This window comes from Nesoenas mayeri (genome assembly GCF_963082525.1).
Source record: "Nesoenas mayeri genome assembly, chromosome: 13".
NCBI classification, from domain to species: domain Eukaryota; kingdom Metazoa; phylum Chordata; class Aves; order Columbiformes; family Columbidae; genus Nesoenas; species Nesoenas mayeri.
In genome coordinates, this window is record NC_137550.1 from 8,206,793 (window position 1) to 8,330,617 (window position 123,825).

Consider the following 123,825-nt stretch of genomic DNA (forward strand, 5'->3'; position numbering starts at 1 on the left):
TACACTGCCCTCTTTTTTTCCCACGCACAGTAGATCCAGCTTCTCCCCTCAAAGTGATGTTTGTTCAGATGCCACAGTCCCACGAGGACCCATGAGCTGTGCCTGAATGGAGCCTACATTCTCATTTTGCTGTGATTCCTCCTTCCCTGGGAGCCCAGCAAGACCTGCCAGGCCAGCATCTGGAGCTCGATGATCTCCAGCGCTGGTGTTGCACACCAGAGCTATGTCAGGTGTCCTTTCCTATGGTTCCCAGATCAACCAACGGTGTGTTACAAACCCTCTCAGGAGCAGACAGAAACTCCATCGTGCACGCTGACTAGTGAGACCGACTCCAACTGGAGTCAGTGCCAACACTGGGAAGGATGCACCTCTTCACACACTCTAAACGCAGTTCCCACCTCTGTGATGCACACAAAAACCTTCACAGGGAGAACTCGCTCTCTGCTCATCTCTTGAAACACAGACAAGTCTCACACAGATAAAAATCAAAATATATGGAAAGAAGAATGGGAGATTAAACGCATTGCCTGTCTCGTCCAGCACACTGGCACCAGCTGTTCCAGACAAGACTATTAATATCCCACAAGCAGCCTTAAGACTCAAACTCCCCCAGCAGGAGTATTCAATTGTAATCCCAAATAGTTACCGATGATTCCACATCTTAAGGCAGGAAGTTTTATGTGTCTGTATTAAAACAGTATCACTGAAGATACAGGTATCTCATTACCATGTCCAGATATGGGACGTACAACAGGACTTGTTGTTTTTCCAGATCATGACTTAATGCAAGTAGAGGGATCGGAGTCTCTCTTGCTCCTGCCCTGCTGTGACTAGACACTGGGGACAAAACCCCATCTCCAGAGGAAAGACACATAAACACTGCTTTTGTGTGCTGAGGAACAAAGTGGCATCCTGGTCACTCACTTCAGGACACCAGGACAACAGTCAGTCCTTAGGAGTGTCCCAGAGAGCATATCCTCACCCAAACATCCCTAGTGCCTGCAAAAGAACCTGACAACTACCACAAATCCACTTTGACTTTTGCCAAACCCCCAACTTCACGATCCCGTCTCACTGCACAGCATGGGACAGGGTGGCTAGCACCTGAGAATGAGTTTGCTGTCGCGGAGAGCTCCCCTCACACACGTCACACACCAGTCGTGAGCGTACCATGCTGCTGGGGCCTGGCTTTTGTTACAACTCTGGACTGAGATTTCAGGTTATAGGAAACTCGAGCCCATGCCTGACAGAGCTCATTAAAAAAAGAAGCAGCTTTGCACAGCTCTAGTTTTCATTTCAACATTTGCTTTATACCTCCGGGCTTACTAGAAAGCTGTTTTTGTACCAGCAGAGACCTTAATTTGTATACAGGCACAAAACAAAAAAAATCAAAATTAAACATATGAATTCAATTGCTGAAAAACACCCTTTTACTAAGGGTTCAAACGCAATGACACTATCATTTAGAATAGCCTCATGTGGGTGTGTGCCTACTGAGATCCATGAGAGGAAAATAAACCACATTAAAATACAATTCCTCTAGTTGTTTCTAAGATGCAATCAAAACCTTACAACAGTGATTTTTCAGAAGAGAGGATTCTAGTTCAATAATATCTATAGATTGGGTGGTCCCAAATGGCTCATGTAGAATTTTTATTCCCGTCTAAAGGTGGAAATAATCTTTATGCATACATGTGTTCACCTATAGTCTTCACCACTGGAACAGCTTACTGCCTCATGCTTGGATTCTTGATCTTGTGCAGAACTGGAAAGTCAGGGTGTGAGACTGAGACTAAGACACAGGCATTGATACCACCCATTTGTAAGCACCCAATGTGGCTGGTTTTGGTAGCAGGCTGCTCTCCCCACATCACCTCCAGGACAGACACTCTGCAGGGTCACCGGTGTAGGAATAAGGGAGGAAATCAAGCTAATGTAGTGTATGGGAGTCCTCGAAGCGCTGTTGGCAACACTTCTTACCAAAGAGCTTTAAAGAAACTAAGGAGTCATGGTGTGAAAGTAAAGAACTTCTCTTGAAATAACCACTATTCAATAGAAAAAAAAAACTGAAAAAGGAATAAATGGTCAGTACTGGCAGTGGAGGAGGTTATCTGCAGGGACCCGCACTGCCCAGAGTATTTGTATTCAAAATGGGAAACACACTGTTTTATCTGCAGCTTCTAGACGTGTTCAACTGGAAACAGTACAGAAAGAGCACAGATGTGATCATAGCCGTGAAAAGGCTCCCATCCAAGAAGCCATTACCTGGGCTGGCATTCCCTACCCCTGGGAAAGAGATACACAAGAACACTATAAAGTCAGGAATGTCAAGTAGGAAAAATAGAGGGGACAGTTATTTACTGTTTCCCACAATACAAGAAGTAGGAGACGTCACTGTCTGGAAATTATTAGCAGCAGGTTTGAAATAAACTGAAACAAAGCACTTTGTCCCCATGCTGAGTTACAAAGCTAAAGAAAAACTGCACCCAAAATGCCTTCTGCTAGCAGACGGTGTTGTTGGTCACTGAATCCAGAAGGATGGAGTTTCTTTTTTATATTAAATAGAAACATGTCAGAGAATATTCCCCAGGCACACATGGGCTTAAGCAAGCCTTCAGAAGACAACACTTCCACTATAGCCCCTCTGTCAAGTCCAGTACCTTGAGCACATATTCACAGCTTCAGCAGTGTAAGGACCCATGAGATATCATAACAAATCCTGGCTCTTCACTCCCTGTCTCTCCAAGTCCCTGTGTCTGATCTGAGGCAGTGACTTTCATCACCCAGGAACATTGACCAGCCTGCCCCAGGGATGTTTGCACCGATCAGGACACTCACAAATGGAGAGCAAAGTATTAGCAGGATTATGCTCTGAAAACAAATCCTAAATACCCATCACATCTGGTATCTTCTGGCTCATACAGCCAGAGCTGCTATGATGGTCGTCTGTGACGAAGATACTGGGAGACCCTGAGCGTATTCTCAGACAATCTCCGTGCATTTTTCAATCAGATCTGCTTCTGGTTGCTGGGCTCACCAATGCACATGACTCACTCCCGGAATATTAGGAAGCATGAAGCAGAAAAACATCCATAAAGGATTAGATCACAATCCCAGTGACAGCACTGACGATTACTAAGGGGGGCAGAAAAAAGGCTCATATTAAAGACTTTTGCCAGAATGAGTATTTTGCAGCATTTAAAATTCTTTGAAGACTAAGTATGTGTTAAAAGATACTCTTGCTCAGAAAAAGACAACCTTTGACTGGTATTATACAATACAGCAATGTGGCCATTTGGATTTTGCCTTCAATCATTTCCATTGATTCAGAGGCATTTAAAAATGCTTAAGTTACTACATCGGATTTAAATTGCAGATCAATGTTGTCTTTGCAGAAGTGCTCTGTCTTGAAACACGGCTGAGCAAACCCTGTGCAGTGGCAGCGAGGGGCTGTGCCAGCCAGCACTGGAGCCGGCACCTCTCTGATTCCACAGCTATTGACAGCATCCTCTCGAAGCTTGTTGTGTTAATTCTGCTTGCAACCATCAAGGTCTCAGGTGTCTTGGACAGCACAAAGCCTTTGCACATTAAATTCTTCTACAGACAACAGCAAAGATGGCTCCAATTACCATCTTCTTGGCGACTTAGTAACTAGAACCAAGCAGTCTCAGGGTAGCTTGCTTGGGTCTGTGGGTAGATGGCATCTGTTTCCCTTTCATCTCCATGCTGTGTGGTCAGGCAGCCCATACAATGCTTGCTGTCCACATCACCTGAACTGCTGCATGTCACAGGACCAGCCTCTCCTCAGCTGCTCCCTCCTCCTCCTCATCCCAGGAGCTCTGTGTGACAAGCTGGCACCATGTGGGTCCAGCAGCAATCTGCCAGGTGCATCGCTGGGAACTATCCTTGTGCTCAGACATAATCAGCCACAGGCTTTTACTAAATTATCTGCTCCATATAGTGAAGGTGAACTTCTCCATCAGAGCCCTGACATGATTACCCACTTGGCTTGGCCTCCCAGCTTGGGGGGGTTTCCTTCCCCCTCTGTGCCAAACCTTTGGAGCATATTTGGCTGCAGATTTTGGTTGAGTCTTGCTCCTTCCCCTCTGCTCCCGTCCACTGCTTTACAAGAAGCCCGTACAGAGGGAATATTAGCTCAATCCCCTGGTGCCTCTTTTCCAGCGCTTGTGCAGGGAACGATGCTAATTACTGTGTTCCTTCCTGCAGCTTGAAAGGAATTCGCAATGAAGCTGAGAGAATTGGACTAAACACTGAGTAAGAAAGTGAAACTTGACTGTCAGCAATGCCGTGACAATACTACAGGACATAATTCAGCCAAATGCATCTGCCACTATGGGTTCTTTGCCCCATAGTAAAATAAATGGAGATTTAGTGATAAGCCACAGCCTTGCACTGGTAACAAGAAATTACAGCTCCTCCTGGCTGTAAGGTGCTGCTGAGCCGAATCATAAAAGTTTCTGCTAAATTATATGTGGACAGGTCTCAACTGGGATTATATTTTTCTTTCTGCATTTTGGTACAAAAGAGCTACGTTTTTACAAAATTGGAATGAGAAGAAATGCTTCCTCCTTTCAAGCTGCACACAGTCACTAAAGCTTTGTTGTTCCTTTAAATACCTAACATCAAAAATTCAAAAATCACAGGCATTATCATTTCCCCAAGCTTTCAAGGCTGTTCTATGGGGGTAAATCACTGGCCGATATGCAGAAAGCCAGCAAACCTTAAAATAATTTTAGGAGATACTTCCTTTTTTCCTGCAGCCTGAAAATATGCATTTAGGGATTAGTAACCAGGACACCTATCATGACAGTCTTTAACCAGGATCAATAGAAGGAGAAATGCATAATCGATGCATTGATGAGAACAACCTGACCTTTCCACAAGAACTGCAGGAACAAGGGAGCATTTAAAGAAAGTTTTGGTAAGTTTTCCTAAAATGAATTTCAAATTTGCAGAAAGTTCTCAGTTATATATAGATCAGGACAGGGGAGCAGACATCAAACTGCATATGCAAAGGGCCTCTGGCCAGCTTCTGGTCCAACTCCACCACGCAGCCCATCTCCCAGCTAACTTGTACAGCAGCCCAGGGTAAAAATACCAGATCAAGTGTGGAAAAAGTAAAAATAACCTCCTGCTGTGGATGCAGAGAGTTCTCAGGCAAGTCAAGCTTCCTCACCAGCTCCGTGGTCTGTGCAACATGGTCAGAGGAGCCAGGGCTGCCACCAGCCTGGCATCCCCTTCCTCAAGAGGGATGGCCCAAGAGATGCCTTCACCTCCTCAGCAGAGGAAAATGCAGAAATTGAGGCAAAACTCTGCCCTGAAAGCTCTAGAGCTGCTACAGCAGCAGAAAGGCAGGGTTGACCCTGATGCTTTGAGAAGGCACATTATGACTGCGGTGCCCAGGGCATCAGCAGAATAACTCCCTGGGAGAAGTACACAGCTAATTAATTCCCCACGTACTATACTCTACGTGCTGCTGAGCAGCTGCCATTGCAACCAGAAATTAGTCCAAGTGTGAATATGACCAAGTAGTCAGGAGTTGACTTATCTCTCCCGACCTGTTGCCACCCAGCCCTAATGAGAATTTATGACAAGCCACCTGCCAGGCAAGTTCACCTGGGCTGAAGGATGGGTCACCCACCAGGACTTGTGCTTCTGCTCTGCTGAGAGGGCAGGCATGCATTTTGCTTCTTCAGGGGAAGGGTCAAGTGATGCTACCATAAATCAGAGCATGGAAGCAGTCTGCCTGGTGCACCCAAAACACATGGAGGCTGGTCACAGCAGTCCCTCCCCAACAGCTCCTTTTGCCAGGGGTCAGCACTCTTTGCTGTGAATCCCCAGGCTTAGTTTTCCACTCCTGCTTGCTGTACATACAAACCCACACAGGGATGAAAACAGAAGTATGGTGGTCTTCATGGGATAACCTGTGTGGAGCACCTCACGTCCACCTGGGTATGGCCAGGGGCTCTGGCAGCAGCCTGAAAGGCATTCCAGATCTAACTGTAGTAGCAATCAGAGTGAGGAACTGCATAATCTTTCCCTGTAGGTGATTTTGCAAGCAATTATGTAATTACTGCTTTCAAGTTTGGCATAAAAGTACCATAAAACTGCACCAAACTGAGCACAAGACTTAAAACCACTTGGAAACCTTTAATACAGACAAGAGGTGGGACAGGCTCAAACCTGCAGCACTTGGAAGAGACTCCGTGACAGAGGCTCAATTTTTTACTCTGCTGCAGATTTCTTGGATGGTACCAAAGATATGATTTATCTCCATTTCCAAAACAGGAATAACCTATTTCTATTAGTTTTCAGCAGCACCGTAAGCTGCTGGAGGCAGCTGTATGTTGCCCAGTGCAGCAGGGTGTCTGTGTCTAGCCCCATTAGAATAAAAACCTCAGCATTACTAAGTGTTGTCAGTTCAGGACTTGTATGACATGCTCAGACTTTGAAAATTTCTAACAAAGTACAAGGCTCTGTCTTGCACTGACAGTATATTTGGTTTAAAACCTACTATAGACAGATAAATAGATATTACAAAGTGTATGTTATATCTACATGCATATCTATATACATACACACAGAGTTGCTCTTTAAAGCATCTCTGTTACATTTCTTCTTTAAGTGCTATTGCTTTTCCTGTGCAACTTTAAACCCAGAACCTGGTATTTTAAAGCAAGGAAATTATGACCAAAGGTATAAATACATCTTAGCATACCACTGACTGACAACATGAGCTTCATTTTCATGCTTTATAACACTGACTGAATGACTAAATATATTTCTGTTTGTAAGACACCATCCCACATAACTTTTATTTGTGAATAAAAGGCAGAAAGATGCACGCACACTGCTGGAATCAGGAATAAGTTATTTCGGTAGAGTCCATTACTCTGGGAAGCCGTCTGAATACCAAGCCTGTAACATAAATACAGATCAAAACTAACACTGTTCCATCACTAGCGTTTGCAACATTTGTCCCAGACTCCCAAGTTACCTCTGCTGAGCCCAAGTCAAAGCACCATCAGTGCGGGTCCTCCCATTGTCACCCACAGGCTCCAGGTCCAGCACCAAGAGGCTCATTCTGCTGCCATATACTGAGCAGCAGCCCCACACTTGGGTTTCAACCCATCAACTATCACCCCAAGACAGTTGCTGCTGTGAGCTGAGTTGTGTCAACATCCAACAGAACTCAGTGCCAACACTCCTATTGAACATCTGGTCACACAGAGCTCCACAGACTCCGCAAAGAAGGAGCACTGGGGTGGTTTGAGATCCTTTAGGGTTCCCTAAGAGGCAGGATTAATAGCAGACACTTCCCTGGGGGTGAAGGGGCACATTTGTATTTTTGAATTAAAAAAATCCAGAAGTATTCTTTAAATAATACCAAATAATAGTCAAGAGAAGCACCAAAACATCCTTCAGTCTCTCCGCTCTTACATTACATCGCTTCTTGCTCAAGTCAGGGCTCCCACCGCGGTGGTCCAAGGCAGAGGTCACAGGCAGCTCTGCTGTGCTGCCTGCACCGCCTGGTCACCACTCTGTCACCCTCATCTGCGAACTCCCAGCTGGCCCAAGAGTCCCACAACCCCCAAGAGCAGCCATGTGCAGACCCCAGGGTCGCAGCTCAAGCTGCTGAGCCTGTCTCCAGCTCTCGCCCTGGGATTTGGTGTAACCACAGGGACTGCAGCTGACCCAACAGCTTCTTCCAGCCACATTGTTTGCCAGGGACCTCCCCAGTTTTGAATCTGGTTGGGAACACCTGGTTTGCATGAGCTTTGGGCACAAAATGGATGGTGTATTCAAGCAGCACCCAACAACATTGACTAATGACTATGATGTATAGAGTCAGGTCCTGATTGCTGCACCTGCATTGTAATCCTCATTCATTTTTCATTGAACAAGAGAACAAACCTGCCCAATGATGAATGTGGAACAACCTCCATTTAGTGTCAGCCCTGTTCCAGCCATGATACTGAAGGTCAAAAAAAGCTACGGGCAATAAGTACAAGAATGCTGCTGGGTTTAAAAACCTAAGTCCTATTGTCTGAGGTGTTTGTGATCATTTAATTCAAATGCTGTTCTGGATCTAAGGACTACATAAATAATCAGAGTGACCGCGTGTTTCCTGTCTACCCACTACTTAAATGCCTTTTTCACTCCGGTCTTCCCCATCAGCAAAGGATACCTTCAGGATATCCTCATATTTCTAAATATTCCAGAAACTGCAGATGATTTAGTCTTACATTCCTAATGTACCTCAATCCATTCTCATTTTCTATTCATGACAGGAGTAGTTTGCTAAAGAACATCGGCTCCTATCAGTTCATATCGTTCATGACAACTTTACAGTATCAGATATAATTTCTAATTTTTGTGCCTCGAATGGCAACGCGTAACCCAGCAGCTGCGTGTTCCAGGGAAGCGCGAAGGCACAGGCTGCATCCTGCCACCAGATGGTACTCCATATGGACATAGCAGAGGAGGACATACTGGTGCTGCATCACCAGTGGCAATTCAGGCCCTTCCCCCTAACCATATTCTCTCTAAAGGCTGTACATGGTGCTAGGAATCATATAACTCAAGTTCTCCTTTCATTTCTGCATGTTACATAGACTCAATGTCGTGGAGGCCACTTCACCTGGTGCATTTTTCTGTTTCAAGAAGTTGCAGACAAATGTGGCAACCTTACTGGTAAGCACTTTCCCCCAAGCTGGTTTTCTGAAACTTGCACTGTTTCCACTTCTCCTGCGAGCTCCTGAGTACCATCAGTACAGTTATAAACTCCATGTGGAGATAGATGGCATTTCTCCAGGGACACATGTGTCCGAGGCTGCCATTTGGGTGGTGCAGAATATCAAAATCCTGCCTGCTGCTGGACAGAAGTGATTCCGACCCACTGCTCATTCTGCCAGCGCAGAAGAGGGAATCCCATGGTACTAGCCAGATCCCAGTTTCTGTAATTACTTATTGACCTGAACGTCTTCACTCATACCTTCAGGTGGAAAATCTGTTTGACATTCTGGAGCACAGTTGTCCAGGAAGGATGATTGGACTGTCACCAAGGAGATTATTTTTAAGCAAAGTAACATACCCATCCCTGCATGAGCTATGGATCTGACAAACCTGTTACTGGAAGGTCCTCAGTACAATTCCACAATGGTTACTCGCTTCCACACGCAGGCACAGGATTAGTTTTGACTTTCGTACACAGAGACCAAGACTTGCATATCCAGGTTTCTTATACAGCCTGTGCTACAAAATGCATCCCGCATCCCTCTTCCCCCGCTTCCCTGCAGCTGTTGGGCACTAAACACAAGGAATATCAACCCAGTATGTGGTTGGAGGCTGGCCTCAGAAGAGACATCTACTTTTTTGCTGCATGAGGAAGTAGTGTCTTCCAAGCCACTGATACACAATAAAGCTCATTAATAATGTATATACATAGATGAGCTTTCCTTTACAGCAAATACCAGTGGTCACTAACATAGTGACCACTGCAAGACAAGAACAGTGGTGCAGCTAGCATCAAATATTTCAAAAATCCTAACTTAAAACACTCAACTTCAGCTAAATGAGTATAACAAACATGAACATTAGGCTCTTTTTGCTTTCTTACTCCTGAGCCTTTCAGACACATTTTCTTCTTATGTCCAAGAGTTCCTATGCAAGCCCATCTCCATGTATTAGTGCAGCCCCTTCAGTGCCATGTGGAGAACACATCATCTGCTCCAGCAGCCAGGTCTGCTACTGGCCCTTGCCCAAACCTGGTCAACTTCATGTTTTGCTCCTTGACACCTGATGGGCTGCCAAGACCAGGCAAGCCTGGAAACGATGCACGGCCCACTGCAAGGAACACATGCCTGAACAAGTGCTCACTGCGGAGAACCTCCCGCGCAAGAGGAACTGCCGAGACTCTATTGTCTGAAATCACATCGGGCAGCAAAGCAGCCTGGTGACTCAGCACCGTTTCCCCACAGAAAGGAGCTCCCAACACTAGCATTGTGGTCCCCAGATTCTCACAACCGCCTGAATGTGGAGGGAGTCACCCAGTCATTAGATCCCCTTTGATCTTTTCTAGAATAAAAGGCTAAAAAAAGAACAGATTGTTTTCCTTAAATGCAGGGGGAAGGAGTGAGGGCAAGGAGGAGCAAAATTGGCCTGCTAGGTTCATCTCAACCATAAGAAAAAGTCTTTTTAACTTCTCTTAATGAGGACTACTTTTTCCAGATACTACCTAATTATTGCAAATTGCTTCATCTTTTAATTGTTACTGCAAGGCAACTAAACATTGTTACGCTGATTGCTCAAGAGTGGATTGTTAATGGCTTTAATCATTTGATAATCCAGTAATACAATCAATGCAACTCTACCTTGTAGGAATTATTTTTGGATCCACATGCTAGGAAACATATATTGCCTCACCATATGTCAGCTGCCGTGGGCCAGATTCTGCCAATCTTCCTCAAGCGCAGCTGTACTTGCACACAAGACTAATCCCACAGATTTCCATGAGAACACCCAAGTATAGAATCATGGAATACTTTGGGTTGGAATGGACCTTTAAAGTAGCAATGACTCATTTTATGTAGGGCTGGCCAAATTGGGTAGGCAAAAGGGAAGCCTACAGATTTGGGTTCTGCCTTGTAGATGGATGATCTACTGTCATGGGAGAGAGAAGTTCACACCTGTGCAACTGTCACCAGGGCTAGGCTCTTGCTATGGCATGGAGAATTATGCTGTAGAACACATTTTCTAAGGAGAGTCCTGCAGCTAGAGAGCTGACAAGCACACAGATGGTGCAAACAGCCTGTAGTGGGGAAAAGGTGATGGGGGACTCTCTTCTAGAGGCCTCCAGAGATCAGCCACCAGAAGTGCCAGAGCCACCTGAGCAGCAAGGCAGGATGAGAGCAGTGTTTCTTACTTTCATGCCTCTGGTCTCTCTCTTGCTCAGAACTAATCCTGGCAGCTGAGGTCTGATGTAGCTGGATTCAGGGCATCTCCACAGCCTATGAGATCACCACTGCATTCTGCAGGGAGTCCTAAAGAAGAAAATCAGACTGTTTGGGGAGACAGCTCTTACAGGATGTAAAAATAACAGCATTTGGCTCTTAAGCAGTATTTCGCCCTCACTAAACAAATCTTGATCCCCTTGGCTTTAAGGCCCTTCATTATTTTGCTGGCTGAAACTGTTGGTTTCCTGTAGCTTGACTGCCCCAGCGGAGCTGAGCTTGGCACAGGCTGCCTGCATGGTTACGTGGCCATCTCCACCAGGTAGCAGCTTCTGGGCCAGGAGACACGTCAACGACATATCTGTAGCAAAAGCTGAACCCAAGCACAAGCACTGAGCTGGCCATGGCCATCGTTCCTAGCGCAGAGAGCGAAGAGGACTTTCACCAGCACCTGTCAGTGTGGCATCACATGCTGGTGACACAGAGAGAGGAGGACAGGAGGTTATGTGCAACATCCAAGGAGATGCAGAACAGTTCAGACAAGTGTTCGGTAAGAGGCATGTGGGGAGCTGTGGGTGACAGCACCAGCCAGGAGGAGCTTTGCCTAGACATGGAGGTGGTGGGAAGAGAGGTTTCTGCCCAATAGACCAGAGACTTTGGCCATGTCACTCCTAGTCAGATTTTCTGCTTCAGACTGGGCACGTTTGGAAGCCCAGCTGCCCATCAGGGATGCAGGACAGGACAAGCCACCCCGTCCCTCACATCAAACTGATTCCCCCATGCAACTGAAAGCAGTTCTTGCTGGGAATCACAGAGGCTCCCCAAAATGTAACTTTGAGGCATTAAAACACCACCAGAGAGTGAATTCCTTCAGAGTCACTGGGAGAGAGAGGAGGAGGAGCACCACCTGACACTGGCTCAGTCAAAAAAGTCAGCTCTGACAGACAGCAAGGAGACTAATAAACTAAAGACTTGCTTGATTTAGTCTTCAAGGAAAAGGAGACAATTAAGAGGATGTGTAATTCAATAACAGTTAGCATGAAAAGGAGCTGTCACGGGCAGAGGAGGGAGGCACTGCCACCCAGATATCCTGCAGAGGAAGGACACAGCCACACTCACCCTCGGGGACAGAGGGACCAGCACAGAGTCAGGTGACCCCATGGCCTGTCCCCAGGACCTCAGGGAGGATGAGGGAGGGCAAGGGGGCAAACATCTCATTTCTCAGGATTGAAAGGAAGAAATCAAGATGATCACAGATCAGCTTCCCTTCACTTTTAATGCTGGATAAAATGAAAGGGCATTTAACGAAGCATACAGGGGAAGTACCACCCCCTAAAAACCTAAAAATAGTGTTGGATGTCAGACAAGCCCCATCCAGGGCAAAGTTTGCTGGAGCAATTTAGTCTCAACTTTTCTAAAATGACCTCCAGACCAGTGGAGTTCATTTTTATTAAGGCTTGATTTTCTCGTATGCTGGGAGCATATTTTCCATCAGTGGTCAAGGGACAGACCGATGTTCATGAGCTGGGTATCTGCAGTGTCTTTCAGAACCAAAACCAAGGGAATGCTTGCAAGAAGCACCAGCCTTGGAGATGTCTCTCTCTATGGCAAATGGAACAGTACCCAGTGCTGGCAAGCAGCAGTCACCAAAAGCAGGCATGTGAAACACAAGCTGGCTCTGGTAGTCAGAAGCATGTAACTGAATTAGCGTGATTTTCTTTTCTGTCGCCTCTCCTTTTTCTTAGGGGCAACCTCAGCCCCCAACAGAGCGAGAAAAACCTGCTAAAGACAAGGGGAGCAGGGTGTCTGCTTGCAAGACAAGACTACCCAGGGGCCGGAACAGCTGGAGGAGGTGTGAGATACTGCCACCCACCCTGGTGCCAGGAACTTGACCCTCCAGCTTAACCCCACACTCTAGGGACCAGCCCCTGCAAACTGCCCACCTTTATGCTCATGATTAATTATAGTCCACAGGACTCTGAGCAAGTTGTTTGCTGATGTTCCTTTTCAGAGCAGGACAAAGAGCTGCTGAACACAACTGGGATTTTAGAAATCCAAGCCCCCAGTCTGAGGAACGGGAGGATTAAGGCCTTGGAGTTTTGTTTTGACAATGCAATATGATATTCTAACTTGTGACTTCACACAAATCCTGCCCATTGGTATTGGCAGTTCATCAACAGACAAGGGCTCAGAGACCATCATGTCAGATACTATATCTATCACAAGGAAGATCCTCAGGCAGGCAGCTGGAGCTACACAGATCATCATTTTTATTATCAAAACATCATATGGCTCCTTACATAGTGTAAATAAGATGAACTACAAGAACAAAGATGTGCTGCTGATTAAAAATACATGTGCGCATACCTCAACAGTTCAGAGTCCAGTGGGCGGAAATGTTAAGTGGGGTCCCACCGAGTGCCCTGAGAGGTCAATACAATTCAATAGTTTTATTAACAACTTGGAAACTGGACCAGGGGTATGCTAATCAAATCTGAACATTTCACCAGGATGGGAGGGGAGCAAATAACTTGCAGGACAGAAATAAAATACGATACAAGCTTGATAAATTAAAGAAGTGGCCTGCAATCAATACAAAGAGATTCAGCAGGACAAATGCAAAAGATTAACACACAGGAAGGAATAAACAAAAGGACAGAGGCTGTATGGAGATATCTGGCCAAACAGCTATACAACAGAGAGTGGTCTGGGGGGATGATCGATTGAACAGAAGTCAATAACATCAGACTGCTGCAAACCAGCAAGGTAATTATTCCGCTCTTCCCAGCGCTCATCAGGCTGGTGTTTGAAGCAGCATGCCCAGATCTGGGCATCACGTTGTAACAAAGACAGACAAGCTGGAAGGACTTCAAAGAACAACAAAAATGCCAAAAGATTTGGAAAACGAAACCTTTGTGCTCATGTGAAAAATGAACCGCTGGTGCGAGACCTGACTCTGCTTTTGTTCCCTGCCATTCCCAGGACCCTGCTGAGGCCAGAGGAGTTACAGCCCCAGGAAACTGAGGTTGGTCTCAGGCACAGCATGGGGAGAGACATGCTAAATAACAGGATGCTACAGCTGGGCAAAAGGGATGCAACAGAGATGCAGGGATTAATTAGGGCTTGTTTTGCCCTTGGTGAAATTGTAGCATTGGGCCAAAGCTCCAACAGAGAAAATTTAAGGGAAATTTGACTCTAGTGTTTCTGAAAATTCAGGCAATGAAAAGCAATAAAAGACCAGAACCTTCCTCTTGGAGGGAAACTGAGACCAATCAGAACACCAGAAGTTAAAAAAAAACAAACAAACAAACAAAAAAAAAACCCCAAACATACAGCACCCAGAGAAGTCTGTAAAAATCACTCCAGCTGGAAACACCTTACCTGACTTTCTGCCATGTCTGAAACAAGCCCCAGCACACCAAGCCCCTGCAGAGACTCCTGAGGAGGGTGCCTCCCCACACTGCAGAAAGCCCAAGGCACCCAGTAAACTCAGAACTCAGACTCAGCCTCCCCCCTATATAAGCAATGCTGTGTTTAAACGTGTGCAGCTTCCACTGCCATCAAACCTGGTTCAAATTAAAGCAGAAATGAGCTCTCCACCCTTCAGTGATGGCTCAGAACCATCAGAAGTCAAAGCTACTTGGCTACAGCTGGAGGAAGGACCCACAGGAGCTCCCCTCACCCCAGGCAGCTCTCCCAGCACTGAGGAGGGAGCAGGAGCTGGAGGAAGGCAGAGCCTGGAGAGGAGCCAGGGCATCGCTCCGTGCTTCAGCATGGAGACAGAGGTCTGTGATTCCGCAGCACAGTGTGCAGGCTCCTGCCAAAAGCCCAATTGCACCATCTGCCAAATTAATATTCCTATTTTTAATATCTCGTTTAAAGGGAAACATTAAGGGGAGAAAGGAGAGAAAAATAGAACACCACCACGCTGATTAGATTTCTCAGCTCTGTAAGGAATCACACCAGACATTGAGTTTGCTTCTTTCCTGTCCTCCCACGATCAATCCTCCCTCCAGAGGTGCGGGGCTGCTGGGTCGAATGCAGGGAAATGCACCACTGAGCACCATGTTGATGCTGCCACTGCCACTTAACCAGGAGAGGAGAGCAGGGAGGCTGGAGAAGATGAATCAACATGGTTCATTTCTTTGTGAGGAGCTGTTGCACTGTCCTATTTCCATCCTGGAAGCGGCCCCTGCAACCTTGCTTCTCTGGGAAAGCATGAAGGAATTGCATCTTAAAAATGAAAGGCAAAGGGGTGAAAGCAGAGGAGAGAGAGGAAAAAATAGAGAAGGAAAATCCCTGCAGTGAACAGAAATGAAAGGCACAAACTGTGTGTCAGGGAGGAGACAGCCTGTGGAGTGGGCAGCAGCAGTTGATGCTGAATTAGCAGGGGAAGGCAAACAAGAGGCAGATGCTGGGAGCTGCCGCAGCGTTAGCAACTGCTGCTGGCTGATGAGCAGGGGGAAGGGCCTGATCCTGGCACCTGGCCAGCTGCGTGGTCCCCCTTCCAAAAGTGGCATCTCCCAAGGCTTGACCGAGCTGCTCCCAGGCTGAACGGCAGCCACTGCTGCTGATCCTAATGGAATTAAACATTAATATGCTAAAGAGAAAGAAGAGTGAGAGAGGGGCTTGCATTTCTCTAGGTAGCAGGCACATCTGAGGTTAATGCCTGCCAATTCTTATTTGCTCTGCGATGTCAAAATCTGTGTCCTTATTAGCCAGCCCATTAGTCTCCCGAGGCTAGTAGCCCATTAGTTGTCCTGGTCCTTGCCAGCACTTAGTGCTCTCAAAGAGAGTGGCTCTGGGCACCCAGACAGAGTGTTTATAGCTGACCTGTTCCCACCTGGCATCCCGCACCCGCAGCCCTCACAGGGGACCAGCCTGGGTCTCTGAGCCCAGGCCAGGTGCATTATGAAGCCACCCTCAAAGAAAGTGCCCAGGGAGTGCCGGTTTTACCTCTGCCACCTCAGCTTGGTGGTGAATGGGGTCAACCTGCCATGTTCTGTGTAATCTGAAAGGTGAGATGGGCTCCCTCATCTTCCTCCTGCAAAACATTTTGGGTCTACTCAGATTCTCTCATCACTAACTTTACACTATGGGACAGGAAACTTTTCTTCTGTTTGCCTATAGAACACCACTCTGTACATAATTAATACTAATAATTAGCAAGTATAACTATTAGAGACAAAAGATTACCAAACCACATCAGGCTGTTAGTCCATTAAGCTCAGCATCTGTTGCAGGTACAAGTGCAGGTGAGCAAAGAATCTCCAGCTATGACTGGGCAGGAGCTCAAGGCACCACAGCCGGGGCACTTTGCACCAGCAAAAAAATTCAGCCTATCCACTCTTACCACTATAACTAGAGATCTACTGTCAACAGGTTGTGAAGAACTTTATAGCAAGACCTATATCATCATCTTCCATATCTTGCAGATGGGGAAACTGAGGTATGCAGGACAGACAGGTAACCATGCAACGGGGCTTGACAAAGGTCAGGCAGCAAGCTGGGAATGTAATACAAATTTTCTGCAGCGCTCATATTTCCCAGCTTTAAATTAATCTTAATATAATACTAAAAGGGTGAATAGTGCCTTCTTCACCTTCCCCTGACAGGGGTGTTACTCACTTTCATAGTTTTCTTACATTTACATACCAGGCCACAGCAGTGAAATAAATTTTGTCCAACTGTAACCATCAGAGTCAACAGTTCAAGATCAATTTGGAGCCACATGTTCAGTGTGGAAAACATCCCAAATAAAGATCACCAGAGACACCAGGATGTAGATACAAAATTTGCCCTAGGACCAGTTTCTTCTACCTCCAGAGTAAAAAATTTCCCTAGAAGGTCCCACCTCTGCAAGGAGGATCCATTTATTTCTATTCCCAGACCTCAGATTTAGCAAAGCACTGAAGCAGGTACTTACCTTTAATCAAGCACATTAGTCGCCCCATTGAAGTCAATGGGACTTCTCAGGTGCTAAAAGCAAAGAATGGGCTCAGAGTGTGCTGCTAAGCCAAGGGAAGTGGTGGCTGATGAAGACAGAGAAAAAGCAGTCAACAAATGAACCAGAACCATCTGCAAACGACTCCCAACTGGGCAGGCTCCCTTCTATTGCCTTATACTGCTTTGCTTGCTGAAGAATTTTTCGTTATGAATACAGAGCTCCTGCTGCTGCTACTGCTTTTAAATGGTTCTTAGTAATGCTAAACCCTCAGGGTACACCGGAGACACAGCCAGAGCCTCCCACTTGCTGCTTGGGTACTTCCAACCATGGCATGGAGCAGGTCAAAACATGGCTGTGCTTCGGGAATAGTCCCAGAGCCAGCACAGGAGTCACACGACAAAAGCTGTGATGGAGACATGTTTACTTGAGTTAGGCTAGCCCAAACACAGAAGTGATGTCCTCCAGGGACAACTGGTATTCACGCTACCAAACACTGCACAGCACTGCGTCCCACAGCATTATCCCAAGATTGCTCTTCTGCAGTTGAGTTGTTGCCCGAGTGGCCTTTCAATTCTTAAAAGGGGCCTATAAGAAAGATGGGGACAGAGTTTTTAGAAGGGCCTGTTTTGACAGGACAAGGAGTGATGGTTTTAAACTAAAGAAGGGGAGATTCAGGCTAGACATAAGGAAGAGATTTTTTTACAATGAGGGTGGTAAAATATCAGCCCAGGTTGCCCAGAGAGGTGGTGGATGCCCCATCCCTGGAGACATCCCAAGCCAGGCTGGACAAAGCTCTGAGCAGCCTGATCTGGTTGGGAAGATTTCCTGCTCATGGCAGGGTGTTGCACTAGATGAGCTTTGAAGGTCCCTTCCAACCCAAACGATACCATGAGTACACCTTGAGAAACGCTTCCCACAATGTATTCCCTGAAAGTCCTCCCTCATCTACCCTACTTGCTTTGTTGAGTGACTTCCTACACATTTGACAAGGCCAAGTGAGCAGTTCAGAAACCAATGTGTGGTCAGTTAGATTTGTTAGTCTGATGTAATCGTTAACCTCTGTTAAAATCTGTGGTTTGCAGAATGCCGTGGGAAGATGGTTGTGAATGCTTGTGGCTGAGGCTCTGCAGGGGTGAGCTTGCCCAGCACTGGTGCTCAGTCTTACTCAGCTACACAAAGCCCTTAGAATGAGCATCTGGTGTAAATAGATCTTCCTCAAAGCTCAAAATTCATGTTTTACAAATAAGCCCTTAAAAATTCACCATTTTTCTGCCAGTAAACTACTATAAAATATTCACAACATTCAAAGTGAATCTGAATGCAAACCAATTCTTTCCTTTTTCAGGTGAGAAGTTGCAGAATATTTTAACACGGCTCCAGTCCTGGGAGGCAGAGCTGTCTGGAGTAGCTTGTTCTCTATTGCTTTTTAAAGACATTATAGGTAGCAGATTGATTTTTATTAATTATTTCTATCACAGCAACACCTAAGGCTGATCTGATGTTGTTGTTATGTTGTGTAGGAGTAGCAAATAATGAGACTATCAGGTTGTGTACTGTCTCTGAAAGTACTGTATTTGGGACATGTATCATTTGTTGCAACGTACCCTGTAGACAGTATTTATCAGAGCAACGCAAAATGAATCCGTAATATCTAGCCAGTTGTTGCCACCTCCATGATAAGATTATGACAACAGTTGAGGGAAATACCTGAACAAGTTTAAGCGTCCTCCCCATGTGGCCTGCACACGACAGCCACCACGGACAGTAAAAAATAACTATCGGCCTGCTTCAAGATGCATCCTGGAATTGAGACGTAACTTAGAGACATGCGCTTGGTTTGCAAGCGGGGGGACCATCAACATCTGCAACTGCTTGTCCCCATGGCCAGCCAGAGGTGACCTCCCATGGTAGGGCTGGTGGGGACATTATGTGGATGCTCCTCTTCCACTCCAGTGCAAAGTCAGCTCTTTCAGCAACCAGCACGAGTGGTAACTGCACTGAGTGACAACTCCAGTGACAGACCAGCTGGGAAGCAGCAGGCACAATGTTATCTTCATTCTCTTCAACCAGATACCTGCCCTTATTATCACCAATCTAACTGTACCAGACAAGAGTTGGCTATCTATTCAAGAACAGCATCCACTATGCATGAATGAAGAGAGCAGCTGACAGAGAGAATGTAGCTTACTATTTAAATCCCACTTTAAAAAAATGTCTTTTTTAATAAAATTTCCTTAGAAGATTCTCTCTTGTGTACACAAAGCCGTGGGGAAATTTCCCAAAGGGTACAGTGGAGATTACAAGATACAGCTTAGGCTGGAGCATCAGGGGGTGGATGCTTTGAACTCAGGGGGTTTCTAAAAGCACAAGGGAAATTCTTCCAGAGTCAGAGTATTGCACAGTGTTTTAATAGGGGACAAATTACTCATTTTTTTCCACCCTCTGCAGAACTGCCCAAAGAATCACAAACATTTTTCCTCCCTCACATCGTTCTCTAGTGAGAGTGATAACAATACATTCCCAATAGTATAACTCCACCTATAGATCTCAAAGCACTCGATAAAAGTTTCACAGATTTCATGAGAGCTATTTCTCAGGGGCAGGGAGAGGTGAAGTGACTTCACTAAAGAACTAACCTAAGTAGTTGAATCAAAAAAGACCTTATTATAGTAACACAAAAGCTTAGTTTGAGATACTACGATTTGACATCATCCCAAAAAATATAATGCTTTAGGGCATGACTCCATAGCCATTAGCGTTTGTGTAAGGCTTTCCATTGACATCGGTGGAAGCTGGGTCTGCCTTTTAAAAGCTATCCCTTCATCCACTCAGACAAGCTTTTTTTTTTTGCCTTCCCATTTGCAGCTGATGTTCTCCAGCCTGCTTTCTGGAAAGCGACAACTTTTCCATTTTCACATAGAGTAACTTTATTTCCATGGTACTCCAGTCTGCTTGGGATGTCATGGCGTGGCTCACAGCAAACACTAACGTGACATGACAGGCAGATGCAACTCACTGAGCTCTGCCTCAGCAGGACAAGCCAGGGAAGAAGTTTAAAGCAGCTTTTTTCCAAGGAAATATGATGGAGAGGGAAGGGAGAAGGGGAGGACTAAAAGCCCATTTCTGCTTCCAGAGAAAGAGACCCAAATTTTTACAGCCAGGTTTCACTATAAGCACGGCACCATGTCCCCAGAGCCAATGGAGACAGCAAGGGCACTACCAGCCGAGCTTGGGACAACTACAGCATCCCAAACCAGGGTGCAGTCTCTGCATGACTTACCAGCTCGCAGTCACATAGCCAGGTTGTCTGCAAACTCCGTTTTGCCTCTCCAAACACCCAGGGGACATCCTTTAACAGACGGACAAAAAGAATAAATCATGTCACCTACTCAGGCTGTAATTCCTTGGAGTGATGCCAAGACACTAAAACACACAGGTGAGTGACAGAAAGTAGGAAATATCCCATGTTTGTGATGGTGTGGAGTGGCTTGTAGATGTCTGGGAGGCCAAACTCATCACCCGGCTGGGCTAAACCAGGAGGAGGATGTGCACCGGGTCCCCATGGACCCCTCTGGAGGGTCAACCAGAGCAGGAAACAGGTGTCTCCTCACCTCCCTACACCAGCAGCTGAGGGGCAGAATCCGACCACTCCCCTGGCAGCTGTGAACTGCCCTCAAATGCACCCACTGCTTCTCTCAGACCATGTTTTCTGCCTGGACCTCGGCACTGATCTCGTAGCAGCCATGAGAACTTCTCCTGGAATAGATTTTCTCAGCTCCATTGCTTCGGTATCTTTCTGCATGTGCTTCCCTGAGTCAGGCCTGAAAAACTCCCAGCAAGAACAAGCATTCCACCAGGGATGAAATGGCTCAGCATAGCTTTGGACCAGAGCCTGTCTTCACAAGGTATTTTATTCCAGCCACACACCAGCCACCATCACTCCTTGGACAGGGTGAGTATTTATGATGACCCCAGAGCCTGCATTAATTCATTTACCGTGATCTGGAGACTGGAAGACAACCCTCAGCTTCAATAGGATATTGGCTCAAGTCCATATACATCAAACTGTATCTGCAAAATCCAAGCTGTCCCCATCTGTTACCCTGACTGTGAAGTTTACAGATGAGAAGCAGGAAAAAGTTGTAAAATACAATCTGCAAGACCTGCTCTTGTGCAGACGTATGAGGCGTGCTTAACTTCTCATGTTGAGTGCAATCCCAGCCATCCCCATGAATGACCAAGAACACAGAGACATCGACAGGCATGACAAGCTTTCAGCACACCCAGATCAGTGCAAGAAGAATTAAGCTCAGCTCACATCTTGCAGAACCCCAAATGTGAACTCTTCAGGAGCTTCAAGCAGGTTGAGACAATTAATGTCATATTTATTAATATTCACTAATATTCATTCTATATGACATAGAACGAAGTCACAGGAACATGAGGAGCACTCCCCCAGAAAGCAGGCTTCATTTTTCCAACACACGTTACTGCTCTCCAGCCCTGGCAAAGAGAGAACTGTGGGCTGACCTGTGTGGTCCCCCACTCATCCTCCCACCTTCACCTGAAGCACAGCAGCCTCCAAATTTCTCAGGGAGGGACTGTCCCCATGAGCTTTATGACTCCCTTTGGCTGCAGAAAGTCTCTGAGGAGCCCAGGAGTTTTTGGGCGCTTACTGCAGGGGGAATGGGGAGCCCTTTAGACATCCCCCTACACCGTCACACTTCCTCAGTGCAGCCTCTTGGCAGCCGGTGGAGCAGGAGCTTCCCAGGAAGGGTCAGTGTCAGTATGAACAGCGACTGTGTGGTGGTGCTAGGAAGAGGTACAACAGACTCTCAACACAGAAATTACTCCAGGCACAAAGAAAAACACCAACAAAGATCATACTCAACAAAGAGAGTCAGGAATTTCATAGCAGAAGAGAAGAATAGAGACTTTAAAAGCTGCTTTGATTTCATTTTGCAGCTCTGTACATGGACAGTCAAGCACCAGAAACATTAGGGCTTGGAGTACACTGCAGGTCACCAGGATTTCCTCATTTATTGCTTATTTCTTATATAAGCTCACTACAAACACAGGAGTCCTCAGCCACTTGGTATTGTTTGGCAACAGTGAGACTGAATAGGATCTTTTCTTTTTCTCTCTTCTTCCTCTGAAGGGCTGTGGTAATGAGTAGAGGATACAGTTCACTTCTCAGAGAGAGGAGGCTATTAGAGCTGGTGCTAAACACCCACATCGAAGTGGCTGCAAAGCGACGGCTCCCTCCTCTCCTCCTCTGAGAAGTCACAATCCGTCAGCTCCACTCGGGAAAAACAAAGAGGAAGGCATTACTAAAGGATGCTACCAAACGGATTCACTCCTCCTGATCCCATGCACGAGCAGATCCCCTTCACACAGCGGTTTTGCTTTCAGCAGCAGGGCTGGGAATTGGGGTGAGTCCAGGAGCCAGAACAGGGTGGCTACAGGGAGACGGGGCTGATGTGATGAGGATGCACCCAGCCGGATGCCTCCTGATGCCAAGGATTTTAGTTTCTCTGAAAACCCCTGTCATGAGGCCAGGTTGAGATCTGCTGTGACCCTAAAGTGATTATCACCTTAAAGTAGGTTAGTGTGTTAATAAATTAATTATGCACTGGGGTAGCCAGCTGTCTGAAGAGAGAAGGATTAAAATTACCTCCTAGATAAATTAGGAGCAAGACATCCTATGGGGAAAGCAAAGAAGGGAAGATCTGAACCCAAAGGAGTCCCACAGGAAATCCAAAGGTGGCACTGAAGATGAAACCTGCTCTGCATGCCCATCACTGGAGTGCATGCCTTGGTGACCTGGAGCTGGCCTGGAGTCAGCATCCCCAGTATTTGGTAATGACCAGCACCAACATTTGTTTAGAACCAACATCACCCAGCAAACAAACTGCCCAGGAAGCCACAGGTACTGTAGTGGACACCAACTTGCAGCTAAAGCTGCCAAAAATTCAAGTCCTGTCACCAAACTATCAGCGGGATTAGGTAAAAGCTCTGGAAGTGCCTTGTCCCTCCTCCTCTGAGCAGGTAGTGATTACTAAGGACATTTCCATGAACGGTACATGATCTTTATTTTTTTCCATGCACAATGACCTTTAAAAGTACTGGCTAAGCTATTTGCATTGCCCAGCCCAGAATTTCAACAGACAGCAGGAAGACGAGCATTAACCTTAATGGCTAAATCACTTCATGCCACTCTGAAGACAGAACACTCCCATGAGTCAACAAAAGACCATTTTCATTTGATTATCATATATTTAAACAGCAACAAACATGTCTTAAAACTCAAAGTTACATTCCTGCCAATGGTTCCCTGTTTCTTCTGGAGGGCCAGCCCAGGAATCCCCCTGCCTGGACCTAGAGCAGCATTTTAAGATGCTTTGTGGAGGAAACAGGACACCTCTGCGGGCATCTTGTTGTGATGAGGTGGGGTGGGAGAGGCGACGGTCCAGCACAGCAACACTGCCTGCTACGGCTCCTCTTCTCCCACCTTGCAAAAGCAGGTGTTGGAGAATCGTGAATTCAGGTCTGACCCCCAAGCCACTCTGCAGCACTTACCGAAGGTGTGCAGCTCCTTTGCGCTTGGATCTCATACTTATTTTTTTTGAGAAAAAGGATTTCATAATGTGTAAGTTGTATTCATACCCACCATAAAGAAGCGGCATAAAAGCAAGTATTATAAATAAAAACGCATGCCCCTCAGCACACTGCTTAGGTGAAAATACCTGTTTGGAGTGTGGGTTTATTTGTACTTTCATAAACGCGAAGCCTAAAAGGAGTAAGCAATATTGAAATAAATTCCTAGATATTGCAAAGCTCATGGCAAAATGTTATGTGCTATTCAGCCAGCTCTGCTAATTAAAAACTCATACCCAGCCAAGGTCAAAAAATGGCCCTTGTCCAATGCGTATTTACTTCCATGGAAAGGTTTGCACTGATCCTAAGAGATTCCTGGAAAAGATCAGTTTCCTATTCCTCCCACAGGCACACAGCCACTTCCAATAGTACAGTTGTTTTCTAGCAGCTCCCAGCATCACTTCTCAAGGATTTGGGAAGTCAGATGAGAGCAAATGCCACAGTCACTGCAAGGTGGGCAAGTGTGCTCTGACCCAGCCAGAACATCCACTTGAGCCTCTCCACCTTTATCACATCAGTTTTAATGATTGTTTAAAATCCAAACCTTGCAGCAATCACAGCACCCGCTAAGCTACAACCAGGGCTTTAATTCTGATCTGGAGTGCTGTTATTAAGCCACCGATGTCACCTCTCACAGTGGATGGCTTGCAAGCCACCCAAGCACCAAGTGCCTTCTGCTCCAGCAGCTGGCTGGGACTGAGCAGCACCTATATTCCCATATATCTCTACATGCAAAGAGAGGACTCACTGCCTACCCACGTGCAGAACAGTATTTCTCACCCAGCTCTGCCTGCTGCTCACTTACTTCTCCCCCTGACCCTCCTAAAGCTGACAAAATCACCCCAAAGAGATCTCCACACTGCAGAAACCTCCAGGTTCACGATCCACCCCCCTCACGCCAACAGTGGGGATGATACGAGGTTGTACCTGGCACAGCCAAAATGCAAACAGAAAACAAGCTCTAGTGGCAAGTCAGACCTGAAGCATGGACATGGAGGGGTGAACATGCCCAGAGGACTCACAGGCACCCAGAGAAGCATCTCCCTGTCCCAGAGGTCGGTGGCTGCTGGCAGAGGGCACTGGAGACACCGGTAACATCTCCAGCCACCAGGAGAAGATTTGACAGAGGACATCTGTCAAAGCCCTCGTACTACAAACTATTTGAAAGGAAGCATGTGATAGTATTATTGGAGCTTGTATTGTGCTGCTGAGCAGCGCTATTCTTCATGTCCTTTTGTCATTTAAGAGAGACTTTTGTGACAGCATTTGCCTATCACTTGTAATTCCATGCAGGTTTGTGAAGTTCCCTGTTTTAAAAAAACACCATACATTAGGTTTTCCCATTCTCATTTTTCTTGATGTACAATACTGTCTAAATCAGTTTAAGATCAGGCCTGTACATCATCTCTGGAAATGAATACAAATACCTCTTATTCCAAGTCAAATTAAATAATCAGGAGATACAGTGGCCACTCGAATATTTAATACGAAGAAACTCAAAGCCCAGAGCTTTCTGCTGCTGTGGGACCGTCCACACCGCAGTCATAATGGGGACAGCCAACGCCAGTACCGTTCCAGCCAGCAGTGCCGTGAGGGTGACATCAGCCCCACGCTGGCAGCTGCATCCAGCAAACCCTGCACAGGCACAGCCCGAGCCAAGGAACAGCACTGGCCCCTCCACAGCACAGCTCTGCCTTGCAGCAGCCCCAGGGGCCAGAGGTGGTCTGTGAGGGGGTCCCCACAATATACCACACCACACTTCTCCTTTCCAAAAGCCAGAGGGATGCAGACACTCAGCATCGCATCAGCAGGTTGCCAACGGCCTGGGGACCGTCCCTCAGTCACAGCTAAGTTTGCATGTGTGTTTAATCCAAAACATATCTTGGACTTTAGTGTTCATGGCCAGTCGTGCCTGCCTGGACCTACACAGGCTGTGGGGGCTTCCCGGGCACTTGGCCCCACATGAAACAGCATTTGCCCTCGCCAGGACCAGTGGGGCCAGGGCATGGCCATGCTCTGTGCCCAGGAGCAACCCCTGGGCTTGCACAAGGTGCTAACGAGGAGCAAGTGCTCCACCACATCTCTGACAAACAGCCTTGGTGGAGATTGCAACAGCACGCAGTGCCCCTCTTGAAATTCATTACCTCCTTTTAATTAGCTGCAATTAATCTGATTGGATGCAAAGAGGAGGAGCAGGCACAGAGGTTAATAGCAAGAAGCAGGAGGAGCTGCACACAGCAGTCACCATGGCTGTTCCTGCCTGGGACCATGGGCACCTTTAGTCTCTTGAGTGGAATCAATCCACAGGGTGCTGCAGCACATTGAGGACCATTGAGCATGCAGGGGCACCCTCACCCATCCCCAGCCCCCACATCTGTCCCTGGGGGGCAGGGAGCACCGAGGGCTCAGCCAACCCCATCCCAGCCTGCACCCTGCATCTCCCTCAGCTCTGCTCTCCAGCTCCAGCAGCCGGCTCGGCCACCCAGCTACCCAGCTATGCTTTGTATGCCCTGCCATGCCTCCAGTCATCGGTATTAGCCTCCTTCTTGACTGCTACAGTGTGATTTTGTTTGGGTGATGGAAGCTGAATGCAGTAGTCGAGGCTGACACATAACACTGATTGATATATTGGCGCATAAGAGTTTTTATGTTACTGGCAAGTGACTATCAGGCGGTGCGACTAGCTGCGCGGCCCTTTTCAACTTGCCAGCAAAAAAAAAAAATGAAAAATAAAGTAGCAGTGAATGTGGCAGGAATGCTAAAGGAGAAACTGCCCTGATAGCAGCTCTAGAGACCCATGCCTGCCGCAGTCCCAGAGCTTGCTGCGCAGCCCAAGGGCCAGAAACTCTCTGCTTGTGACAGTGGCAAGGAGCTCGGTTGCAAACAGAAGAGAGCACCACCAGGTAAAGGAGGTGCCAAAATTTGTGAATGGAATGTTCAGGGTCACAGGGACTTGGGGCCACCAGTATTCTGCCCTGTTCGTGCCTGACACTGTGCCTGGAGATGGCCAATCACATCCTGTCCCCTTGTCCTCCCTGACAAGGACCTGGGACATCCCCATCGGAAGCATCTTGGGTCTAACTCTGCACCAGCATCACCACACAACCCTGCAGAGCTGTGGGTTCACCAGTGAAGAAGCATTTTCTCTCTCCTCCACTGCCCAGCAGCATCACCAGGATCGCTGCTGCCCGAGTCAGAGTCCCAGGCAGCAAGTGAGGGAAGTGGACTCAAGCGTGGGACTTGAGTAGCAGCTTTTATGAGCATTACACAAAAAAAATTATGCCTTTATAGAAGCTTAACAGCAGGTAGGCATAAGGCCATGAGAAACAGGGAGGTGGTAATGGTCTTTTGAAAGTAATTCCTTTCAACCATAAAACCAAGACTTGATGAAAATGATAAGCCATGGGATGTGGCTGCCTGATAGCGTATTAACATAAATGCTTCAAGTAGCAGCCACAGCGGCCTCACGAGCCAGCGGGAACAGGGGGAATTAGCAGCCTCATCAGCCGACGTGGGAAGCTGCTGCACAAAGAGCCCCACGAGGGAAGCAGCAGCGAAATTAATTGTTGGGCTGGAAATAAGTCCACCTGCATGAACCACTTCTCCTGCCCCGCAGGCCAGGTGGGGACAGGATGGAAAAGTGGCAAGAACAAGACGTCCCATCCCACCTCATCTCATCCTATCTCACTCCATCCCACCTCATCCCATCTATTCCAGGCCAAATACTCCATCATCGTCCAGTGCCTGCTGTGGAGAGCAGATCTTGTTTCTACCTTGTTTGCCATCTTTGCTCTTTCTTCCTCCTGCTCCCCAGGAGATAAGCAGACATCCCTGCAGAGAGGCTCTCAGGAGACCTGTTTCCAAATTCAAATCACTGTCCTGATGAGGAGATGCTCACTTGCACCAGACCATGGTGTCAGCAGGCTGTGGGCACCCTTCCTGCCCCACGCTGCCCCCCAACCTCCACCTGCCCACTCCCCACAATGGACCCATATTTAGAAACACAACTTCTGACAAATAGATTTTCAGAATTCAAATGTCCCCTTAAAAAACTAATATTCCAGTTCACTGGTGTCCCTGCCAGGAGGATGCGAATTGGTTGCACAGTCTATTATGTTCCAGAACGTGAAAGGTCAGGCTTAAATGGGATTTTTCATTGTAAAAGTCACCTACATGAATGACACACAGTACCACCACAAGGCATTTGCAAAGCAGAATCCAGGATTATGGATGCACCATTTACTTCTGTTTATCCCCCAAACAAAAAACTGGAAAATATTTGCCTCTCCCAAGCCTTCAGCTTCAGAAATTTCCTGGAGCTCTGTGGGCTTTGGGGGCAGGCTGTCAAAACAAAAAGGGAAATGCCAGGAACACTTAACACAGCTGGTTATTGAAAACCTACCCCAAAGTTTCATTTTGTCTTGGGATGCCTCTTAGTGGGCACGAAGATTCTCTTTGCTTGGGTTTAGGTGCTGGCAAAGTGTGATGCTGCCTGCAGGGCAAAGGTCTGAGTGCTGCCAGTGCTCACCACAGCCGGGAAACACAGGATGCTGTGCCGTCAGGCTGGTCAAGAGGAATAGACTGACGGACACATCAGGTCTGGCTGCACTGTGGTTCACAAGGGGACACAAGTGCCAAGGTCAACGTGCACTCCAATGGGTTCACCTTGGTGCTCAGCAGCACCCAGTCCCATCCCAAACCTGGTCTCCACAGTATAAGCTCCATCTCTCTGCATCATCTTTCAGATTTCTCTTCACGCTCACAACTTTTACTACTGGGATAAAAGGCTTTTGAAAGCAGCCTCCTCCAAGGACTGAGGAAAAAAAGGATCAAGATGAGAATCAGGCTGAGAGGGGAAAGGTTTTGGGGACAAAAGAGAACAGAGCTGCTTTGCCCTTTTGGGATCACGCATCCTGCTCTGGCTTACTGCAGAAGATCCAGAAGAAAGGGAGAGCCCTTTCAGCGTGGAAAAGCAGAGAAAGGTTCAGCACAGAGAGCAGCAGGAGTGAGAGCAGCTCCATTATCTGACAGAAGTAGAAATCAGACTGGGAGAAAGAATGACTTAAAAATAAAAGGAACATTAAAACCAATGTTTCCCAGAGCATATGTGTGTGTTTCTTTCCATGAGAAGAGCATTTGGAGGGATAAGCAGGGTTAAAGAGCCTCATTCATCTTCCCCTTACAACTGTGCTGACTCAAAACCTGGTCAAACAAGTTTAATCTTTTTAGCAACAACAAAGAGAAGTGGAAGAAGAGTGGAAAAGAGCCAGACTGGATGGGCAAAGAGGGAGAAAAAGAAAGTGCAAAAAGAAAATTTCCCTTTTATGGCTTCCAGTCATTCGTTCCACCACAGAAATCTGGCCTGATGGGTTTAGGGGAATAAACAATGTCATCAGAGCTGTGTCTCTGCATCTGTGCTCTCCTCTGGTGCTGTCCCAGCAGGATGACAGGGCCCTGGTGGGGACATCCCCAGTACTGCCACCTCGAGCCCAGGGTGGCGGAAGGAGGATGGCTGGGCAATCAAGGGCTGGGCAAGGAGAGGTCCAGGAGGTCACTGGTGGGAATGGATCTGGAGCACTCTTACTCCTGGGTTCCCAGGGTGCCTACTCAGGCACCAGCACCTTCCGCTTCCAGGGCACTGGCAGCAACTGCCCGGCCTGTGCCGGTATCCAGCTGCCCCTCAAAATACAAACCCCAGCCTCCATCTCAGCCCTGAACATCTTTGAGCTCCCTGGGTCAGAAGAATATCATAGTCGGGCAAAGAAATATATATTTTTTTTTCCATTTTGAAGAAGAGTGGCATAAAGATATCACCATTGTTTCTTGCCTGAAATGGAGCCATTCATAGTCTCCATTCCTTTCTGTAAGGAAAATGATCATCATCTACAAGGGAGAGGATACCTTAAAAAAAAAAAATCAAACACACTGTATAAAATAATCCTACACTGGCTGGAAGATGAGGTCTTTTTCATCCTTAATTTCTGTAATTCCCAGTCATGCTGAGTATGATGCGTCCTCATTTATAATGTAAGAGTTAAAGTTGGGGCAACAATTATTTTCAGGATCCTATAATCTCAACTGTAAAATTTCACCCCAGGCTGAAAATGAAAGAGCAAATCCTTCACTTTGGCATGAGCTGTATAAGACACAAAGCAGTTCCAATGCTAGCGAGTTACGCAAATATAAATGCACATTAGATTCCTCACTTAACATTTTTTTTTCTGATCTTGAGCCAAAAATAAGATCTGAACTGAAATATGAATTTTTCATTGCATGTTTCTGATCCAAGATGTAAAAACAGACTTCCGAGGCTGCAAGCATCTACCTGTTTTCACCCACCTCCAGAGCCCTGGAGATGGGTTTGCTGAGCACACACCCTGCAGACAGCTACATTGTCTGGCTGTGCCGCCGGCTGCTGCAAAACATCTCTGAAATGGCTCGCTCCAGTCCTGTTCCAGACCCGTACCTGGCTGCACACTGCCAGTCAGCTCTAGAAATTAAAGGAAAAAAAATCCTAGCTCAACACAGCACTGACCCCATGGGAAGTATTTTGATGGGAAGGTTCGCACTCTCCCAGGTCTGGTCCCTTCCAGACCTCAACAGGGCGTTTTTGGTGGGAAAGGAGATGTTCTGACATGAATGCATTTTGCAAATGTAGACACGTGAGCCCTGCACACCCCAGCAAACCCCGAAACCGTGAGAATTGCCAGGGATAAGGCGAGCAGAGACCTGTGCGAATCGATGCTGACGGCAGCTCCTCAGCACCAACCACCAGAAAACACCCATGTGTGTGGGGCAACCTGGCTGTGCTGTGGACTCTGCTCTTTCGGTTTGGTTTGATTTTTTTTTGTTTGTTTTTTTAATTCCTTTTTATTTCTTTAAGGAAAAGCAGCATTCCCTGCCACTGGATCACTGCCCCACAGGTTGGGCAGGGTAGGCAGCGGCTGGGAGCCCTCACACAGAGCCACTGTCCGAGTACAGGGACACAGGAGAGGAACCCAACAAGGCAAAAGGACCTAATCACTTATTTTGGTCATAAAATTTGACGGTGCTACGACAGGCTGGGGAAACATTAATTACTGTTACTGTTGGTCTGGCTATTAAAAGGAGAAATGGTCTCTGCTCTGGAGAGGTCTGCCCTGGTCTGCTCTGGGAAAGCATCCCAGGACAGCCCTTACGTACCTGCTTAAAATTCAGCTTATGTTGAAGTGCTACCCTCATTTGGGCTGGAGTAAGCAAGTGCTTAAGAGATTTTTTTTTTCCTCCAAGCAGAGCCAGACCAAGGCCACACAGACACAGGCCTGGGAGGAGGAACAACAGGGGAGGCTTTTCCCTTTCAAAACACCAAAATGCTTTGAAAGACATGGCAAGGCTGAGTCTGCTGGAGAGCCCACACCATGGGGACAAGAGGACAGGCAGCAGATGCATTTGCAGGCCATGAGGAAGAGGGAAGCACAGAATTTCTATGCAGTTGCAGACAGCTGTGGGCACAGCTGTGCTGGGGGGGCAGAGCCTCGACCCCCATGCCTGCACTCGCCGTAGCTCATGCAAGCGTGCCCAAAACAAGCTTCGGGCAAACCCTTCATCTTCAGGTTGAGAGTGTAAGTGACTGATCTCAACCAGCTCGGCTGATTTACCTGGAGTGGATGGTGGCAGCCAACAGTGATGAACAGCAGAGCAGGACATGCCCTGGTACCTGCCTCCAGCACCGACTGACGAGGAGACTCTATCACTGGGTAACCTGTAACAACTCTGTGAGCACCTCCATGGTGATGCTCATGAGGCAAGAGGAAAGTCAGAGCAGCAATTTTAAACCTGACTACAGCATTTACACACATGTATATAAGGCTGAGAGATGACAGAATTATATAATTTGCTTGGTACAGATTTGCTGCTCAATTTTGCAAAATGTAGCGTGTGATGCAGATTGCTATGAGTGTTTGTTTTTAAATACCAGATTAAATGGGCACATAAAATTACCGTAGCCTTGAGCTGATCCATTGCTCTATGACATTTAACGTTGGGTTGCATCAGTCATGCCATGTTGCGTTGCATCACATAATGTAATGTGACATGACTGATGAATCCAGACCTCCTGCTCCATCACCAGGGAAGCCTCACCAGCCTGAGAGCCATCGCTCGGACTGATGGCGCAGCTGGTGCTGCCGCTCCTCCATGGGCTCTCCATGCAGGGTCCCCCCAGGACACACAGGAACGAGGGAGGGACAAGCAGGGTCACTGAAGCCTAAACGTGTTATAATGGGTTTTTTTTTTTTTTTCCTAAACTCCGGCTCTTGTCTCTGGATTTGCCTCCCACAATGTGCTCACACCCTCGGTTCCGCCTCAGCCCCTGAGGAGCCCTCAGCACAGGCAGGCTGCAGACAGGGTTGAAAAGCCTCCAGGCTGGCAGAGGGCTGCGCACCCTAAGTGGGCTGAGGAGATGGGGATGAAAATCCATGCTAAGCTGCAGGGAAGCAAAATGGATTGCAGAGAGCATTAGCTAAATCCCCCAGTGAAAGGAGCAAAGGGGCTTGCTGTACTGCTGATGCTGCCTTTGAAGCACAGGACATAATGTTCATCCTCAGGCTGGAGGCAACCCAGGGACCTTGTGGAGGTAAAGGAGTGAGGACAGGTACTAAAGAGGCAGATAGATCTGCAAAAGGGTGCCCTGCACCTCCTCTCTGTCCTAAACCTACTCTAAGAGGGAGGTGAAGAATATCACAGGTTTTTTCCCCAAACCCATCAAAAGATGAGTGACCACTTTGCAGCACTAGGTTCACTTGCACAGGCCCAGCTGTGCTGCAATGACACAACTCGTCATTCTCCATGAGATGGAAATAGTGCACCTACACTCTGTGAGGTCCCTCTGACACCCCCAGCTTGGGCTGTAGCCTCAGCCTGGGATGCTCAGCCCCCATGGCTGCTTCCTGCATCCCACCCTGCTTGCAACTCCTTCTGGGCATAGCCTGTAAATCAGATCAAGGAAATGATCTCGGCTAAAAATAACACAGATATAATCCTTTAAACTGCTGGGGAGGCAATCAAAATTATGATATTTAGAGATTTGAATGCAGTAGCTAAACGAAGATTATCGTATTTAAATTAGCAAGGGAAGGAAGGTCCGTCTGGCAGGGCCAGCGCAGTGATCGTACAAACACCAGCAGCGATGGAACTTGCTCCCTGCCTGCGCCCTGGCAGGATCAGCCCATCGCGGCAGAGCCAGCATCCAGGCAGTGCCCGGACTCACCACCCCAATCACGCTCGGCACAGAGACAGTTAATTGTAGTAAAACAGGAACGAACGAAAGGAGCCAAATTGGCATTTAGTACTTGGAACAAGTGTTATCCCCTGCAGAGCGTGCACAACTGCCTTCCAGAGAACGACGAGTCACAGGCGCGCAGGGCACATTCCCTCAGACAGCACTAAATAAGCATGATTTATTCATCTACTACCACTCACATAATTTTTTACAAATTATTATTCCCCATATGTGCTGCTCTGTCTGGATGCTCAGCAGCAAAGACATGGCCAGATCAGGGTCAGCCTGTTTTCTGCCCAGCGGCACACAATGATACATCCAAACAAACGTGGTGGGAAGGGAAGGGGCATCTCACTGTATCCGCTGGGCACTTGCTGATCCTAACCCAGTGTATAAAGCCTCCTGGTATGCACAGGATTTAGGCACCAAAATGCATGGGATTTAGGAGCCTTACCTCTGCTGAGACCAGAAACACAAGCTGGGACATGGGAACACAGCTACTGTCATGTGCTCACACTCCAAACCGCAGTAGAACTGATCAATAGCACGTAAAAAACTACCAGAAAACTTCCCTAAGCCCAACATGGGGTTAAGCTTTGAAGTAAGTATCTTGCCACAGAATTTCGCAGATGATAAAAATTTGCTTGACTTCAAGAAAACAAAGGAAATGAGTGGGAGAAAATTCCCTGGTGGGCTGAGTCATCCCACCCCATCCCAGCTCCTCCAGCCCCACCGCGGGGCTGGGGGCGGCAAGAGCCCTCAGGGAGGTGGTGGGGCAGGTTTGGCTCTTCCTACGCTCTTCCCAGGCCTTCAGCCAAAGCCCATCCCAGGGCCAGCAGCTCAGGCTGGCTGGCCCTTTGCTATGACCTGTTATGACTGCTCTTAAATCCTTAAAACAGCTTAGTTTAAATGTCAGTGAAAGATCACAGAGTAAGAGCGCATCCGTACCTGGCTATCACGGTTCAGCTGACAGGAGGTAATTTCTTATGCTGCTGTAAGTCGATCCTATCTCCAGCAAGTCCTCAGATGCCAATGTTGGTTTTGGAAATGGGTGTGAGCAGTCTGGACACAAAAGGGGTCTGGAAAACTTTGCCCAGGATAGAGGCAATGCCATCAAACTCCCCTAAAAGCCATTCCTATCCTTATCTTCCCAGCAGAGGTGGGTTAAACATCCTTCTATGATCCTGTGCAGTGGTACGGTATTTCATGCCTTTCCATGGGGACCTGGGGGCCTTCCCAGCCTGGAAAGGAGGTGAGGGCTGTGGAGGGACAGGGCACAGGGGGTCCATACAGTGGGGCTGGGACCCCGAGCAGGGCCATGGCCCAGCTCATCTCTTCCCCATGATTCTCTGGACACTGTAAATAAAATCCATTGCTAAGGTCTCAAACCAATGCATTTTTCCCAGCAGATCTTTACGAAGTTATTTAGTTCAAGTGTCTTCGTAATTGTGATAGATTGAGACAATTCGTCCCAGCTGTAGAGCGGGCAGCAGGGGGGAGCGGGGATGAACATGGACATCGGCTTGAGTCCCCGTAACGGATTTTATTTACGCTGGGGACATTCATCAGGACACGGCAGCCTGAGAGGCACAGTCCATCTTCAGCTCACAGGGGAACAGCACAGCCCTGGGAATGAGCTTGAGTCGAGGGTTGTACAGAGCTAGGCTAAGGAGCAGCCTTCCCCTTCAGACAACCTGAGAGGCTTAAACAGTGAAGTCGCCAGTCACCCCAGCTGACTGGTGTGATTTAAAAGCCTCCCAAACCCAATAGTTTAAGGAACAAGACAGAAAACTATAGCAGTACCAGGAAAAAGAAGTCACTAAGACACTCCAGCTCCTGAGAGTCAGCCAGCAGAAGCAGCAAGGAAGCTGCTATAGCAGAATCCACTGTAAGGTGTGATGCTAAAAGAAAAAAAATTAATTTTTTAATTTTACACAGCATTTAAAAAAAATCTATTTTCATTTTCAGAGATTGGATTTCCTCCTTGTCCTTCTCTCAGGTCATTTTCTCTCTACTCGCCCCTATCATGGTGATTTCTCATTATGCTTCCAGCAAGTGTGAATGGCAAGTTGCTTTCCAAATTCTGTTCTCTCTAGACTTAGATTATTATTTGCTATTGATTCATTGCATCCACCCACAAAGATACACACTGCAAAATAACCAGGAGCAGTACAAGAAAAGCAATACAAAATACCATTAAAAATGTAAAGAACAAGTCATCCAGACAAGACATGGGATATGAGCAATGGCAGGTTCATCAGGCTGTGGCATCCGTTCCCAGCTTCCCTTCAACAAACCCTAAGGAATCTGAGGCAGAAGAAGAGAAAGAAGCAGCTAGTGTCTAATCCTGGTTTTGCCCACAAAAGCACTTCCATAGGAGCTAAGACAGAAGCCCTGGTAGGAGGTAACAGCAGCGGGTCCAACTTCTCCCCAAGTCCAGCCACCAAAAGGGAATACATGATGGTACCACAGTGGCAGCAGGGAGAGATCTCAAATCTTCTACAGCCCATTCTCAGGTATCCTACTAATTTCCTAGTGATCCAGAGCAAAAAACACTTCCACCCTGTGTAACCCCATGCTCTGTGGCTGCTCAAAGCCATGGATGATGTAAATTCCTCTCTGGTAGCCACACTGAAAGACTTGTTTGTGAGAGGACCCTCCAAATCAGACTTGCTGAAAAGGCAGGTGGGATGCCAAGGGGCTGACCCCCTGTGGCAGCTTCAGGGGACAAAGGATTCCAGCTCTCCCTGGGCAGGCCCTGGGGAGTAACCAAGACGGCTCCTCTCTGGGAAGAGCAGCAGAAGGCACCTCCCCACCACCCCCACTCTCCCAGCTGCAATCCAGATGTGCAATTTAAAGCTCATCTTTGCTGACCCCCCTCTGCAGACTCTGCTGTGGGTAGTACCTCATGATGATACTCTGAGGCCATCCAGAATTTCCACATCTCCCTTTCCCCAGGCATTCCATCCAGGGCTCACATTGCTTCTCATCCTGTGCATATAGAAAATGAAAGAGAAAGGAAGGGGAAAAATATATGTCTCACTGTATACTCCAAGCAGAAAAACCTATGTACACAGAGCACACAAATCATCTAATTCAGGGCTTTGTTTGCAGGAGTTTAATATTCATAATGCACCTATTTTTATTTTAGTGCTACCCATGAATATAACTGAATAATTGCAGCTGATTAAAGACAAAAAAGAAAGGAAATGTTAACACTGAGACAAACAAACACTGGCTGTGTGGTAAATAGAAACAGTCGAGGATATAATTCCCTGAATAAGAGAAGGGAGGAGGCAGTGAAAGCAGAGAGTTCCTGCCGCTGGATTCCTCAGAACTGATTGCAGCTCGTGTTCCTGGTTGTACTTTCCTACAAATAATTTACAGTGCTAATGTAGTTTTTGCTGTACAAACGGTCATAGCCCCAGTGTAATACTGGAAGTTTTTCATTTCCTATCAAATACAAGACTGAATTAATGTCTTCCCGCCTGCGCAGGGCATCGCTGCCTCTGCTGCAGCTTCCACTAGTGGCTCATTTCCAGCTGAGCTGGGCAGGCTGGGTCCACTTCAGCAGGGCAATGGGAAAGCAGTGTCCAGGGAGTGAGAGAAAGGCACTGGGAGAAATAATCCCTCTCCTTCCACCGTTCCATGCCCTTGGCCCTGGTCCACACGCCTTGGTACATGGAGGTGCCACCAGCACCTGGAGATGCTCTGTGTCCCGCTGCATTCCTGGTCCACACAGGAAGCACCCTTGGCCCCTTCTTCTCTACAGCACCAAAGTAAAGGCCTCTTTGCCAGGCAGCAATCTTGAAAAAACGCAATTGATTTTCTGACTTCTGGTCAGATTTTCCACCAAATTTAACACCCTACATGTTGCATTTAAAATACAGGCTCTAAGAGCATAAGGCATTTATTGTTAAGGTTTATTTTATTATACAATATTACAGCCATTCAAGATAGATTGTATCCCCTGGCAGTTTCAGGGAAGTTTTTTCCCTTGTATTCATTAGAAGGAAAATAAAGTGCTTGCAAAAACTGGGAAATCCCCAATTTCCGTTAAATTGAGAGCATTTCAGGGACTTCACCTTCAAGAAGGCAGCAAGATAATTTACATTCTGACCTAGATTTCTAACCTAAATGTATTTGCCTGAATGTGAAATGACATTTCATTTGCTCAAGGGTTCTATTTATTTATTTAATTATCAAAGAAAAGGAGTGGAGCAAAGGATCTCTTTTTCAGATCTTACCAAAAGAGTCGGAAAGAGATGAGACTAATTCTCAGGTCACACATAGGTGAGGGAAGAGTGGTCCCTGAGAGGTCACTGCACATCTGCTCCATGTGCTATGCAAGTCCAAAAGCTGGGCTGAAGCTCAAGTCTAGTTTCAGCAGGTGCTTCTGCCCAGAGGGACCTCAGCCCATGGTCACTCTGTGCTCTGATCCGTGCAGCACTAGGAGCTGAGATGACAATGGGAAAGCCCAAAGGTGTTTGGGATCATGCAAGACACCAATTTTTTCCAGAAAGCTGGAGTCCCAAACAATGTGAAATTGAGTAGGAAAAAATACCATCTCCATCTATGGGAGTGTCCAGGGAATAGTTCTGAAAGACCTTAAGCCACTGAACGGTTGACCTTCAGAGTCTGGAAGCTTCTGGGTTTCTTCTCCTGCTAAGGGCCAAATGTTGCTGATTTGCAGGTTGGAAGAGAGCAGCAGCCAACAACAGAACAGGCAGAGAGGGGAGTCCTGGTGACCTCATGCCTCATACAGACACCTCCACATCTGCTCCTGAATCCTTGCTTACATGCTCCTCTGACTCAGGGTGTTGCCACTGCCCTTATAAATGGCTAATCTCACCTAGGACTTCACTGCACAGATTGTGGCACCTTGTTTCATGTGATAATCTTTCCTTGAGCCTCTTCCCCCCCTGCACATTTCTGATGGTCATACTGCATCAGGTGGTTTCTCGCTCTGGGAGGAAAAAGTGCATCAGATCTGAGCCAGACAGTGGCAGGACCCTCCAGCAGACCCTTTAAAGCTCCCTACTTAATAGACTCTGTCAAAGACACATAAGGAGGAAGAAACAGCCTTAATATTGCACCACAGAGCTAATCGTCATAGCAAAAGCCTTTGTGCATTGTGAAGTGCAGGTCAAAGCAGCTCCGCTCGAATGCAGTCAACAACCCCTTGTTCTGACACAAACAGATGCTCATCATAGGCAGACAAATGAATAGAAAAAGCTGGAGAAAATGACATAATCACACAGTAGCACCTTTGAATATGAGTGTACTAAGATAAAACTTGCCCCTGCCCTCCATCCGCTTACCAGCAGATCCCTGGAATAGTTATGCCTGGTACATGACAAGAATCCAGTCATTAGCTCTGCATTTGCTGGCAGCCAATGCCTGACCTGCTGAATTCATCTGGCTAAGAGGTTTATTTTCCTCTACTTTATTCCTGACAGTGCCATCTTTCAAAAGGCTTTCTCACTTCTCTGTCCTAGAAGCAGCTTAGCATGGCCCCTCTGGGGAAAAGACACCATCAGGTAGGTGCCCAAGTGAAACGCCTGAAGTGCACCTTGACTCCCTTCTCAGGAGACCTGTCTCCCAGGCTGCATGTGTCCAATCAACACCATTTAAGAGCCATCAGGAGCTAAAAACTCCCTTCTGGTGACCATGGGGTGTCCCTGAGGAGCCCTTGCCTCTTGGCTTTGCTGCTGAGCATCTGGCCACCAGGGTTAGCCCCATCCTGGCAGCCTGGAGCTTTCTCCAGCTGCCGATGGAGACGTTCCCAGCACTCACAGGGCTGCTGGGCTGAGGCTGTCCCTGTGCATGCATTTGCACCTCGGAGGAGCCCTGTGCCTTGTCACCAAGTGATAATCACCCCAAGGTCCTGCACTCCGAGAGCCCAGTTCTTTACTTCCAGCTGTTCCTCCCCTGTTCTGATGCAGAATTCACCCCTTGCATGTGACTCATCTGGGCTATGGGTGGATAATGAGAGGGGTGAGTGTTTGTGCTCCACCAAGCTCCCATTGTTCCCAGCTCTTTGTCTTCCCACCCAACGCTTACTGGCCACCTGCTTTCCTTCACAGCTTTTTGAAGAGGGATTCTTTGCTTCCCTTTATTGTTCTCCCTGACCCAAGCTGCTTGCACTGCAGCGAGGAGGGCTCCAACCTCCAAAAGGAGCCAACAAAGAGGCAGGGCCACAGCCTGCCTGGGATGGGGAACACCACAGCACAAGACATGCAGAAGAACGAGACTAGGCAGCAGGCAAAAACTGGATCACCCGTGATAAAAGCAAAGAAAATAAACACAGCAGAGAAAAAGTACAAAAGCAAGCCCACTGCTCATTATGGAAAATATTCATACAGCAGAGGCTCCTTGTAAATTATACAGGAGCTTTTTGATGAGAGAGGCAGTGAGCATGGCCGGTGCCTTCCCCCACCAGCCTCAGTCCCTGTGCCCAGGCAGTGGCTGGACCACATGTGGGACTATGTTCCCTCCTCCCCGTACTCCCACAAGCTGCACAGGGTGCCTCCTGCTCCCCATCAGAGCCCCTTCTGCCTCAGGGTGCAAAGCAGCCCCAGTTTGCATTGCCTGCCCAGGTCTAGAGCCCACACAGCAAAGCCCCACAGCCCCCCCACCAAGGGAGGGGAGCAGCCATATGGACACCACTAGGGAGGACTCAGCTGGCACCAAGGCCACAGCAAGAAGAGGTTTTGCAGCACAGGTCCAGTCTCAGGCACAGGAGCCACCTCCAGCCCATCCTGGGAGACAGAGTGACTGTGCTCAGCACAAGCTGATCTATGTTCAGGACAGAAAATTAGTCTCTCCATGGGTATAAAACCAGCAGACTAAAATAATAAACTATCGGTTCAAGCCTGCAGACTGTGAATGTAGTTAAGGAAATAAATTGCTCCCAGCTACCCTGAGCTGTCCTGACCCCAGCCCATTGACTTCTTTGTGTGAATGCTTGCAGGTCACAGCTCCATTCACCACATCTTACCTGATGCATCCCTGAAATTCCAGCCCCCTCAGGCAAAAAAATCACAGAGCTGAATTAACTATGGTAATCAGCTCCATGCATTTCTCCTACCAAACCTGGGCAGCTCAGCTCCTGTCACCTGCAGAGCCAGGCTCAGCACTGAGATAGCCCTGTCCAAAGGCTGCTCCTGCCCGGGCTGCAGCTGCTTTGCGGTGCCACCCTTCCAGCCACTTCCCACCCCAGAAAGTCTGTGGAGATGCTGTACTGCTGCAGGAGATTGCTGCTGCTGGGAAGCTGCTTTACACTACAAGGAGCACTTGCATACAAAAAGGCTTACAAAAAGCTGCTATAAGGAAGCTACTTATTATTGTAGCTTCAGCCTAGTAGAAATATTACTTGTAGCATAGCACACATCTGGTAAGACCTGGCAGCGTAAGGTTTATTTTTTACCTAAGTTATTTTTTACCTCCCTCTGGTCCTTGATTTACCCTGCATGGGAGGATTCATACACTCCAAAGAGCCTGCAAAATGCTTTGCAGAGGCTTGCAAAAGAAGGGCAAAACATTTAGCAAAGACAAAGCACATGTGCATTCACTGCACTGACACTTGCTGCTCCCGCATCCTAGAGGATTTGAAGCAGCTGACCAGGGATGCAGAAAGGGCTGCGGGGAGCGTGAGGAGTGAAGGAGGTTGCTGGGGGGCCACATGAGCAGCCCCCAGCCCAGTCCCCCCTCCCACCTTTGCAGTGCCTAGAGTGGAGACTGCAGGCAGGAGACCACGGAATGGGTAGCAAGAAGCCTGGGAAAAGCATAGCCTTGGCTTGCTCAGCCTGCAGCTGTGACCTGCCCATCACTGGGACAGTGCCTTGTTTGCCCCCCGCAGCCCAGGGACCTGGTGAGGACATGCAGCTCATCCCTGGCCCTGGCCAGCACAGAGGCTGCCTGCTGGGGATGGGAAGGACAACAGGACCAACAGCCCTCAAGGATTTTGGCACACGCTTCCTACCACAGCTACTGGGGACGCAGCTGTGGTGCTGGGAACGTATCTGCAGAAATCCCCTGGTGTCAGCAAGGCTGCATGAAGGGGAGGGCAGGGGGACCCTCTCCTCCAGCCCAAACGCCCTCCCATTAGCAAGTCCTGGTTCCCATTCCCACACAAGTCGTCCCCTACATGACATCCTGGGGCCTCGGGAAGCAGCCGGCAGGCGTGAGCGCTCTCACCCCGTTCAAACCAGGGAGCTGCCGCACAAAGAAAGGGGAATAAAACCCAAACACCCTTTCACCAACGGCTCAGACGCTTGGCTCTGGGTGATCAAAGCCTTGCCGAGGAGCAGCTCCATGAGAGCTTATCCAGGAAGAAATGGGACAGAAAACATGCAGCGGGGGGGTTAGCCCAATTTCCTCAGGAAATGAGGCTGGTTGAGTCACAACTATTAGTCACAGTGCCTAATGAATTCTGAGCCCTTTGGCCAAGTTCAGAGAAAACTGACTGAAAGAGGAGTCCTCAAGGTATCAAGTTCCTTGGAGTTTTTGGAGTTGGCAGCCTCAACTGCAGAGTCTGCTCCAAAGTGGGACACAGGAACAGGACCTCACTGATCCCATCACTCACAGGAATCCTGGCTTCAGCCTGACCAATGTGATCTAAATCAGGAACCACAAAGAGGAGGCTTATCTCAGTGAAACACCCTAAATTTCCTCCATCATGCATCCCCAGGGAGCAGAGACGCCAGGACAGGCCACGTCTCGCCAGAGGGGCAGTCAGCAGGAGCAGCCTGCTGTGCCCAGCGAGGAGTTTGCTCTGCTCCAGCCCACAGTTTGCTGATTTATGTTTAAAATACAGACAATTAAATTACATGGGAGCTGATGCTGCTTAATGCATAAAGGCACTGAAATGCCAGGCCTCATCAGGTTGCCATGTAAATCACCATGGTTAAGCGGGTAACTGAGAGCACAAATAGCAGGGGCTGAGTGTGCGTCACCCAAAACTCCTGCTAGCGGCAGAGCCCAGAGGCATTTAGCGAGGATGAGCAGGGCTGAAGGGGAGCAGCCTCACCAAGGCATGACTGGCATGGGGGGCTTGACGCCCCCAGGGGGGGATTTGGTTTTGGAGATTACACCCCAAATCAGACAGAGCCACACAGAAGGGAAAGTCAGACTCCAGCAATTTACACACCAAGCAGTTCAGGTTCCAGTGAACTAAAATCAATACAAATAAAGGAATAATAAGAAGAGATGCTGCGAGGATGGATGGGAAAGGAATAGCTAAGTATCCTGCTAGGGAAATGGCATAAATCCCGCAGAGTTCCAGGCTGTTCCCTGCAGGGCAGGTTTAGGGTGCTGTCTTGCTTCCTACCTCACCCCAACACTGCTGCTCAGCTGGCAGGGTGCACAGCCAGGTCAAACAGAAGAACCTGCAGAAAAACTAAAGTTGCAGAACACAACCCCGTGTGGGTGCTGGAGCACAGTAGGAGAACTCACGACTGGATCGGCTACAAAGCTGAGAAGTGATGGAGCGGAACACTGTCCCAGCTGCCAGTCACACCAGGATCCTTTGCACATCACCATCCAAGCCATGCCAGGATTTTCTCCTGCAGAGAAGAGTTTGCTCCTCCCCAGGATGCAGCTCAGCCCAGGAAGCATCTGCAAATGTGCCAGTGCCATGAATGCTGCCTCAGAAACAGCCCGGGAGCCACCAAAAGAGCTGATGCTTTGCTTCACTTGCCCTTTCTTAACAATGCTGAGCACCAGACTTTTGCTCCTCATTAATTAACCTGCTGTGACGAAGCAGATTTCCTGTCACATGTAGTGAGCTGAGTACAGGGCTTGGGGGAAGGCATGGGAAGCCAGGGGAGCAAGGGGAAGGTATGGAAGACTAGGGGAGCAGCTCCTTGCAGCAGGTTTTCTCAGCAGGAGCGAGGGAACATATGGAGCTTTGGGAATTTCACAGGAAACATTACCCCTGCCAAAGGTCACTCATTTCTGTGAGAGCTCCACAATTCAAACAAGCAGCCCTCACAAGCCAATTAGCAGCAAATGTGACAGATCTGGATTTTTATTTATGCAGCATCTCTCAAACAAAAACAGATTTCAGCCCCATCTAACAGGGACACAGAGGCTGGCAGGACCATGCACTAGGTCATCTCAGCCAGCTTGGTGCATTCAGTGTGTGCCCATGGGCGTCGGGTCTTTTACAGTACTGCAGGCTGTGGCAAAAGGAACACCCTGCAAATTACCGCTAGTGCCACAATGACATTCCCAGTCCATCCTTGGGCACAGGAAATTATTAGGTAGTAAATTTGAGCTGGGAAAAAAAAAAAAAAGGAAATCCTTTTCCACACAGAATACAATTACATGGTACAGCTTATTATCACCAGATGTTGCAGTAGCCAAGAGCACAAGCTGCTTCAAAAGAGACCAGACATATAAACAGGGGAGCAGATCGGCTGGCTACTGAGCCTGGCTGCCAGCCCTGGCTCAGGGCAGCCCCGTGCCCCTCACGGCTGGAAGCCGATGGGTTCTGCCATGGGAAAGCTCAGCCCTTGTTTTGAAACCTTCTCCCCAGCATCTGCTGCTGGCCGATATTGAAAGCTGATCATAGAGCTGAGCCCTGAGCTGGGCTGGCACAGCCACCCTCCTGCTCTGCTTGTGGGTAGGAAGGTGCTAAAGAGCAAACGTGGAGTCAATGGCAGCCTGGCAGGAGCCTGCAAGTGATCCAGCTGTGCGCTGCAAGGCAGACATTTGAGGCATGCTTTAGATCCAGCATCAACCAAGCCCTCCTGGTTGGGGGTAGCTCCCTGCAGATGATGTTGAGCTTTTTCCTCTTGTTTGGGTTTTTTTTTTTTTTTGAAACCAATGTAATACGCAGCAACTCAGCCCATCCTCATGGCTCAGATTGTAGCCTCATCTGAGGTGCTGCAGCAGACCCTGAGAATGAATTTCACATGCCTTGGCCAGACTGGCACTGCTGGGCACTGAAGGCTGGAAGATCTCAAGCAAGACAGAGCACAACCCCATCCCTGACAGCCTGGTTGGGGCATGGGGTTCACACCAGCGTCCCCCACAACCTCCTCCACACCTGAGGACAAGGAAAACTACTCCATCTCTTTTGTCAACAACTTAAATCCAATGTGCTGCTGCTTTGTCCACACTGCAAGCCATTCAGCAGCAAAAGCACATGGGGCTGTTGGATTAATCACTGCCACTCACTGGCATGGTTCACACACACATCAGCCCAGCAGGAGTAGTACCAAGCTTTGTCATTGCAGAAGTACTTTTCAAATATACATATAACAAACCTAACATCAAAGATCCTGAAAGAGAAACTTCTTTCAGATATTATCCCAGGCTCAACCTCTACAGAGCACAAAAAGAAGGGATGAATGATGCTGGAAACAACAAAGAGAAGTAAATTGCCTCCTCTGGATGAACTCAAGCTTAAAATCTGAAAGTGGAACTTGTCTTGCCTTTGTCTCTCTGAAAATCCACAACAATTTGTGAGACAAGAGGCACACAGAGAGCTGGACTGGAGCCTGGTCAAGCTCTGTTTCCAACCCCCCAGATCACCAGGGAAACAATGGAACGTGAGCATTTGCTTTGATCGGCCTATTCAGATCTCCATCATATCAATGCAATATGTCAATTGATAGCAACAAGTTGCACTTGTGAGGTGCCTTTTATTCAACAATCAAGACAACTCTACCAATGCTCATTCACCACTCCCAGCAGTGAGGTATACAAGGGTCTTGTCTCTCCCTTCTAGACAATTGAACAAAGGAAGAAGGAATCTAGGCTGCAAACACACCTGGAGCACTGGACTGAAATGGGCTTTGCAGGAGTGTCAAACATGCACAGATAGTTCGTACAGAGAAATGCCCAGCATGCCTGGCATCCTGCTGGAGCGGCTGGAGTAGTCTGGGCTTCAAAGCCTCACCGCAAACCACTTGTGCTGCAGTCTCTAGGGTGGTAAATGTGGTGTGGCATCATCAGGGACCATGTCCTCGAGGCAGGAGGGGAGCAGGTGACACCTAGGCAGTGGTGAGCCAAGCCTGGGAAACACGGAGCAACACCCAGCCACCCTGTGTCACTTAAGGAGAGGCATCCCCAGCCATTATATAAATTGCTGATTCGCCATTTAACAAGTTAACATTAATATTTATTGCAGCATGTTCACAGTTGTAAAGATCTTCATTTAAAATGTTTTGTGCCTCACACCCTGTCAGCAGGGAAAGCACTATATGGCAGAAAGCAGGCTTGCAGGCTCTAATGCAAAGTGATGGCTCCAACTTCAGAAGAGAAGCCTATTTCCAGCAGGAACATCTGCTCTCGGCGTGGAAAGCGGGTACCTAGTCGAGAAGGCTGGGAGCAGATGGAATGGAAAAGTTTCTCCCCCTCTCGTCGCAGAGCTGCGGGGAGTGAGGTTCACCACCTCACCAGATTGTCTGCTGGGGGGTGCTGCCGTCCCGGGCTGCATCTCCACATTTGCTTCTCTTCTTGCTCCAAAGCAGGCGGGGAGATGGGGGGAAGAAGCGCTTTAATTGTTCTGAGCAGCAAGAGCAAACCCAATTTAGATCTGGTGCCAGAAGCCATGCCGCTGGGAATGATGCGGTTCTCCGTCTCTGCGGAGTCGCAGCAAGGAGAGGTTGGCGTGGTCTTCATCACCCACGTCAAGGAGGTGAGAACTGTCTGCACGTCAGGAGGAAAGGTTGAGCTGAACCAGGGAAGGGAAAGGTGAGAGGACTGTGAAGCAAAATAAAGATTAAGGTGGAAAAGTGAGAAGAACTTAACGCTGAGATCTGTTAAACCTCCCCCTTGCACAGCCTTATGCAGGTGCTTAACTTTGCAGGCTGTGAGTAATCCAATTAAAGTTGTTAAATCCCGCAGAGACTTAAATTCAGGGGAATTAATGATAGTGCGCAAAGTTAAGCGCACACTTACTGGGTGAAATAGTGTGAAAAAGGCTCCTTAGGAGAGAAAGCTTCGTGACTTGGAACTTTTAGAAGTGGAAAAAAACACCATCAAATAGATCAAGAAATAATCTTGCACTGGGTTGGAAGAAGCATTTGATGTGACCTAAAAGTCTCTTCCATCTCCGACTTCTATTAGTCTGTGACAAGACTTGAAAGGTCATCTAGTCCACCCCTTTGCTAATGCAGGATTATTCCCCACAGCACAGTGCCTGTTACGTTGTCCAGTCCAGTTTTAAATGAAAAGCCTTGCAAAATTTCCTCTTCCCAAGGACCATTATCCTCCCAATTCTAATGTGTTTCTTTTTGTCAATAGTTCTGTCAGTATAATGAAATCCTCACTGTGCTAAATTGCTAAAAAAGATCTAAAAGTCGAATCTTCTTCTAATATGACATGAAAGTGGTAGTATAAAAATAGGATTGTATTAGTGATTCTCCGCTGTATTGTATTAACATCCTATTTCACTTAAGAGAGGCAGGACTGAATTATCTGTGGATTCTTCCAGCCACTACTCTTACAAATCTGTGTATTTGGGGTTCAGAGCTGCATGACTTCCCATTAAAGCAATACAATAAAATCCTATGCGGCATGCAAAATGCTGAGGCAGGAGTTTAGGGCATGTACCAAGGATGGAGCCCAATCCCATTCTTCCTTGTACCCAAGCGAAATCCACAGGCTTGGCAAAGCTGCCAGGGATGTGAGAATAGAGGGGAAAGGCAGGTGGGCAAGACTTGAGGCCCCAGGGGTAGAATCAAGAATAGCTGGGGTTCAAGGGACCTTCAAATCTCATATAGTTCAACCCCTGCCATAAGCAGGGGCATCTTCACCAGCTCAGGTTGCTCAGAGCCCCATCCAGCCTGGTCCTGAATGTCTCCAGGGATGGGGCATCCACCACCTCTCTGTGCAACCCAGGACAGTATTTTACCACAAGACAGGCAAGAGTCAAGGAAAAAGACTTAAAATGTCCATCATGGAAGCACAGTGTGGGGGTGGGATGGGAGCCGTTTTTCTCCTGTTCACAGGCCAGGGCTCTGAGACAGCCCAGTAGAGAAGAAGAAAGAGCTGGTGGCAAAGACTCTGCAACTTGGATACAGACAAAGTGGGCATTTGTGGCCAAATGAGGGCACACCAAAAAATTCAGCTGCCAGGAGACCTGATACTCGCAGCAAACTTCATAGAACAAAGCTCCTGATACCCATCAGGAGGGATGGGAAGAGATGGTAGAGGGCTTTGGGACCAGCACCGACTAGTGCCTTTTCCAGGAGCTGGAACAGGTACCTGAGCAAGTAGAGAGCAGAGGTGATGCTCTGAGCTCTCTCAACCACCATCAGCACGGCTTGACCCCAGCTCACAGTTCAAAGCCTTCACCTGCTGCTTGCTGGCAGGTACAGGTGCTTTCTGGCTGCACCTTGGCTTCAAACAAGCATTTAAACTAACAATTAACCCATCCCTACTACAATTAAACCAAGTCTAATACATGTTTGCCAACACAAACACAGCCCCATTTTCTTCCTAAAGAAGAAGTCTGGGTTCTTTGAAAGCCCCTGATCTTCAGTGAAACTCTCTAGCATTCCATTTACCAGGAATCTGGAAAAAAAACCCCACAGCTTCATCTTGTTTCAGCCCCATTCTAGTCGCCATTCCCAGCATGTTCTGCAGCCGTGCCCTCCCTGGGATTTACAGGGGCTGATTTTCCCCACACATGCTCCCTCAATCCTATTTTTTGGGATTTTTTTTTTACTGCATAGCAGAAAGCTATTGAGCAGCAAGCCGGTGGGAAGCCACAGCTATTGTATCTCTGGTTTAGTTCCTTATCTGCTGAGGGGTCCTTTTGTGATTGTGTTGAGGAAGGACATGCAGAAAGCGCCTTTTATCACCAGCACGGCATCTCTGGAATGAAAGGAGAGGCAGCAGGGATGCAGATGTGATGTTAAAGTATAAAAATCCACCATATGGTAAAGATTGCTTCAGCTACAGTCTGGTCAAGATGTTGACACTTTGGTTATGAAAAGCAGTATGTATCTCTCTCTTGGTGGTTTCTGTTCAAATTAAATGTTTTGTATCAGGCAGAGAACTAATAAGGAGCCAGGTTTTCCCTTGACAGAGGAGTAGTAACAAATATGGAGTAATGTGAAAGCTGACTTGAAAATTACTATTCCCAAAGATACAATAAATGTAGAGGTAAGATTTGCTTAGATGGCTTGAATGAGATAAATGCAAAAGGTGCTGCTGGTGGGAAGAGAGTTCAAGGGGAATGGGCAAAAGCAAAAAAGTAGCATTTGGAAAACACAGTCTGACCTGTCAACATTTCTGTTAACACCAAATACCTTCCAGACACCAGGCACCGCTCCAGCCTCCTGCAAAACCCCCATCCTCCTGCAGTTAAGCATAAGCAAAGAACCAGAAAAAGAGCATATCTGGGTGTAAACCATTGCACATTCAGACGAAACCAGCAAGTCATGCCATTTTCTGTGCCTTTGAAAGAGATGAGATGCCCTAACATGTACGTACAGGAATGGCTCAAGCAGCCCCTGCAGCCGGGGACACACTAGGGCTGAGAGTGACGTGGAAATGAAATTGCAGAAGCACCAAGAGAAATCAAGGTGCAAAACCACCACAAAACCAGCCAAGGTTGTTCCTCTGAGCAACAGCATTCTGGGGGCACAGCAATTCTGGTCTGGCTCAGGCTACAATAAACTTTGCATATCAAATATTTAAATACCCCAAAGTCTCTTCCCTAGGCTACACCCCACAGCTGCACACCCTGCTGTGCACGACTTTCCCCACACACCCAACATCTTCCCATGCTTAATGTGAGCTAACAGCAGTGGCGATGACTTATTTAAGAGCAGATCAAGAAATATCCCAGGTCTCTTTGGAGACTTCAAAAGCAGCTGAATGCTACCAGTGTACTCCGATAAAGACATAGCTTTGCTTTACCGTCTGCCTCAGGAGAACCTGGCACCACCGGCAGCATGAAGAGGAGACGTGGCTGCCTCAGGGAACCTGCCACCATAGGGACTCTGCCCCAGCACTGTGTCCCCTGGACCCATTGCAGGTGCAGTGGAGCCAGCAGGACGCTTCCCTGGTCAGGGGCTGCATCCTGCCCATGGCCCTGGTGGGTGCTCAGGCTCTCAGGCTGCCCACTGAGAAGGTGGGATGTGGTTGCTATGGAAACAGGAAAAAAAAATATATTAAAAATATTTTTAAATTAGGTTTTCCTCCCAAGTGGGCACAACACCAGAGCACCCAGCACGGCCATGGGTTCCAGCACTGGGCACCTTACCTGAGCCTTGGACTAGGAAAGGGACACCTGGGGCTGCAGAGCCATGCCAGGGCTGGAAGATCAGGACAAACGATGGAGGAAGGATGGTGCAGCCAGCCAGAGCTCGCTCCTCCCCAGGCACATCTGCTTCAGCCAGCCAGGCTGCCCATCACCATGCTATACCTGCCCACCTGCGAGCACCTTCCCAAACAAGGCAGCAAGCGAGAGGAGGGCTGGGGAGGTGACTGGCAGGTGGGTTGGAGGTTTTCCACTGAAATTCAGAGGACTTCAGCCTCATCTCGGTCATGGGCAGGTGAGACTGGAGCAGGATGACAGCAGAAGCAACGTGGTTTAATAGAGACCCTTGGGAACAGCTTGCTGGCTGAGGAGGAAAACATCCTCCTCCAACAGATGACATTTCCCACTGGGAACAGAGGAACCAAAGTCCCATGGCCAAAATCTCCACCCCAGGCTGAGGTTGATGGGAGACTTGATATTGATTCAGTGGGGCCAGGATTTCATCCTGTGATTTAAATCTAACTCCTCCAAAGAGAATAAGATCAATTTTACAGAGAATCAAATAGATAAAGAACAGCCTTTGAGCTGGTGTGCAGCAAAGCCAGAGAGGGGAGTTAAAAAAAAATGTTCTTTCCTTATCAGGTAAGTTTAAAAAAAAAAAAAGAAAGGAACCTGGAGAATGTTGTTTGCTCATTTTTCCTTTTCCAGTCAAAACAACCCCACCTCTGTCTGCTTTCTGAACGGGCACCAGCAGAGCAGCAGAAGGTTTCTCATAGCAGGGCTGGGATGGAGCTGCTGCTGTCCCCACTCCTGCAGTCCCCTGCCCGGCTCCCCCACCCCACACTCGGCCCTTCTCGGGGCCCTGCCCCAGCATGGGGGGGGGCAGATCTGCAAAGCATGCCACAAGTGATGGGAGATGACAAAATATGCTGGTGACACAGCATCCACCTGCATGGGCAGCAGATATGCCTATGAAAGGGGCCAGGGAGGGAGGGCAAGGTGGGGAGGGCAGAGATTTGGGGCTGGATTTTGGGGCAGATCTGCCACAGAAGGGGAGTGGGGCCATGCTGGAGCCTCCTGCCCTCCTGTGCCCCTGCAACCTCTGTGGAGACATCAGCTCCCACCAAGCAACCCTCACCCCTCCTGTCCGAGAAGCTGTAAACCCTCACACTGACTTTCCCCTCTCTTGGAGGTTTTATTATCGTAATTCCTTTTTATTTTGGCCTTGGAAGACAATTCATCACTCTCAGGCAGCACAGACTGGTCCCTGCCAAGACTGCCAGTGCATTCCTGAACCGACCCCCCATAAAGCACCAAGCCAAATTTGAGTTTCTTCTGTCCTAAAGCTTTGCAAGGGATCAGCCTTATGTTTGTCTTTGACCCTCTGCTGCCATCTCAGCCACCTTCTCTCACTGTGGGCAGAAGCACCTGCAAGGAAGAGGCATGGGACCCGTGTCCATTATTTAACTGCAATCCAGAGACAATTTTTCTTGGGAAAAGCTTTTAAGCTTGATCAGTGATGGGGTTAATATTGTTTGCCACGTGTCTCCATTTTTTATCTGTATTAATGGAAAGTGCCACAGCAAGGTTTGCTACAGCAGGACTACAGTAGTGTTTTGCACAAAAAAAAAACCCAGAAAAGCAAACAACAACAACAAAAATCAACATTGGCTTGTAGCATTGGTTTGCAATGACTGATCACACCGCAGCACAGCAGCTACCAACCATGCCCCCACAGAAAATGCCCAGACACCCCTGACAATGGCATGATGTCTACCCTAAAGCCCAGAATTTGTCCCCAAAGAGCCACCCTTCCTGCCACAGCCTGTTCCTATCACGGAGCTGCGCAGGGTTGAGCACAGCAGCAGAGGTGAGCTCTATAATTGCGCACCTGCCTGTGTTTGTTCTCAGATGGCTCTTTGGGGACACTCAGTTACATCACGATCAAAAGAAAAGGACAACAACACAAAACAAAAAAACAGATGCAAGTTAAACAAGTGGAAGGTCTGCTGGGGCTGCCAATGAGGTTGAACTCAAGGTTCTGCCCAAGGCGAGTGGCTGCAAGCAGCTGGTCCCTTGCCTTTCCCCTTCCCCACCCACAATACTCTGTTTGCAGAGCCATGCTTTATACAGAAATATATTATACATATTTTTGCACTGTGCTTTCAGGCCTTTGATCCTTCCAATTTATTTGTTCTTGTCTTTGTGGGCTTAACAGTCAAAGCATATGATAATTCATTGCTTGTTAATCTAATTTGGCTCTATTTAGATATTCCAGTTTAACATCAAATATAATATAAAAGAATGTCCAGAAGAAACAGAAATGAGATCTGTGTCCATGAACCAGCTCTGAGTCTTGCCCAGTGAGGGCTGGCTGCTTTCTTAGCTAATTCATTCTCTCTCTGGCTTCACTGAGCCAGTCCTTGTGTCCGAGCCCCTCACCGCAGCTGGGGGCACAGCAGGGCAGGGGGGCTCTGCACCTCAGGGTGCAGCACAGCACCCCCATGAGCTCTCTCTCCCATGAGAGAGCAGAGACAGCCAGACAAGAGAGCCTCTCCTAGGGATGCTGGAGAGCTCAGGAGACCACAGGTTGCATCCTCCTGGCTCTGGGGTCAGTCCTGGGGGGGCAACAACTCCCTGGGAAGCCCGGTCCACCCACTGCACCCAGCACCACTTATATTTATCAGCCGCACATGGCACAGACCAAAGCCTCCAGCCCAGCAGTGCCGGGTAGAGACTTGCCCAACCAAAGCCAGCTCAGCCCCAGGGACCTTACCAGGGCTTGCATCAGCTCAGGATGTGGCCCCTGAGCATGGCCACCTGCTAAGCAGCAAGATTTAGCACACCCCCACAGGCCAGCAGCCATTCCAGACAGGCACGCATGAAAGAAGAATCCCTTTTATATCTGCAGCAGACTCTCCATCACCCTCCCTCCCACCGCCCACCTCAGCCCTTCCTGGCACAGTTATTTATGCAAACTTCAACGCTGCCACTCACTGCTGTCTCAGCAGAGGAGACTCTGCAGCTCTTTGGGGTGTGCCGGCAGGGACAGAGAACAGCGACAGCTGGCTGGGGAGCATGGCAGGGACATGTCACCAACCTGACATCTCCAAGCCGCCAGCTCCCTGCAAGCAAGAGCCCACAGCCAGCTGACTCGCCTCGGAGGGCATTTATTGAATCAGGAGCAAGCCCAGTGCCCAGAGGGACCCAGCAGGTTCTGGGTGAGAGCTGGTCTGAGATGCCACAAGGGGAGTCCTCCCTCTAGGGAGGTAGCAGCCCAGTTTCAGCTCTCAGCCTGACCCTGGGCTGGGGCTCTGCATCACCCCCCTGTGAGCCCCACTGCAGCCTGTGCAGCCCCACAGCCGCTGCCTTCCTTTCTCTGCCTCCCACCACTGCTGCTCAAGGGCCAGCTCACCAAGGCCATTCCCCCAAAACAGGCTCCATTCCTACCTGAGAGATGAGCCCATGGTGCTGGCACAGCTCTGGGTGCAAGCAGGTGGCACAGCTTAAGGATGCTGCAGCATAGCCCACCACCTCCTCAGGCACAGGCATCCATCTGCGGCAACACTACTGGACCCCAAACAGACTACAAACCAACCCAGACAGAACAAAGACCAGAAACACCCAATCAAACCACCAATCTCCTTTCCACAGCTGGGCTTTATCTCCTTTCACCCAACTGCCAAATGACCTGCTAACGAGGGTGCAACCAGGCCTGGGTCCTGCTGCTGGGCTGGCTGCAAACCATTGCCAGGGGTCCCTGTGACAACATACACCTGTGCTGGAGCTGACACCATAGAGTCATCCAGACCCTGCTGTACTACTGGACCCTTTATTGGGGGTGGGGTGGTTACTGTGGTGGAGGACACACCCAGGTGTGCTTAACCCTGGCTGTTCCCTGTGTGCCCCTGCCATGTGGGGTGATGAATCTTCCCACCCCAGGAAAGGGACTTCCCATGACATTGCTCTTGTTGCAGTTCTACCTTGGCGTGAACACAGCTGAGCCACTGAATGAGCAGAGGCCGTTAGGGAAGGACATGTATCCATGCTAGCTGCAAAGCACTCAGATCCTCCATCCATATGAATGGTCCATGAGCAGACCACGAATTCAGAGGCAGGAGATGCTCCTCACCATCTCCCCACAGCCTCCAGCATGCCCTCTGAAAAACTTGGGACAGTGCATGCCTCAGTAGAAAAGTAATGTGTGCTGGAAGTGTTTCCTATCCACACCTGTCTTTCTCAGAACTCTGTTTTCGCAAAGAGCCAGCACCATGCCCAGTTTCACAGGGACGAGGAGAAGGACTTTGCCATGGCCAGAGCTGTGATGGGGCTCAGAGCCTGCCCCCTCCAGTGGGTCACCCACAGGGACAGCAACAGCCCTTCCTCAGGGCCAGAAAGGCTCTGCCTGAGGTTTGCAGCCTCTCGGGTGCCAAAGCGGATCAGCTGTGGGAGAAGCACATGGGGAAAGGATTGGGCTGGCACCCAGAAGACCACACAGGACTTCTGCAGGGTCAGCACCTGGAGCACCTCAAAGCAAACCCACTTAGGCATATTTAACCAAACACTTTCCATTTTATTCAATAATTGCTTTAATACTAAAATGCATTAGATGCTCAAAGCAGAGAAAAGAAAAAAAAGATCACATTTAGGTGGAAAACAAAGTTTTCATCAGATGAAAAAAAACCCATGTCCCAGGTACACCATTTTGAAACAGAATTGTAATAATTTAATAAAGCTGCTTTATCATCTTCATAAAATAGACAGAATGGTGATTCTTTTTTTTTTTCCTTTTTCCATTTCATTGTTTACAATGATTCAATCACTGTGAAAAATGTACATAACATACATATCAGCATATACAACAATTTATTCTTCATATACTCTGCAACAGAGACACCATGACGAGATGTACCGCGCTCAGTCCCGCCCGCGGCAGCCGTGACGGTGCCACCACCACCGGCTCTCCCCGCGGTGGGAAGGTGCCGGTGTTCGGTGCGAGACTGTACCTGCCGCCCTGCAAGGAGGTGCGTGCTGCTGGAAACCAGTTTGCGTTAGGCGCGTTTGAAGGTTATATCCCAGTTTAGATCAGCTGAACATCAGCCGATGCTGATAGAGGATCCATCTCAGCAGCAGGGTCGGCTGGGCTTCTCCTCAATGGGAACCGCAACTCACAGGTTGGACCAGAGATTACCCAGAGCTGCAAAAGCAGCTGTAGTAACAAGATCATCAATTTTCCCCAATGACAGACAAATGTGTTTCCATTCATAATTAGATTCCCCCCGCCCCAAGAATAATTTCAACATATTCATCAGACAGTGTTCTTTACAAAAGCAAATTGTTTCCTACTGGAAAAAAAATAAAAAAGGAATTCACTTCTGCACAACGTGTCATCCACAGGCCACCTCCAGCTTCACAACAAACAAGGAACAGCAACAGCTTCAGCAGGATGGTGCTTGGGGGGTATTTTTCCAGCTGTCAGTCACTGTCCCCAGCCCTCCATCACCCCTCCATCATCCCAACCCAGCAGCCCCCAAAGTGGGAAAAGCCAGGGGCTCCCTAGGGAGCACGGATGGGTTCGTCACCCCGGTCCCCAGCCCCGGGGCCGCTCCAGAGGGGTCCCTGTCACGCTCTGGGGAGAATCGTAGGTGATTGCTGTGCCCTGGATAAAACAGATAAACAGGGGAGCAGAGCAAGATTGCCTGGAGGAAACCAACAGTTCCCAGCGATTTTTCCTAAACCAAATCTGAGGACAGGTTTAAGCTACTAAAAAACACAATAATGACATCTGGAACAGCCCCTAGTTCCAACTCCCCGCAACCCACCCTGCAGCCTTGAACGTTTTTGCATGGCCTGCTCTAATGCAACTAGGAAAAAAAACAAGAGAGACTGCGATTTGCCCAAAAGCCCTGAACTCATGTCAAGTGACACAGAGGGACAGTGACAGGAGGAGCAGAATATTCCGGAGCGGGAGGAGGTGGCGGAGCAGGGGCCGCTCTCCAGCTCTCCCCTTGGCTCGCACAGCGAGGATGGGCCCCTCGCTCAGCATCCCCGGCTGCAGCCCGGGTCAGCCCAGAAAACTGGTGTTTAAACGATTTTCTTGCAGGCATAAGGGTTTGCTGACCTCTTTAATGCCCCCTTTTAATACAGAATTATTTCACATTCTTTCTCGGCTGCGCTTTTATTCAGAGTGGCAAGGAATGTTTCCTCTGGGTAAATTAGAGAAATGTTTCTCTTTTTTTGTTGTTTTTTTGGTTTCTTTTTCCCTTTTCAGTTAGCATCTATTTTTCATCCAAAACGCCGGGCTGGTGGTGGCAGCTCTGCGGGCAGAGGGCAATGCTCAGCAGAAATTAATGGCTGGTGCTTTTGGGTGGCTGAGGATGATGATGGGTGCCCAGGGCTGGGGAGGACCCGCACCCCCCATCCTTGTGATGGGGATGGGGGGCAGCTGGGTCCCATCCTGCCACAAGTGGGGGCAGATGACGGGGTGACGTGGGGCTGTTGCCCTGCGAAGTCAAGATGATCTGACAGACAGGGCATCGCAGGCTCTGTCACTCAGCAAACGCACACGAGAAGCTTCCCCCCCAGAACAAAAAAAGCCAAAACCCAGAGCTGGCAAAACCAGGTAACATCAGAATAAACCCAGCTTAACAGTTACAGAAAATCCAGTTACTCCAACAGCTCCAAGCCAACCCCTTTCTTCTTTGCTTATGTTATAATAGTACACACATTTTGGGGGGAAAAAAAAAAAGAAAACACCCACAAAAACAACACCAGAAATAAATGACAGCAGTAACAGTACACAGGCAGGAAATACGGCAAGAACAGAAATAACATATCCCTGAAAAATGGGCTCAGACTCCAGAAGGGAGGGGAAAATCCCTGGTTTGCTTTCTGGAGGGATGCAGGACATCACGTTAGCGTGTGGGATGGGAGCTGAATGAGGTAGTCATCAACACCAGCAAGGGAAGTGTCACAAATTTCATTAGACAACTGGTTTTTGTTGGTTCTTTCCCAATTTCTGGCCCTAGCAAGTGGCAGGGGGAACAGACTGACTGTGGACCTGTCTTGGAACGGCTACAACTTCAGGCAGGATCCATTTGCCCCAAAGAAACAAATGGCTGGAGCTTAATTTTATTTTGAGGATAATAATGACTGGAGCTTGTTTTCTTGTTGACGTTTTTAATTTAAATAAATCCAAGTAACAAATATTTTATCGTGATATGTAGATCTAGAAAGACTATTTCTCTAGAAACCACTAATTTCAACTTGCTGGTACAGCAAACATTGGCAAGAGCTATATATTTTCCCTTCCATAATCACTTTTAAATTCTAAGAAACATTATTTAGGGTAGGAAAATCTGTCTGGTGAAGGGTTAATAGTAATAATACACTAACTGAAATCCACCTACCTTACTCATACCTCACTGAGGAATTATCACTGCAAGAGAGCAGAAAGCTGTGAAACCCCTTCACTCTCTCCTTTCTACAAGATGGCTATCAAAGTAGCTCAATTTTAAAATCAATTTTATATGAGTAAATTTGTACCCACACAAAAAAGTCCTTAATTATGAGAAAAAATAATGAATTGCTTTAATTTTTTCTCCATTAAGAAGGCACATTAATTGAATTAGTAGCGTTGTTACATATCACCTGTCTGCCCCTAAATTAACATCACTATTGCTCATTCCATACTTATGTATGATGCAGGGATAGAAAGAAATTAGAATACAAACACACACATACTTGGCATAATCACAACTGGGAAATGCTGATGTGGAAGTGTGTGTCTAATTGAGAAGATAATTTAGATCTCTTAAATAATTCCATCGCTTTGACTTGGATATGATTGGAGATGGGGGATATCTAAATTCAGGAACTGGAAAAAAAACAAAACAAAATAAAAACAACCAAACACCAACTTCCGGAAAAACTTTCCATGCATTGCCTTGAAATTACGCAAATGAAACAGGCAAGGGAAAAAATCCAACACAGTGCATCTGACAATTGCAATCCAGGCAGAATTTTCCCCAAAACCTCTTTCCGTAATGCCCTGTTGCTGCCCTGCAAGAGCCGGGGAGGCTGCAGGCGATGGGGGCGGCTGGAAGAAGCGCTTGCTCCACCAGGTCTGAAAACTGCAGGTTCCCCAAGTTTTAAGTAAGATGATTGTGATTTTTCTTCTTTTAAGCTTGAAAGCCTTTTGCCATCACTGGACATACAGTAATTTGCAATATCAAATACAATAATAGTACAGATAAGCATGTGACAGCAAAAGGATTCATAAATGCAGGGGTGTCCATAGCAAAATAGCAACATCTTGAAATACAAACAGCTTCGTGTTGGGCGAATATTAAAACTCACCAGACTGTCATTTGGAACAGTCGCACACCAGAAATGGCCGCGATTTTGTCTAGACTACAAAACGGCCAGGGTGATCAGTGAAGACATCCGAATCAGGAATTTGCCATTCCATTCTTTCCAGGAGTGGAAATTTATCTTCGTTTTGAGATATAAAAATATGTAAACTCCGAGGAGGGGATACCCAGCGCTCCTGAGGACCAGGGGTTCTCGCCTCTACCCCCGCCACCCACCACCTCCCAGCAAAGGCAAAACCCCAGCTACTTTGCTCCGGCTGCACACCCCTGCCGCCTGTCGAGACACGTGGGATTGTCACATTAACGATAGCTTCATTTATAAACAATACATTTAGGGAAAGCTTTTTAAATACAGCAATCTGTGAACCATTGGTAAGCGATAAAAACAATCTGCGCTGGGAGTCGTGCGGTCCCTCATCCTCCTCTTCCTCCTCATCCTCTCGCCGGGTGATGCTCAGAGGACGATGTCTTTGAGTCTCCGGGCGCCGGGTGAGTCCTTGTCCCGGCGTTCCTGCAGGAGCGGGTTGCCCTCCTGCCCACCGCCCTCGCTGTCCGCCCCCCGGGGCTCTGCCTCCATCGGCCGGGAAGGGCCACTGTTCCCAAAGGGCTCCCGTTCCCGGTTACCGGCGCAGTGCCCGGCACCATAGGGTGCCGCCGGTTTGCCGGACAAAGGGCTCTTCAGGTGGAGGGGAGAGGTGACGGGGCTGACAGCCTCACAGCCGTTGCCCGCCTCACGGACGGCACCGCTCACCTTGGGGCTGCCGGCGGCCGGGTCCACCGTTCTTTTGCCTTTGGGGTTGGCGAGCCGCTCATCGGCAAGGGGCTCGCCGCCCTCCTTGCCAAAGGTGGCGAAGGTCCTTTTTGTGCTGCAGTCTGCATAAGGCTCCGCGTCCACTGCCGTTGCCTCGATGGAGAGGGAGATGACATTCCTCCCGTGCTCAGGGGACTTGGCGCGGCTGGGGACGGCGCCACGGGGCATCCAGCACCTGTCCGAGTGGCCCAGGATGCGGCACTCCTCCCTGCAATGGAATCCTTCGCTCTGATCTGCATGGAGAAAACACAAGGGACGGTGAAGCGGGGAGACCCGATTGGGGGTACCCACTGCCTCCCAGCCTGCTCGGGTCGGGGAGCCCCCATCCACCATGCTGCGCATCACTCCCACCCCAGCAGCGTTATCCTACCCCAAGCAGCAATCACTTTTAAGGCAAGGCTCAGAAGAAGGATTTTATTACAGCCATTTCTCTGCTGCTCTAAAGCAGTGTTCAACAGGGTGTGTGTCACCTGCCACCACTAGACCTGGGGAAAGGGGTTATGGCTGCAAACCCACCCCAGTGGGTCTGTCCCACGTGCCGAGCCTCTGCGAGTCAGCACTTGCTGGGTTTAGCACCCAGCACTAAAAGCCACCATGTTTTAAGCTTGGTTTGATGTGACATTTAAGCTTGACTTTTTGCAGGGTGCGAGAAAGCAGAGGGAGGAGGGGTTTTCCTCTCTTTTTTTTGTTTTCTTGGGGTATATGTATGTTTTAACTTTTTGCTTAATCCCCACCAGCCTCCCATACAACAGAGGCTTTATAAATCTCCAAGACTGCCCACTTCACTGAAGATTAAATGTGCCATTCCCCAGCACTGGGGCTTATTCATACAAGAGCAATAAAGATCCCTTCTCCTGACTTAGGGCTGTCCCAACACCACTTCACAGGGCTGAAATACGGAGTGGTGGTTTGATCCTTCCCAAGGCCCTTCAGTGCCCAGGTCTGAGCGTTCCCAGCTGGGTGCAAACCCTCATGCCCTGTGCTCAGGACTGCATTGCAAATACGAGCCAGGGACCCAGGGAAGCAGCCAGGCTCAGCCAAGTGCAAACTGGAAAGAAAATCCAGGAGTCTCAGCTTCCCCAGCCTTTACTGAGCATCCGACCGCAGCTCCCGCCGAACACTGCAGGCTCCTGGCTGCTTCTCAGTCTCAGCTTACGACTTTTCCTTCATTTGATAAGAATGTGACATTGCAGCTAGCCATCATAAAGCACAACCTTTCCCTACACAAAGACACAGCTCCGTCCTATTGTCACCTATATACACACAAAGCAGCATTAAGCATTAATGCCATTATCCATACAAGACCGCGTTCAGTCAGTGCCGGTTTGATGGATCGAAGCCTGTGAAGGTGCAGACTCAGCCTGGGTTTGCTTCCCATCCATCTGCAAACTGTTCATTTTGATGCTTTGTACATCTGTGTGCATAACCTCCGCTCCTCAGCCACATTGGTATTTCCACCACATTCGAGCACTAGGGCGGCTGATAAAAATTCTCGGCACATAACACAATGCACCAAAATATGAGCAGCTTAACACTTACAGAGAATAAACGAGTAAAAGGCAGACCTCAAAAAAAAAAAAAAAAAAAAGAGGATTTTTTTTTAAAGGAGAAGAAGCCAATTAATTAAAAAAAATCCATGGGTAAAACATTAGCTTTTTCTCCACATCAGAGCAGCTCCCCGGTGGTGCGGAACGCGGCGCTGGGTGGCTGTGTAGGAGGTCTGGGTTTCAGCAGCCGCCTTTACAGCAGTTGGAGAGAAGGATGCTCTGAGCCTTACATGCAGAACAACCTGCACCGCGATCTAAAAGCCCATGCTCTTATACTTTGATTCTGTTACTTTCAAGTACTTGAGCAGAAAAAAAAAAAAAAGAAAAATTGCCCAGAAAGTGTTGCTGTCTGTCTATTTATCCACAGCTTAACTTCAAAAGGGTGCTACAGGCATACAAGGTTGTGTAGTCTGGCTGTGATAGCAGAAGACTTGGTGATGGCTGGAGGGGCTACAGAAATATCTTGGGTTCTCATCCCCGATGAGACACTGATTTATTGTGCTGTGTGACCTTGGGCGCGTTGCTGGAGCACACATCACTTCAGTCTCTCCGCAAACATGAAAGGCCAGATCTGGGTGTGAGCTGGGCTGGCTGGTCCAGCATGGGGGGAGCCGCTGCTCCTCACCTTCCCTCCCAGCATCAGCTCAGCCCCAAATCCATGGGACCACCGCAGCTGAGGCAAACCTCAGTCTGGATGGAGCACAGGTATGTTTGTTTTGCCTTGACTCATTCCAAGCACATTTTACAGTTAAAAACCAATCAAGGACTTCACTGATTACTGCACTGTAAGTAGATATTCCTCAAACCCTAGAAAGGGCCCTGTGCTTTAAGAGCAGTTTTATTAAAGACTACCGGAGTGGTGCCTATCTGCTGGGGAGATGATCTGCTTTGGACACCAAGACGCTTGTCTGCAAGTCGCGCCAGCTGAAATGCAGGCAGGAGAAGATATGAAAAGCATCACATTAAATTATACCATTTCAATCTTTTATTTTATGAAGAGACTGTAACAAGTACAAAAGACGCCATGCTGACAGGCAGAGGGGCAGGAGTCAGCAGCCATCCACAGAGCTGAAGACATCAGGCAACTCCACCTCACGTTGTGCATTCCTGCTCCTGTCCCCACCACACATCTCAGCTTTGGTCTGCAAAGACCACGTCCTGCAGCCAGAAACCATCCTGCTCTTGGGGACAACATGTGTCCGGGCTGCCCAGCAGGACACCCAGGGACCAGCACACAGCCCTGAGCAGCAGCCGCTTCCCCATGGCAGAATAAGCATCTTCAGCTACCCACCCATCACTGTCTTGTCCCTGTAGTTGATATAAAATACTATTTTTACGCTGCAAGCATGCCCTGTTGATACACACAAGCAGCCCAGCTATCCCAGATCCCAAGAAGGGAAGGTCAGAGGAGTGTGGGCCCCTCTGGCATGCTGAGCCCAGGGATGTCACTTCGCATCCTCCTCCACAGAGGCGGGCAGGGAGCTGCCGGGCACGATCCTGGCGCTGCCCTTTGCAGCTGGGTCTGACTCACCAGCCCTAACGGCACCCAGGATGGTCATTCACATCCACAGGCTCTTTATTGCACTGTTCTGTCTTTGTTTTTTACTGCTTTAACAATCGGAAATAGGACAACAGGAAATTCTTTTACAGCCCTAGACCTGCCCTAGTCAATACGAATGTCACTGTCTGCACTAAAAAATGGCTCTTAATGCAAAGAGCAAAGCCCAGGTAATAACCACCACACCACGCACGACATGACGAGTGGCAGGCAGCCAAAACAGGCGGCTTCCCACCCCCACGCTGGCATGGGCTTGAGCAAAATGCCGTGAAACTACTGCCTGCTGGGGCCTGGTGGGAGCCAAGGGAGGAAGAAACAACGCAGGGGCAGCGCAAGGTGAGGAACCCTGCGGCTTTGGTGCTGCTCTGCACGGGCCACTGAGAAAACTCCTCATCCTGTACAGAATCATATAATCATTTTGGTTGGAAGAGACCCTCAAGATCATAGAGTCCAAACATCAGCCTAACTTCAGCACTAAACCATGTCCCTAAGAGCCTCATCCACACGTCTTTTAAACTCTTCCAGGGATGGTGACTCCACCGCTTCCCCGGGCAGCCTGTTCCAGTGCCTGACAACCCTTTCCATGAACATTTTTTTCCTAATATCCAATCTAATCCTGCCCTGGTGCAACTTCAGGCCACTTCCTCTCATCCTATCACTTGCTACTTGGGAGAAGTCCCCAAGGAGCCCAAGGCACTAGGCTGTCAAGGACTCGGGGGAAGGGGAACACCATGGCCACCCTGGGCTTTCTAACAAGCTGAGCACACCATGTGCATGCTGAGGGGAAGGTCTCATCACAAATCAGGGTGCGGGGATACCCTTGTTGCTCGCAAGCTGTGCAGAGAGATGCTCAACAGCTCATCCAAGTGCAGATGCCACACACGGGTGACTTCCCTGCAGTCTGGCACGTGAGCTGCGTGGGTCCCACAGCAGCAATGCCCATTTTTCAGCCACTCTTTCTTCACCCATCATAAATCCAGAATCCCATTTCAGAGCACCTTAGGGCAGGGTGATTTTTACAATGTTCCCTAGGTACAAAACGTCCCAGCAGAAGCCTCGCCATCAAGAGGTGAGCGGTTATCCTGAAGTCAGGCTTGGCAGAAAAAATATGTCACTGCTAAATGACATTGCTAAATGTAGGCTCTCACACAGCAAATGTGAAATAAAACAAAACCAACAGCCACCTCTGGAATAAACACAGTCCTCAACAAGTACATCAAAACCCATGTTGAGCTCCAGATTTCTAACCTGCTCTACTTGCACCTTGAGGGACCAGCACAAAGGCAACTAATAAGAGGTGCCATCCAGCCTCACACGCATCTGCAGAAAGACCTGGTGGGAGAGACGACGACCTCCGCAGCACATCCAACAGCCCATGTCACTGGTGGGGAATGGGAGCTGGTGGCAACAGCACAGTGACACAAGAAGCAGGGAGGTGACGTGAAACCCTGGGGCTGCCCCAATTCCTGGGGCTGAGCCCAGCACAGCACCCATCCAAGGGGTCTGAGCAACCTCAACACCTCCCAGTCTTACCATGAAAGCTTGTGGCCAGAAGAGCAGGGAGGTGGGATGGATGCCCAAGAGCCAGGAGCCAAGAGGAGCCCAGAAGGAGCTGGCAGAGGACATGAGGTGAATGCTGGAGCAACAGAGCCTCCAGCTCCTCCCTGCACGGGGCCTTCTCTCATTAAAAGCAGGATTAACGAACATCCAGGGTGTACAAGTGCTTTTAGCTTCCTATTCAAAGCCTGCGTACCTGCGGCAGAGTAACACGAAGCCAGTGCACAAGGTGCCCATTCAGCTCTCAGAGCAATTGAATTATCTCCAGTGGAATCGCAGCGCTGGCCAAAGAGACAAAGTTAAATCGTAGCAAGGTGCAAGTGCCTGGGAATGTAATATTCCTGATAAATGGCCAGATGACATGTGCTGTTATACAATCTAAGGTGCAATTTGGGCGATGACAATAGTCCCTGGAGTTTCCATTTTCAAACAGCCGCTCAGTTCAATCCAATCCATGTCAAAGCAGCTTTGCCGAGGTGAGTAAGTAGAGCTCATTTGTGCTATTACATGGGGAGCAAGGAAAAGGAGCGGAGGAGTCGCTTGAAAATGAAAAATAAGAAGGAGAAGAGCGACTGGAAGAATAGCAGCACAGCTGAGACGTGCCCGGGACAGGGGGTGCAGGGGGGAGCATCACATCGAGCATCCCCAGCCCAGAGTCCCCAGCCCCTGCCTGGGCTGGTACCACGGGGACCCTGGTGTGGGAGCCAGGCTTTATCTCCACATTTCGGTGTTTCTTCAGCAACTGTATGATTATACTGTAATCACGATGACACTGCTCCTGGGTACAGCAAACAGCACGATCATTAAAAAATTCATTTCAAAATCTTCCTGGAAGCTAATAAATTTTACAGCAGTTTCAATCCTTTCTCATTGCAACAAAGAAAAGCTTAGTTCCAGACAAATTAAAAGTAAATTGATTGCCTTAGGGGAATCTATTCAAATATCACTTTTCCATGTTAGAAATCTCTTCCTGAAACAAGAGGAGAGCCAGGGAGAACCAGCACGGGAATGATGTGGAAAAGCAAATCATTAAATCTCAGTTCACGAAACTAAGGGCGGGGGGGAAAAAAATCAAACTTAAAATAAAATGCAAATGTCTCACTGGGGTGCGGGCCTAACATTTGTGATGGAATTTATGAATAATAAATATGAATAAATAGCAAACATGAAGGGATCAAACACTGTTGTTGATGTTTACTCATGGTTAGCCATCTTTCATGGACAATGCGCAACTGCATTATTTAACGTTCCTCTTCCAGCTACTTCGGGGTTTCTTTTCAAACTCCGGCACCTTCATTTTCTCAGGAACGTACACCACGAGGTGCGAGGCATGTCCCTGAGCCACCGTGCAGCACCCAGCACCCCGGGCACACCAAGGACCCCATCTCCCCTCCATCCCCCAGCAGTGGCTGTTCCCGGCTCCGGAGCAGCAATCCACCGCATCACGCTCCAGATAAAATAATAAGCTCGAGCAAAATACAAACAGTCCCCAGCCATGGTTCATCATCTGCTTGTAAATTAAGACTCTGCACCTCTCCTTTATCTCCCGTAATAGCATCATATCAGGAAACAAGAGGTGGGGAATAGTGTATTATATTTTTGACCTATCGGCTTTTACAGAGTCTTCTTCGCCTTTCCTAATAAGAAATCTCCAGTCTATGCAGAAATGTAATCCTGGCATGGCTTCCCTTGCACAATGCTCGGAGGATACTAATAAGCAGGGACAGTGACAAATGCTCTTTACCGCAACGAGGAGCCTTTCTTTTCCTCTCTTTCGCCATTGTTCAGGATTTATGCAAACTAAGAAATGCTGTATTTTTAATCCTGGATTGTCTATCCCGACACAGAAGGTCAGCAGTGCTTGGACAAAGCAAATGCCTGCAAGGAATTATTTTAACAAAATAAGGGATGTGAATTAGATTAATTTATCAGGCAACTGCTGCTAAGGACCCATGGCAGAATGCAGCTCATGGTCAATGCAGGGATGCAATGGGCTCGCTCCAGCCACTGTAGCTACGACACAGCTCCCAAAAAGCACTGAGGACCCATGCTGATTTACACCAGACTGGGGTTTGGCCCATTCACCTCTTCTCCTGCTCTATATTGCCATTAATAACATCCTTCCTTCTGCAGAATGGTCCCTGGATCGTGAATAAAGACTGACACACCGACACATCAGGATGACTGGTGAACTACGCACTGGAGGGCTATGGAATTATTTGATGCAAAAGATTTTCTCTGGAAAAACACCTTCCCCAGTGCTTCTCACAGCAAAGCCTCTGGGATGAGAAGGCAGCTGTGGGAAGGAAGGTGATCACCCGAAGCAAAGAGGAGCTGGTGCATGGGCACACTGAGCACTACAGAGGAGCAAGACCCAGGAGGTTTCTTGGGCTGGAATGCAATTTAATGCTGGCTGCACCCCTTTATCTGGGACCACGGGCCAATCCCCACCTCATTCACATGGCAAAATCAATGCCCTTTCAGAGGGCCAGCGGAACACACCATTTAAACTCCAATGAATCCTTTCCTTAAGTGGTCCGTAGAGCTCATACTGGCCCCTGAGTGGTAGGGATTTCACCTCTGAAACTCCTCTACTCACACCTTGATATAGGACTCACCAGCATCCCAGCTGATGTGAGGACACAGGATTTGGTCCTGCACTCCAGGATTCAATAGACCTTTTCCATCTCCAGCCATTACAGCTCTGTAATTCATAGGCACGGCTCCCATTAACGCTAATGGCAGTTACTGTGTTGCCTGCACGAGCGCAGAATACAACCCTTTGACTTCATTACTGGAATTCAATTTCATTAACGCTGGATACAGAGGGATTGTCCTAAATACACTCTTTCTTATATTTTTTTCATGTTAATGTAACCATTTGAGTATATTATACCCTGCAGAGATGGAAACATTTCTAGTCTGTTTAAACACATTTCCCACAATTGGGAGCAAAACTTTGTCTCTGTTTATGCCTTTGACACCAGCTGCCTTTCATTTAATGGGACTTTAGTTGCTAAAGCAAATTAATCCAAAGGTTACTTTTCTCCACTGTTGTCAAATCCAAAACAGACAAATTCACGCATTCTGTCAGGGTAACGCAGTACCAGACAGGCACCCACATTCCAATGGCAGCACTAAATCGAATTATCACCCTTTCCCATTCAAAACTAGGCGTTGCTCAGAAAATAACGACAATTCTGATAAAAATCCAACAAAATAGAAATTACAGTTGGGGAAGATAAGAAGCAATTCCCAGCTGCCTGTACTGGGCCAACTCCTGGATCAGCGCTTGTCAGAGCAGCATCCCTGCCCTCGGCACCACCATACAGCCCTTGGGGGCCTCACGGCACACGTTTTACCACAGCCTTCTGCAGCACTTCCCTTGGCCAGGAGGAAGCAGAACAACCCATCCTCATCCTCTGGCCGCGGGATGTGGAGAACTAGGGTGCCGGCAGGAGTGGGGATGCAGTTGAGACCCCTACCTGCCACCTCCTCCTCCTCCTCTCCCTTTGCTGCAGGGTTTCTGGTGCTTCCACACAACAAGTGAGAAATAAAGGAGCGGAGGTTATAAACGCTGATACATAATTTACTCCTATTATCAAGATTAAACACATCTTTGCATGCTTAGCATAAAACAACTGCCTTTCCCAGATTTCTCAAGGACATGCATAAACTTCATTATTATCTAAATAATCAAAAGAGTATTTCAATAGAATATTTAACTGTCTGCCTACTGGAAACTCACAGCCTTAATCTAACACTGATCCTCTGTTGTCCTTCATGTAAATATTGTTGGGACGTCAGCCAAAGCCTAGGGAAGTGAGCTTCATCTTGGTGGATGGGAATCTCTCGTGTCAGATACAGTCAGCCTGACTAATGAGACCTCCAGCTTGCCAAAACCTACAGCCTTGCTGTCTGTTCCAGCCATTGAACGCGCTCAGAAACCCAGTGGCACCAGCCCAGCAGTCTACAGATCCCAATCAACTATCAATAGCTTAAGTGCAAGTGATTGTGTATGAAGTATGAGCCAAATGTGTTTCCTTTTTTCAGTTTTAGGACCTCCAGTATTGTTATTGCACCAGTAATGCTTGCACGGAATTAATCACAGACATACCCACAAGGCAAAACATTATGAGAAGCTCTTTGTACTTTTGAAAAGTGCGCAGCTCTGAAGCGCGGAGGGAGCTGGAAGGCTTCCCAGCACGATGGGGCGTTCCCCACCCTTGGGAAATAACTAGGGAATTTTCCCCCCCCCCCCTTTTTTTTTTAAACCAAAACCATTTGTTGCTGGCCATCTCTCATCAGGACATTGACCTCTCACTCCTCCACTCTGGAGCCCAGCACTATCCCCTCCCTAGTGTTGTACTTTTAACTCTTTTTTGGATGAACATGGGGCTTTTCCACGCTGTTGGATCCCCTTCTCTGAAGCACAGGGATGTCCCATGATAAAGATGCTGGCATTGGGTGGCAAGCGCATCAGAAAATCCCACAGAGAACCAGGACAGCCATGGGGACAGGTCTGCAAAAACTGCTCTACATTGTCCAGCACCCAACAGCACCCACAGCCTGACCTGGCACTGTGACCACTGCCAGACAAGGACACTCCTGTGGCTCTGCCCTGGCCACAGATCTACAGGTAGGGCTCAAATGGGGCTACATCTCCATGTCGAGGAGGGGTAAGAGCGATGCCAGGGAAGCACCAGCCATAGATTAGACCAGCCCTAGAAGAGATCATAGCATTGGCAAAGCCTGGGAATCTGGCCTGTTTAACTCAGCAGAAGCTTTGTTCTGGCAATTAAGTGTACCTTCTTTAATTAAGGGAGTGTACATAGTGCGTAAATATACACATAAAATTACTATAAGGTCAAGAGTCAAATCTAAAACCTCACTATAAGCGTAGGGAGACTACACTACCTGCAAGTCATGGGTAAGCTTAACTTCCAGCAAGGCAGGTGGGGTCCCATCCCACCCTATCCCAACCCATCCCATCTCATCCTGTTCGCCCCACAGCCATGGGGGAGAGATGGAGAACGAGCCCTTGTGTTTGTCTGGGGCTGCAAACTGAAGAGCCACAGGGAGAGAGCTGAGCAACGCGAATGGAAAATAACCCGATTTTCATGCCCTGTGTAAGTGCTGCAAGGAAAGCAGGCAGCTCCATGGCTCCAGCCCTCCTGGCCAACCTGATGCCAACAATGGGCACCTGGGCACTGGTGCTGAGTCCAACATGGCGGGGGGTCTCACGCTGCCCTGGGGTCCTGCCACGTGTTCCCATCCTGTGTCTCCAACACAGGGGGCAGGAGGCTCCTGTTCCCCGAGTCGGGCTGCTCCGGTGCAGCTGGAGCACGTTGGCCTCTGCCCCAACCTCTGCCTCAACCTCTGCCCGTGCAGCCTCCCGTGATTTCCCATTTCTCCACAGCGCGTTTCTGCAGCGCTGCCCCGAGGTCAGGCTGGGTTGTGTTGGCTCCTGGCCCCGGTTCACAGGGCTGTCAGTTAAATTGCACCACGGCATCGTTACTGCCGGTGATGGTGTGACAGACAGACAGAGCCCAGCTGGATTTTCAAAACCTAAGCACTTTGCAACACTGACAGGCAAAAAAAACACAAACAACCTAAAACACACCAACCCGCAGCCCTCTTAGTCTGAGCAGGTTTTATCTGGAAACATCCAATGCTAGTAAGTATAAGACTCCACAAAGTCATTCCTCCTGAACCACTTTTCTGACCAAACCTTTTAACTGTCACTGGGAAATAAAGAGCGATAGGTACCAGCCCCAGACGGCATTACCTGATGAGTCTAGTCCCCACCACATCCTTAACACAGCCTTTCTTCAAAGGGATAAAGCAACGCCAAAATGACTGACGTAATTTGGTGCTTTCAGGCACAGTTAGAGCACGGAGAAGAGTCAAGTTCATTACACTGGAGTTCACCACAGGGCTGCGGCAGCCGTGAAGATGCAGCCGGTGCCGGGCCTGAGCCGCCGACCAGGCGCCTGCTTCTGCGGCAGGACCACAGGATGGACCATAAGTGGGTAGGTTTAACCCAAGCGTGTCCCTCTGCAGTGGGAATCAGCCTGGTTTTCCAGCCCGAGCACAAGAAGGGGGATGCAAGGGGAAGGCAGGCAATGCGGTCCTGCAGTAACTCTGCTGGAGCCTCTCTACAGGGATCCATCCACCCTGGCTGTCTGCGGCACACAGCTGTAATGCCGCCTCCTTGCCACTGCACGCTCGCCTCCTTTCTAAAACACTTACACATGCAGCATGCATTAGTATTAAAAAACCATTAAACCTCGGAAAGGAAAAACTTTGACAGGATGCGTAATATACTAAGTATAATTAATTAAATTGGATGAGGCACTGGGGGACGAGAGAAGAGTGGATGGAGACTGTTCTTGGAAAAGGGATGGTAATGCATTCATGTTCAGTGTGTGCCATTAAGTAAGAAACAGCCTTGGAAGAGGCAAGGATGAGCGACGGGAGCTCTGAGAGATGGCACCAGCCAGTTGGGCACCTCGGATGCATAGCTAAGAAGGTGATAGCATGAAACATGGCCAATTAGGGCTCCAAAAAAATACAATGAAGGTGGAAAAGAGATGGAAGAACAAAAATGGCAGTAAGGTTGCTAAATAGCAATGCCCTACCAGTGACAGCCTCCTCCAAAGGGCATCTCTCGATGCCCTGCATGGGCTCAGGGTGATGGAGCACCCAGCACCGGGATCCTCAGGACCCGCACAGGCACCGGGGCAGGCGGGAGGAGATTCATCCTGCAAAGCATCTGCCTTTCCATGGGGTTATTCTTCCATTATTTGTACACCGTAGCATGGGGAGCACCGTGCTGCATTCATCCCCCCCCTCAGCAGGCACCAGCAGCAGCTGAGGGTGGGTGGGAAGCAGCAACCAAGCCGGAGATGGGGAGGGAGCATCAAAGGCGGCCCCAGCCGACACAGCAGGCACAGCATGATGAGACAGCCGCAGTCTGGCTGTTCAGCAGGACAAAAGTTTTAACAGGCTTAACAACAGCATCGGCACTGATCATTAGGCAATTACAACTGCTGAAAGTTGACAAAGCACCAGGACCAAATGAATTATCTCCCCAAATCCTGCAGGCAGGAGCACAGAAAAAAGTCGTCGTCAACAGCCTCTGATAGCTCACCGGGTGCAGAGCAGTAACTAAAAACTAAAGGGCTGCTCGTTTACTTGCTGTTTGGAGAGATAAAAGGGAAAGCCCAGGAAATGAGGTCTTCAAAAACATTCTCATCATTTAGGGAGCGGTGGGAGGGAAGATCTTGGAAACACTGATAGAGCCAGGATTGCTCAGCCCTAGGGATGTCTGATTCAGCGAGGAAGGGACTGTGTGTGTGTTGGGAAAGGGAAGGCAGATTTTGATTGGGGGAGTTCACTCCTGAATCATCCCCAATCGCTCAATTCTGCACATTCCTGTACGGCAGTCAGTGCCAGCCGAGGGGATGATCGTGAGCATTTCTCCTCGAGGATGTGCCAAAACCCACTCCTTGAGGGATCTGCAGAGCTTAATCCATGCGGGACTGCGGCAACTCCCTGCTCCGCTTCCTTGCAAGCCAGGGGACGCTCAGCTCTGTCACACCGTGCTTCTCAAGCACAGCCCTTCACTTTGAGTGACTAGGCACGCTTTTAGGAAAAACATGCAAATGTGATTTAAAGACTCTAAGTGATACAGAATATATCACATCCCTTGGGAACCTGTTCCAGGGGGTAATTATTCTAATTCCTAAAATCACGCGTCTCATTTGCAGCTAGAATTTTCCGATGCAAGGCTCCATCCTCCAGCAGCAGCTGTGCCTTGTTCGCTGAACCAGAGAGATGCTCAGTAGCAGGTATATGATGTTCCCCGAGTTCACTTCTGAACACAGGCTGAGATGACCGATGTCTCAAGCAAAGTCCAGAGCACGTCCCCCGAGGACACCGTCTCTCTAGGGTCCTATTTCAAGCCCAGTGGTCTCAGCTGATAGGTCCTGCTGGATTCAACGGGCTTGGAGTCAGGTCCTAAATCTCCAGACGCTTGTTTGGAGAATGAAAGCAAATGCCTTCAGCTATATCCAGAAGCTCCTGATGCAGAACAGTCTCCAGAAAGCAAGGGGACAATTTTGCCCTGACAAAGTATCTCTTCTCCACCTGACAGGACAGAGCTCGGTGGTCCCTACAAGGTACATCTGTCCAGTGAAAGACTTGCATGGATTTTATAGTTAATTAATTGAATTTATCTACCCAATAACAATGAAGGAAGACTGACAAAGCAGAGGTGAGGCAATGAGGGAACTGCAGGTGGAATTGTTCATTTTAATTACTTGTCTTCATTAATGTGAGGTTCCTGGATCCTACAGTGATGACTAATGGGGTAAAATATTTGCATGAGAGAATATACTTCTACCAAAGGACACGTGGCTAAAGGGTGAAACAGATACAGAATTTTCTTTGGATTTTACAAGGGCATTTCTAGTACAAGATGAAGTGATTTCCCAGAGCCCAGCAACATACCAGAGGGGAGAAACCTTATCTGCAAGATAAACATTTCTGTGAGGCACAAAAGTGCCCAGAAAAATCTCGGCTGAAGGTGGAAATAAGTGACAAACAAGGTAAAACATGGGTTATACTTGAGTCATTTGTGTCTCCTCGGCACTTGAATGAGTTGGATACAAGCATCACGGCTACCTGTTCTCCTGACAGCACTGAAAGGAAACAAAAGTTCGGAACAAGCCAAACACGTTCAATTTGCCTGAATAATTTAGGCTGCTGAGTTATCATGTGCTTCATGGACTGTCATCGAGAAAAGCTGTATTGCAGAGGAAAGGTCTGTAAATCAATGCATCTGAGGGACCAAAACTAATCAGAGAGTGGCTGCAAAAGCATCGCCTGTCAGAACAGATGCAGGACATGGAAGTCAAGCGGCGAGCAGCCAGCAGCCCCGCACTCCTGGGGACGGCTCCTCGGGACATGCAGCCAGGACAGGCAGAGCGGGGCATCGGGAAGACACGGCTCCCATTGAAACGTGCTGCTGAGCAGCAATGTCACCGGCACAGACAACTCAGCTGGTAAACACAGAGAGGGAAAACAAGGAATAAAGTCCGGTATATACCTAGTGCCCACACAGGCAACCACCTGGGTATGCCAGACCCTCCCCAAAGGTATTGACATCCTACACCAACGCACCTACTACTCCCCAAAATCCTTCTGGCTGACTCTTCCTGAATTACTATTGTGTATGGTTTTGGCTCCAGGTTTCTAGCCAAATTCCTCTTCACAAACCAGAGCTGCCCCTTTGTAACTTCCCACTGAGCTGTATCAAATCCACAAGCGTGGATAGTTAAATTGCAAAAGTCACTCCTCTCACAGAGCAAATCCTGCTCCTCACTTGGATCGGGAGCAGTTCGGCTATTAAACCAGCTAACGAGCAGACAAGGCAGCACCGTCTGCTGTACTCGCACCAGCCTCGTATTGTTAATGAAACCAATGCAGTCAGAGGAAATCAAGTACCCAACCTATTTTGGTTTGCAAGTGATGCAGACACCTGCCTTCCTCAGGCTTCTCATGGCAAGTTCCAACCAATGCTCTTCAATCTTTCCTTTTTCACATAAAACAGCACAAGAACCACCACAAACTCTGCTCTCTTCAGCACACACCCAGCAGAGCAAAGTCTTCTCCCTAGAAAAGGTCAGGAGCTCCTCATCTTCATCAGCCACAGGACGTAGCACCCCCTGCCTCGCAGCCAGGCCCCCCCTCACTGCAGAGACCCTCCTGTGACCATCCAACCCCACTTCCCTCTGCCAGGGAGGTTTTGGGGGTACAGCTCCCAAGTGCTTCCCTAAGACACATGGTAGAATCTGTGGTGAAATCTCACCAAACAGTCCAAGATCGTTTTCTCCAGCTGGGACTGATTGAATATCGCCTGGGCACCGGATGATGTGGGAAATCAGTCGTAGCCGAGCACAAATTGCATGCATAGAGGTAATTACTGCAGCACAAGGTTGGTAGCACCACTACCCACATGACAGTATATCTCAGCAATTTTCATTTCCTATTGCTTCAATTCAGAGAAGGATTTTTTTTGGTTTTTTTTTTGTAGTTCAATTTTCTCCTTTTCCTACAGGGACTGACGTTAACCCAGGATTTCTTCAGGGTAGAGCTCTGCTTTCACTAAAGCTAGTCATTCCACATACCCAGATGTCCTCCAATTTACTACACCCAGACCTCAAGCCCAACCCATGTCAACCTGACTTGCCTGCCCTGCCCCAAGTGTGACTGTCACTGCCCGAAGGTGAAGTGACACAGCGGTGACCGTCGGTCACCCGCTGCCACGTGCTGTCACCCGCAGCCAGCTCTGGGTATCTGTAATGAAACACAACATGTGAGTAGCTAATGAAGCTGGTTACAAAGCAAGTCATTCTCCACACTTGAAAAAGGCTGAAAATATGATAAGGAAAATGGAAGAAAAAAAATAAGGGTTTCTGCTGAAAAATAAAAACACTGAGAGAGCTAATGCTGAGAGTGGGGAAGCTGATCATTACTATTACAGATACTCAGCAAAAATGAGGCCACATTATTCTTATGTGATTATACACATTGTGGCTAGCATATATCTGTAATACACTTCCTCTAAACAACTTATTTTCCAAAGAGACACGGGGGTTCAACACTGGATGGAAAGGGAAATCACCGAGCAAGGGCAACACAACCCCAGCCGGAGCCTGGCACAGCCCCGCGCTCCTGCTTCCCATCGCAGCCCGCTCCACCGCACACCTGCGTGTCTACCGTCAGCAAAGGCTGCCAAACTTCTTAATAATTCTGTGACCCATTTAAAAATATCTACTCTCTTACATTCATATATGCTGTATGAGAAATAAAATATAGCGCTCGCGAGTTTTGAGTGGCAGCACTTCCCTTAAGACAGATAAAAGCTGCAAGTTCTCTCTGCTGTTTGGTGCCAATTATTAGAGTTTTGACTTATATATTATTACATAGATCATTTAGTAAAACAACCTACATACAAACCCAGTGGTATGTCATCACTTCAGCAGTTACCTGCTGGAAGCAGAGCAGTTTAGACACTCACCCATATACACCTTATTTTAGAAAGGGTGGGCTTCCTCCCCTGCACCCAGGGCAGACGCAGCCCCCTGCCCTACAGCTCTCTGCAGCATGCAAACGTAATTAAGAGAGACCCAAATTATTTATCTTCATTGCACAGACAAAGTTATTTGCACCACTTTTTTGGGGGAGAAGAAAACAGACACCCAACTTGCACCAGCACCTCCAGAGGTGCCGGTCCAGCGCCGTACCCCAATCACCTCTGAGCTGCCAGGCGTGTGTTTCAATACAGCGGGACGCGATTTAACCCAATGGCAACGCCTGTGCCCAAAAAGCTGCTTCGAAACTCGACGTATATCCCGTGTCCACGGAGCCGAGGGTCAGCACTCTGTTTGTGGTGATTATTCCTCTAATAAAGGGCCCTGTATTTTCCAGCGGCTGCAAAATTGATGCAGGTTGCTATGGTAAGCACACACTTTTCCCATTTAGCAGAATAATAGACAGCTTTGTATAATTCACTGATTTCAGATGATTTCTCACCCCAAGAGCAAGTCGCTCAAGTTACATAAGTCACCTGTTGTTTAGTCAATCTGGCAATTTTAATTAGAATAAATTTTTATGATTCCTCTTTGCAACACTTAGAGCTGCTCTGCCACCAGAATGCGGAGATGTCTGTAAATTATACGTGCTCCAATCACATGGTTTTTTGCCGTTTTAATTACAGTAACATTGCAGCATTAATCATGCAAGCCTCTGTTAAACAAGTAACAGCCATCCTCCATCATAATTAAAAAGAAAGGCCAAGCAAACAGGAGCTTTGGAGTTTACCATATTTCCTCTGAAAATTGTATTTTAACTTAAGAGTTTCACAAACAGCAGTTTTATTTGGTTCTAATTAGTGTTGTGAAGGAAACACCGAAAGGTTAATAAGAGATGGTTAGTTTGTAATGCAAGTTTCCCAGTGCCAGCCCCAGCAGTTCAGTCTGTTTTCAGAGTCATTAACGATGTAGATTGATTACAGGAGGAGATCGGGAAGTGCTGGCTTGCTGCGTTAGCAGAAGGTTAGGTTTTATTCATATACCTTCCCTACTGTTAAATATGCTGGCCATTACCTTGACCACTTTGCTAGTCTTAACTGCTGTGAGACAGAAAGTGTTAATGGCTTCCTTAGAGGATACTGGCAAAGGACAGGAAGAAAAAAAAGTCCACACGAGCCTTTTTTTGGCTTGTTTATAAGGGAAGAGGAAGCTGCAAGCTTGACTGAATTGTTTATTTATCTTAGAAATATTTGAAAACCCAAGTATTGTGTGGTGGTTTTGGAAAAGGATGCTTGGGGAGAGCCAGGGTTAGCACTGCCCCGTCCTTCAGCTGAACCCTGACAAAGAGCTTCTCTGTGAACCTTCCGCTTCAACTGGGGTTTAGGAGCAGTTAACAAAACTAAGCATAAATAGAAGCTGAAACTATCTAATCAGAAATATAACTTCTTCATATGCCCTACAAATTGCTCTCCAGTCACCCAGAAAAAATATGGGTAAGCAACAACTAAATTTGACAAAATCTCATTTAAAAGTACAATAAAATACTAGAAATCCTCCAACTTTCTGGGTTGATCATTCATAACCTATAGAACGGGGTACAGATCCAAGTTTTCATTTTCCTCTCAAAGTTGCCAAAATGTTCACATCTGGTGAGAGTTTTCTGTGCTTAGATGGGAAGGAATGAGGATCTAAAGGTTATAACTCCTGTGACCCTGGACTGAGAAACTGAGTGGTGGATACTCAGCAAGAACTATCTTTGATGGAAGGAACCTAAAAACTGAAGAAAGAGTGCCAGGAATGTGGGATATATGATAATGCTCCTTATGCAAACAAAGGAGGTTACACATCTGTTACTTAGTTCTGCTGTTGCAGAAAGGGACTGGTGTCCATTTATTGCTCTGGATGTGACTTCAATGTCACATCAGTGACAACCCTGCCCCACCACCAGTTTCCAGTGAGGACTTCGACAAGCTGTGCTTAGGCAAGTTGAGTGCTACAGAGCTACCAACCTACGGAAGAATCATAGAATAGTTTGGGTTGGCAGGGACCTTCCCAGCTCCCCCAGTGCCACCCCTGCCATGAGCAGGGACATCTTCACTAGCTCAGGTTGCTCAGAGCCCCATCCAGCCTGGCCTGGGATGCCTCCAGGGACGGGGCATCCACCAATGCTCTGGCCAACCTGGGACAGCCTCTCACCACTCTCATCATCACAAATTTCTTCTGCATGTCCACCCTGAATCTCCCCTCTCTTGGTTTAAAACCATCACCCCTTGTCCTATTGCTACAGACCGTGCTAAAAAGCCTGTGTGTACAACAGCATCAGTAACCACCACACAGCCATCCGTGAGCTGACAGAGATGCTCAGTAGGTAATAATTTCAAAGTGTAGGAATCATAAGACAACCAACTCCTCTTCCCAAAGCCCAGCTTACCCACTCATTATAAAAATCCTTCTCTGGGGTTTCAAAGCACTGTGAGAAGCTGACTGCTCCCTCCAGGCTGGTCACTGCAGGAGCACCACTGAGCTCCGAGGCTGCTTTACTGAGCGATCCGTGCAATAATACACAAATCAAAAGAGCTGTAATAATTGACATTGCCCTGTAAAGAAAGCTTACAGCCTTTATCCATCTTAAGGGATGTGCTGTCACTCACAGATGAATGTTATACTGTATGTCTTGTGCTGCATATATGAATACAAGGAAGTAGGTATTTTTATTAATTTGTATAAACTTAGAGAGAAATGTAGCTGTATTTCCAGCTTCCAAAGCCCTTGAATATGTCACTTAGGTCTTCATTTTCATACAGCTCTGTGTACAGCCTTTCTGCAGAGTAAAAGGGAGTTGCAGGTGGAATAACTGCTGGAAATCAGCTTAAAAAATCAACAGTTCTAATACCTGTGTTTGCCTCCAGTTAATACCATTAGTCATGTTCTCAGTTCATGCCTGAAATGCACCCAGATACTATGGAGATGAGCATAAGAACCAATTGGAATATTCTAGATAAAACCTGATCCCCTAAATGACAATGTATCTGCATAATTCGGGATGCAACCAGCAAGAAAAGTTTCAGTGAATATCATGTGCCCGGCTCTCCTTTACACCCAAGCCTATTTCTATACTGTGTGATGGTATAAAGAAGATTTAACATAAGCATTTAAATATAGCCCATTTTTATTCAAAGAACCCTTCGTCTTGCTGGAGTTTATGAGAGTCAGACACAATTAAACCACCTATGTGAGCAAAGTTACTCAAATGTGGAAATGTATGCAGGATCAGGTCTTTCCAGATGACATTTCACGCCAACCTTTACTGCTGATCTGGCACCAGAAAAATGGAAGTGATGCTATTAGAAGCAATTCTCTGAAGAGACACATTACTGACATTGCTTAAAAACCCTCTCACTTTGATTTTAAAGCTTTTTCACTATTTTTATGGCTGTGGTGACTATTTCTAACACTGGCTTTTTTATTATTAGTGTGTGTTTATTATTTTAATATTTTCTTTTGGATTCTATTTTTATCTTAAACAGCAAGTCACTGCTTCCCTGGGACAATGATTTTCTTTCTACAACTGATGGTAAAAATACTGGTCAGCACTGGGAATTAAAATAAGTTTGAAATCTGTTGCTTCTAACATTAAAATCACATATTTGAAATAGTTCTTTTCTGATTTCTATGCTGGCAAGAGCTTCTACGACTTAGAGAGTACAAGAATGGCTCTGGCTCAAGGCAAGGTGAAAAAGGTATTATAATAGAAAGGATTTAAGCAGATCCAGGTGTCCGTATCCATCCACACAAAGAAAACAAGCCAAACCTGCACAAATGCTGTTTGGAACAGGGCAAAGGGATTTAAAAAAAAAGTCCCAGAATGAGCAAAACCAAGGGAGGAATAACTACCTGAATCACAAAACAGAGTATCCAGCCTCAAAGATGCTAATTCAGGTCCTGAGGGATCTAATCAACCTCTTTGTTGAAGTAAAGATGAAACTTTTTGACAGCAAATGCTTTCTGATAAAATGGAATTTTCAATTACCCTGCGAAACATCTGGTCTGCACTGCCATTTCCCGGGAAAAGCACCACCACGCTCTACAGTGTTGTAAAACATTTCACGCTGAGATCTCCCCATGTTGCCGGGAGGAACCGGCATGAGGAGCTTCCAAGCTGACAGCAAAGCCTCCGCGGCCGCCTGTATCACCCACCGCTGTCCCACAGAGGTGATGCTGCTGGTGGGTCTCCTGCCCGGCACCACCCTGCACATCACCCCCCTGCTGGAAATCACGTTTGCCTCCAGTGCTGGACTTCGAGTCAAGGTTACACCAGGACCTGGAGAAAATCTGCCCCATCACAGAATCACAAAATGTCAGGGGTTGGAAGGGACCTCGAAAGCTCATCCAGTGCAATCCCCCCACCAGAGCAGGAACACCCAGATGAGGTTACACAGGAAGGTGTCCAGGTGGGTTTGAATGTCTGCAGAGAAAGAGACTCCACAACCTCCCTGAGCAGCCTGTTCCAGTGTCTGTTACCCTCACTGAGAAGTTTCTTCTCAAATTTAAGTGGAACTCTGTGTTCCAGTTTGCAACCATCACCCCTTGTCTTACCATTGGTCGTCACCGAGAAGAGCCTGGCTCCATCCTCCTGACACTCACCCTTTATATATTTATAACCAAGAATGAGGTCGCCCCTCAGTCTCCTCCAAACTAAAGAGCCCCAGCTCCCTCAGCCTTTCCTCATAAGGGAGATGCTCCACTCCCTTAATCATCTTAGTTGCCCTGCGCTGGACTCTCTCCAGCAGTTCCCTGTCCTTCTGGAACTGAGAGGCCCAGAACTGGACACAATATTCCAGATGTGGTCTCACCAGGGCAGAGTAGAGGGGCAGGAGAACCTCTCTTGACTCTCTTGACCTGGGATGAAATAGGCCAAGATATAAAGGGAGACGGCAGGACTTAACCCCATCTTCCAACAGACTTCTCCAGACAACCCAAAACGTCGCCGAGATCCAACAGACACTTCAAACCCCCCAGTTCTCAAACAAATGTGTTTGGAAGTTCAGCTGAGGACGCAGTTGGGAAAGGAGCGCATATAAACTTCTAGCAGTGCTTAACACCTCCACAAATAAACAAACAATTAAACGGCAGTGAGGCAATCGCAAAAGGTGGGGCAGCACCGGCACCTGCCTTCTTCAGCATTCCTTTTGGTATCAATTAGCAGGGGAAGGAAAACAATTCTGGGCGATAATGAACTCCAAATTGGGTATATATTAGAGCAATTAGAGCAATATTTTCAGCTAAAGAATTTATAATCAATAATTAAGATCCTGAGGTAAAGAGGGACTGGGCAGAAGTCCTGCTCCCAAAATAAGCAATGTGGCTGAGCTCCAAGTGGTATTTCTGATGACCTGCCGCTGCCCACTAAAGTTCAACACCCTCCACATTAGTTTGCAATTTTTCTGGAAATCTAGGTCATTTTCAAAGGGCTCCTGCCAGTGGGACTGGCAGCTGGTGTCACTCCCACCCAAGAGCGGCACCAGGGCAGCGAAGGGGCAGATGGCCCTGAGGCCACCTAAGTATCTGCAGCAGGTCCCTGAGGCTCCCATGGCCATGTACTCACCACCAATGCTGGGCTCAGGTACCGGTTTAAGAACGCTAAAGGAGATTGGACCCATCCATGCCTACCCCATGCCTACCCCCTACTGCAGGAATCCAGCATCTCAGTAGGCAAAGGCTGGTCAGATAGGTCTATGCTAAACCCCTGGTGCCACCACAGAGGGATCGTCCTCTACCACCGAGCTGAAAAGATTTCTGCCAACCAGTGTATTGCCTTGGGAGATCCAGGATTACCCACCAAGCAGATAAAGACTCCCAAATTATTTGAAAATTGGCCATGAGCTGCCCTTCAGTCGTGGACTGTGTCCTTGGGGCAGTGGTCAGCCCCCTGGTCCTGCACATCCTTGGCATTGAACTTGTGTTTCCTCTCTGCCTCGCCGCTCTGACCCAAAACTGAGTAAAAATTACCGTGCCAAAACCATCGCTTTAATCATGCAGGAACTGTTGTTATCACCATCATCTCAGTGTCTTGATTTTCCTGATTATTTTCTGTAGTCCCTGCTCAACAAATCAGCTCAGAAAAATATTCTCTTTAACCTTTTTCTCAGCTTTTGTGACAGTAACTGCTAACCTCCCCGCCTGCGCTGCTCCTCTCTTTGCTCCACGAACACCCCAACAATCTCTCAGGCGAGTCCTCCCTGCTCCTCCGCATGAGACAGCATGGGTCCCAGGACAGGAGAGCTGCCCCCCCAGCACATCTGCCTGGGGGGGTATTTTACACTCAATGAGTTTGTGTTCCAGTGGTTTGGGCCATATTTATTTCCATCTGACTCCTCCAACGAGCTCTGCCTCCAACTCATCCTCTTAAACTTATTTGCATTGTTATCTGGTGCACAACAGAGCCAGCACGCAGACTTATCAGAAATGTAATCTCTGTAAAACCCTATCTGCCGTCCACTGAGATTGGCCTTTTTTGCTGAAGAAATGTGACAAAAAATTAACAGATGTTGCTCAGACCATTCAACAGAACAGGAATCAATTATGAATATTTTTGCTCCCACAATCATCCCTTACTGCAAACACATCCTTAGGAAACCCTCTCCTGATCAAAATGAAAAAGCATTTCTTTGTAATAGAAGAATAATAAATGATAGCTATCAGCCTGCATTCTCTGACACAGCGCTGGTCCGCGGAGAATTAAACTGCCACCGTACAGTTATATAAATGTTTAATTTTTTTCATCTTTGGCCACAGTAGGGTTGTCTGGAAATACATTATCGCTGCGGATGCCATCCCTCTCCAATTAGCGTGGCTGGCAGCGTGGAATGGGTAGGTGACCTCTGTGTTTCCCTCCTTGTGGAGTCTTACAGGGTTAACTACGGCCATTTAACAGACTCTATCGAGAATTAATACAGCGATCAGCTTCTCCCCAGAAAAAAACTCACATTCAGCAGCGCAGATGGCAAGAACTCTCTCTCCCCGGTTTGACTCTTTTATGACAGCAAAACAAAGGCTTTTAATGATGTTTACCATGAATTGAATTAAACAGCTGAAGACCAGTTCATAATCACAGCATTTTGTTTTCATATCCTTAAGTCTTTTAGCAGTGGGGCTTCCAGTTGAGCCTCAGCTACAGCTTATCTCAAGATATAGCCAAGAGCCCTGAGGCTCCCCTGAGCCAGAGCACCAAACTGCATTCAGGCTTCTTAATTGAAAAAGACAGGATGTTTGCATAGGATGTTTGCATCCGTCAGACATTAAAAGCGACATTCATGCCCAAGTATAAACGACGGGTTGGGCTCAGCTGAACTCCTCTGATTTCTTTCCTCTAGCTAATACCGGGCTGGTTTCAGAGCAGACTTCATCACTGCATGTGGGGATGCGTAAGAGCTGAAATCCCACCGCCTTTTCAGGGGAAAAGATACAAAACCCTTGCCCGCTGGCCTGAGTTAATCCCTCATGGGATGCCTGACTAATTGCCTGCACACTTCTCTGACCTTTTGGAAAAGTTGCCCGGACAGCACACAAGCTCTGGAGACGGGAAGCGGAGCACACTGGGATGGGCACATGGTCTGTGCTCCAGGGAAGAGCCCGGCAGGGACTGGTCCTGGGCACAACACCCGTAATTCCAGCCCTAATCCCAGATCCACCGCTCTCTCGCTGTCTGGCAGATGCTCAGGGCCTTGGGTTTTCTGCCTGTCAAACAGGAGATAATCCTAACTGCTCGCTTACCTGAAAGGCGTGGCGTGAAGATTAATTTATATCTACCCACAGCTCTGACGATGTACAACGTTATCCCCAGCAAGCGCTAAGCATCCTTATTGTGCATCCACCGAGGCAGCACCGGAGCCACCAGCTGAGGCACACAGAGGTCAGGTGGGTGGTGGGCAGCCCCCCAGGACACACAGTGGTGGCTCACCTTGCTCGGGGCCCTGGGACCCCACAGAGGGGACGCTGCTGTTCAGCACGTCGTTGACGGCTGTGTCGCAGTAGAGGCCCCTCTGCACGTCGTGCTCACTGTCCGTCTGGTCGCTTTCCTCGTGGCCGCTGTCCTTCAGGCTGTTCCCCTCCAAGTCCTTGAACGTGGAGCTGCTGGGAGAGACACAGACATGACTTACTGGGTATGACAAGGCGGTCCTCACCACCCCACAGCACTGCAGCGAGACTTGCGGTGGTGGCACGACTGTCATCGCTCAGCCCCATGTCCTGCAGAGACAGAGAGGTCCCCTGCCATCCCCAGCACACAGCTGCAGGGCTGGGACTGCTCCCCCAGCATGGAGAACTGGGGCAGGGGATGCGAAGGCGCACAGCTTGCTCAGCAGCTCTGCATCCCAAAACACAGCATCCAGCCTGCACCACTTCACATGCTGCTTCTGCCCATGGGTACAATGTGAGCCTGGGGACCAGGCTGCTGTGGGGATGATGGAAGCTGGAAGCGAAGCAGGATTTAAAAAAAAAAAAAATAAACATATACATTAAACAAGCTGTTTGTATAACTAGGCTCCCTCAAGTCATATTACCTCATATTGAAGTTACACAGTAAACCCAATTTTTTTAGGTTATAGGCCAAATCGTAATTGCTTAAGTTTGAAAACAAACACCTTCCTAGAAATGGGAATTGCTTTTTATGATGATGATGCCGTTCTTATTTTTAAAAATAATCCAGTGATTCCAGGTCAGAGTTCACACAGCTTTAAGGAGAGCTGATACACAGTTGAACGCTTTGACATGCCCAGCAAGCACAGCCACTGCTGGGGAGACCTGAGAGCTGAACTGCTCCCAAATTTCCTCCAAGGGCTGAGCAACTCCATCACCCCATGGCACCCAGGTCCCAGGCTGGAGGGATGGAAGAGTTTCATTTCTGGCTGCATTCAGGTCCTTTTGCTTCTCCCACTGTCCTGTGAGGGGTGATGTCCCAGGACACTCAGCTGTGAACCACAGGGACATCTCCAGATGCGCCTGCCCCAGGTGACACAGTCATCAGGATGTCCTGGGGTCACCTACCCTGCGCCTCCTTCCACACCAGTCTTGGCATGGGAAACCTGTGCCCATCAATGAGGATCCACCTGCACCCACAACCCCAAACTTTCTCGCTGGCTGATTTGGTGTGAAACGCTGGTGGAAGAAGCAGCCTGTGCTTCAAAGCCCCAAAGAGCTGGAGATTTTCATTACTTTGAAAAGCCCTTTTGCGTCTCCACGGAAACCAAGCAGACCACCTACCATCTGATGCTTTGCAAAAGCACACAAGGGGGGAGCTCGAAATACATATAAATTGGTAAACCTTCAAACATTACCTTTTAAATAAAGATGTCCCTGTTGAAGCCACTGACTTTGATTCCAGGCAACATCAAAGAATTTTAAGTTAAGAAAGCACTACAAATCTACAATTCATTTGTGTGCACGTAGACGAGCGGGAGAGGCAGGCAGACAACACAGGAGAAGTACAAATAGATTAATTAAAGTGCTGGATTTGAGGAGATTCACTCACCAAAGATAGAAGAGCTACAACATGTTCATAAAGGCAAAGGATGAAAATGATGCCACAGTATGTTACAGAAAATATTTTTTTGTTCTTACATGTCTGCACAGCGTTCCCGGCACCTGTTGTACTTAAGGTATAAGACAAAGGCAGAAAGAGAGGGGAATCGCTGTCCTACACAGAGCTGCCGTTCACAATACGCAGGCAACCCCTGTTAAAACGCATTTATCTCCCCTGCAGTGAACCAGACCGTAATGCAGCAGCCACAAGACACGTTTCCGCGGCTGACACTTCTCTAAAGGATGGGCAGGTCTCGGGGAATCGGCAGCAGCAGCATTTCCCAAACAATACAGCCTCGGAGTAAGCCTCGCTGCGGCAGGCAGGAGCGCCGCTTGCCTTTATCTTAGGTGTGAATGAGGAAAGATTAATAGATTTGGGGCTTTTTTCAGTATGCCTGCAGACTCTTCTGGCGAGGAGCGGCGTGGTGCAGGCAAGCCATCGCCTGAGCATCGTTAAACATCGTGAGCCATGCAGGCAAATGCACCTGCCCTTCGCTAGCTGAACCCAAGCTGCTTAAACAATGTGCTCACAGCTCCCTTCCTCCTTATATTTTTAAGATGTAAACAACTGGGATCTCAGCCAGGCAGATAATTGGATTTTTTTACTGCTCAGATCAGATCTCTATAGTTCAGGGCCAGTTCCTGCTCTCTGTTACACCCCTGCTACCACGATGGCTTCTGCAGAGCCGTCAGCACAGAGCCGGGCATGGCTTGTCCCTGCACACCTTGGCCGGTCCTGAGGGAGAAGTGGGGACAGAGGTGGGTGATGAGCTGATGGTCATCTCCTGCATCCCCATCCTGCCCTGCAGCCCTCCTGCCTCCTGATGAGCATTGATCTTGCTGTGTCGGTGGGGACAACCGGGGAGACAGGGACAACCCTGGCCGCCAGCCCCACAGGGGGATGCTCACCTCTGGTTAACACAATCCAGGGGGGTTCAACCGGGTAACCCCGGCATTAACCTCCCCGAGACATTTCTTCACCACTGCTAAGCTCTGAAGGTACCAGTACTTTATCTAAAGGGTTAAATTCCCTCAAGGGTAATTGCCAGGTTGCAACTGAACTGATTATTTCCTTTTTAGCCCTGGAAGAGAAAAACCGAGCAAAGTGCTGTTTTGCCTCGGTATTCAAACTAAAACAGTGAGTGTGTATCCAACCCAATTACCTGCTCCCAAATGAGATTTTTTTTTCTTTTCCCCCGCCTCACACAGCAGGGAGATTTCACCATCCAAATCTATCATTTTATTCTTGTGCATTCAAATAGAATAAACTCTATGAATCTGAAAGTCGTCAGGGTAACAGCACTCCACCTAACTCACTGCAACTTCCCAGTGCGAAGGAGCCAAAGAGAAGGAAAAAAGACTTGCTTTTATTGCAAACCAAGAGCAATGGGGCTTAATAGGAAGTAAATACTGTTTTTAAAATCAAATGATTACTCTTGAAACATTTTGCATATTTAAAAAAGCAAGTAGTATATAACGCAGTAAGGAAGAACATTAAATAATCAGTATTTGGCTGGGCAAACCCAAGTTATTTCAAGTGAGCCTACGTACCTTTTTATTAAATGAGCTCTGCTGTTCACGTAGTTGGAATCGAAGGAGTAGTTTTCAGTCTGGAATGAGGGAAAGAAAAGGGAGATGGTTACAAGTCCGAATTCCCCATGACTGGGAACAGGCGGGTTTGCAGGGCCAGGACAAAAGCCCATGGGAGGGAAGGAGCATCCTGGCATGGGACAGACCCCAGCGGGCAGGACAGAGCCTGGCACACAAAACTCCAGTCCCTGTCAGTCTTTCCACCAGCTTTCACTAAAAAAAAAGCCTGTCTGGTGACCACAGAACAATTTGCAGAGAAGAAACAATGTGACCATGCTCTGTTACAAAACTAATTGCTTTTAATTCCCTGATGGACTCAGTTCCGTGTGTGTCAATTTGACTGAAAGTTCAAAAGGTATTTTTCTTATTAGTGTATAATTAACATGTTAAAATATTTATTGCATAGATATGTAAATGTCAGCAAGGTAATCCCCTGCCAGAGAATTTAATGCGGGCACTTTTCTTTGTTTTACATCATTTCATTTGCAGAGACAGTGGGCTCTGTTATTAATAAAAAAGCAAACAATGGGTGACATGCTTAAAAGTTATAGGGGAGTGAAAGCGGGGGAGAAAAGTCAATGGATCTGTCATTTGCAAGCAAAACCCACTAACTCACTCTGCACTTGAAACACTGTCTTTTAACCTCAGATTACATAGCCATAGATTTCTGGTGCTCGCAGCATGAAAGGGACCAAAAAAGGCAATCAGAAGGCAGGGAAGTGTTAGACAAGTTCTGTTCTCTAACAGAAGAGAGCAGGGTGTTACCACACAGGAGGGAGCTGCTTGGTGGGACATGGTGGGAGATTGACGGTGGTATGTGGTGGGACCCATAAGGTGGGACCCATATGGTGGGATGCAGTGGCTGTTGCACAGTGGGAGGTGCGGGAGCTGAGTAGTGGGACATGGTGGGAGCTGCACAGTGGGATGCAGTGGCTGTTTCATGGTGAGATGTGGTGGGCGATGCATGGTGAGCCACAGTAGAAGCCATGTGCTGAGACATGGTGGGATCTGCATGACCTGACCAGAATCTTTCCTGAGCTTCAGGGACACAGGAGGATGCAGGTCTCTCTGCATGAGTCAAGTACCCCAGTCCATCCATCCATCCATCCATCCGTCCATCCATCCATCCACCTATCCATCCACCTAAAGCCCCCCCAGATCTGCAGAGATTGCATCCGGGCTCACCATCCACCTGGCCTGATGGTTGCTCCTTGTCCCTACTAGGCACCCTGGGCAGCAGAAGGGGCAGATTCTGCCCTGCCCTGCTTCCTCTGGGCTGACAGCAGCGTCCCCCCAGGCCAGGAGTGGGGACAGTCACCTGCCCAGCAGCCCTGTCCTGCCTCCTCTGCCACGGTTCCTCCTCGCTCTGGCCCCGCAGCCGCTCTCCTTCCCAAAGAGCCGCGCTGGGATACTATGGCCTGTTTTTATGGCAATTATGAACATGGTAAAAATAAATGCATGCAACTTTAATGCCTCAATAAATAAAGGAAAGCAGAGTCTGCTGCTAACGTAATCACAACAGCAGGATGCAGGGAGCGGGGCCGCTGCAGTAGAGCCGAATGTGAAATCCAATCGTACCCCGGCAGAGGTTACACTGCTCTGCCAAGATAATAAAGCAAAGGCAGCGTTGGTTAAGTGTGACCTTTTCTGAAATACAGCACAATATCTAATTTAGCAAACAGGAGCCTCCCAGAGAGAAACATGCAAGGAGCTGTGAGCTGGGGGAGTTGGCCGAGCACTCAGCACAGCTCGGTTATTACTTTCACATAGTAATTACTGCTGGAGAGTCACGCAGGAGATTTACTGCACAAACTACTGGTCCCTGCAGTTCCTGCATCCTCGGTCCTGCAGGACGACTTTGATGGTTAGAGCTCAGGAGCAAACGGACACATGTATTTTTAAAATACGTGACGCCCAAGAGCTTAAACACCACAGAAAATGCCTGATCCTGTGTTTATCCATCAATCCTAGTGCTGTCATCACATGTGGAGGGATGCCACCCATGGCATCCCCTCCAGAAGCCCCACAGGAGACTCCAGCCCCACAAACGGGCTCTGAGGGCAGCCAAGTGTTGGAGGGCAGGAGGGATCGGAGCCAGTTTCAGAGCAACCCCTGCTTGGTGGGGAGCCCCCTCCATCGCCCTGCACTGATGGATATGGGAACAGCTCCAGCAAGCCATGAGCCTCAGCTGGCACTGTCCACACATCCCCAGCCCCATCACCATGCCCAACAGCACCATGAGACCCCTTTGCACCCACCACCACCCCCATCAGCTTCAACCCCATGCACGTGCTTCTCAGCCCTGGAAAATTCAGGAGCAGAATGAGTGGGTGGGAGGATGCGGAGAGCAAATTTCGTTATATATAGGTACACCACAGAGCTTCAATTACTTAGAGAACTGACACCGCATGGCCCAGGCTTCAGGAGCCAAGGGACACCCGGGGCCACCTGCAGAGAACGCTCAACTGATGTCACCAAAACCCCACCGCAGGCTGAGGAAACACCACACATGCTGCCATCACATCTCCTGCCACAGACCAGACAGAGACCTAATGCTGAATTCCCCTCTGACCAACATCACTGGGAGCTTTGCTATTGATTCCTGACCAAAATAAAAGTCCAGATCCCTGCCCAGCTGAAATCATTCACCGACGAGGAAATTACCCATGTTTTGACTCCCTGGTCCACATGTCCTCCAGCTTGGGATGCTCTGTACCACGTCACTAATGCAGACACAACCCCCAAGTCCATCTGCAAGGCCCTGGGCTCCCGCGGGGTCGGTCACAGCATCCGTTCCCAGGCTGTGAATCCCCTTTGCCACTGAAGGCAGCACAACTGATGCTAATTACTTCCAGATTTTGGACACGACAAGGAGTGATGCAGCCACAAGGATGGGAAATGTGTTTCCCTGGGCTGGGGGTTTGCACCCTTGGCAAGGGCTGCCTGTCCTGCTGCACCAGTACGTTCCTGCTGGTGCACAAGTCATCCCAGCAGTTTACGAGACCTCTCCTCAGCTATGGGATTATCCATCAAGGTTATCTCCATGCAGGCTAGGGGATCAGAACAGAAAAATAAAAAAGAAATGAGATTTTTCATGGAGAAGGGCTGCTTTATAGCTTGCATTATTCAAGTGAAGTTCACTTGATTTAATTCTAGTTCATCCTGCGAAGTGCCATCACTTACAAACAGAGGCAAAACGACAGGGAAGGAGAACGTCTCCAACATGTCAACATTTTAATTGGGAAAGGATCCGCTCCCTCTCTTAATGAGGCCCAAAGAACAAAGTCAAAGCACAAAAAAGAGGGAAAAGGTAAGGCTGGCTGGCACGGATGAAAGGGCATCATCGAGAGGCCAGCCCTCATCTTCTTCGTTATTTTGGCAAAAGCAAACAAACTGCTCCTTTCTCATTGATCAGTATCACTCCTGTAAAAATCAAAGGGAGCCCAGCCTTGAGCCCAGCCTCCCCTTTCCATGTCCAGAGCCGGGCACGGCAAGAACCTCCCGAACAGCGCTGCCAATTCTTATCTCCTGCCCATCATAACACGAATAAAACACGTTCACGATTGTCAGGACCAGACCTTCTGTGCTACAAAGAAGCAACACATCCGAGACATCAGGAAGCGCCAAATAACACCCGGCATAAAGTCTGTGGTCTCACCCTGAATTTCTCTTTGAGGAAAGAAGTCCCTGTTGTCCTCCGGGCTCAGGATTTGCTTTCCAGCTGCAGGCATGTTGGTGTCGATGCCATCAGAGAGAGAGCCCTGGCTCAGCATCCAGCTTACCAGTGCCTAATTTGAAAAACGCTTTTAACTGCTGCCTTAGCAACATAAACATAAATATAACAACAGACACACTCAGAATCAAGCAATCAGCAGGGAAATTTTAAACATTTTTTCCCCCAATGGTTACTTTTGGTTGAAGATTGCCAATTCCATTAAATTAAAAAAAAATAAATAAAGATGTACAAACGTCAGTACAAGTCTGCTTGACCTGGATATCCAGGGGGGTGACTTCCCCATTACCAAACGGCCTGTTAGCAACAGGGTGCTGCTCTAACGGCTGCTCGCTCTCTGCCTTAAAAACAGAAATAAACCCCAAAGGATCCAAAGGCGATTTAAGGGGAATTAACGCAATTGCCAGTGGAAAGGTCAGCGAACTGCAGTGACTTCGGGCACAACCACGGCTGTGGACTGATGGAGAAACAGAGGATGCAGGCTGGGGTCAGTCCCCAGGGTTTGGGGACGTGTCCTGAGCCGTGTCTCTGCCCATCAGGAAGGATGCTCAGATCTGGCTCTTTCTCACTCTTCCCACTTTTCAGCAATTTCAAACGTGTCATTTTTCAAACCAAACTCTGTGGAGGTGAAAATCCAGCTTTGCCCGCTGTGTCTGGACCCAGGCTCTTGATGGAGTGTTTGGCTCCCTGGTCCACACATCAGCCCCCCGGCAAGGTCCTTTGTTGTTCAAAGCTGGTCCCATCTCTCCCGATCCAAAGTGACAGGTATCGGTCCCACCGCCAGCCTCCACCTCGGCAGACGACTCTAAAGCATCTTAGCGCAGGATTTTTGCCCTTCTTCTCACTTCAGGGTGAAAACATTTCTATCTTTCTACAAATTATTGTAAACCTGCTGCAACCTCCTGCCAAAGCATGTAGGGACCCTTCACAAAATCAGCTTCATAAAAATGACACGTTTAGCGCCACTTTTTCAGGGTTATCCCTTGAGCCTTTTCTTTTTCCCCTACGTGCCTTGTTAATAAAGCTTGCATGTCACCCTTTATTATTAAAAAACAAAGTGGACCTTTCTCCAAGGCTGCAATGTGCATGTCTCCTTTTGGGTTTCAGAAAATCTTCCCAAAACACTCAACGACTTCTCATCCTCTGCATTGAGCTGCACATGTTCACCAGGAGCACCAGTCTCCTGACCTTCCCTCCATGCTGCAGGCATCAGCAGGGACCACAGAAATGGCAAATCATTCCCCAAAAATCCACTGGGCCTCCCTGGTGGGAAGGGCAGGGCTTGTAAAACCGCTTCTCCTGGTCCTCCTGTGTTCTGGGTCTTGTTCTCCATGGGCCACTCAATCAGAGGCTCCAGCATCTGCAATAAAACTGTTGCTGCCTGTTAGGAGACCTCACCAGCACTTACTTCTTATGGTTCGAACTATATTGCGGGTGATATAGAACTCGTGCAAATTAAATAAAAACACTCCAGCTGCACTTGGGAAACAGAGAAAATTTCAAAAGAGGGACCAGGTCAAATGAAGTCTAGATCAGCAATGAGGGAAAGTCATTATCTTTTAGCAAGCTGCTTTCACCCTGTGGGAAATAAATAAGCAGTCTGAGACTGCTTTCCACTGGGAGCAGGTGCGGTACAAAACCCCACCAAACAGCTCCAAAATCCAGACCTGTGGCCTCGAGAGGAACATCCAGGCTCGTTCTGATGCTCTCACGCCCAGCAAGGCTGGTCTCTCTCCTGCACACCAGCAGGAGACTCATTGGATCCAGCTCCGGGCTGGAGAGCATCACAAAGGATGTCAGGAGAGATTTTCCTCCATTGTATGTGATGCCGTGTAATTAGCCCCTGCGCTACCGGCTGCTGACGAGGACACGGCTGCCTCAGAGCATCAGGCAGGGGCAAGGACCAGTGGCTGGAGACCTGCCCGGTGCCTGACCCACTTGGGGACCTCTGCTCCTCCGTCCCCGCGATGCCACCAGCTCCATTTGACTGCCGATGGCATCTGCAATGCCCGCACCCATAGGTGAGGGTCCTGAGCCTCCTGGCCACAGCCTGGTAAGAGGTAGCAGGAAACAGACCCATATTTCCCATTTTCCAGCATCAGCACAGTCGAGGGCAGAGATTTCAGCACCAGCCCAAAGCTTTGGGTTAAACATTTGTGCAAACTCTACCCAAATAACCACAGGTGCTCCAACCCTGGGGGAAAGTCAGCAAATGCTCATGGACATAATGGGGCTCCCCAAGGAGCCCAGCACCCTCCATCGGCTGAGCTGTGGCTCAGAGAACCCTGTGGGGTCAGGGTCTTTGGAAAGGACCCAGTTGGCCACCAGTCCCCATCAGCAGCTCCAGTGTTCCATGGGCACTGGAGCACAAGCCGTGGGGCAGCGGGATGCACCTCTGCTGCTTCAACAGCCCCAGGCAAGACGGAAAGAAAACGTGAAGCAACTTGGCTCTTATGAAGGCAGTCACCTGGAGGGGTTCAATAAAGGCTAAAAGGATCTGACCTCTGGCATCTCCCTTTGCAGCTATTTCCCTACACCCCAGCTCACTGCTAAAGCCCATAATACAGGAGATTGCAAACTGTAAACCAGCAGCATAGTGCCTCTGAAAAAGTAAGTGCATTTAGCATCTGATATTGATGTTTTATAATTAGATGTAATACAGCAGATCATTTTCCTGCCCTTGATCAATGAAACCAGGGTTGGTTTTGGGGTTGAGCTTTTTTGCAGATGCTCTGATTGCTGCCTAAACCAAATAGAGCGGTGCCTCGCGCAGTTCAGCAGGAACAAGCAGAGACGAGGATGTGCAAACACAGCATCCATTTAGATTTACTATCCCCGAAATATAAACAGAATATTTATTTCTGACCTTTTAAGCACTAATTCCAAATTTAATGAGGCACAATGAACATTCCTCAGAGCCAGACTCCATGGCTGCTTAACACCACCGACCCTCTAATTATTACTGCGGCTTAAATAAAAGGCATTTGGTTCTGATGGACATTATTAAACACCGAAAGGAACTGAGTCCAGCCTCCATTTTCTCTTGATGAAATAAAAAGCATCGCAGAGAAATCGCTGTGAGAGTTCATCCTTTAGCATCACCTCACTCATCAGAATGAGCAGTATGAAACTAGATTGTATTATGGCACAGGCATGCCCACTAATCCACACTGAACTCCTGTCCCTCCTCAAATAAATACAGGCTTTCTCATTTTTTTGCCTGAAAATGGATCAGAGGCAGGAGGAAAGGAGCTGCTGTGATGTGATTTTGAAAAAGGGTATAGGATTAGAAACCCAGATTGAATCCTGAGAACGGCAACACACAATGAAGCCATAATTACGCTCCTCAAAGCCACAAATAGTGTCACCCGGTTGAATTTGTCAACATATCAGAAAATCTACAGTATGGTTATGAAGAGCAAAAATGCAATAATAAAAAACTTGCCTTACTTACATTCAGACAGCACCTATAACCCAAAGCTTTTTGGTGGCCGTGGCACAGGGGTCCCTCCAGCAGCACCACCAGGGCAGGCACCTCCAGCTGGGCACCCACTTGGCACCACCACCCCAAAATCGATCAAAAAGCGAAATACTGACCCAAAAGGGGAGGCGTGCTTCCTAGGCAAGAGTGTACAGACACCTTCCCTGGACCGTGAGCAGCCAGGAGCCTGGCAATGCCCCACCAGCTGCCCAGTAGCCCCCCGGGGATAGGACAGGAGGGATTTTGGGGCACTGGGGGTGATACCTCCCTCTTGGGTGCCAAATGATGGGCACGGGGCTGAGCTTGCCAGCCCCCTGGGGCACAGCCTTCTGCACGGGGAGGCTGCCTTGATATGTTGAGGAAAAATCCATGTGGGGATACAATAGGCAATAAACCTAATAAAAGGGTTGGTTTTTTTCCCCATCATCTATGCCTGGGACTTTGAGATATATAATGGATCTGTGCATGCAGCTCCCAGCGTGGACTACACCCCTCCCTAAGTAGTGCGAGAAACAATCTGGATCTAATCAGCAGCCCCAGGGTAATGGGGCATGACTTACAGATTTGTTAAAAAACCTTTCAGAACTGTCCTTTCCCTGCCTCCTGCCATTAGGGATGAAAACAAATATAACAGAGGAACCTTTTTTTAAGTGTTCCCATCTCTAGGGCTAAATAAAACTCCTTGTCATTCACCTTCTGGAGCAGCAGGTCAGACTGATGCGTTTTGTAGGGAACAGGAGAAATCACAGATTTGTCACTGGAAAAAAAAAAAAAAAAAAACAAGAAAAAAAGAAAAGAAAACCCAAAAAATCATTGCAGATGAGCCATAAATAGAGAAGGCGTGAGATGCTGCAGCCAGCTCGGCACATCAGAGTGACGGGATGCCCAGGCAGCCACCCCACTGCTGCATCCCTGAGGGTGCACAGGCCCCGGGGCGGGCGGGGGGGACGTGGTCTCGCTGAAATGGGGCTGGGCACCAAATGGGGCAGCCGGACTCAGGTGGTGCCGGCTGTCACAGGGGCGCCTCACTCCGCTTGGCATCCCAGAGGAGACAGGGACACCCCAAGGCACCCCAGGGCGGTAGGCAAGGGGGCTCACAAGGGTGGTGAGAGGATTTCCACGCTTCATGGCTTAGTGGGGAGAAATTTGGCAAGTGGGTGCAGGATGAGTGCAGGGGGACCTCATCCCTGCCCCGTGTCTTAGTGCAAGTCCCATTTTTTCTGAATTTAGAGCAAGCAGCGAGTGCTTTCCATATCACCTACAGACTTGTTCACACGAGTGTTTCACCCCAGCACGTGGCCGCACGCACCCTTGCCCAGCTCCGCAGTGGAACCTGCGCACCAGCAGCTCCCGCCTGGCTTCAGCTAAAACTCCCGGCAACGGCAGATAATAAAACTGAAGCAAACACTGCCCCGTGTGCGCACCCTGTTATCATTTACATTGTTTGGCTGTAATTGCATGGGAAGGCTTGCAATCAGGATAGCCTCAGCCAGCTCCCACTCCAAGCCTCAAGGGGATTTTGCTCCACAACTAAATTATTTATCAAAACCAGCTTTCCCCTATTTTAATATTTTTCCATACTTGGGCAGGAAAATGCAGCTCCCCAGCCCACAAAATTCCCCTGCAGCCATGAGACTGACAGAAAAACTGAGCAGGACTGGCCTTGCTGCCATTGCCACCCGCGATGGCCGCAGCATCGTATGCAGAGCCCGGGTGGGGAATGGGATGCAAAGCCCATATCGGTTCAGCTCCCCTTCAAAACCTGCTGTCCCCAAAACAGCCACTCTGGCTCCAACACCCTTGGGGACACACCAGCACCTTCTGAAGAGCCCTTCCTCCCCTCTGAGCCTCTCCACAAACTCCAAGGTGCTGGGAAACTGAGGAATTTAGTCGAACAAGAGCCTGTTTTCTCCCAGAATAAACTGTAGGGAAATAGATGACGATAAAGCACTCACCAGGACAGTGGATCTCTGCTCCAGCGCTAACTGGGTCTCCTCTCCATCCCCATGCTACCCGCTCCCCCTGCCCGCCAGCCACCCGCATTATGAACAGCCTGGTAAACACAGCCCCTTGGTTATTACAAAGATGCCAAAACCTTACTACTTCTTGTTCCTTCCAGTTAATGTACCATAGCCGAGGATGAATTGCTATTACAAGGAACTAAAAATAAAAATGTTTCAGAGGCCGTAATTGGCTTGTCTTGTTGGGCTTTTTAAGGAGCCAAAGTACCAGTTCCAGGCTATTAGCCCTAAGGTTGTAGGAGAATGGTGTAAAATATTTCTTCATTAAAACCCTACCTTCTCCATAGAGGTGTTTTTCTTTAGGGTTTTTTTCCCCCCTTTTTCTCCTTCATTTCTTTTTTAGTCTTTTCTTTTTTAAAAGATGTGTGTTATCAAATAAGCTTTAGTTAAAAGAAGGCTTCGAAAGCCCAGAGGTGATATAAATAGACAGGGCTCGGTGCAGCTGGAGAACCAGCCAGAGCCTTCACTCAACTATTCAGGTCATTTTTCTACAAAACTTACGTAATTTTCCTCAGTCATATCTGTAATCTTGGGCCATTTATAATAATCAGCGCCAAACCTTGGAGCCCTGGGGGAGACAGTGCTCTGCGCCAACAAGCATCCATCCAGCCCACTGGTGTGGGACGGTGACCGTCACCACCACGAGCTGCAAACCCCTCACAAGGCAGCTCCCTGGGATGGGAAACATGGGTTTGTTTTGCTTTTTTTTTTTTCTTTTTGAGGCTCTTTGGTGCTACTTGGTTAATAAGAGCTTTAGTCACCACAATTACTCAACATCAGCAATAACCATGACAAAACCAAAACCATTTATTCAGCAAAACCCTTCCTTTGAAAGAAGCAGATGCTCTGCCAAGCGAGGACTCGGCACCTTGGCACCAGCCAGACTGATGAGGATGGTGACGTTGCACCAAGAAAACAACAATAATTTATGGTCATGACTTTAAAATTGGCTTTAAGTCTTGCCACTTGCAGAGTTTGAGCAATGGGAGCACCTTCGGGCTGCCCTCGCCACCCGCACAGAGCCGGGCACGGCTGTGATCCCTCTGTGACTACAGCTCGGAGCAGCACGGCATTAAAATAAATAACAATAATATCAATAATGATGACGACCAGTCTCTAGATAACACTGCGCAGCAGGGGAAGCTCAGCAGAAATATTACAACAGAGCCTTTTGCTCCTTGCTTTTGCGCAAGGAGATGTTGCTTTGTGAAACAACAGCCCAACGGGTATTTACTACTTTGGTTTTGTGATTTGAAGGTTGCTGCTAGAAGATGACTATTTCTGTTAGGTACAATTGCTATTTTTTGATAGTGTCTAGGCAATACCTTGTTAAAAAGGGCAAAACAACAGTTATTAATTACCCTAATTAACCCAATTCATAAGACACATTTGTGTGGCTGTCATGACAACTGCTTTGACTAACTTGCCAAGAATAGCTTAGCTGTCCATTCAAATAAATCCCTGATAATTACTAGTCTAGTTTACTGGGCTTCTGTGATAATAATAATTAGTGCTACTGGACAAAAGGTCGCGCTAAACAGTTTATGAATGATGCATTTCGCATGGTGATTACATGAGTCACGCAGCATCCAGCAAATGGACGCAGCCACGTTTCCAATGTGGCGAGATGTGATTAGATGGAGCCTGTGGCTGCTCTGCCTGTGGACAGTACAGCGGGCTGAGAGGGAGAACTCATTAACATCGGAGAAGAAATAACCACAGAGAAGCTGGGTGAAGCTGGAATGGTCACTGACCCTCCTCCTTGACAGTTAGGGTGTCCATCCGTCTGTCTGTCCAGTCACCATAAGCCTGGAGATGGTATTGTACTTCTAAAGAAGGCACTGGTAGACACCAAAAGCTTCCAAGGCTTACTTGTCATGTGTTGCTGCCTCACCTCGCCACCTCATTTCCATCTCCATCAATATCAGATAACCACAGTTCACCTCTCTGGTTGTAGCGTAATTCCCCATTATCAGGTTTCAAAATCAACGTCAAAAGGGTTGAAGGCAACGTGAGCCAGGGTGGGCAGCTCCAGCCCTCTCTGTCTCCATCTCTGCAGGCAGAAACTCTCCAACCCACCATTTGGGTCTCCACACAACCAGCTGCAGGTCCAGCACATCCCATGGGTGCTGGTCATCCTGCATGCAGTGGCATCGCCCAGCCCAGCATCGCCCAGCCCAGCTTTACCCAGTCCAGCTTTACCCAGCCCAGCATTCCCCAGCCCAGCATTCCCCAGCTCCCAAGCCTGCTCAGGCACAAAAAAGAAAGGGCTACGTCACCCAGAGGCTTCCTGCGCTCCAGAACTGGGTACGCTTCTGATTCACCTTCACAATGGGAAAAACAGGCCCATCAAATACCATTTTTCCTTTGCTGATCTGTAGGATTCCCTCTGGCTGCACCTAGGCAGAGGTGAGGGGGGACAGGACCACAACGCCCCGCCGTCAACACTGTAAAATCCTGCAAAACCCCAGGCAGAAAGGGCAGTGGGGAAAGGACAAAGGCAGCACACTCACGTTTAATACAGGGGACAGCTGTCAGCTCCATGGAAATCTATGAAATCACCCCATTTAGAATAAATTCTGATTAAATACCACATATGGTCCTTATTGTCCATCCCTTGTTACCTATCACAAGAGGTATCTGCATGTAAGCAGGATCTTAATCTGCAAATATTTGTCTGCTACAGCACTCTGCTCCCTCAGCCCCACCTGAACTTGCAATTATTCTTATTGATTGACTTTAAGAGAGCACCACGCACATGCCTCAAGCCGAGCAAACAAGGCAGCAACGCCGGGCTCCGCTGTAATCATCACCGGGGCGAGCAATTGCCCTGTCACACATGGCAGGTTATGGCTTCAGACTGGAGGCAGCAAGGCCAGATGAACGCTTAAAATGTCGTTACAGTGTGAAAAGCGAGGATGTAGAAATGACACCTCCTTTCTCAACAAATCTGCTCCCGGAGCATCTCCCAGCTCTGCGGGGATTTCATCTTGTTAAGGCTAAGGAGGCAGTACAGCCCACAGAGGGTGGACAAGGGCTCGCATCTTCTTCATTTGCCAAAATAAGCTCCTGTGAGGAAATCTTTGACCTGCGAGAAGATGGATTTGAGGTCCCGAGAAGGATTTCAGTGCTGAAGCCTGAGCCCAGGCTCACCAGCATATCACCCACAAACCTGGCCCAAAGCACGTGCTAGAAGACGAGGTACTTTTATCAGACCAACAAGGAGAAATTAGGGAAACCTGATGCTGAGCAGAACCTTCTCCAGTTTTCCCAAGTGAAGTTTGCAGCTCGGTTCAATATGTTAGTGCCTAATGAAGGTTTCCCCCATATTCTGCAGGGTATAATCATTCTCCTCCTAATGAGCATGTGTTAATGGCATACTAATGCTGACAACAACTAAGTGCACAGAACAAGAGATTAATATATTCCAAAATTTGTCTCTTTCCCCCCTCCCACCCCGAACAAAGGAATCCATTGTGTAGCTGAGTGAGCCCCAGCCCGGTAGAAGCCCATGGCTCCCACCACGATGCTGCCAGCTCTGGTCCACGAGCTCACCACGGGATGCTGAGCCCATATGGGACCATGGCTTTGGTTTCTCACTAACCCAGCCCCTGCAACAAATTGACATCTGGGATAGGATCTCAGCCCAAGCATGGTATTTCACCCCAGAGAGGGGACACATTCGTGGGGAGGCTGAACAAGAAAGCAGAGGAACTGCTCGCAAATGCCTGGAAAAACATTTCACCGGGCATACAGGTTTGGATGCTGTTTCTAAGCCAACAGCCGTGTGGATTTGATTACTAAATGTCACCGAAGCTGGGTCCCTGCCAGAGCATCCAGATGTGAATCTGAATATGAAAAGTCCGGGAGGGAGCAGGTGACAGGAGTCGCAGGCCCGGGCACCGAGCCCCATCCCGGTGCTGGCATCCCAGCCCATCTGGGTTCGCGTGACTGAGTTTACATAAGCTCGCAGGCATGGAAAAGAACACACATAAAATGGGCGGTTTTCCTGCGTTTTGTTTTTGTTTCTACAGTCTTTGCTTGTAAAAACAGCTCCCCAAAACCCCAACAGCTCCCCAAAAGCAGTATCAATCTGTGCCGCGAGTGTGCTGCCCACTGCCAGGCGCTGCAGAGAGGTGCAGAAGCCTAATTCCCTAATTGTCCAACTCCCATGTGCTCCCACCAGCACATACATTTAGATTTCCAGATCTATAATCAATGCTAGAATCAATAACAGGGAATTTAGCTACATTATAAAAACAGTAAAATCAGCCAATACTGAGAAATGACTATTGAGTCCTGTGTTTTCTGTACTCACTTAGTCTAATAATGGTGAATGATATTTTCCAAGTACATTATTCAGCAATAAAACCACCAAATTATTTGATCTCTTTCTAACCTTTATGATTCTAAGCACTCTTTTTGACCCAGATTGAATGAAGCAACATCTGCAGAGCCTTTCACAAAATTGTACTCGGCATGCACTATTGTAAGTCCACTGCCAAAGATAAATGTTATTATTTTAAAGCCATCATCCTCCTAATAGATGAGCAAACGCACTGCATTAGCGTAGCCTGCAGAGCTCAAGCACGGGTGAGAAAATGCCAGAGGGTTTTCGCTTAATGGAATTTTACATACCTGACTTAGGATGGGTTAATGCAATCCACCAACACGGGAATTTTAAAACCTGCCCTGTGGCATACACCTGCCGTTACAAACAACAGGATAATCCAACAAGCTCCAGATCCCCGTGAGAACCAGGAAGGATTCACATCCAGATCTCCAGTGGCCAACAGAGTGTCAAGACAAGGACCCCATCTACACGGCTCCCATGCACAGAAACCTACACTACTTATCCCAAACCTACCTGATTTACTGGGTGTCAGGAGGAGGAGTGGCAGGGGGTACCTGCAGGGTGCTGAGGTTTCTATCAGAAGATGTGCGAAGTGCAATACCTGTCATGCACATCTGTCCGCTGCAGCATCCGCAGCCACTACACACACCTTCGCCAACCTAATGAAAGCTCTCCGTAATTCCGTGTTAAACAGCGAGTCACGTCGAGGCTAAGTACTAATCACTTGTCCAGCTGACAGAAGCCATTACTTCACTCCAAATTTAGTCTAGAAACTAGAGGGAGACACTGAAGCAACGAAGCTGTGGTCTCTTCTCTGGCAAAAACCTCCAAGGGGTGCCAGGGGCAAGCTCTGTCTCAGCAGAGACAGGGAAATCGGGAGCCACCTACAGCCCCTATGTCCCTTTACTGAGACCTGGGTGATAATCTCCTGGGGACAGTGGGGACCAGGACCATGGGGCACCCCAGTAGACAATCCTGCAAGGGTAGCACTGCCTGCAGAGCACCCCATCCATTGCCAATTCAGAGCACGCTCTAATTTACATTATAATTACACTTATAAGTACACAGATTACAACTATTTATGCTACAAATAAGACCATCCTGTATTTTAATTAACAGAGAATGATTGGAACTCAACTTCTAGCCTCTATGGGGAGCAATACCTAATCACTTATTGAAGCGAGGCCATGCCCAGCCCTGCAGGCAGCCTGGCAGGAATGGGGGAGCGGGCAGGGTGTCCCCAAATCTGAGCCCTCACATGGGGGCAGAAGCCACTGTCAGAGAGGTGAGAGGTCCCCAGGAGAGATGGAGGGTTCATTGCTGGAGAACCCACAACCTGTGCTGGGGAAAAGCCCCGGCAGATGGAGGTGGGCAGGGGAGGAAGGGCAGGCAGGGCTCTGCCCTTGCCATAATGGGAATTTAGGAAAGATCCAAGCAGGGCACCCTCAGTGAGGGCAGGAGCCCAGGGACCTGGGAGGAGCCCACAGGAGGGACTTTGGGAGGTGGCAGCTGGAAGATACGGCTCTTCCGAGCAGATGTGCATAAGGTTGTTCAAAGGCGACCTGCACTTGGCCTTAATGATGCCTTTGCATCCAATGTGTGCTTTATGCAAAGTAAAAGACAGGGAGAAACCACAGAGTTCAAATCGCTCAATACAACAGGAGCTAATTTGGAAACTACTACAAGGAAGGCCATAAATAGTGTGTGAGACAACCCTTTGGATGCAATTAAAAAAAAAAGTCCTAAAAATCCTTCCTAATTTAAGGAAAAATTCTTGTCTGCCATGTAAATATAGTTGTAGGAGCTGTTTGCTGTTTCTATAGACTTGACAAGTAAGATGGGCATCAGAAATAAAATATGCATCAGAAATTCAAATTTACTAAAAGGAAAACAAGACAAGCCTCTCTACTTTCAGTAAAAGTGAGCCATAAAACCCAAACTAATTGCATAAAAACAAATTATATATATCTAGTTATATAGTTATATGCCATATTGTATATTTATTTACATAACTGGGTACAACATGTAACATTCTATATACACTTTTTATATGCTTATAAAAATATTGTGTATATTATCACATATAGTATATAACATGTAATATACAATATGTAATATATAACTATATAATCATTGTGTCATTATATATAGGTCTTGCCATCAAAGGAGAGGGGTTTTACTGTAAATACAGCATGGCTACTGCCACCACATCCAACAACAGCCCTAATTCCTCCATGGACCCTTGCAGCAAACCCCCTCGGTCCCACCCTGCCAGGACCCCCCTAGGGGCTGGAAAACCCTTGGAAAACCCAAAGAGGTGCTGGGATGGTGTCACAACCCGCTATCACCCATCCAAAAGCCAAACAGTGTTGAACTACAGGCTCATCTAAGAACCAGCCCAGCAAGCGTGGCCATCGGTGAGAGATGTGGTTAAATGTGAACAGGAGGTGACGCATTTATCTCTGTTGCAAGGTATTCAAAAGAATTTTTCCAAACGGAGAGCTTGGAGCAGTTACGTCAGGAGATGTGTAATGTGGTCCAGCTGACCTTGGAATGAAATAAAAAGCTGCTGATTTCCATCGTGTCAGCCTCTGACACTCAAAGAGGTCAGGGAATGTGCAGCGATACACAAAACGCTTTGGGAGGAGTTAAGCCGAGGGATTTGCTGGATGGGACTTGTGATTTCAGGACAGATTTTGGAGTGAGTAGGGAGAACATCTAGGGAGGTTTGGGGTTCCAGTCACTACCTAAAGCTGGAAGCATCGCTCCTCTTCGGCTGCCTCACAGAGAATAAAAGCTGCGGGTAGCTCCCGGACAGGGATGCAGGGGCAGGGAGATGCAGGGCACTGATGGGAGCCCTGACCTGTGCTTACCCATCGCTGCGCATCGCAGGCACAAAAAGTGCTGAGTTACAGTGACCTCCCAAGGAGAAAACAAGACTGGCAACGCTCACTGCAAAATCAGCCTTCCGACTAGTCGAACATCATCGCTGATAATGCTTTAATTATTATCTCTGCTGAAAATAAGCCTTATTTCAACAGCCTGGCATGCCTCAGCACCACAAACTTTCTCTGGGTTGGAAATTATCTCCTTTTCTCCTTTTTTTTTCCCTGCTCTATACATAGTATTACTCAGAAGCAAGCCAAATCCCTTCCAATTATGTATCCTGACGTTTCCCTAGCGTTACACTAAAGCAAGGCCCTTCACTTCTAAATGGCATGGTTTATAACGAATTGTCTGTTATACCAGACAGAAACTGATTTCCTCAAACCCAGCATATTAAAGTGAGTACATTCATTCTGGTTGTAACACACAAAATGTGATTATAACAGACACTTTGGGGGCTTTTTAAGGCTAGTGGAGAAGAGGAGGATAAGCTGGAGGGGAAGAAAGAATTGACAAGTAGAGAAATGACAGAGAAAGAGGAACAGCCATGCTGATTTCATTTCTTACAAAACAAAAATCTTTGTGTGTTGTAGAAATGTGCTTTAGTTAACACCGCCAGATAGCCAGAGCAGAAACTGCTGGAGCTGCCTGAAACGAAAATTGCTCTATTGTGCTTAGAAAACCATTTCCTACAGCAAGAAGAAGGCTTTCCAGGTAGTAAAAAGCATATCTGAAACCACCAGGGCCCTATCCTGCAACTGTTGCTCACTCAAATAATCCCCGCTGCTACAAGGAGCCCAAACGAAATCAGTGTGAGTGAGGATTACGCAGGAGTGTATCAAGGTTGGGGGATTAGACCAGGATTATCACTAAAACCAGTAATTCCCCATCTTACTGATGGTGGCCACCAGCTCAGGAGGCAGCCGATCATCACAGCCACGATCCCCCCCAGGGCCGGACCCAGGTCTGGGAGCCATCGGGCTCTCCTGAATCGCCACGTTAATTCCAGCTTCGGACGTCCAGCCTCTCAAACAAGGCTTGCCCGCTCCCATTTCACATCTCCTCACCCCTTCCGCGCTGGGTCCTGCCAGGGACCGGCCACCACCACAGCCCCAGGTGAGACCATGGGGCAGAAGAAGCCGCCATGCCCCGGGGGATGCTCCCTGTCCTGGGGCAGCACGTGATGCTTCAGCACCGTTTCCAAAAGTACTGCAGATTTTGGATGTAAAACCACCTCTGAAAACACGGATGCAGCCATTACATGCAAATTGCTGTCTTTTAAAACCACAAAGTAAAAATTCAGGCATGTGTTACCCAAGGGTGGCTGCTCTACATGCAAGTCATGTCCCAGGGATCCTAAAAGGCTCAGCATTCAGACCGGTTTCCACACCACCCCAATGCAATGTGCATTTTTATCAAGGAAGCTGCCTAATGGCTCCTATTAATTTTGATTTTTAATCTCCTGGTGCAACTTCCAGTAATACACATGCAAAAACTGACAGCAAGCCCTTTCGGTTTCAAAGCTGACTTCTCCTCCAGCTCAGCAGGAAGAAATAAAAAGCCCTGGGCAGAAGCAAAGCCTCTGACCGGCAATGCCCTCGCAGCTCCAACATGTCCCACTCTCCCTCCTGCAAAACAAGTTGAAACGCTAACGGGGGCCAAGCCTCCCGCTGTCAGCCACGTTCACCAGAGCCACTCGCAAACGCTTTTTGCCATCACTGCCTACAGACATGAGGATGCTGAAAGGCCACAGGCAGGGATCCTGGAGAGGTACCCCAGCACCCAAGGGACCACTGAACCCCAGCGGGGCCAGGAACCCCCCAGGATGTCCCCTGCCACCTCCTGATGCTCTCTTGGCAGCCGTGCCCTGGCACAGGCAGAGCCGGCAGCCGAGCCCGGCCCCCGCTGGAAGGGAAAAGCTTTCCAAGGATTGTCTCAAACTTTTTTTTGCATCCTCACAGCGGGGTTGCAGCCCCGGCAGATGCCACTGTTTAATCCTTTCTGGATCAGCAGGGAAAGGTGGGGAGCACCAACGAACCCAATTACTGACGAACCCAATTACCGCCAGCACGGCACTGCTGACCTGCCGCCGAGGAAACGGCTCCTGAAGCTCCGCAAACAACCCATCCTCAGGGACTTTTATTTCAGCATTCCTGACTGTTAAAGTAAATGAGCCTCACATTAAAGACCAGCTACACATCAAGCCAACGCAAACCCACCGCTGCTAGGACAGCGCGTGTCTGCAGAGGCAATCGCTTACTCCCAGCCACAACCATCATATGCTAAGTGACACCGCCAGCGACATGTTTACCTCCAGATTTTATCTTTTATCAACCGATGCTTTGCCTTCCCATCAGGAAAAGTCACTCCTAGGTGGAGCAGCAGCGATATGTCCCCAATGCTGACACCTTGTAAAGGCTCCCAGGGGAAACACCAGCCTTGTCACTGGAGGCGATTCAAACCAGCCCAGACAAAGTCCCGCTGGATGCACTGCAGGGAACGGTTTGGCTCTGGAAACTCCAGACTTGGGCAGGAATGTAATTTATTAAATCCTCATCACCTGGAGCTCTACCAATAGCACACTTTATAAGCTTATCATCACACCAACAGCACCTGCTAAGGTAGCGACAGCTACGGTGGGTACAAGGCTGTGATGCTCCTCTGTGGAGCCTCTGTGTCACCCAGGGCTGTCACTCCGGTCACTGCTGAGCCTCCTAACCCTCAGGACTTTTAGGAGCCAGTTGAGCCCACACCACCAGTGGGACAACTTCCCTTGCAACAGCTGGAAGCCTTACAGAGATGCTCTCTGCCAAAAAAAAAAGTTCCCACCCTAAACCAAACTTCCAAGACACTTCCCTTTGGGATTTCTCCTCCCTGTGCCCTGGCCCTGCCATTTTGTCCTAAAGCATCCTCAGGGAGCGAGCAGACCCCTGCCAGGACATGCTGCTATCTCCCTGAGCACGCACCCGAGAGATGCTGGTCCCTGAGCAGGACTGGAGAGCCCTCGGCTGCCCTCCTGCGTGCTCACAGGGCTGCTGGAGGACACATTTTAAGCTGACAGTCCATGGCACTCGTTCCAAGAGACATATTTCTTCAGGCGAGGCACCAGCTCTTTGTAGAGCATCCCACCTGCACAAGCGATGGGGAAACGGTGCAAGCTGGAGGTATGGAGAGAAACAACAAGCGTCCCAGCTGCCTCACAGTAGGATGCACAAGGCGGTGGGGTCTTTGGGGAGCCCATTCCACTGGACCCCAGGCTAACTGCTGTGTCAGGGAGGAAAGCGGGCAGCGCTGCCTTCTGCCTGCAGCTGCCTGTTAACTTCAATCAGCTGAGATATGATGCTCCCCACGGTCCTTCCCTCCCCTCCAGCACCACAGACCTCCCGCTGCCAGCACGCACTTCTGGCTAAAGCCGATGTGTGATGGATTTTATGACTGAACTTTGCCTGTGTCAGTGAATCACAGGCTGACAGGGTGCTCCACCGCTCAGTGCCCTCAGCAAGGCACCAGTCAGAGATGCACTCAAGACCCTTCTCCAAAGGACAAAGCTCCAGGAAGGCTGAGAATTCTTCAAGGACCACTATCCCCTGCATCCCAACAGCTTTGGTCACCCACAGCCTTGGGATGCACCCCCTAGGCAACTGGGCAGCCTGAGCCCCAGCTGGTACTCAGCAAAGAGCTCAGGCAAACCTGAGCATCGATGGGGATCTGTCAGTATGGGATGGGTGGTGTTTCCCACCCTCAGCCTGCTTGGCCCCAGCACAAGGAGCAGGTGGCTTATGCAGCAGCTCTTCTGCTTTATTTAACCAGAAACAGGCTTAACCCAAACTGCTCGGATGCAAAGTCCCAGCCTCTCCCCATCATGACATTTGGGAGTAGCAGAGCCCACTCAGCTCTACGGCTGGATACACGTAAGTAGAATATATAAGTTCTTACACTCATGCCATTCGCATTCAGTTATTGCTAAGAAATTCTATTACAGCTTTTATACCAACACCAGAAGTTAAATTTAGCTTCAATTCTCTGGACCAGCACTGGGTTGCCCCTGCTGGAAAAGGCAACGCTGTACAGCGAGGAATCAGCACACCCCAGGGCAGGAGAGGCTTGGAACGCAGGTTGGGGAGAAGAAAGCAGCCAAGTGCCCGCAACCTGCCACAGATATCCCAACAATCCCTTCCCAACCGTTAGGTCACTAAAAGCTGCGCCTCTGCTTTGAGTGACCAGCATTTGGGCTGGGAGCACCCCAAAACTGGGCTAACGCCAGTACATGATCTCTCGGGAGCTGGGTCTATAGCCTTACCAGAGGTTAAACATCAGGGTTCAGTGAGAGTTTTGCCAATACAAATGCGGCAGGATCGGGCCCGCCGGCACCAGCCCTCTCCAGCAGCCCTGCAGACTCTTGCAGAGCCAGGCTCTGCTCTTCACAGCGCAAGTATAAATCTGAAGCAGCTCCACTGTCTTCAGCAGCATCATTTTGCATTTACACCAGCACACTGAACACAAAACAGAGCAAGCCATAAATATTTCAGCTGCTTTTTCAGCTTTGTTATTCTCTTCAAAGCAGGAAACATGACAAACCTTTGATTGTTTTGCTTAATACCAAACAATAATTCAAAGCAAGACAAACAAGCAACATTAAATGATGCCTGTGATGTACAGGAAAGCCGATGAATTAGAAGAACCTGATGAGGATGGCGTGGATCGGAGCGGCCCCTTTCCCTGCCTTTGGCAGGTTCCGCGCATCCCTCCCACACGGGCGGGTGTCCCAGCCCTGCATGGCGAGGGGACAGCACCAGGACAGGCGGTCACACCATGGCACCCTGTGCTGCCTGTGTCCCCCGCACAACCCGCTGCCTCCAGAGCAACAGCCACCAACACCACTTTCAACAACCTTTTAGCAAAACTCTGATGAAGGCAACAAGTGTCTCTTCCCTCGAGCATCACCACGCTCAAAATCCACTTGCAAAATAGCCACATCCAGCCTCCCAGCAGCACAGAGAGAGCCTGGCCTGGCCCGGTAGCAGCGGCATCCCTGCCTGGGCACTTCTGGGGGTCTCTGCAGTGTCTAGGGGTGAAACATCCACCCATAACCACATTGGGGCTGCCCCAGGACCCACAAGCCTGTCCTCCATCGCTCCCTCACCCCGGGGTGTCGCACACACTGAAACCACCGCTGCATGTTCGCTCGGCGTCCCGTGTCGGCACCAATAACACCAACAGACCCACACGCCGTGGTCCACGAGCCAACCCGTTAGGAATGCCCCAGGGGCGCGGGCTGCCCGCCCGCACTCACCTCCGGCAGCGGCATCCCGTTGATGATGAGGTCGGGCTGCTGGGGGCTCTGCCCCGTAAAGGTGTGATGGTAGATGTGGTTGGAGCCGGCGTTCCTGTTGTTCTGGCTCTCCACGTTGAGGAAGGTGCTTTCGGAGCGGCGGCAGCCCAGCGGCAGGGTCTGCTGGTGGTAGTCGAAGTAGTTGAGGGATGAAGTCAGAGAGGAGCAGCTCACAACGTTCATTTTATCCGTCTCTTCCACGTCCCGCGGTACCAGGCGGATATCATTCTTGCTGATTTTCTTTTTCTTGCTTGATTTCTTTTGATGCCCGTAGGAGTATTCTGCAATTCTGGGGGATAGAAGGCAAATGAATAGCTGAGAGCATTTCGAACCCTGCCCCACTAAATACACATGCAGAAACCCCGAGGGCTTGGCCCCCATCTCCATGTGGGCTTCTTAGTCATGCACATTACGTCATGATTTGGGTCTGGTGGCACAACACGGTCTTTATCCTATTTTCATATGTATTAAGTTTTCAAGTCAAATATGAAAAATAATAGGAAGGGAGAATGTCTCTGTTATTTTCTAGTGTTTATAATTGCTGATATCAGTTACTAGGAGTAAAGTCCAGCCTGCAGAAGAGAAAAATTAAGATGTTAAAATACATTAACTGAAAAGGGTACCTGCATTCATTTCCATGCATAATAAGGATTTTAAATGTGGTTTAATTTGGTCCCCTAATGAAAATTCAGAATGAAGAGCAGATTTTTTTTCCCAGTTCATTTTCCACAGCAGTAAATAAAGCAGACCCAGAAGCAGTCCGAGCTGGCAAGCTCTATTCTCTCACATTCCAAAGGCTGTTTGTTTATTAATGCTTTATCCAAGTTGCTGGTGTTTTGACTATCTCCTGATAATACCTGATAACACAAAATCTTTTCTCCAACCGCATCCTATTCCTCCCTCACCCCCTGACATGCACATCCCCTTCTTCTGGGAAATGCCTTTGCCTTCTAGAAACTGGAGAACAACAACTGTGTTTTGCAAAGAGAAATGATCCTTTTTGACCTTTTTTTTTTACTGCAAGCTTGTTTTTCTCTGCTTTTCTTTTCCTCTTTGCTTTCCACCTGTCAAAAGAATCAACTGATGAAGTGCCTTGTTTGTCTTCTGCAAAAACACCGGAGGAAAAAAGTTATGGTAAAACACCACCCTAGCAAATAATAACAAATATGACTGCACCTTGCATTCACTGGGTGAGCTCTGCTCAGAGTGACTGTGACTCCTCTTTCCATGGGGAGCAACATAGTCCCAGCCAATGCCCCACAGACAAATCTGTGCGTGCTCAGTGCTGGGCAGCTCCCAGGAAAGCACATCAAATGCTGCCCACAGTCAGAAATACACAATTGAAAGTCAGGACTTTGCTGCTCTTCTTGTTATGATAACAGCATTAAAAAAAAAAAAAAAAAGAAAGAAAGAAAATCCAATAGCTGCAACAGAAATAATGGGATGAATAAATAATACAGTTTATCTAGAAAGGCAAATATTGGACAAATATTCTTGTTCCAGAAAGCTAATTGCCTGAGCATGAAAATGCCACCAAGCCGAACAGCTCTCATATAACCTTATGTGCCTCATAAATTAACACATTTTATGAAGACTCTCCAGCAGCTGTTGTGAAGAACCTCTAAAATAAGGCACTGGCAAATGCTAAGGGCACGTACCCAGCACGGGGAGAGGGTGCCCCACGGCCACAGCTGAGCCTACCTGGTGCTCCTCCACCTCTGCAGCTGATTTCTCCTGCTCGGAGGCACCCTGATAATGGCCCAAGCATCCCCCTGAGCATGCAAATAAATCAGGGGAAGGCAGGGATTTCTGTTGTGCCAACAATCTATATGCTGCTGACTCGTCTAACAATGCTTGATGAAGCTTTAATTGTTTTGTTTACCTAAATGTTTAAGTTTGGCAATGCAAGAGCCCAATTATTTCCTGCAGGCATTCATTTTGCTGTCCTTTCTCTATTGACCAATTATTTAATTAAACTGCACTTCATTAATCCCTAAGCCATCACAGTAAACCCAGGGCTTATACATATGTGAGAAGCTGTTAGGGGCACCACCACAATGTGATTTTTATCCATTCATGTCTTATTCTCATTTAATGGGCCGAGCTGGCAAGAAATCTGGTATATTAGCTTTCACTTGAAGCTAGACATCCCATAATACAACACAGACCAACCTTTATTTGCAGATTTTTCCCCCCATCGAGCAAAAAGGCTTATAAATGGAGTTTACGCTGTGAAAACGCACTGTAAAAACCAAACCATCCGGCATTATTTCTGCGTAAATAAAACTTTAAAGACCGCACATCCCCCTGCGCCGCAGAATCGCCGGGGGCCAGCGTGCGTTTCCAAGGTAGAGCGAAATTAATTTCCATCCTTCCCCTCTGAAACGACTCGGTGCTGAAGGAATGGAGAAGTCATGGCTATTTCACTAGTAACAGGATTAAACCATTTATGAGGCATTGCAGCTGCTCTTTTATGGCATCTGATTGATATTCATGTGTGGTTAGCATTTGTCTCCTAACTTGTGTAACACAGAGAATAGTAAAAGAGAGACAATAATCGCCGGGCTGTTACATATTCAGGGGACTGGATTTCCCCTACCAGCCTTTCAGCGGCTCCGGGCGCGGGGCTGACCTCCCCTCCGGCATTTCGGACCCGGGAACACGCATCCACGCCAGGGCAAAAAATAACGCAGCGCTGCAAAAATCCTCCCTCGCCCCATCGCTCCCAGCCCAAGCGGCTGCTGGAGCGGCGCATCAGGGGGAAACCGGGTGATTTTCAACCACTATTTTATCCGCTTGGCCCCATCACCAGCCATGGCGAGGAGCCGCATCGGGTGCACAATGGCTCTTTTGAACGGCGAGCGAGGGCTTACGGATGCCACCGCGGCCGCTCGCCCCGTCTGCTGCGGTGGGCTGGGGGGGCTTTTCCCCCCTCGCAAGGCCGGGGAGCCGTGCTGGGGATGGGGCAGCTGCCCAGGGGAACCAGCCACGCCGCTGCAACACTGTTCTCCCCCCCTTCCTGCGACTGAGCGCCTAAAATTGGGGATGCTGCTGCAACAGATTGTCAAGCTACACAATTAAGTCAATTCGCTACTCGGCACAGATTTCTGTGCTTCTCCCAGAGAATAATTTTTTTAAAGCTTTGCAGGAAATTTCCTCAGAGGGATGCAAACCTCACTTCTGTTCCAAAAGCAAATTTAACACCACCCCACCACCCTTCCCCCGACAAGTATACAGCAGCAAATTGAAAAGTTACTGTGACTGCAAAAATCAAAGCAGACCCAGCAGGTGCACAGAAACAAAGATGTCTTTACCTGCAGTTGTAGGTCCTGATTTCCTTGTTATCCCTTTTGCACTTGACTGCCACGAAGATCATGGTGACAAAAAGAATGGCTGCGATAGACCCCAGGGCAATAATGAAAATCAGGGAGAGGTTAACAGATCCTATGGACTCCTGGGCATCCAGGGCTGGAGACAGGTATATCAAAATCAAGGCAGAAGCTGAGAGAGATGTTTTTCCATGGTCATGAGCCACCACAATCAGCTCATAGGCTGTCTTTGCGTTCTCCCCAAAGGCTCTGGTGGTCCTTATCTCTCCATTGACCTGGTCTATCTCAAAAAATCCTCTGTCTCCTTCCACCATTTCATAGGAAAGTCTGCCATTTTCACCCTCATCATAGTCATCTGCCTTGACCACCGTCACCAAGTAGCCGACCCCGGCATTTCTGGGGATGTACACCTCTGCAGTCCCGTTGACCAGTGGTGGGGCTGTGATCACAGGGGTGTTGTCATTGACATCCAGGACAATCACCCTGACAGTGGCATTGCTCTGCAGGGAGGGATTACCCCCATCTTTTGCCAAGACCTTAAACTCAAAGGCCTTCGTCTGTTCATGATTGAAGGACCTCAAAGCATAGATATCTCCAGAGTTGGGGTTGATGGAGACGTAGGTGAAGACAGGCATGTCCCTGACTTGAGAGGGCACAATCTGGTAAGAGACGCTGCCATTGAGGCCCAGGTCAGGGTCCCTGGCTGAGACTGAGAGGAGATAGGCCCCTGGGGTGTTGTTCTCCTGCACGATGACCTGGTAATAAGGCTTAGAGAAGTGAGGATGGTTGTCATTCTCATCAGTGATCTTGACAGTGAAAGACTTAGTGGCCTGCAGGGAGGGGACACCATTGTCCCTGGCCTGGATGGTGAGGTTGTACTGGTCCCTCTGCTCCCGGTCCAGCCTCCCATCCACCAGGATGGTGGAGAAGCTCTCGTACTCCTGGAGCCGGAAAGGCACGTTGCCCAGGAGCTTGCACTGCACCCGCCCATTGGCCCCAGAGTCACGGTCTGAGACCCTCACCAGGGCGATGACGTAGCCCGGCGGGGCGTTCTCGCTCACCTCCACCAGCTCACTGTTGACAGAGAGCAGGTTGATGAGGGGTGGGTTGTCGTTGGCATCCTGGACACTGATGGTCACTTTGCAATGGGCAGGGATGGAGTTAGGCCCCAAGTCCTTGGCCTGCACGTCCAGCTCGTAGACGTGACCCTCCTCATAGTCAATGGCACCGCTCACTGTGATGAGGCCACTCTGGGGGTCAATCTGGAAGAGCTCCCGGGCCCGCTCGGAGACGTAGCTGTGGAAGGAGTAGAGGACCTGGCCATTTGTGCCCTCGTCCGGGTCAGAGGCATTGAGGCGGATCACTGGCGTTCCCGGTGGAGCATTTTCAGGCACGCTGACGGTGTAGGCCGGCTCCTCGAAGAGCGGGTTGTTGTCATTGGAGTCGATGACGCGGATGCTGAGCTCCACTGTGCCAAAGTTGGGCGGGTCACCACCATCCAGCGCCGTGATCACGTAGCTGTAGTGAGACTGGGTCTCACGGTCCAGGCTCTTCTCCACCACCAGCTCAGCAAAGCGGGACCCATCGCCTCGAGTCTTGGTCTCCAGTCCAAAGAGGTCGTTGGGGGTGATCTCATAGCTCTGTACACCAAAGCTGCCCGAGTCCGGGTCATAGGCACTCTCCAGTGGCACCCGGGTGCCAGGGCTGGCCGTCTCTGAGATTTCCAGCTCGATCTGGTCAGTGGGGAAGCTGGGTGCATTGTCGTTGAGGTCCTTGATCTCCAACTTGATCACGCAGATCTCCATGGAGCTGGACATCACTTCCAGCGAGATGACACACTTGGGGCTCTGCCGGCACAGCAAGTCCCGGTCGATCTTCTGTTTGGTCACCAGCAGCCCAGACCCAGGGCTGATGTCCACCAGGTGGGGGGCCGAGTTGGAGACCACCCGGAAGGCGGTGGGCTGCCGGGGGTCCAGCACAAAACCGGCGTCCCGGGCGTCCTTGGCGACGTTGGCGATCACCGTGCCGGCCCGCTGCTCCTCCTCCACCGAGTACTTGAGGTTGACGAGGGCCCCGGCGCCGGCCCACAGCAAGGCGGCCCCCAGCAGCGCCGGGAGAGCCCCCATCGCCGCCACTGCCCCCACCGGCCACCGGCCGCGCCCCGACGGCCGCCGGCCGCCCGTCTCAGCGGCCCGCCACCCTCATGCGGGCAGCGCCCGCCAGGCTGCCCCGGCGACGGCGGGCGGGTGCGGGCACCGGAGCCGCGGTCCCCCGCGCCCACGCCGCCCGCTCAGGTGCTCCGAACCGCCGGCGCCGCGCATGGGCCGGGCATGGCGTGCGGGACCAGGAGCTGAAGCGGGAAGCTGAGCCAAGAGGTGCCGTGCCGTGCCGAGCCGTGCCGAGCCGTGCCGAGCTGTGCCGAGCCGAGCCCGCTCCCGCCGGCGCTCGCTGCGGCGGCCGCACGCCACTGCCCGCAGTCCGGAGCGCCGGCGGGCGGCGCGGCGGCGGACGGTGCGGGGGCGGGCAACCGTGAGTGGCGGCCAATAGGCGCTCGGGGGCGGGGCCGGCGCGCAGCACCGCTGCCAATGGGGTCGCGCTGAGACGCGCTCCCGGCCGGTGGGGCGGGGTCGGGGCGGGGCCCGCGGAGCGGCGCGGCCGGGAGCCCGAGCGGGGCGCGGAGCCGCGCGGAGTGGCTGCTGCGTGCCGAGAGCCTGTTGCCTCGCAGCGCCGAGCCCGGCTCGGTGTCCGGGAGCTGTGGGCTCACCGGCGCTTTGGGCCGCCGCGGCAGCCGCTGTGTGGCCGCGGTCACCGGCGGTTCCTTCTTCAGCGCCGCGGGCGCGCAGAGAGCAGCGGCGGGTCCCTGCGGACACCAGGGTGGGTGCCGGCGGGGCCGGGTAGGGGGTCAGGCCCGCTCAGTCGGTTTCCTTCTGGGGCAGGAGTCAGCTTGCCCCGTTCCGGCTTTACCGCACCCCACCCCGCCGGGCAGGGTCTTCCGAGATCCGGCGTGGGACCCGGGACCGCAGACTCGCCCGGGCGGTTCCAGCCGCAGCAGCGCTGACTGCTCACTACTAGTTATTGGGGAAAGCACCGTAATACCGTATTCTCTTAAAAATCAAACAAAACTTCCATTGTCCGTGTGCCAGTGCCTTACCTCGGCTCTCCAGCGCACGGCACTCACGTTTCCGTGGTCTAATTACAGGGGGCACTGGGAAGATGTCACCATGCCCGGGGCACGTGGGCGGTGCTGCCCTCGGCGGGTTCCGGCATGTGGTGCTCAGTTTGGAGCCTTTCAGCTACGAACTCCCAGATTAAAAAAGGGGCCGGGTGCCGGCGCGTCCCTGCGGCAAACCGCCCCGGGAGCCCGCCGATCGATAGCGGCGAGCCGGCGCCGCGGCGAGGAACGCAGCGGGACGACCTACCAGGCCGGAGCTGCCGCGGCACAGGCCCCCAGCTGACGCCTCGGCGCTGCAGCCGTCCCGCGGGCACAGCCCGAGCACCCCCGCGGCGGTGGCTCCGGCCCCCCGCCCGGCCCCAGCCGCGCCGTCTGGCCCCGCGGCTTCCCAGGCACAACGGCGCCATCTAGTGGCCGCCGCGGGCGGCGCGGGGCGGCGGGGACCGGTCGAACCGCGCACGGCGCAGCCGGGAACCCGCCCGGCCCTGGGAGGGCCCCCTGCCTGGGCGGCTCCGGAGCGGCACGGCAGCCGGCTGGTTGGGCCCGGGACACCACCCCATCTAGAGACACCACCCCCCGGGACCGCATCCATCCACCGACACCGTCCCCCTGGACACAACCCGTCGGGACACAATCCCCTGTGACATCTGTCCAGGGACACCACTCCCTCCAGGGACGTCATGCCCGAGGACACCCGAGGAGATCCCTCCCTTCTCCCCGGGAGACCTGGGTGGGACGCGGGGTCCCTCCCTTCCTGATCGTCGTGTCCCGGAGGAGCGGGAGCACAAGGCAGCGGAGAGAAGAGCCTTTGCTCGGCATTTCTTCCCCTCCCCGGGAAACAGTGGCATGGGTCACCGCGACCCGCGGGGGAGTAGGGGTGGGACGCGGGGAGGCGACAGGTGGGGACGGTGCGAGCGGGCAAACCTTCTGCTCCCGCCTTCACCAAGTCTTCCTTGGAAAAATTAATTCTGATGACTTGAACTGTGCCATGTGGATTGAAAACCTGGCTGAAGGATCATAAACAAAGGGTAATTAGAAACAGGGGGAGGTGTTTATGGGGTACTGCAGGGATCTAGGTTAGGTCTGCTCTCATTTAATACCCTCATTAATGACCTGGAAAGAGGGAGTAAACTACACATTAATGAATTTGGCAGATGATGCTATATTGGGAGGTGCTGTGAGCTCCAGCAAGCATAGAAAATTAACACAAAAAGGGCCTAGTGAGATTAGAAACATGGGCAGGAAGCAGTAAAAGGAGCTGTGCCTTGGACAAATGTGAGTGAGTGCAGCTGGGAGGCAAATGCAAGTACCAACCAACAGCAGAAGGGGCAACCATGGCTGAACCAAGCCAGCAGCATCAGAGCAACACCCCAGCAAAGGGCCTGGGGTGAGGGAGACAGCGAGGGGGACCCAGGAGGCTGCTGAGCATAAGGGCAGCAGGGAAGAGATGAGCCCCTGGTGTCCAAGGATGGCATGGAGGTGCCAGGGGGCTCAGGTGTGGCCACAGCCAGAGCACAGGGCTCCCTCAGTGCAGATATGTTGGCGGTGGTTCAGAGGGAAGCCACACAAGTGATCAAAGGCACAGAGAGACTGATTTCTGAAGGAAGATTAAAAGGCTTAAATATATATATTGCTTGGCTAAGAGCTGTCCATGGGGAGACAAACTAAGAGCCTTACAGATCTGGTTGGTGTAAATAGAGAGGGAGGGAAAGAATTATTTAATAGAGTACAAGGGGCATCACCAGAAGGGATGACAGGAAATGAAGAAATGGAGCATTTAGGTTGAATGTCACAGGGGAAAAAATTCCCTCTGCTGACAGCGAAAATTATGAGGCTGTGACGTGGTTCCCTGGAGGGAGAAAGTTCTGTGGCTTGAGATATTTAAAACCAGACAGGATCAGTCTGAATATAAAGGCGCCTGCAATGAGCCACTGGCAGGGGATGCGTGGAGGAGCAAAAGCTGGGCAGGAAGACACCTCATTCTCTAGTTCTTTTTCCACTGAAATATTTCATTATGTATCACATATATAAAAGTTCTGCATTTTTTATTTATTGCATATATGTATTTCTGCAGCTGTAAAGGAAATAATTGACATGATTAATGCTGTGCCAGGGCTGAACAGGCCCTGAAACTGGAGAAACTTCACCTCTGTATAGTCACAGAGGGGGATTGGAAGGGGGTTAAGTGACTGGCAGGAGGTTGCTGAGCAGATCCACAGTGTGACATACCCTGAACCACAATGTCTCCTGCACATTCAGCTTCTGCAGAGCATCTTGTATCTCAATGGCTTTCTGCAGGACACTCTCCAGGTGACCAAGGAGAAACCAGGCCACAGCTGGCCAGCTGCAAGGCACCCATAACCACAGTCAATGGTCCATTCCTTCACCCTGAGTTAATGCTCAGTTTGCCAGAGGCTGTGACAGAATCCCTTCAGAAGAAAACAGGCATCGATTGCAGCCCCACCCCTCCCCATCTCCTGCCTCACTGGAGGTCTGTGAGTGCTGTCAACAAAATGGATTAATAGTCCTATTATCAGCTCAGATGGATGGCCAGGGTGAGGAGAAAACATCGCGTCCCAGGGAACTCAAGTAGGCACATTAATAAAGATGCCACACGTTGGCTCTGAAATCTAAAAGCTTCGCTCCACTCCTTGCAACACAATTAGTTTATTCAAAGCCCAACACTCCCATCATGATGCACCTGCCAATGTCCCCAGCGCTAGTGCATGGTGGCCTGACAAGGAGGGAAGGGGTGGGTGACACAGTGGTCCTTATGCCCTCCTTGGCCAAACCCCATGCAAGAGCTCTCTGTGCATGGCCTGTCACTCACCAGCTCATTGATGGGTACAGGCAGCATGCAACAAAGATATTGGTTCTGGTTCTGCCCACGCTGTAAAATAAGGAAAGCTTTTAATTAAAAGCAAGTGGTGCAGCCTGCAGCCCTTTGTTTGAGCGCTAATGTGAATGACTTTCCTTTCCAACCCAGCATTTATAGCTGTCTCTCTTGTACCTGTCAAAAAGTAAATCTCAGGATCTAAAACATGTATATTTAAAACTATGGTATCAGCAGGCTGTCAAGCCTGGGGTTTTTTATTAAACATTCCTTGTGCAGGGTGTGAAAGCAAAGGATGAGCACAGGGTGAGGCCAGCAAAGCAGCAGGGCCGGTACCTGCCTCCCAGCACACGACTGGACTACACAGGTAGAGGCTTCATGGGCAAACTGGCCTCCACTGTCACCCACAGACGGGGCAGCAGGATGGACTCAGCCCTGCCTCTCCCAGGGCACACTGCTGCGCAGGCTGGTGGGCTTCGGGGGCTCAATGCACACCCTGCCTCCCCCTATAGCAAAGGCTGGTACCCAACCCAGACACTGGTACCCTGCCCCGATGCTGGTACCCGAGCCACCACTCGCATCCTCTGCTACAACAAAGGGAGTACAAAGCTCACTCAGACCCAGCTCCCCCACCACCCCATTTCTCTGGGTGCAGCACAGAACTGGATAAAACATGAACAAAATAGTTTCAGATTTTGAAATTTGTTTTAAACATCAAAGAGGAACTTTATCTTTTTAATTTTTCAGAACCTTTCTTTTAATTTCACATTTCTGAAGTGTTGTTTTTCCCCTTTCCAGCACCTTTTCCTTTTAGCTACTAGGTGAAGTAAAATAAATGATGTAGGTTTATTTTTTCCTTTCTTTGCTTATCCAGTTCTGCAAAACTTGAAAGCTTTTCAAAGCATCTGGGTGTTGGCAGTTACAGTTTAGGTTTGTACTTTTTTTTTTTCCCCCTAGCAATGTTTCTAATATCACACCAAAGTAGGAAAAAAAAACCTTGTAGCATAGAAAAAGGAAATGAAGAAATAGGAAAACTCAGAGCAAAACCCCTATCAGACATCTGCTGTGTGAAGAGAAAGGGAAGACCTAAAAAGGATAAAAATAAAATATTTTGTATTTGGAAGGGTGTTTGGAAAATAAGACAAAATATTCATCTTAGAATTAAACACACTTTTTTTTCCCCATCATGTGGGAATTCAGCACATGTCCACTCTCAAGAGGGTTTGGAGCGAGAACAGCCTGGCCAGCTCTGCCCCTCAGCCCTCTAAGAGCCAAACTTTATCGAGCATCCGCAGGACTTGCAGACATCTGTCCATGTAACTCTGTTAGCAGTTCGCACAGAATGCAGATAAGGGACCACTGCTGTAAAATATTGAGTCTTTGGACTATAAAAAACTGTCTTTCTAAGCTGAAATCTAACTTTATTTGTACTCCTGCAATTCCATCCAAGTCAGCAGGGTTTCCTGGCTGTTAGCAAGGGCAGTGTCTGGCACACTCCTTCCACAGGAGAGGTTAAAGTGCCAAACAGAGGACAGCATCGCTCTGAGGAATTCAATAAACTCCTATCACTCAATAGTTTAATTCACTTTTCCTGATGCAGCATCTTTTATCAAAGATTACATAATGCTGAATAATCATGAAGCACATAATGCAGAGCCAGACAGGCAGTTATAATCAGATTTAAAGCCTATATTAAAAAAGTGGCAGGTGCGGGGCTAAGGCTCCGCTCCCGCACTGGTGCCAGTCCAAAGGAAATCCGCTGGAGACGCTCTTGATTTATACAACCCGCCCGGCAGCAAAATGTGGGGAGCAGGGTGAAATAAAGGGATGGTGTTCTGTGGAGGTACCTAAGGAACGAAGCAGGTGAAGGCAGCGCAGGGAACAGCATCACTGTGTGCGGTGCCTGGCTCTGGGCAGCATGCACCGGGCAACACGAAGGCGAAAGGCAGTCAACATCACCAACCCCACTCTTTTCAATGTGATCTACTCAGATGCAAAGCAAAAAATGCTGCATGATTCAGGGGGCCATTACAGACAACGTGGCCTTTCCCCCCACCTCGCTGGCCCACATCCTGGCTGCTGCCAGCATTTATTACCCAGCAGCTACCCAACAGCCTATGCCAAACGAGCACACTCATTCTCAGGCTGCTTTTCAGGAGGCACATTATGAAAAGCCACTGCTGTAACCATCTCTGCTGGCTGTGTCAGCTGAGAGGCTGGGACTGAGCAGGTTGGGGACATGCCCCCACCCAGGCAGGGGACCCACAGCAAGAACCAGGACCAGTAAGTCAGTCCCACTGCCAGCACATCCCCACTGCACCCAGGTCAGCATCAAGCACCAAACAGCATCCTCACAGCACACCGACAGCTGACCCACTGTCTTCTGCAGGATCAGACCAAAAAAAAAAAACTATGCAGCTTGATTGATTTGATCCCATGTTTTACAGGAAAAGCTGACCTGAGGGACTGAAAAGGGCTCATCACCCTCTGAGACGTCCCCCTGGCCCCCAGGTGCAGCAGCACGGCTGCAGCTGGCAGCCTGCAGGGAGACACAAGCTTCAGCCCTGCTGGCTAAATATTTCCCATGCAATCAATTCCAGTGTATAAAACCATCAAACGGGATAACCTTGTGATCAAATGGCCAACAGAGAAAAGTGCTTAATATTATCCACTCCAGATAATGAGCTGTATTTGTAGCACAGGCCCCAAACACACATCACCATGCACTAAATGCCGTGCAATTGCCTGCACAACAAGTTAAGCAAAGATTAAAAGCGAGGAAGAGAAAAGGGGAAGGGTAGAAAATGAAGCACAAGGAAATTGCAATCTGTGCCGTCAGCGTGTGCAGGAGCAGAGCTGGAGGAGTGCTGCAATGCAGCTCAGCACACAGTTGCATGGTGGACCTTCAGGATGGCGTGTTGGACGCCTGCCTGGATTTACAAACAATGCGTGCTGTTACCCACACAGGTGAAGAACAGACAGCCTTAGGGTTTACAAGACAGCAATGCCACGGATGAATTAAGAGGCAACCGAACTCCTCTGTGTGGGAGATCTGCCTGCTGGTGAAAGTTATCCTAGGTGATGGGAGAATAGCTGCTCTTTCTACCCTGCTTACAAATAGGATGTCTTAATTCAGTGTCCAGGTCCTTGCATGGACAAACAGATTGTGAAAGTTGGGGAAATAGAGACACCTGGGGAAGGACAGTGATTTAGAGAAACAGAACAGCGCAGTATCTTTGGTCTGAATGGCTACACAGGTAACACACAGGGCTGGCAAACTCTGCACAGCCACTCCAGCAACATCAAAACAAGCACAAATACAACTAAACCACTTACTCATCAATTTTTTTCTTCTTCTTCTTTTTTCCCCTCTTCATTCCAGACACACTGCTTATTTTGCTGCTGACTCCATGGGATGAGAAAGAGACTGCGATGCTTCCTTCTTCCAGCAGAAATTACATACCTGGCACTGGCAGAGAGGTGACAGTTCCCAAACACTTGCTTGCCTTTACAGAGCCACAAGCCTGCTGCCCAGAACACAACAGACAGGAGAGCACATTTCTGGGATATATACAGCCTCCCGCCCCAGAGCTGAACACCAGCTGGGAGATTTCTGCAGCATTCCTCAGCTGGCGTGATTTGCCCCAGGTCTGGAGCCACTGATGGAGATGTGTAGCACCAGCTGAGGAGCAGCCTCTGTTTGCAGGCCAGGCTCCAGCTCCATCCCACCAAGGTGCCGACATCAGGCAATCTGGCTCTGGCTCCTCACTGGTATTGACTTAGCAGCATCCCATGGTTTGCCATTTCAAACACTGCCTGCCTGTATCTTACATCCAGCAATTAGCAGTCCAGGCACTGATCCCGGCACGCTTCCCTCCTCCCTTCCCACTTCTGCAACTGCACGTGTAGGGAAATGGCAGAATACACCCATCAAAACCCCAGCTCTCCCCCCAGCATCTCTGCATGGACTGTTTTCATCCACCAAACTGAGATTCGCACATTGCAGCACCCACCTGTGCTGTCTGGGGTGAGCCTGATGTTCCCGCACCACAGCACAGCCCGGCCACCAGTGCTGTTTCAGAGATGTGAATGTCAGGGAAAGCAATTTGTCACATAACCACCTACAAGAGAAGGGAGAAAAGGCTAGGAAAATGCCTCACAATTTCTGTAGTTATGGCCTCTTCAAATGCCTACACGATGTCAGACACGGCGCAGGGGAAAGGGCTGGCACAGCTTATCATAACTGAACCGAGGGTGGATGCTGTTCCAAACCAGGGATTAATAGTCTGCTAGGATTTGGTTTGGCACACCAAAGAACCCAGCGCAGTGTCTCAGAAGGATGCAGGATGGACAGCTCGGAGCAGAGACCCCAGCCAGCCACCGGCACACCGCAGCACAGGTGCTGGCAATGCTGGTGCAGTTGGTGACCATGCGCTGCATGGTGCTTGCTCCTTATTTGTGGGGTAACGGCATCCTGGCAGAGACTGGCTCCTACTGCTGTCCCAGGCCCTGGAGCTCTTCGAGCTGTTCCCAGCACCGTGCAGAACAGGCATAACAATGGATGCAAAGACCAGCATGCAGGCAGGACCGCTGGCTCCCATGCTGCTCAGCAGCCTCTGCTGGTGCTGTGGGAAGACAAGCACGTGAAGGCAGCTTTGTCGCCACTCTTGCATCAGGTGTATCTCTGCAACAAATTTCTGGAGCTCACTTCTAGGATGAAGCTTTCCTCCTGCAGCCCAGGCTGCTCCTCCTCCCCTTCCCCAGCCCTCAGACTTCATTTGCTTTGGGTGGATGAGACATCACCCTCCAGGCAGCCAAAACAGCAGCCGCAGCTCCAGCAGTCCAAAATCATGAAATGTGGTCCCCCAAGAAGCCACCCACCTGCCATGGGGTGGGTGGACAGAGCACCCAGCCCAGGATGGAGCTGCCTCCCCCCAGGACCTCAGGCCAATGTTTCACCACAGCCATGGCCAACATGGACCCTGTTCTTCAGAGAAGGACACAGCTGAGAGGTGGCAACCATGCCCATCCAACAGCTCACATTACTCATCCCCTTGGAAAGTAAGAGGTAGATCTTGGCTATCCATGCGATCAGAGACCAACATCTCAGTGTCTGCTGATGGCAAGGTATCCTTCAACATCAGGCTAAGGATAAAAGTGAGTGCAGCTGGGCCACAAGATATATTGTTTGGATCAGGCTGAGAATCACTTATGCAGTGTTTTATTAACCATAATGGATAGCTGTGCCTGGTAAAATGAGTAATAATCTCGTTTAAGGGATCGCTCCTGAATCACACACTGTTGCTGCCAATGCCACAAACTTTTCTCACTGATCTGCAGGCCAAATCCCTTCCTGGAGCAAGCAATGCCCAGAACAAAAGAGAACAAATCAGACAGAAGCAGCTTTCTACCTTTTTTTTTTTTTCGTAAGAATTTGAGATAATATAACAGGTAGCATCCTACATCTCACAGTGCCTCTGATTTTTCACACTTCATGTCACCTTAGTCCATGCAGAACACTATCTCACTTACCCAGCCTGCTGCTCCACGTCCAGCTCAGGTTTTTTCTTGGGGACAGAGCTCTGCCTGGAGTAAATGGTTGGTGGCTAATGGAAGGAAATAGAGGAAAAAGTAATTTACATCAGCTAAGCATTTCTTCTGTACACTGTTATTTTGTGATCATCTATAATTTTAATCTATTAACAGTAGAAGATGCATCTGTTCTCTAGGTTTATCTTGTTTACAGGTTATGTGATCCTGAGGCACTGGTCTTCTATTTGAGGGCATTTTTTGAAATTCTGTATTTCTACAATTTTGAGTGACCTCTGAAAGTGAGGGGGGCACTTGGGAAGGGATGGCATCCTACCTGACAGAGGAGCTGCCTTTCAAGCAAGAGGGTTACATGCTCAGTAGCAGCAAATCCTGCCACATTGAGACTGCCAGCCTGTTTCTGCAACGACAAGACACACCGCTGCCATCACCCCAGCTCTGGTTAAAGAGCAGCAAGGTGCAGCAGGTGGCAGCAGCGTGGAGACAGACACACAGACACTGTGCAGAGCTGGGACCAGACACCCATACTGGGAGGACTGATCTGGAACTCATCTGGATCCCAGAGAAAGCGGTCAGCTAGAGCATAGCTTTGCGTGCACGTCCTCCTGAAACATCCACCCCCTTATTCTCCACCCTGTGCCCCAGACGCTCACACAGCTGAGCCAAGGCTGTGATTCAGGGCACCAAGCTCTCCTGCAGCCAGGGAATAAATAATCATTAAAGGGCAAGTACCATGTTCAAAGGAAAAAGCAGCAATTACAGCCTAGAGCATGTGGCAGAGTTACGTGATAAGCTACGTGAAAACACACACTTCTTGGTAGACACTTAACATATACCCCAACCCTATCACCATGATTTACATTAATTAGTAAGCTAATCAGCTGACAGTGCTGTGGAGCCAGGGATGGCACTGGGCGACAGCTGAGGGTCCTGGTGGAGAAAGCCACCAGTATGAACTACTGCCCACACAGCCCCTCTGCACCCTACACAGGGCACCCCTAAACCTGAGAGGGGTGCAGGTGGGGGACTCAGCACCACAGAGCATGGGTCAAACCTCTGTCCTATCCGTCCATGAGGAAGGCCTGAGCAACCAGCCCATGGCCCAGATCAAGTTCCCAGCCCTGAAGAATAAAAACGCAGCTCCTTGAAATTCTGCCTGCCCTTCACAAACAAAGCCCATGGCTGGGCTGGGCACCCCCGTCCTGCCTGCACAGCTGGGAATTCGGGCTTACCCCACAGCCGGATGGGAGACCCCACATAACCATCAAGGCTGCTGCTCAGCCTCCTGTAAACAATAAATAATCAGAAAAATACTAAATAGGTCTCTCGCAACGCACACAAATGCCACAGGGATCATCCTCTAAGATGAGCCGATTTTCCCCCAGGACTCTCTTTGAGCTCTGTTTTTTCTGAGCCCAGGACAGTATCTTTTTCCTCGCCGCTATCAAGGCCAGCAGCACAGACAGGCTGTCCCCCGCTGCTGTCCCCCGCTGCTGTCCCCAAGGGGACGTTCCTGCCTGCATATGGAAATGCAACTACACTCGCTCAGGTTTTGAATAAGTCACCTATCTGCAAGAATCACAGCCACCCCCAGTGGCTCTGCCCACCGGGCTCTGGCTGACACCATCACTCACACACTGGAGTTTTCACAGCTTCGGGCACCTGCAGAACCTGAGCAGGAATGGGCAGACCTGGTTTGGTTATTATGTTCTGTATATTTGCAGCAAAGTGTTTATTTGAAACATTTAGCTCTCTTTCTGTTCATTAATGAAGTTCAAACGTACTTTCATTTTCTTCATATTTGCTCATTATTTGAAATTGCACAGGGATGCTTTAATGGGGATGTTCCAGAGTGGGCACTGCCTGCCCGCTGTTCACAGGCAAGCAGCAGCCACAGCACAATCCTGCTCCAGCCCCGACAGGCTCTGCAGGATGGAAACCTGGCAGGGATTCAGGCTCC

The 123,825-nt window shown here is 49.0% G+C and overlaps 1 protein-coding gene across 2 annotated transcripts; it reads right to left on the reverse strand.

Annotated features, from left to right (window-relative positions):
* Window positions 1–57,887: 57,887 nt before the first annotated feature.
* On the reverse strand, window positions 57,888–112,436 carry PCDH19 (protocadherin 19; the record flags this gene model as incomplete). 2 transcript variants are annotated; one of them, XM_080352866.1, is made up of 5 exons in its annotated part: window positions 57,888–58,477; window positions 81,966–82,135; window positions 85,136–85,194; window positions 106,943–107,270; window positions 110,296–112,436. In XM_080352866.1, the coding sequence occupies 5 exons, from the start codon at window positions 112,434–112,436 to the stop codon at window positions 57,888–57,890; spliced, it is 3,288 nt and encodes a 1,095-aa protein (XP_080208992.1). The 2 variants fall into 2 exon arrangements, with proteins under 2 accessions (XP_080208992.1, XP_080208991.1); XM_080352865.1 differs by having other exon boundaries at window positions 81,966–82,138.
* Between the last annotated feature and the right edge of the window lie 11,389 nt (window positions 112,437–123,825).